The sequence below is a fragment of the Lynx rufus genome, unplaced genomic scaffold (genome assembly GCF_022079265.1).
Source record: "Lynx rufus isolate CCGP_SWC_20201006 ecotype Redwood Valley unplaced genomic scaffold, mLynRuf1.p SCAF_3, whole genome shotgun sequence".
Taxonomy (NCBI): domain Eukaryota; kingdom Metazoa; phylum Chordata; class Mammalia; order Carnivora; family Felidae; genus Lynx; species Lynx rufus.
This window is the reverse complement of record NW_025814845.1, coordinates 147,627,769-147,771,947: the sequence shown is the minus strand read 5'-3', so window position 1 is coordinate 147,771,947 and position 144,179 is coordinate 147,627,769. Positions and strand designations below refer to the sequence as shown.

The following is a 144,179-nucleotide window of genomic DNA, read 5'->3' as shown; positions in this document are numbered from 1 at the left end:
AGGATCTTCCTGCCGCGCGCAGGGGGGGAGGAGAGTTGGAAGAAGGGCACCACCTCAGGCCCGCTCTTTCGCTCTGCGCCCTCCGCTCTGCGCCCTCTGCTCTGCGGAAAGGGACACGTGCTTTTCTCTTCTTCCGCACCCCTCGCAGGATGACGGCAAGCCTAAAGGGAAACGAGGTGTCCTGTGTGCCACATGGAGCTCGGGGAACGGAAATAATTAAAGCCATGAGGTTTCCTGGCTCTACGCGGTGTTTACGGTGGGTTTTGATTTGGGGAAGGAGAGAGAGGAGAGGTTAAGGCCGGTTCCAATCTGCCAGCATCCTGTATCGGTCTGTGCAGCAGATGACGCGTGCGTCCGGGAGGGCTCGCGCCCCTCCGTGTGCGCGTAGCGGGGGGTGCAAGATCGTGTCTCTGGGTGTCGTGTGGGGTGGCCTACCTACTCCGAAGTAACAGAGTAGGTGCATGTTAATTTTTTAAAAAGTCGAAATCCTCCCAGCTGGGAAAGGAGGGCTCTAAGATTCCCTCGTATGACAGCGGAGGGTCTGAAGCTATTAAGGAAGGCACCCGTTTTAGTTTTCAAACCCCGTTTTTATTCTTGCAATGTTTCCAGTCTTTGAACTACTGTCGTTTAACAGGAAGAAGGAAGAGACTCCATTATACAAGCATATCGACTTACTTGATCTAAACCAAACATCGCTGAACAAAAATGTTGGTTGAAGCCTAGCAAATAACTACTAATCTGGTAACGAGAATTTAGCCATACGCAAGTGCTGCTGTTGCAAATCATCACCAAATTCGAAGTTAAGATGAACTCAATAAAAGGTTTTTTTTTTCCCTCCTTTTCAATTCGCAGGAATACTAAAAGTAGACTTGGTATCATGGCCTATAGCAATTTTAAGATTTTAATTGAAATGACAGTAACATACATACAAACACACAGAACACTCAACAACATTAGTAATGATGACAGTGTGCTATTAATGCTGCTTTTTATATGGTGCTGGTGGTGTTTATTACAGTGTGCGCTTCAGAGCAGCGTTTCTCATACTGCAGGTTGCCAACCATTAGTGACTCATGAAATCAGCACTGTGGGATTTTGATCAGTATTTTTTTTAAAAATTTTTTTTTTAACGTTTATTTATTATTGAGAGACAGAGAGAGCCTGAGCAATGGAAGAGCCAAGAGACCGGAGACACAGAATCCAAAGCAGGCTCCAGGCTCCGAGCTGTCAGCGCAGAGCCCAACGCGGGGCTCAAAGCCGCAAACCGAGAGATCATGACCTGAGCCAAAGTCAGCCGCTTAACTGACTGAGCCACCCAGGCGCCCCTGGTGGGTACTTTTTTTTTTTTTTAAAGAAAATGGGGGGCGCCTGGGTGGCGCAGTCGGTTAAGCGTCCGACTTCAGCCAGGTCACGATCTCGCGGTCCGTGAGTTCGAGCCCCGCGTCAGGCTCTGGGCTGATGGCTCAGAGCCTGGAGCCTGTTTCCCATTCTGTGTCTCCCTCTCTCTCTGCCCCTCCCCCGTTCATGCTCTGTCTCTCTCTGTCCCAAAAATAAATAAAAACGTTGAAAAAAAAAATTTAAAAAAAAAAGAAAATGGGAAAGACTAAAAAATACCAGAAGCATGTAAGAATAAATATTCTCTCATAAATCTTTTTCCCCCCATTTATGTGTTGTATGTATGTATTGGGTCACAATGTAAAATGTATTTCTTATCATGGACTACATTAAAAAGGAGCTTGAAAGCTGTGGTTTTAGAAAAATCCTTGTTGCTCTAGGCAGGTTCCCATCAGTACTATGCTTTTTGACTGGGGGGTGCAAAGCTAAAGCCCCTGCTGCCCTCTGATGCTCTACACTGAGCTAGAGTGGGTATTTATCACCCTTGCAGATTCCACACTGAGCATGACCCACAATGCAAATAAGATTGGGAAGTGGGTGCTCAGTTTTTTTTTTTTTTTTAATTAAGACAATTTTTTTAAATTTTATTTTATAAGTGATCTCTAAGCCCAACCGGTCTGGGACAACCGGCAGATCAAGAGTCACATGCTCTACCGACTAAGCCAGCCAGGCACCCCAGGTATCCAATTTTAAAATCTCAACGTGGTTCTTTCCTGATTGTGAAGACTATACCAGATAAGAGGTGGAGGCAGGCTTCAGACCCCAAGGAGAAGATAGACAGGAGAGGATCATGTGGAGCCCCAGGCCTCAGAGAGGAATGGTAGCAGGAGGAAGGTTACCATAGGGATCTTGAAGCAAAGACCTAAGCACAAGCCTGCTTATTCAAACTAGGTGTGGGAGGACGGTCCCTCTCTCCCAAAGGGTGGGAGGAGGGGTGGCTGGAGTCGTGTGTTTTGGAAAAGAGACTCATCTTTTTTCCTTTAATTTTTTAAATGTTTTTATTTATTTTTGAGACAGAGAGAGACAGAGCATGAGCAGGGGAGGGGCAGAGAGAGAGGGAGACACAGAATCGGAAGCAGGCTCCAGGCTCCGAGCCATCAGCACAGAGCCCCACGCGGGGCTCGAACTCACAGACCGTGAGATCATGACCTGAGCTGAGGTCAGACACCCAACCGACTGAGCCATCCAGGATCCCCAGAGAGACTCATTATCTTAACAAGAGCAGGTAGAATAACCTTGAACCCTGAGAAGCAAGTTAGGAGCTCAGTGATTGATGTTGGGGGTAAGGAATGCTTTTGTCCCTCCTCCTCTCTGTCCCAGTGTTGCAGAGGAGCAGATACTACTATTACTGTTTTAGGGCCCTGATTAAACCATATTTACTAGAGGCCAGGTCATTTTGTGTTTAAAGGTAATGGCTCCCTTTGGCTCTTTCTCCTATTTCCTGGTAAGTGGACCTATTGGGTACAGCCTGCCCTAAGGGATGGCAACCCTTAATTGGTTTAAGCCATTAAACCATTAAGCCCTTAATGTCAACCATTTAAGGGTTGACATCCCTGTCTCACTTCAAATACTAGGACTAGTTAGCTGAGCTGAGACTCCGCTTGGGTGTGGCCTTCCCTTTCTCTCTTCATCTGGTCTTGGCTTTGGGTTCCTTCATCATGTGGTCAGCCACAGGGAGAAGAGATGTTGTTTTGGACTTTGGGAGAGATGGACCTACCACAGGCCCCATTTAGCTTGACTACAGCTCTGCGCTGAGATGTATGCTGTTTTCGCCCCTAGTAATCCTCTGGGCACTGTTTTCCATGTCTTGTTGTTCCAGAAACATCTAATTCCCTATAGCAGTTGTTCTCAAACTTTAGCGTGCATCAAGTAGCCTGGGGAGCTTTTTAAACCACAGTTTGCGGGGTTCCACACCAATTTTGGATTTACCAGGTGTGGGGTGGGGCTTGAGGATTTGCCTAACAAGTTCCCAAGCGATCCTGCTGCTGCTGTCCCAGGACCAACCTTGAGAACCGTTTTGCTCCATAAAATTCTGAGAAGGGTGTGGAATAGGAAGGTGACTTCCGGGGAAAGATAAAAGCACTCCAGTCATCTTTGCAGCGAGGATTCAGGGTACAATCTAGGTTCTGAGAATGAAATGCAGTCACATAGGATCGAAAGGCAAAAAAGAGCACACTGCCTTCCTTTGGCTTTGTGGGTGCCTAAGAGGGCTCTGGAAGGCACGAGTATGGGCAGTGGCTGCATTCCAAGGTTCACTGTCTAGTCACCGGCTTTGTGGTGAGGGGGGCTCTGACGGCAGCCCCCGACTCTACTCCTCCAACCCTTCCACTTGATTAACTTCTTTAAATCCCTCTGAGTTTGAAAGATCTAGAGTGTCTTTTGTTTCCTGTGTTAAACCCTGACTGACCCAGGGAACAAAGCTATGTGGGTGCTTTGTACCTGAGGTCTGGGTTAGTGTGGGCAGACGGTGGCAGAGACCCTGTGGGTGGGTGAGATGACTGTCCTCAGCTGGGGGAAATTTGGGAGTGGTGAGCCTGATCCCAGGGAACCTGCCTGCTATCAAGAGGGGAGTGTGCTGAACGGCTCTCATCGTGTTCTGCCTGTCTCACAACATAGCCTCACTTCTGCTGGTTCCTGTTCTGATTTTCACAGCAAAGCAGGAAAGACAGGAATTTTGGGAGAGTTCAGGCGAAAAATTTATACTAGGGCTCAGTGACTCTGTCCGGTCAATTTTGATGCTTGATTGTGTACTGTCCTGCACTGTGCTCTAACTTCTGGGCATTCACTCCATGATGAGGTTATAACCTGTTGAAGGCAAGGTAATGAGTTTTCAGTTTCCGACCTGAGAGTAAATGCTGAGTTACTTGGGCAAATCTGCTTCACCCGGTGTGATCTGGGAGCTGAGTGGACATTGCAAATTTCTGCTGCAGCACAGAGAATGGGCCCGTCCCCTCTGTCCACCTTGCTGCCTAAAACCCCACCTTAGGGCCCTGAACCTGCAGATATTATTCAGGAGCTGATTCTGTGACTCATCAGTTCTTCCTGAGCAGAGACAAGAGCAAATATATATGTCACTTAACTAATTTCTATCCAGAAGGAGTTGATTGCTCTGGTAACTGTGTCATTGTTCACAAATGCATGGTACCTCTCTCTGCAGGAGGCACACACATCCCCACTCTGTGGCACACAGCTGTGGTCATGAGACTGGCCCTGGTCAATGAAGTAGGCGTGGAAATGACTGTCTTTGGTCCTCAGTCCCTCTAACCACATTCAGCAATGATGCAGATACATACATCTATCTAGTGGCTCCAGATAGAGGCGGGGGCCCCAGAGTAAAGAGTGTGGAGCAGGCAGGGCTATAGGAATCCAGAATGGACATGTTGCTAAAACTTATGTTTTTATATTAATTCTGTACTGGTTAATTTACTTCCGTGAAGTGGTTGAGATTCAAGAGGCCTAATGAATGACACCTCTCATCCTAGCCTGAGTTTGGTCCCAAAGGGCTGGACTGGGCATGCCCAGGTCCTTCTTCCAAATGTACCAATCAAATTGCCCCTCCACCTTCACAGGGGCGAGAGGGGGGCAGGGCATTACTCCAAAGGAGGTCCTACCCTCAGAAAACTTTAGGCAAAGGAAATAGAGGTTTTTGAAGAGACTTTGTAGAATTATATTGCTCTATGCATCTAAAAGATTTTGTCAGAAATAGAAATATTAGGAGAGGCCATAAATATGTTAACTTTTGTCTCATTTTTATTCTTGCATCTATGAAGGCCTGGGGGAGACATTCATGTGACAGATCAAGGCATTGAAATAAAAGTTTAGGCAATGGTAATCCTAATGGTTATTAAATAAAGGTAACGCATTAGCACATAGCTGCAATCGGGAAGCTACTCTATAGTAAATGAGACCCAAGGCCTGAATGTTAATATGGCGGACCTTCTGCCAAGACGTGCCTCGCTCCAAGGGCCTGGCCCACTGTTAATTGATGGCCTGTGGCTCCCAGCACAGTGCTCTGCTCTGGCTGCTGGGCCTGAGGGACAAGGGGTTGTTTTGAAACCCAGTTTCTTAATGAAGCGGATCCCAACCCTGAAATGTGCAAGAAAATAATCTGAAAGTGTGATGAAAAACTGGTCTATTGAAAAGTCAGTGACCTTTCCAGTGTTGATTTTAAGATAATAGATTTGTTTTATTTGACACTTTGGTAAATGATACAATAAAACATAAAAAGGTCAAAGAAATTACCCAGTGTGTTTCATGTCCTGCAGCCTGGCGTATCTACACTATATGCTTGCAAATAACAATTATTATTAGCGAAATTTTGTTGCAAATTTTGGCTTGGACTGTTTTGGAGTGCCAGACTTTTAGGCGCAATCACAGAATTGGCAAGATTTGAGGGATTTTTTTTTTTTTTTTTTTTTACTGATTTAATAGCATTTTTCTTTATTGTCTCCATAATCACCTGCTTTATGAACTGTGGCAAGAGCTGATGTTGCAACTGGTTAATTTTCTTAGAACCCAAATGCATTTATATTTTTCCATCTTTTGATTTCCATCATTTCTGGGAATTGTTAGTCGATGGAATAAAAAGAGAATACATTATAAACAATTCAAAACACCAAAAACAAAATTCCTTGGACCTTTTACAGATACCACACATGCAAATAAATGTGGCTTTGCATTCCAATGGCATTCGAGTGGGGATTACATTTTCCTCATTAACTTCTTTGTTAACCAAACAGTATTGCTTTTCAAGCCTGTTTTATAGAAATCAAGTTTGACATTTTAAATTGATTCACACTGACTCCATTCAAGTGAAGAGGTAGAATGTCTTCTTTTGATCCTGGTCATTTGGGCAATCCTGGTTGAATTGTACCAAAGTAGCCTACTGGTTTAGGATGAAACCGGGAGATTGGATTGCTTGCAAAACCAAAACATGAGAGGTACTAAGTGTGCTTTGTGCTGCATTTCCAAGGAAAGAGGGAGAAGAAGCAAGAGTGATGTGCACCTGAGATCTGAACGTGCCCGCTTTCCTATGGCAAACGGTTTCTAAAAAGAACGTACTTGTTTTTAATCGAAAGAATACTCGATCTGTTTTCCATCAGTCATAACCAGTAATTCCTCTGCTAATATGTGGACCTTAATGTGAAGCAGTGGGAATCTTCTCTTTTCTCGAGGAGAGCCGACAGAGTTGCTCAGAACGATTGCACAATTTTTGTAGGAGCAGGAATGTAACTTGAGTATTTTTAAAGCTTCTGTAAACACGAAGCACGAAGCTGCAGTTTTTGCAGTGTGTATTGTTTTCGGTGTTGGTATTTGGCAGTGGATGATGAAATATTTGTGTGTTTATAGGTCTGTCTAGCTAAGTAAGATGAAAAGAGACCTTAAAGTAACTCTCAGCCTGAGTTAAACCTACCAATTTTGGGAAATCCACGGTTTCAAAGCACGCCCTTTCGTGTCACTCGACACCATTTTCTGCATGTGCTTTCTTTAGAACGTGGAGAAACACGTTATCGAGAGTTGGTCCGATGAAAGCGAATTGCCAGACATTTGCAAAACTGAATTATTGACAGAATGCGTGTGATTCCGCGAGGGCCTGCTTGATTGAAAGCAGCCGCAGTGTTTCAACATGAGAATGTGGCGTATCCTTTCTGTTGTCTCTCTGTTTCTAGATTGCTATAGAGCACACCTCTGGACCTCCGCCGTCCCCAGATAGCAGTTTCTACACGGCTAACTCAGAACAGACTAGAGCTAGCGCTTTGGGACACTGGATGCCTCTCATGCCCCAAGCGAATATTCGGGACAGTCGCATCCTCGCGTTCTCCCAGGGGCGTCTCTAATTCCCAGGAGGCTGAATGCCTGCAGTGCCGGACGCGGCCTACCCACCAAGCCTCACAAGCGCGCCTTAGGCTCCCAGCTTGGGCTGTGGTTGCTGAGACACAGCCCTGCCCTCAGTAGGCCCTTTGAAGAGATGCGTATTCAAGTCCTGCAGCTTCGGGGTTGATGTGTCGCTCACCCTCAGAGGCCCCAGTTTGGCTGACATTCAGCCTACCTCTGAGAACGACCCCTAAAATCGGCTCTGCCACTAACCAGAAGCAAGTCCGTTTCTATGGTGAAAGAACCATCGCCTCACGGAAAATTGCCTTTGCAATTTTGCAACATTGCCTTTTGCATTGATAATAACTACCAATGAGAGTTTAAGATTTTTTTCAGAAGCCCAAATGTGTGGTGCGTGTGATGTGTGGTAAGAGTTTCGAAGATCGAATGTATTTGACATCTCAATTGCCTTTTGACGAGTGGAGAATAGGCATCCTGAAAACTGACCAAAGAAGGAGAAACCATTTGGCTTCATTTTCTCATTTTAAATATACTTCCTTTGTCAAATGACTCCCTTAAACTAATAAGGGAAACCATCGAGGGCAATGTAGTTCATCTTTATTTGGAATTTCAGAAAAGCTAATGTCCCTAATGTCTTCTGAACTTTTCAAAGGACCTTTTGCTGTCTAGTTTCGTCTTTTTTTTTTTTAATTTTAATTTTTATTCATTGTATGTGTTTTTTTTAAGAGAGTGTGTGTGCAAGATGGGGGGAGGGGCAGAGGGACAGAAATTGAGAGACAGAGAGAGAGAGAGAGAGAGAGAGAATCCCAAGCAAGGTCCTCACACAGTGCAGGGTCCCAGCTTGGGGCTGGATCTCACTACTGTAAGATCATGACCTGAGCTGAAATCGAGAGTCAGGCGCTCAACCGACTGAGCCACCCAGGCGCCCGTGGCCTCATCTTGTTTAAAGATGTTAGAGCTGTGTTGAGGTTGATATCAACAATCAGAAAGTAATATCATGGTTCTGGTTGTCATTATCCTGTTTAGACACGCTAGAACTAGATTGCCTGTGTTAAAACTTAATGGACTAGAGAAGCATCCAGAATCTTAATGATGGGGGCTGCCACTCTCCAGGCATCTGCCAGATGTCTCAATTTCTAAACTCACAACATCTGATAAATCCATGATTTGCCTCACTTAGTGTTCTCAGCCTGGCTGCACATTAGAATAATCCCAGAATTAAAATTGGGTTTTTTTGATAGGGAGGCTCCACCCATTCTAATTTAGTTAAAGCAGAATTTCTCAGGGTAGGTCCCCAGACTTCTTTTTAAAGTACCCCCAAATGATCTGAATGTGCAGCCAGGTTGAGAATCACTAACCCGCACGATAATTTCATCTTTCAGAAGGCGGAGGAAGTGATGAGGATTAACACCCTGCTTCTAATTCTGGCCGACTCAGAGGCCCTGTGTGGAAAATCAGAAGTGACAGGAATCCTGGAAGAGGGCCACCTGGCCATCAGAAAATTCCAGAGGGATGTGGTCACTGCCAGACACACACTCGGTTAGTGGGAGTTTTAAAATATCTCAGGAAATTATAAAAGCGGGACTTTGATCCCCACGCCCCACCACCCTCCCATCTGAGATTCCAAAAAGAACAGGGGCGAGTCCTCAAAATAAAATTCGGATGCTACTATTGTAAATGGTCATAGACGGTGGGCGGGGTTGGGGGGAGGGGGAGGAAGAAGAAGAAAAGAAAAAGGAAAAGGAAGGAGGTAGCCAGAAAGATTTAGTGTGTTCCTGCAGGAAGGTGTCTGCTGAAAGCGGATGTATTTTTAGACGGTATATGTAAAATGTGAAAGATGATCTAGAAAAACAAGCATGGGTATAAAAACTCTGTCACGAATATGTGAGAAAGGAAAAGAGTCGGAAAGATTAAATCCAGAAGGAGGCTAACATCCTAGATGACGAAGAGGGCTGTTTGAAACAAATGCAGGAACGTGTAGAATCCCTGCAGGGCTGTGATCGCTTCAGGTGGAGGTTGTGTCAATGGTGAAAATACAAGGTGGCCACACCCTCAGACGCCATTTTATTCTTTAGACGAGAAAGCGTGGGAGGAAGTTTGGTAAGAAGGAATTGAAAAATAAGATCACTGAGCAAATGCTAGCTGTCCTAAATAAGCTCAAGCACTGGAAATAACAGACCAGAACATTAACAGAATTTTCAAATGAAATTGCTTTAATCTTTAAAAACTAGGGAGAATGAAAGAGGAACCGTGAACTATAGACTCAAAGACCTGCTGGTTCTTCAGTTCAAAAATTCTAGAATTTACTTTTAAATGCAGTTTGAATGTAAGACTTGCCAAGTTAAATCCTACCTGTGACATAGTTCATGAAGAGACTGGAGACAGGAAACATAAAAATTTATTTGTTTGTTTGTTTGTTTAGTCATCTTTACACCCATTGTGGGGCTCGAACTCACGACCCCAAGAATAAGAGTCCCATGTTTTTCCAACTGACCCAGCCAGGTGCCCCAGGAATCATAAAATTTTACATAATGCAAATTCAGAAGTTTACAACCTTTGAGAATTAGATAAATGCACTTTAGAAATGGTTAGATAGTATAGTATAACACACTATCCCAAAACTTAACGGCTTAAAACAGCTACTGTTCATTTGTTCAGACACAATTCGTTTCTGTGTCCATCTGGGTGGTTCTCCTGCTGGTTTTGTCTGGGATCACTCAGGTAGCTTCGGTCACGTATAGCTTAACTCAGGATAGACGGTCCCAGATTGCCTTAGTCACACGTTTGGCGGTTGTTGCTGGCTGTCCGCTGAACCACGTGTCTCCAGCAGGAGAGCAGGCTCTGATTTACATAGTAAGGGCAGCATTGCAAGACAACCCAAGCAGAAGCTGCAAGATCAAGGCTCGGAAGTCACATAACATCACTTCTGTCTGGTTCTAATCGGTCAGAGCGAGTCACAGGGCCACCTTAGATCAGTGGTCAGGGAGATAGAAAATACCTTTGAGTGAGAGATGCCGAAACTCATATACCCAGTCTACCATACCCCTCCTCAGAAAAATGCTTCTATACTAATGCTTCTCCATGCTTCTATACATCAATATTTTAGTTTCAGGGGATCCATGGATCCTTCCAATCCAAGTTAAGAGCCTTTATTCTAACCATGGCATATTTAAATGAGGGAATTAAAGCCCAAGAAGATTAAAGATTTGCACAAAGTCAAACAGATATTTATGTAGTATACAAGCGTTTGAGTGTGCCTACCGTGGATGTCTTCTAACTACCGGTCCTGTGCCATTTTCATTATGCCCAATCGACAATCACTTTATTATTACAGGAAATGGATTTTAGCAATTTTATAAATCACCATTTGATTACCAGATCAGGATAATTTAAGTCATGTATGTAGGAAAATATAAGTATTTAATTGAATTAGCATACTCTATACATACATCCAGATAGGAAAGTGGGCTGGTGAAAATATCTGTGAGGACCAAATTATGTAATTAATGTACAAACAGGCACAATTATGTACAAATTATGGGCATTTCCTGAAGTCTGACTCTCTTTTTACTGATAGGTAGTCTATGCTTCAACTAACTCATCCTGAAAAGTTGATACTTTGTGATGAGCAAGATCGTTTTCACTTTCAAACCATCTACTTAAAAGTCGTTCATTAAGAAGAACAGCAAATAATCAATTATATTGATTGTAACTTACATAAAAACCAGGCACTATTGCCATTTCAAGTTTTTGGGTTTTTTCCTCATGAGATAAAGATAATTAAAGGGAAGGTGATGTGGTTTAGTTTAAATTGTTGCCTTTTTGTTATTGTTCTTGCCAGTAGATGACTTTTCATGTGAGGGCCACAGGTTCTAGTTAAATTTTTTTAAAAATGATTATTTATATATTCATTTACTTTATTTTATTTTTATTTTATTTTTTGTTTGTTCCTTTTTTATTTATTTTTTTAAGTAGGCTCCTTGCCCAACATGGGGCTTTAACTCATGACCCTGAGATCAAGAATAGCATGTTCTATCAACTGAGTCAGCTGGGCACCCCCACTTCATTATTATTATTATTATTGGTAAATTTGGCAGGTGTATCTGATCCACAGATGGGGAGAAACTAGTTTGAAACATCCAATTTTCAGATTAATAAAAGTAAGCTTTTTCTTTTTATCATAAGAATGTTCAAACATGCAGAGAAATAGGGGTGCCTGGGTGGCTCAGTCAATTAAGCGTCCGAATTCGGCCCAGGTCATGATCTCACAGTTCGTGAGTTCGAGCCCCGCGTCAGGCTCTGTGCCTACAGCTTGGAGCCTGGAGCCTACTTCGGATTCTGTGTCTCCCTCTCTCTCTCTTCACCTCCCCAGCTCATGCTCACACTCTGTCAAAAATAAATAAACTTATTAAAAAAATTTAAAAAAAAATGCAGAGAAATAGAAAAAAAAATAGTACAATAGATACCCATGACCCAATATAATCAATAGTTATCATTGTTCTATCTTTGCCTCATATGTTTTGTTGTTGTTGGACCATTTTAAAGTTAACCACCCCCAAGAACTTGGTATACATCTGCGAAAAAATGAGCACATCCTTTTACATAACCAAATTATAATATATCCCACTTAATAAGTTAATACTAATTCCCTAGTATCATGTAATACCCAGTCCATATTTAAATTATAAGATTGACTGGAGTTAGAATTAAAAAAAATTATAATGTTGGTTTTATAGATTTTTTTTCCCAATTTAGAATCCAGTTGAATAGCACATACAATTATGTCTTCAGTCTTTTTATTTTTATTTATTTTTTTAATTTTTATTTGAGAGAGAGAGAGAGCTCAAGTGGGGAGAGGGGCAGAGGGAGAGAGGGAAAGAATCACAAGCAGGCTCCACACTTAGTGTGGAGCCTGGCATAGGGCTTGATCCCACGACCCTGGGATCATGACCTGAGCCTAAATCAAGAGTTGGATGTTAAACTGACTGAGCTGCCCAGGTGCCCCTTTAGTCTTTTAAAATCTAGAATGTCATACATACACAGTTTCCATATGCCATGTTGGCTTTTTGAAGAGTTGAGGCCAATTGTCTTCTAGAACATCCAGTTCTGGACTTTTGATTCTTTTTTCTTTTCCTTTTTTTTTTCTTTTTCTTTCTTTTTTTTCTTTTCTTTTTTTTTTTACAGTTTAGTTATTTACTTTTGTTTTTTTAAATTTTTTAAATGTTTTATTTATTTTTTTAATGTTTATTTATTTTTGAGACAGAGACAGAGCATGAACGGGGGAAGATCAGAGAGAGAGGGAGACACAGAATCTGAAGCAGGCTCCAGGCTCTGAGCTGTCAGCACAGAGCCCGACGAGGGGCTCAAACTCACAGACCGTGAGATCATGACCTGAGCCGAAGTCGGAAACTCAACCGACTGAGCCACCCAGGTGCCCCACGTTTTATTTATTTTTGAGAGAGACAGAGACAGAGTGCGAGTGGGGGAGGGGCAGAGAGAAAGGAAGTCACAGAATTCGAAGCAGGCTCCAGGTTCCAAGCTGTCAGCACAGAGCCCCATGTGGGGCTGGAACTCACGAACCGTGAGATCATGACATGAGCCGGAGTCGGACGCTTAACCGATAGAGCCACCCAGGGGCCCTAGTTATTTATTTTGAGAGAGAGTGCAAGGGGAGAAGGGCAGAGAGAGGGAGAGAGAGAATCCCAGGCAGGCTCCACACCGTCAGCACAGAGCCCCACACAGGGCTCGAACTGACAAACTGTGAGATCATGACCTGAGCTGAAATCAAGAGTCAGATTCTTAACCGACTGAGCTACCCAGGGCCCCCAATTCTTTTTTCATGGAGCTTAAACCTACTCTTCTATCTTCTGTCTGTCCCTTGGGTCTAGTCTTGATGAGATTTAGGGTATACATTTTGAAGAAGAAGTGAGACTATCTGCTTCATATTGTGTGAGATCAGCAGCACATTAAGCCTTGCTGCCCCACTGCTGTTGACACCCAGTTTGATCCTTGAGTTAATGTGATGGCAAACATGGCTCTTTTCACTAATAAGATGCATTTTCCCTTCGTCAGTTAGTAGATCAATCAGGGGGGTGGTGTTTTGGCACCATGAAAAATTCAGTTCCCTAAAGTCAGGTGTTTTTTCAAAAACAACTCATTGTGCTTTTGGTTTTATAAAGTATTATATTCAGCTTTTCAAAGTTTTCATCTAGCTGGGTCTCTTCAACCTAAAATTATGAAAACAGACCAATGTCTGTATTAATCAGTTAGGTAATAATTCATTCCCTGCTCACATCTTTGTCATTCAGGGTACCATTTTGGTCTACAAGAGTCATGCACATCTGGGCTAGTAAATTGGGCATCGGAGGGTTCCCAGAGCCATGTGTCGGTAGTTCTTTTATTCACTCATTTTATTGTACGATTACTACATGCCCCAGTTCAGAAATGGAGCTATGTAGAGGGTTATGGAAGTGAATGTCATATTGCCATGAACAATGAAATGCAATCCCAGCAGCACCCGCTGTACGAAGAAACCAAGCACTGACAGGAGGTATGATGGCCACTAGACTCTTACCATGAACTAACTGTGCCACACGTTGAAATTGAAACGTGGGTCCCTCGGAGTAACTCCTTTGAGTAACTCCTTTGTTTCTTTTTTCCAAAAGGTCAGAAGACACGAGTGAAAAAATACCAGCAACCAAACATGGTGGTATCAAGCCTAATTAGGAATAAAAAAAAACACATTTCTAAAATCTGTGTCTGTTCGTTTTCTTTATTTCATTAGTTTCGTTTCACCCTCATCTGTGATTCATTTGCCTTTCGTCATCTTCCACAATGGCTTCTGTAAGAATATCGGTCTTGAAACATACAACGTGGCTCGCACCCACTTCAAACATTGCTTAAAATGTCATTTATTATTTTGTGCTGTGGCCTCACTAAAAGCCAACGTTACCGAGACTGCAGAGCACATACTTCAATTCCCAGGGTAAGATGGGAAAGAGAGAGCAAGAGCAAGCCAGAGGGAGGGTAAAAATCATGAGATGCTCCGCGGCAGACACGTGAGGAAAATAAGAAAATTCAGAAGTCTTACAGCCAGCTATTCTCTAGACACAAGAAAACTGGAAACTGCCCAAACCTGGGCTCAGTAGAGGACAGAAGTGTGTTGAAGGCCAGGAGTGGTATTTTTTCGAGCAAGAGGTTACTTACTTAAGGACCTCATTCCCAGGATTACAAAGATTTGCCTGAGTAGCCCAGGGAGCACTTATCTGCAGGAGAATTAGTAAAATGGAGAGGTGGGATTCTGTGTGAGCCACCTATTACCTGGGATTCTATTTAGAACTTGAAATGAACACTGGGAATACATATTATATATTACATACACATACATACATATTATGTATTACATAATACATATTACATTGGTATCAGCAGATTAAAACTATATTAAGTAGGAATTACATTTTTCTAATTAGCTTAACTTTTCAGATACTAAAATTCAGGTGTTTGGGGGAGCCAAACCTAATCACTAGGGTTGAGTGTCATTCCTTTACAGAAAAACAAAAACAAAACCATGTCCTGAATATCTCAGGCTGGGAACTCAATCATATGAATTCAATTCACCTTCCTTCCTCCACCGGGGAAGAATAGTCACCTCCAGGGGCACTTGGGTGGCTCAATTGGTTGGGCACCCGGCTATTGATTTTGGCTCAGGTCATGATCTCCCAGTTCATGGGCTCGATTTGGGATTCCCTGTTTGGGATTCTCTCCCTCCCTTCTCTCTCTGCCCCTTCCCCACTCCCTGTCTCTTTCTCTCTCAAAATAAAAAAAAAGGAAAAGAAAAGGTCACCTTCAATGGACGACTGCTTCTACGTGGGCTGCTCTGGCCTTGGAAGGGGACGGTGTCCCAGCTGTCCATAGATTTGTGCTCTAATTTTTTTTGTTGTTAATTTATTTTGAGAGAGAGAGAGAGCAACAGTGGGGCGGGGGGAGAATCCCAAGTGGGCTCCACGCTCAGTGCAGAGCCCAACAAGGGGCTCGATCCCACAACCGTGAGATCATGACCTGAGCTGAAATCAAGAGTCAGATGCTTAACCAGCTGAGCCACCCAGGCACCCTAGGTGTGTGCCATATTGATATATCCCCGCTTCAACACCTTGGGGAGACGTACTTTGAAGGACAGAATAAGAGTATTTACCTAAGAGGGAAGAGAAGATGGAAAGGAAACTTTCCTGTTTCTGGTGCAGTGAATATTTTTTTACCCTTTTTCTGAAAAAGTTCTAAGTCACACCTTTATACAGAGCTCAACTTCCAGACCACACATATGTTTTAGGCAATTATTTACTCAGCAGCTCACCACAGCAGGGTGTCCTTATGCGGAAGCAGCAATAGGCATGCACATAAGAGTGTAACGCGCATTGAATTACAATTTTCATTCCTCTTACTGAAGAGGCTTTGGCTGGAAGAGCCTCCCCAAGCCCCCACCTTTACCTACTGTTTGTTTCAATAAACTTACTTGTGTGCAGTATGACCATTTTCAACTTCAAATTCCGATAGACGGGCAATTTCTTCCTTCTGTTCCCGGTAAAATAAAGAATCCACAGACAAGGCATCACACAAAAATGCGCATGGAAGTCACAAATGATGGAAATTCTCGTACAAGTGAGAACTTGGCGTGGGCTGTTATTGTGAAGGCTCCAAGTGACTGCATAGCCTTTAGGGAGCTGGAAGGAATGCAAGGATTGATGTGGGAAACAAAAGCAGAAGAAAAAAGTTACATTTCCTTACTACTCACAGCCCATTGACAAGTCCTTGAGACAGACAGTGACCTTCCCCTAGGAACTCAGCTGCCTGGATGTTAATACTCTGCTAAGGGCAAAAGGCAACCTTAGCATAACATTATCCCTACCTCAAGGATCCTATAAGTCTCCTTTAACGTATACAAATTCCTCTGGAGGGGTGCCTGGGTGGCTCAGTTGGTTAAGCATCTGACTCTTGATTTCAGCTCAGGTCATGATCTCAGGTCCATTAGATTGAGCCCCCCACCCCAAGTTGGGCTCTGCACTGACAGTGCAGAGCCTTCTTGGGATTCTCTCTCTCCCTCTCTCCCTCTCTCTCTCTCTGCCCATCCTCACCCACCCTGTCTCTCAAAATAAATAAATAAACATTTTTTAAAAATTTCTTTGGAAACGCATTCCAGAGGCTCATGTAGTTCTCCATGTTTTCCATCCACTCAGAGACACTGAGTTGCCCACCAACCTGGGTTGTCTCTGGTTACAAATTCAATCTCTTCAACTCTATCCGCCTTATGATGGGGGCTGGTTGCCAAGGAAAACTTCAGTCCCGGCCCTCGACCTCTGGGGAAGGAATTGGGGCTGGAAGTTGAATCAATCACCAGTGGCTGGTCGATGATTGAGTCAACTACGCTTGTGTGATGGAGCCTCCATAAAAACCAAAAGGAGGGGGTTTGGAGAGCTGCTGAGTTGGACATGGGGAGGTGTGGGGAGAGTGGTTTGTTCTGAGAGGGCAAGGCAACTCTGCTCACTTTCCCCACACCTTGCCTTATGCATCTCTTCCATCTGGAAGTTCCTGAGTTCTATTCTTTTATAATGAACTGGTAGTCTCATAAATAAACCTTCTCTGAGTTCTGTGAGCCACTCCAGCAAATTAATCAAACCCAAGGAGGGGATGGTCATGGGCACCACCAATTTATAGCCAGCTGGTCAGAAGCACAGGCAACAACCCGGACTTTCGACAGGCATCGGAACTGGGATGGAGCAGTTTTGCGGGACTGAGCCCTTAACCTGTGGGATTTGATGCTGTCTCCAGCTAGACACCCAGATGGTGTCACGACATTGCTTGATACGTGGAAAGCCCACCCAGCTGGGGTCAGAAGTGAAAGGGTGTGAGGGTCAAACAGAGATGCACAAGAGTGTGCTTTTCCTTTAGAGACAGGAGTGATATTCGTCACTGCGTTCATTTAGTTAATATAGTTCATATGCTGTTTTGAAGGATGTGTTGTACGCAAGTCTAGGCCTTTTTCGAAAATCTAAATTTGTCTGACACAAAAATAAAAATGACAAAGTAACTCATAGTTACTCAAGAGAAGAAAGGAAACAAGATGAGTTCATATTTTGAAAAATTAGCGTGGACTATTATTGACTGGGCCCCAAGTGACTGGATAGCCTCCCCTCCCTCCCTTTCCCCTTCCTGTCCCCTCCATTCAATGAAACTAGGCCTTTCTTTGCTTATTGAATCAAGGAAGTGATGTGACAGCAAGACAAAGGAATAAGAGCCTCTTTCAGGACTTCGAATTTCCAGAGACAAGACCCTAAGGCATCAGAAAACATTCAAGGCATAGATGAGGGGTTTCCAGGGGACAGCTTCCTTCCACCCCTTAGGGTACCTTTGAAAGTGTAGTGAGGGGTAGGAGTAGGTGTTTGTCACAACAACTGGGAAACATTATCCCACTCTGTGCAAATAGTGGGTGGGGCCAGGGATGCTAAACTTTCTGCAAAGAGTGGGACAATCCTGCTGACCCAAGTGCCAAGAGCACCCCGTTTAAAAACTCACTGGTAGGCAAGAATACTGAGAAGCTGGAGCTCTTGGTATTGCCAGTGGGAAGGTAAAATGATGCAGCCACTGCGGAAATACTATAGCAGTTCCTCAAAAATGGAACACAGAATTACCATGTGACCCAGTAACTGCATGAGCCTCTGGAACGCGTTGGCTCTGTGTAAACCACCCCAGAGTTCACATGTGATGAGGGACAAAGAAAGTTCCTGAGCTGACTGCGTGATGGCTTGAAATAGAATTGTAGCTGCACCATTAAGCTATTATTTCTTGTACCTAGAATCTCCAGTCTAATAGAAAAAGCCGTCCTTGGTGTGGGCTTTGGAGCAAACGGTCAGGAAAGAATTCTTGAGGCTTCTTTGGCGCAAAGAGGTGGTTTTATTAAAGCACGGGGGCAGGACCCGTGGGCAGAAAGAGCTGCATTGGGGTTGTGACAGGTGACTGATATATACCTTCAAGTTGGGAGCAGGTTGGGATAGAGTAAGTCTCTAAGAAATTTTGGAAGCAAGGTTTCTAGGACCTTAAGTGGGCTAGCTGTTGTAAGGAAAAGGCCATTTATTACCGTTTAATAAAACGGTCGTTATGAGACCCTTCAAATGCGTATCAGTGGGCCATATGCTTGAAGGATGATTGCTAACATATAACGTGGGGGATAGCGATAAAGGAAGTTTCCAAAGAAATTTTTAAAAAATGTTTATTTTGAGAGACAGGGTGGGTGAGGATGGGCAGAGAGAGAGAGAGGGAGAGAGAGAGAATCCCAAGAAGGCTCTGCACTGTCAGTGCAGAGCCCAACTTGGGGTGGGGGGTGGGGCTCAATCTAATGGACCTGAGATCATGACCTGAGCTGAAATCAAGAGTCAGATGCTTAACCAACTGAGCCACCCAGGCACCCCTCCAGAGGAATTTGTATACGTTAAAGGAGACTTATAGGATCCTTGAGGTCGGGATAATGTTATGCTAAGGTTGCCTTTTGCCCTTAGCAGAGTATTAACATCCAGGCAGCTGAGTTCCTAGGGGAAGGTCACTGTCTGTCTCAAGGACTTGTCAATGGGCTGTGAGTAGTAAGGAAATGTAACTTTTTTCTTCTGCTTTTGTTTCCCACATCAATCCTTGCATTCCTTCCAGCTCTCTAAAGGCTATGCAGTCACTTGGGGCCTTCACAATAACAGCCCACGCTAAGTTCTCACTTGTACGAGAATTTCCATCATTTGTGACTTCGATGCGCATTTTTGTGTGATGCCTTGTCTGTGGATTCTTTATCTTACGGGGAACAGAGGGAAGAAATTGCCCGTCTATCGGAATATGAAGTTGAAAATGGTCGCGCTGCACACAAGTTTATTGAAACGCACGGTAGGTAAAGGGTGGGGGCTTGGGGAGGCTCTTCCAGCCAAAGCCTCTTCAGTAAGAGGAATGAAAATTGTAATTCAATGCCTGTTGCTCTCCTCTGTTTGCAGGAGGACTACCTCCATTTCCACTGCAATCTGGACTTCCTAATTAAGTTCTTTCCAGCTTATCTCTTAATTGGGGCAAAGACCCTGCGGGCAAAGCACCAGGTGATGGGAAGGAAAACTACCCCCTCGAGCAATAGGGACTGCCCTGGGGCCAGCCGGAACCAGTATGACTAAAAGCCCAAGGCAGTGATCAACCTGACCTTTCCTGCCCACTACAAGCAGCCACATTTTCCTTATATAAACCTACAAGTTTTTTCAGCACTTTGGGGACAGTCTTTGTGGCACCAGTCCACCATCTTCCAAGTGCTGGCCTCACTGAAATACTTTCTTGTTTTGTCACACCTTTCTCTCTGCCTTTGGATTCTGTCAGCAGCGAGTGGCTGAACCTAGTCTGTGCGGGCCCCCCACCTGGAGCCAGGTAGGTACAGGTCCAGGTTCCGTGTCCATACCTTTTGCAACTTCAGGTGTGAGAACAGCCTGGTGCGGCGAGCTGCTGAGTAAATAATTGCCTGAAACTCATGTGTGGTCTGGAAGTCGGGTTCTTTATAAAGGTGTGAGAGCTTTCTCAGCAAAAGGGTAAAAAAAATATTCACTGAACCAGAAACAGGAAAGTTTCCTTCCCATCTTCTCGTTCCTCCGTGGGATCTTGAATTATTAAATGGCCTTTCCTATCCGTGGTTTCATCTAAAATTAAAAAAACATAGGGGCACCTGGGTGGCTCACTCTTGATTTCGTCTCAGGTCATGACCTCACCGTTCATGAGTTTGAGCCCTGCATCAGGCTCTGCACTGATGAGCGGCGACTGCTTGACATTCTCTGCCTCTCTTCTCTCTCTGCCCCTCCCCCATGCTCATGCATGCACACACTCGCTCCGTCTCTGAAAAATAAACTTTTAAAAATAGATAGATAATACATACATACACACATACATAAATACGTAAATAATAAAATTTTAAAAATACCCTGAAGAAGCATGTGAGTTCAGGGAACAAAGAATGTCACAATGTCGGTGACAATGGTCAAGTGATAACTGAGAAAGGCCTGACATGAAGCGAAGAAAAGTCTTGTTTCTAGTTCCTCTGGACCCCTGTGGTGCTTCTTAATAATCAATGAGAAAATGAAAGCTTTTCTGTGTTATTAAATGTGCTAACCTGAAATAACAGCTTCTATATGTTTTTTTGAGAGGGAGAGAGAGAGAGAGAGCGAGCGTGCAAATGGGCAGAGGGAGAGGAAGGCCGAAGGTTGGAAGCAGTCTCCATGCTAGCAGCAGAGAGCCCAACGCGGGGCTCGAACTCATGAGCCCCGAGATCATGACTTGAGACGAAGTCAGTCGTTCAACCAACTGAGCCACCCAGGCACCCCGTGGCTTCCGTCGTCCTAAAGGGTGAGCATTTCTTCGTGATTTCCCCCTGGGGAAAGCTCACAAGTGTGGGGAACGGGATCTAACACGTCCCTCAAAAGGCTATTGTGAGGATTAACTGAGGCAACATGTGTAACCTGTTTAGCCTAATGCCTAGACCTTAATAATCATCTCATAAAAAGCTCTAAAATTGTGACGGTGAAAATAATAACGCCATTAATTCCAATATTTACCTAAGTTTTCAAAAGTTGGCTCAATTTAATAAATACTCAAAGTCAACTTTACACAGACATGTTTATTTTTCTAAATCGCAAATGTAACCTAAACCATTATTGCCACGACCCCGCCAGCGTGTCATCATCACCAACAGGATGTGTTCAGACTCCTCAGCGTTAATACAGAGAACCTTCAGGGTTGAGCTACCGTGAACCCCTGCAGCCTTCCTACCTCCTCCTAACCCCTGGCTCCTGTTGCCCCAGAGACGTCAAAATATTTAGTTATCCTGCACCGGCTCCTGGTCCCTGCCTCCCGACCCTTATGCACAGTGCTTTCTTTCATTTACTCCCTCTGTCCTGTAAACACCCAGCCTCGTTTCTCAGGATCAATCTCAGGCTCTGTGGGGAGCTCTCCTTCCCCTCCCTCCAATGGGTAGCTCAGCCTCTCCCTCGAGGGCATCCCTACTGTATTCCATAGAAGCTTCTTTCATACCACCTACAGCTGGGTGGCTGCACCCTTTATTGCCCAAACAAGGACACCTTTGCAAATAACGGGGCTGTTAATGAAGTCTATCACAACAGATGTAAGGAGGGGCTGCTCTAGGCTAGTCGAATGTGTGGTCATCCTACCATTCATCGTTTCACACATACATCGAATCGTTATGAATCATTACGAATCATTTCACACATCGAATCATTATGTCGTATACCTGAAACCTAATGTTATACGTCAGTTATGTGTCAACTTAAAAAATAAATCACTCACTTTATTTCCTAATTTATTTATTTGGCTGTCTCACTTACCAGTGAGTTCCTAGCTGGCAGGAACCAGGTTTCTTTCCTTTGGTGTCCGAATGCCTCGCCTGGCATGGTGTGGGGCGCATAGTAGATACTCAGATGAAGTTTGATTGATAGATGAATACATATGCATGATTGATAGATGAATAAATTAAAAGTGGCTAATATTCCATTTTTATTCAAATAATAGTTTTGTAGATAACACTGTGAAGGCTAATTTCTCCTTAATGTCCTATAGCCAAACACTTGAACTTATAATAAAAGCATAATTATATACATCTAAATCTACCAGCAATCATTTAATCATACAATTGAACCTCACTGGGTGTGGTGGTTAATTTTATGTGTCAACCTGACTGGGCCACAGGCAGCCCAGACATTTGGTCAACATTATTCTGAGTGTGTCTGTGGATGAGAATCCGATTTTTTTTAATGCTTTTTATTTATTTTTGAGAGAGAGAGACAGAGTGCAAGTGAGGGAGGAGCAGAGAGAGAGGGAGACACAGAATCTGAAGCGGGCTCCAGGCTCTGAGCTGTCAGCACAGAGCCCGATGCGGGACTCGAACCCATGAACCGTGAGATCATGACCTGAGCTGAAGTCGGATGCTTAACCCACTAGCCACCCAGGTGCCCCGATGCGATTCCCATTTTAATCAGTAGACTGAGTGAAGCAATTGTCCCCTGCCCCACAATCTGTGTGGGTCTCATCTCCTCAACTGAAGAGCAATAGAAACGAAAAGGCTGATCCCACCAGTAAGAGGGAATGCTTCCTTGCCTGACTGCCTTCCAGCTGGAACACCAATTTTCTCCTGCCTTTGGACTCCAATGGAAACACTGGCTTATCTTGGGTCTCGCGCATCATTCTCCCAGGTCCTTAGCTTGCCGGCTACAGATCTTGCGAGTTCTCAGTCTCTATAATCATGTCGGCCAATTCTTAATCACAAATATCTTTATATGTATATAAGATATATATGTATATAAAATAAAAAAGCAAAAGAAATCTAATGTTGTCAAGTTTGGCCGTGAAGTATCACAAAGGTTCCTGTAAAAATAATACCTCTAAAGTTAACGTACTGGAGATGCAACCGATAAAGGACATCATATACAATCAAGATAAAATATAGGTGAACATGTCTTGCATATTATTAGCTACTCCATAGCCGTGTGTTAGACACTGAATTTTATTTTTGTTTTCCTTTTTATTTTATTTTTTTAAATTAATTATTATTATTATTTTTTTTTATCTTAGAGCGCATTTGAGTAGGGGAGAGAGAGAGACTCCCAAGCCGAATCCATGCTTAGCACAGAGCCCAATGCGGGCCTCGATCTCACAACCCTGGGATCATGACCTGAGCGAAAATCAAGAGTGGGGCGCTCAACTGACCAAGCCACCCCGGCAACCCCTTGTTTTCCTTTTGAAAAGAAAGTGTCTCCCGTGAGAAATAACAGCTTCCATGATAAATAATCAAATAATAGGTGAAAGCTTTGTGCCACAATCAAGGGGGCAACAGGGTAAGGAAAGGAAGAAGCAGACGCGGTAAGAGGTCGGTATGATTCTTCCTTTCGGAACTCATTTCCCACCCCCTTCGTAGGAGTGAGTGCCCTCTCATGGGCTGGGCCTGCAAAAGGCTACCAGAGTGACCAATTCAATCTAAAAACTAGTTTACCTGGTTTGTTTGTTGTTTACTCTAAAATGGTTGTTTTAAATTTTTAGTATTTTATAATTGAATTAAATACTCATTTGAATGTGTGTGTGTGTGTGTGTGTGTGTGTGTGTGTGTTGGGGGAAGTATTGGTAGAAGCTTAAAGAGGGAACTGTTCCAATTTCTACACTGAGCTGCCTCAGAGATGGGGGCAGAATCTTTTCCAGAATGCAGTTCACCTGTGAAGCCCTGTGGCAGCTTAACCACAATGAAGAAGCTACAAAGAATCTAGAAGACCGTTAATCCTCCAAGCCCAAAATGCACTATTTTCTCCCAGATGACCTCGGTATCTATTAACAACCTACTCTGTGTTTGCTATTATACAGGTGACTTTAATTCTTTGCCTTCAAACAGACCTGACATTTATTGTCATAAATCTGTCAGGTGATTTCTTTTTTCTGACTCAGTCTATACTGCATTTCTAAGCTCGGTATCTAAGAATAATGGACTTTATACACTCTTTGCACATAGCCAATATTATTTCATCAGGAAGCCCAGTGCAATGTTTCTTTTAATTTTCAAAAATATATATAACATTTTCAGCTTTTATTTCTTCATAAATACTAACCTTCAAAGGTAAAAATACTCAGACGTTTCAAACTTCTTAATTGTAACACTTTGTTCTTTGGAGAAAAAACGTGTTTAAAGGCTATTGCTCACAGAGAGTTTTTTTTTTTTAAATACCTTATTTCCTATAGTCCACTGATATTTCATGAGATTTGTTCATTTTATTCAACTTTTGGTACTAAACTATGAATATGTCTTTTAAAAACTATTAAATAAAACTTATATTCCATTGCTTTTAGTTAGGATGACTGTGTTTCTGAAAGTTCTCACAATGCTAAAAAATAACAAATCAAGGCACTGAATACAGATAATTTCATTGAGCTGTATTGAAAATAAATAAAGAGGGGTGCCTGGGTGGCCCAGTCGGTTGAGTGACTGACTTCAGTTCAGGTCATGATCTCACAGTCCGTGAGTTCAAGCCCCACGTCGGGCTCTGTGCGGACAGCTCAGAGCCTGGAGCCTGCTTCCGATTCTGGGTCTCCCTCTTTCTCTGCCCCTCCCCCACCCATGTTCTGTCTCTCTCTCTCTCTCAAAAATAAATAAGCATTAAAAATTTTTTTAAATAAAAAGAAAAAAGAAATAAAGAAGAAAAATATAAAAAGAAATAAAGGAAAAAGTCATAAGGCTTCTTTAATTTTGTATAAAAAAATGTTTGTCTAACTAGGCAAATGTTCATGTGAAGTACATTTAAAACAGAAAATGGCAACTGATACAATTTGAGTCTTCGTTACTTAATTTGCTTTGGGGGAAGGGTGATTTTGTTTCCCTCTATAGTCTTTATGACCACTTCTCAGCAACCAAAGACTACAGGACAAATCAATATGACAGAAACACCAAATCACCTGTGAGCTGATCTCAGTCATTTAGACTGTAAACTCCCAGGAGGGAGGGATTATGCCTCATTCACCTTGAATTTCCCTTATGACTTGCATGGTGGAATGCTTATAAGAGATGCCCAATATAGGTTTCCGTACCAGTGAAAAGTCTTATTACTTTTCACCAGGGCACCTGGGTGGCTCAGTTGGTTAAGCATCCAACTCCGAATTTTGGCTCAGGTCATGATATCACTGTTTGTGAGTGAGAGCCCCGGATGGGGCTCTGTGCTGACAGTGCGGAGCCTGCTTGGGATTCTCTCTCTCCCCTTCTCTCTCTCTCTGCCCCTCCCGTGCTCATGCTCTCTCTCTGTCTCTCTCAAAATAAATCAACTTGTAAAAAAAAGTCTTATTACCTTCTGTGCTTATAATAGCTTATAACACCTGGTAAACATATATTACCAATGATAAGTGAAAAAAAAAAAAAGAGGGAGAGAGAGAAGAGGGGGGAAAACATAGGGAGGAGACAGATCACTAATATGAACTATACCCCTTGTTCCTAACTCTGAGTTCTCTACCTGGGGTGGGTCACAGGCTCAGCCTCCCAACAGAAAGTAAGACCCCGGGAAGGCTATCATTCATTTACTGGGGAGATGTGCGCACATGCACAGAGCCTGGGTAGCAACAAAACAGTGGTATGTGACATAATATGCTTCTGGTAGAATCAGTGGACATGTGTAAACAATAAAGCCAGCAGTAACAGGCTCCCCTGATGCAGCCATGAACTTGGAAGGAGTTGGAGAAAGTTCTTCCTCTTGGTGTATCTAAATCCTCTGAAGGAGAGAATCTGTGATGGGCAGAGATGGTTTCTTCTTCCTCCCTGCAGGTTGACATGGGTATGTTATGCCAGGAGAAGAATTCAGCAGATGAGAATTTGCTATTCACTCATTTATACAGCATTTTCCCTCCTGTGAGAAGAAAACTGCTAGTCAGGTCCAAAAATATCTCATTCCAATAGGGAGTTTATAGCATTTGCTTCCCACCAAAGCAAAACCCTCAATACATGAAATCTGAGATCTTGCCAATTTAATGGATCCCTAATAATTTTTAAATAGCATATATTATTTTAATGCTTTACACAGTTGGAAGGTTATTGAGGGATAAATTGGCAGAGTCTCTATTTTCTTTTGAAAAACAAATTCATAAAAATGAAGTAGTCTACAGCATTTTATATCATTATTCTGGCAGTTTTATTTTTATGACCAAGTTCTGAGTCTATTATATTGTCTGAAGTCTAAAAAGATTCAATTGATTACAAGACAAAATTTATTTAAAAACTTGCTTTGCCATTTTTTTCTCTGGATAATTCCTGAGTTGTGTTATACTTACTATTTAAAGGACTTAATTTATTTTTCATGGCCCATCACCAATATCCAAGATAGTATCCAGTTTCTTAATTCTGAACTCTGCCTTGAGTGACTTCCAAAAGAAATGAAATGAAAAGACCTCAGGCAATCTTTGTTTATACACGGTGGCAAAGTGAAGTTACATGGATCACTGCACTGGGGATACTTCTGAACCTCTACGTATGCTGTCGTGTAGAGGACTTCTAACTACCTTCTCTTTAGCTACTAGAAAACAAGATGTTTTGAGCACCTACCCTGAGCAAAATACAGTGCTGAAAGTAGAAAAGTGGTCAGGCTCAGTCCCTGAATGGACAGTCTTTGCTGGAAAAGGTTCTTGAACTGTGATGTCACTGTACATTGGGTCTGTAGAGGCCAAACATTTGTTTTTATCACTGGGTTTCAAAATATGGAAGGTTCACTTACAAGCCATGCTTGGTGCCATTAGTGTGCTTGTATCCATGGTCAAGCTTTCTTTCTTTGTTTTTAAGTTTTTAAAAATTTGTATTTCATTTCATTTCATTTCATTTATTTCATTTCATTTCATTTCATTTCATTTCATTTTTATTTGAGAGAGAGAGAGAATCTTAAGCAGGCCAGATGCCGGGCTCCATCCCACGATCCTGGGATCATGACCTGAGACGTAACCGAGAGCCTGATGCTCAACTGACTGAGCCACCCAGGCGCCCGAGGGTTTCTTTCTGGTGCCGGTCAAGGGCAACACGAATAAAATCACAATCTCCTCCTTTTGGATTGTGAGAAAATGTGGTAGAGAGACGAGATGACATCCAGTCAGTTGTCCTTGCCTAGGTGGAGCCGTCCCTGAGAACAGCACTCCTCGCAGAGCCAGGGGGTGCTTTTTGTTCATTTCCCTTACACACCAAGTGTTGTCTAACACTCAGCCATGGGCTTGGCACATAGTGAACATTCAGCAGAGGCTGTTCTCAGTGAATGGACAAATGGGTGGATCTGGTGGGCCTCTGTGGGCCAAAATATCTAGGAAGCCACTGTTTGACTTAACACCTAGACATCATTTGTCAATTACTTGTCAATGATTCCATTTTTGCAAAGCCTTGTTGCCATTTGGGTTCAGTTGCTTGGGGACACATCTCCTCACTTTCCACCTTCTTATAATTAAAATGCACATCCTGTTAAGATTCTTTCAAAATGTTTTCCACTGCCAACTTCCATAACTTGCTGGCTTGGCTGACTTGATGCGACTCAACGTCAGTGGAATCTAAGAACATGTGTAGCTTTTAGAATTCAGGTGAAATGGAATGGGGAGCAGATTAAGTCCTCCTTGAGATACTAACCCTCAGAGGACCATTTTAACATGACTGTTTTAATGCTAATAGTCAGACCCAGCTGGGAGGGGTTATAAGAATGACAGGAAAATGCTCAAGTTACCATCTTTCCTAATTGTCCGCCAAGTTCTCCCAAAACAATCCAAGGCAAGATATCTGGCCTTGGGTAACTAGCAATTTTTGTCAACAAATGCAATCTCTTCCACTCTCCCCACATTCACATGAACCCAAAAGATAGGGGCGCCTGGGTGGCGCAGTCGGTTAAGCGTCCGACTTCAGCCAGGTCACGATCTCGTGGTCCGTGAGTTCGAGCCCCGCGTCGGGCTCTGGGCTGATGGCTCAGAGCCTGGAGCCTGTTTCCGATTCTGTGTCTCCCTCTCTCTCTGCCCCTCCCCGTTCATGCTCTGTCTCTCTCTGTCCCAAAAATAAATAAACGTTAAAAAAAAAAATTAAAAAAAAAAAGACAATAGTTAGCATGTCAAGAGTCGACTGTTCTGTGCATATGCTTGTTTGTCTCCTGGGTTCATTCACTTTTGACCTTGTGTGCCAAGTAGTCACTTAGGTTAAACTGGTGACTCTATTTACATAATATAGAAGGTGTCTAGATTCTAGACCAATGCCAAAAAAACCTAGGTGATGTGATGTTTTTAGTACCATAAGAAAATACTTTTTGTCAGTATTCACTGACATTCAAATCAAGGAGAATAGAGGAAATTAACTCGATAATTATGGTTATAATTAAGAAAAATATTTTCTTTAAAAATATTGCTTTAATTCATTGTATATTCCCTGAGAAATTATTTGTTAATCCAAATGATCTGGAAAATTCCAAGCTTCCTGGGGCATCTGCGTGGCTCAGTCGGTTAAGCATCTGACTCTTGGTTTCGGCTCAGGTCACGATCTCAGGGTAGTGAGATTGAGCCCCGCGTTGGGCTCCACGCTGAGCGTGGAGCCTGCTTGGGATTCTCTCTCTCCCTCTCTCTCTGCTCCTCCCCTTCTCGTTCTCTCTCCCTCTCTCTCTCTAAAAAATAAAATTTAAATTGAAAAAATTTTTTAAAAAGAAAATTCCTAGCTTCCTACTTTTCATGTGTAGATACACATGTCCCCTGTTGTACTAATGGTAGGCCAAAATTTGGAAGAGGGGGAGAAGAACTCATAGCTGAATATCCAGAAACTAGGGAAACTAGTTTACAGCCAAGTTTATTTTTTTTCCTGTGGATATTCATAGGTAAGGTGGCTATATCAAGTTTTGTGAGGCAAATGGGATATTGGCATATTTTTCTTCAAATGAATAAATGAACATAACATTTCAGAATTATGAAATTTAACATTTAAAATCTATTGTAGTCTTCTAGTTGGTATTCACCTGTCTAATTAATTACATTTTTGCAGTTTGGGGTATTAATTCCATTTTGCCAAATATTACATGGCTGAATGCTAAAATTTCATTATTAGACCATCTACCTGTTTCAGGTACTTGAAACAGGTACTTGAAACAGGGACTGAATTAAGCAGTTGGACTCTAAGATTATGTCAAATATTTATCAGGCCTGAATTATTATTTTTTCCATTCTTCCTAAGTGAAAATTTCATACCAAACCCAGCACTGTCTTCTGATTAGAATCTCAGTCTCCCCTAACACCAACACTGTGTTGGTTCCAAAACTCTGTATAAGGTTCCAGCCCTCGTTTTCCCATTTGACTGTATCTCCCCACCTGGAAGATCATGGAAAAATGTGGTCAGCACTGATGAAAGGACTTGGAGATTTTCACTCTCCGTAGACCGAACAATTGTTTGTTGGGAATTGTTCACTTGGATTCCTACGCTAGGATGGAATGTAACATGTTCCAGCTGACGCTATTCAAGGCAAGAAAATATATCATGATTAACTTGACAAATGACTCCAAACCCAGCACTGCTGCTTGGGAATTTTCCCTTCAAGTACATTGCTTAGGACAAGTTTATGCACCAAATAAAAAAGAAACTTGTTCCATTTGTCCCCAAGTAAAAGCAGTCTGAAGTTTCGCAAGATTTTTCTTTACCTTCTTCTTCCTTTTCTTTTGTAAGCCTGTAACCCCCATCTTTTTTTTTTTTAAAGAAAACCTTCAGATTAGCCATTTCATCCAAAAATGTTGTTTAAGCCAAGGGGAAGTGGGCTTGACTCTAAGCTAGTGACAAGTTTCCCTTATTGCTACTTTTCCTCCCTGTTCAAAAGCAGGCTTGAGGAAAAGAAAGCGACACCTTCTGTCACACGTGGGAAGACAGACCACTTGCCTCACACACAAAAAGGTAAGGTCAAGGCATTGTATGTATCGTCTATGTATACACACACACACACACACACACACACACATGCACGCACACACCCCACATATAAAATATGGTAGAATATACATTGCATAACACTTCTACTTTTTTAAAAGTTTATTTAAGTAATCTCTACACCCAATGTGGGGCTCAAACTCATGGCCCCGAGACCAAGAGTCTCACACTGTTCTGACTAAGGCAGCCAGGTGCCCCTCATTTGCACTGTTCTTAAGTACGCAGTTCAGGGACATTAAGTACATTCACGCTGATGTGCAGCCATCACCACCACCCATCTCCAGACCCTTCCCTCCTTACCAAACTGAAGCTCTATACCCATTCAGTAATAATTGCCCATTCTCCTCTCCCTCCAGCTCCTGGTAACCACTATTCTACTTTCTGTCTCTATGAATTTCACTACTTAGGTACCTCCTATAAATGGAATTGTGCAATATTCGTTGTTATCTCTGGCATATTTCACTTAGCATAATGTTTTCTAGGTTCATCCCTATTGTCACATTTACCTGAATGTCATTCCTTTTTACGACTGGGTAATATCCCAATGTATGTGTATACCACATTTTGCTAGGCCACTCCTCTGTTGGTGGACAACAGGACACAGGTACAGGATGAACAGAACCTATGAATCAAACTCTCTGGGTCTCACAGGAACAACTTTCACGCGCCTCTTAGATACCGCAAGATGATGATTACTTTTTTAGCAAGCAATGTAATACTGCAAATGGCAAGGTCTCGTAATATAAAACCTGTGTTACAAGTGGAGTCATGAAAGAATATCGGGTAACAGTTGTCAAGGAGATGTCAGAGCCCTGAGTGCAAGGCCTGCTGGCCCACACTGGGAGGGTAGACACCTCACTGGAAGGTGAGTGGGGAGACTGTCTGCAGGCCACGCCCCAGCATCAATCATGCTTTTAATGAGTAAGGATGGTTACCCAATATTTTGTCTGTGGAAAACAGACAAATTCAACTCAAAAGTAAAATACATACACACATATATGTGTATATATATGTACACGTGTTTCTTCTCATAACAACAAAGAAACATAAGGAATTGGCTCACTCCCCCGGAGTCTTCTTTAAAAAAAGTTTTTAAAATTTATTTTGAAAGAGACAGAGAGAGCATGCATGCATGTTAGTGGGGGGAGGGACAGAGTGAGAGACAGAGAGAGAGAATCTCAAGCAGGCTCTGCCCTGCTGGCATGTAGCCCAAACCCACAAACCATGACATCATGACCTGAGCAGAAATCAAGAGTCAGAAGCTTAACCAACCGAGTCACCCAGGCACCCCTCCCCTGAGTCTTTTAAAATATGAGAAAACTCTTTTTCTTTAAATGTCATTATCAGCATCCTAACAAAACACTATTTGTGTGTCTGTCTTTGGGATTTGCAGCATTTTTCTTCAAGCGTTCTTTCCTTTATTCCTCTGTAGGTGTACAGGTCGTGGCTTGGGCTTACTGGTGAGCCCTCTCTGCCCTCTACCCCTTCCCCTGTGGGAGCCTTTTCTAAACAACACAGGTAACGGCAGAGTCCAGGCTGTCCTGGCCTTCGGCACATTTAATGATAGTTTTGGTGAGAAGGAAACAAATATATTGGCTTCTAGTTCTCTTCTCTGTCTCCCTGGCTTCTGTTGTAGAGATGGAGAAAAGAGCCTCCTTGAGCCCCCTTTCTGGCTCCTCTGAGATTCAGGGTTAACTGTTGGCCATAAAGCAAGGAAGGCCAATGTCAGCGCTAAGAGCCAGAAGGCTGAGAGCCCCTGGGAGACAGGGATTTTGACACCTGCTCCGCCCCTCACCTCCACCCTGATGAAGCACAGGTAAGGGGACGGAAGTGATCTTCCAGGACATTACCAAAAAATCCCTCACTTCTCTCTGGAGCAGGTGAAACCTTCCTTACTTTTGTGACTTTTCCCTTAGCCCTTAGAATTAGTTTCTCTAACTCCTACCTAACTTTGTACATATTCGTAGCTATGCAACAAACATACCTGTTGAGCTGTCAGTGCTGGGAATACTTTGCAGATGTGTTTCCACCTGTGAACACCTGTGATCTCTGTAGCTTTCAGTAAGAATTCACAAATGGGTGAACATTACACAACACAAAAAGTTTGTTTTTTAATATAAAGAAGCAACACACGATGTTAATCAGAGCAATATTTGTATGTATAGGTATCCACATGTGTGGGTTCTAGGTAATGGCAGACCACCAACGGAAATCCTGCAACTAGGAAAGGTAACTTCCCAGGAGAAAGCTTGAAGTGTGGTATAATATTTTTGAGACCAAATTAGACCTTCAGATTCATTAGACCAAATCAGCTCACATAATGATCTACAACCAGATGTAAATATACACTTTAGGATGTTTCCTACTCACTCATGTGAATTTCATTACCGTGTAGTTTTTAATTCAGCATATATTGTGAGTCAAAGTTGTGAACTTTTCACAAGGATACTCTACTTCAGATTCAAGTACCTTATACATAGAACCACAGAATCCTGGGGGTGAAAATGACTTAAAGTTACTTTGTTCAATGATCAGAAACTTGAGTCTCCCAGCAATAGTCTTCCAATATGATTATGCAGTCAAGACTTGAATGTCTCAAAAGGCAGATGACTCCATATTTCCCAAACCATCCAGTCCATTTTGGAAGAGCTCTGTCAGAAGACACTCCTCCTGGGGCACCTGGGTGGCTCACTTGGTGGGGTGGCCAACTTCAGCCCAGGTCATGATCCCACACTTTGTGGGTTTGAGCCCCCCGTCGGGCTCTGTGCTGACAGCTTGGAGCCTGGAGCCTGCTTCAGATTCTGTGTCTTTCTCTCTGCCCCTCTCCCACTCACTCTCTGTTTTTCTCTGTCTCTCTCAAAAATAAATAAGCATTAAGAAAGAAAGAAAGAAAGAAAGAAAGAAAGAAAGAAAGAAGAAAGGACTCAACCCTTAGCTCCCATTTTTTTTAAAGCTTACATCTGTTTTAATGGTCTTCCCCCTTAATCACTGGTGTCAACCTCTCTTGCCCCTGAGAGAACCTTCTTCTTGATAACCTTCAGAGTATTTGAGTATTGAGCTAGTATGTCCTCTTAAGTCTTCTGTCCACATGTATCCTGTTTCTTTGACTATTCCTAATGTGGGATGGTTTTGTGTCCCTATACAACCTGGTTGAGTGTATCTTCTCTGATTTATCACATTTTTTTTTTTTGGCTTATAATCCTCCCAAGTGTGGTGTCAGACATAATCAGACACAGTGCCTTGGGTTTGGTAATTTTCTGTCAATAATTTGGCACTTTGATGGCTTTTTTTCACTTATGACAGCTTCCCTTTCTTGACATGAGCCCTCAGCACACACTCCAGTTTTCTGTGAAGGCTTACATTGGTCACTGGCAGTGAAAACCTCCAAGCGCGCTTTCAGGGAACTGTTTAATGATGGGTCTGAGTAAGGCCATAGGGATCATTGCTCCTTTGCCAAGTTCAGTGGTTCCCAACTGGTGGCCCACACGCCACAGGTGGCCAATGGTCAGGGGACTTCTATTAAAAGATTGCCAATCATGATACTGTTTCAGTGCTAGAACCTTGGTGCATTTGACATCTGCCTTCTCATTAGGTAAGTGTTATTTATTCCCCTCTGGAAGGCCTACAGCAAGTATATGTTCTGTGACAAGTGTAATGTGTTTATGAGCATACGCACAATAAATTATTGGAAATGCTGTGTTTTTAATATGCCCTTACTATATAAAGTTTGACTCCTGTCAGCCATGGGTCTTGTTAAAAATATTCAGGAGTTTGCCTACAGGGTGGTCTGCCAAAGCCTTTGCAGATATTCTAGTGGTCTCGCTACGGAACTGCTGAGGACCCAGGACTGTGGGAGGCTCCTGGAGGATGATGTGAGCCCGGGGAACATTTAAGGTGGCACTTCATTCATCTGTGGAGAGGCAGGTGTGAGGCTTGCTCATGTTTCTTGCAACATGTTCAAGGAGCCAAGACTATTACACAAGAATAATAAGAAACCAGTACAGGACACATAGAATTTCAATCCCCAACATGAGGGTTAAAGACTTGGATGTTTAGCACTTACTTTATCAAGGGGTCTCCACTGTTCAGGACATTTGCTTGTTAGTGCTCTCAATTCAGAGAGAAAATGGCCTTTACATTAGTTTTATCACTCTGAGGGTTGATATTGTAATGGGTCGCCCATGTACAACAGATGTCACTTCTATCCGTCTGTCTGGAGCCCTCCTTTAGGCTGGCCAGGAAGGATCCCCTGAACTCTAGACCTAACTTTTGACACCAGGGAATGGCCTGATCCCAAAATGCATGAGAGAATCCAGCACAAAATACACCTGGATGACACCCTCTTGAATGAGAAAGTCTATGAAAGTGCACTTAAGGTAATAGATTTATGAATGATGTCATAAATCAAGCCTTACACAAAGTTACCTAGAAAGTTTGCCTTGATGCTCTATGGTAAGGGAAACAAGACTGAATAAAATACATGTGTGTACTCCTGCCAGGTGGCAAACATTGAAATATTCAGTATTTCATGCCTCGGCCATTGCAATAACCTCCTAGTAGTCTCTTTGCCTTGTCTCTGATTGCCTCCATTCTGCCCATCCTATGCCACATGGCCAGTTAACAGTACCACTGTCCCTCCTCATTGCTGTAGAAAAGTTTCTGTGGCATTCTAGACCCTCCAGAGACCAATTTCAACCTCTCACATCTTTCCTAAATAAACTTGCCCTTCAACCAAGCTGGTCTTATGTAGGTTTGCAAACACATTGTCACATTCCTGTCTCCACACCCAAATGCATACATGGAAGCTCTCTCCTCTCGGACCAGGTTCTCCCTTTCTTTCAAAACCTAGCTGCTTTGCCAGATTTCTCAGCCCCTAGTGCTCGCTTCTCACTCATAAGGGGAGCACCAATAATATTTAGTGTTTTGGGAAGTTGGGAGGCACTTGGCATGGATGCACTGCCTCATATCTGTTGGGAGATGGTTCTCCATGGGTCTATGTCTCTAAACATCTTTCAAGCACAGACACTCCCCACCTTTGTTCTGGACTGTGTTTATAAGGATGTTTATATAGCAAATAACCTTGAAATAGAGAGGCAGTACTTCCCTCTGGAGAAAAAGGGCAGGCATGCTTACTGCCCACTATAAAAGACTCCAATTCCTTAAGCTCAGGGTTCCCCTCTTGTAATGCAACCCACTGCATGTGCAGCTATCACACGGCCCTTTGTGTCACCCTATGGAAACTAGGGCCTGGAGACCTTGCATAAGTAAAGGGTGATGCTCTGACTAAAGCCATTTATTTCTGACCCAGGAGTCTTGCATTCTGTGCCAGCACCCAGGACCATGTCCTTTTTCTCAAGAGGGAAGTGCTGCCTCTATATTTCAAGTCTGACTCAGATTCAACCCATACTCATTTTTTCTACCCTGTAAGGCCCTGGTTTTCTAGCAGTAGGGTCTTTTTTGGAACGCATGTGTGCAAAAGGGGGTAGGGAAGAAGGGGGGGATGCGTAGTGAATAAGATGGAAATATGTTCAAGAAGCAAGCTATCACAGAGACTCTTAATTGGCTCTAAACGTTACCTGTCCCTTTTTTCCTTTGTAAAAAAAAATACAATTTTTTTTAGCTGAGAACATTATGGCTAAATAAAATAATACCCTTCTCAGCCTGCCTTCCAGCCAAATGTTAACAGATCACTGAGGTCTAGCCAATGAGATCTAAGTAGAAGTAGAAAGGAGAGCACTCCCTTCTTCTTGTCCCTTTTTCCTTCCTACTGTCTGGATTGCAGATATAATTGGTGCAGTTCTAGCAGCCATGTCGGACCACGAAATGAATTTGGAAATAGAATCCATACATAGTGGAAGAGCAAGATAGGTGGAACATGAGCCCCTGATACCATGAAGCCGCTCTACCATTTCTTTTTAAAAAAATTTTTTTTCAACGTTTTTTAATTTATTTTTGGGACAGAGAGAGACAGAGCATGAACGGGGGAGGGGCAGAGAGAGAGGGAGACACAGAATCGGAAACAGGCTCCAGGCTCTGAGCCATCAGCCCAGAGCCCGACGCGGGGCTCGAACCCACGGACCGCGAGATCGTGACCTGGCTGAAGTCGGACGCTTAACCGACTGCGCCACCCAGGCGCCCCCCGCTATACCATTTCTGAACAATCTATTGACCTCTTCACATGACAGAAAACTAAATACCTATTTTCTTTAACCACTGTTAGTTTGGATTTTCTGGGAACTGAATCCTAACTAACACACAAATCCAAGTTGTACTGAGTGTGGAGTGTCATGTAAACCACATTTCCTAAGAACGGTGCAGTCCTCTATCTTTTTTGACACTCAAAATCATTGCAAAGTGACAGCTCTGATTAAACTACATACATGTGACCAAGCAGTCCGAAAGAAAACCCATTACAAACAATGGAATCAATTCTATTTTACAAAGAATTTAGTCTAACTTACTCGCGTTCATGGCGTGTCTTGGGCATATGTGCGTAAACATAATGAGGAATGGCTTGTCTCAAATATTTTCTGACAATTGAATGCAAAGATTTTATCACTTCAAAAATAGTTTAGAGTTACTTTGAAAATACTTCATAACACTGAGTGCCACCAGCAATGTCCAAGGTCAGGTTGGCCTAACTTCCCTCCTTGGCATCCTTCCTCTTACACCCTAGTCATATGTTCAGCCATGATTTAAATCCTGAGGGCCAATCTCAAGCTAAGGCAGGAGTTGCTCCAGTGCCATCCTCTCCACAGTCTGAGACCTCAGCTGTAAATGAGCATTGCTGCTCACGGACTGCTTTCTGTAAGTGTGTGAGCCCTAATAAAAACACTGTGCAAGTAGACAAGGGAGCATTGTGGGGGCAATGGTAAGAACACTAGGGTTCTAAGTGCTAATTCCAGCTGTTTCATTTACTAGTTCTAATACCTTCAGTAGAGTATGGATGTTCTGGTCTCAGATAGAGTAGAGTACTCAGTAGAGTAGAGTACTCAGATAGAGTATGGATGTTCTGGTCACCTGATAGAAAAGGAATGATAACTAGGGTTTGACTGTCTCCCTGGGTATCCCTGAGGTTTCATGAAACAATTCATGAGAAAGAGAGCTTTGTAAACTAGAAGTTTTGTAAACCCATCATGTCTCAGGACATGAAGATAGGAACTCCCGACATTTATTTTTTTAATTTAAATTTTATTAACATACAGTGCAAATATTGGTTTCAGGAGTAGGATTCAGTGATTCATCCCTTACATACAACACCCATAGCTCATCACAAGTGCCCTCCTTAGTACCCATCACCCATCTAGCCCATCTCCCACCCATCTCCTCCCACCAACCCTCAGTTTGTTCTCTATCATTAAAAGTCTCTTGTGATTTCTCTCTCTTCTCTTTTTTCCCCTTTCCCATACATTTATCTGTTTTATTTCTTAAATTCCACATATAAGTGAAATAATATGGTGTTTGTCTTTCTCTGACTTATTTCACTTAACATAATACATTCTAGCTCCATCCATGTCATTGCAAATGGCGAGATTTTATTCTTTTTGATATCTGAGTAATATTCCCTTGTATATATATGCTACATCTTCTTTATCCATTCATCAGTCGATGGACATTTGGGCTCTTTCCATAGTTTGGTTATTGTTGATAATGCTGCTATGAACATCAGGGTGCATGTACCCCTTCGAATCTGTATTTTTATGTCCTTTAGGAATCCCTGACATTTAGAAATCCAATGAAAAAGGAAGGAAACCATATGGGATAAACTTATTGGACAAACATTAATTTTAGAGGGATGTCAGTCCTTATAATCAGTAACTTCTTGGATGTCTATCAATCCAAACCTATTAGGATCTTGCACGAGTTATCTCAGAGTAACAACAGCTGACTCATGAACCGCACAACTGAAAATCCACATATAACTTTGGACCACCCCAAAACTTAACTAATCTAACAGCTTATTGTTGACCAGAAGCCTTACCAATAACATAAACAGATGGATAACACATACTTTTGTGTGTTTTATGTATATATTGTATTCTTACAAAAAAGAATTTATTCCTGTAATAGTTCTTACAATAATAAGCATATTAACACTAGACACCAAAAATGAAAAGAAAACGTGAAAAAAGAAATGTGTGCTTATTTACAGGTATAATAATTCATACACTGATAATGAAGAAGCAGCAATCTGATTACCTTAAAGCACCCTAGTGTAATCAATACAATTGCTTTGCTGTAGTCTCACTTATATGCTAATCAATGAACTGCTATAAAGTTTTTATGGTATACAGTATTAGAGTCCTATTCATAATATAGCTTTGGTAACTTTGTTACACTAAAAAAAACACTTACCTGTCCTAACAGGCTGATATGCAGTTTCTCTAATTATGAAAGAGAGGAGCATACTGTACGGTAATGAAATTCTTAGAAAGCATAGTTACAAGACTGAGAGAACTAACACATTATCAATTTTATATTAATATCACTCACCTTATGCCTATGAAAGGAGAGGCCATCAATTTCCATACAAGTCTTGCACACAACGTTCTACATGATGAATACTTAGGTGATATTGATGACATTAAAATGTCTCATGCAGTTCTTGCTGTATAGTTACTAGATTTTCATACAAATTCACTCATACACCTACGCCACAGATGAGTCTGTTAACTATATGGCATGATGATTATTTACTATCCATTAAGTGGAGATGGATCATCATAAAGTCCTTCATCCTCATCATTTTCACATTGAAGAGGAGGAGGAAAGGTGGAGGAGAAGGTGGAGGGAGAGGAGGGGTTGGTCTTGCTGTTCTGGGGGCGGCACAGGCAGAAGATATGGAGGAGGTAGAGGGGAGGCAGGAGAGGCAGACATACTTGGTATAACTTTACAGAAATACATCCTAATTTCTGTCTGACTTTTTTGCCTTACATTTCTCTAAAAACGTCTTTATATGGTACCAATCCTTCTTCCACAATTTGCTTTAGTTTCTACATCAGTGTCTGTATCAGAGAAAGGTCCATATTGTAAAAGAAGTCAAAAGCAGTCTTGAATAATCAGAACACTTCTGCCAGACTGTCTGCTGTCAGTTTGCTGACTCTGCTTCTTCGATATCTTCTTCCTCATCATCTGGAACTGGTTCAGAAGCACCCATCTCCATCAGGTTGTCTTCTGTTAATTCCTCTGGTGTGGTGTCTATTAGCTTTTGAATTTCTCCAAGACCCATACCTTGAAAGCCTTCACACCCCACCTTTTTTGTTATATCCACAATCTTTTTCATGATTTCCTTGATCGACTCTCATAAATCCTGTGAAGTCATGCACAACATGTGGACATAGTTTACTTCAGCAGGAATTTATTGTTTCGGGCTTGATGAGTTTCGTGACTTTTCCTATAAGAATGATGGCATCTTCAGTAGTGTAATCCTCCCAGACTTTCCTGATGTTCTCTCTGTTGGGGTCCTCTTCCATCGCATTGGCAATCCTTTACACAGAGTGTCATGTGTAATGAACCTTAAAGGTCCTTATAACTCCTTGATCCAGAGACTGAAATAGGGACATTATGTCTGAGGGTAAGTAGGCCAGTTCAATAGCTTCAGTGTCACACTCATGGGGCTTTGGGTGGCCAGGAGCATTTCTAGTATCAAAAGAACTTTAAAAGGTAGTCCCTTACTGGCAAGGTACTTCCTGACTTTATTGACAAAGTATCATTGGACCCAATCCGGAGAAATGGTTCTCATTGTCCAGGCCTTCTTGTGTAACCATAAGAACAGGCAGCTGATGTTTACCTTTCCCTTCAAGACTCAGGGGTTAGCAGCTTTATAGATAAGGGCAGTTGGATTATAAATCCAACATTGGCATAAAACAGTAGTTAGCCTATCCCTTCCTGCTTTAAAGCCTTAAATCCTGGTGCTCGCTTCCATTCCTTATTAATAAATGTCTTTAGTCGCATCTTTCCCCCAGAATAGTACACCTTGTGTTAAAAACTTGTTCAGGCAGATATTCTTTCTACTCAGTGATTTTCTTAATGGAGTCTAGGAACTCATCTGCTGCCTCTTGGTCAGCGGAAAATTCATCACCTGTTATCTTGATAATTTTTAAGCCAAACCTCTTTCTAAAATTATCAAACCATCCTTTTCTGGCATTAAATTCTTTAGGTTTAGATCCTTCACCTTCCTTTTGCTTTAAGTTGTCATATAATGACTTCACTTTTTCTCAAATCATATTCCAGTCTAATGGTATGCCTTACTTATAGCAATCCTATTCCCATATAAGAGCTGAGCCCAATGTGGGGCTCGGTGTCACCAACCATGAGATCATGACCTGAGCCAAAATCAAGAGGCAGATGCTTCAATGACTGAGCCACCCAGGCGCCTCAAAAGATGCATTTTCAGTATGGGATAAAAAGGTATTTTGCAAAGAGTACAAGGGTTTCGTACCTGCTGGCACAGCTGCAGTGAAGGCGTCATGAATTTCCTTTTCTTTGTTTACAATAGTCCTTACACTAGATTCATTTATCTTGAAATGATGGGTGATCACAGCTGCAGACCTCGGTCTATGGTACATATCAAGCAATTCAACTTGTCCTTGTGACGTAATGAGGACTTTTCTCTGTTTCTTGGGAGCACTTCCAGCATCACTAGTGGCACTTCGTAGGAGTCCCATGGTGTTACTTAAGGTTTACAGTATTGCACTAAACATGATGAAAAACACTCGAGAATCTCAAGGGATCACTTTTTCCTGCAATATGCAATTTACTGGAGCAACGGACTGCTCACGTGAAGACGATTAGCATCACGCAGTGTTTTAAGTGGATACTTGCAACCCTTGAGCTCACAGCAATAGCAATAGCAGGTGGCTACCAAATTATTATAACGATAAATACAGTATGTGCTGTAGTTAATTTTATGTAGTTATGATTTGATACAGCATCGTTATGTTTGTTTACATTTCCCTAGACTGAAAATGGCGCCATGTAAGGTCTATGCTTGTGTGCATAAGTTTTGATATATTTTAACTTCTGTAATCAATTTGTGTACATTTTATGGTAGTAAATGATAAAATAGATTCGTATATGCATACATTTTATTCATTCACAATATATCTTGCTTTTTCTTAATTATTTTGGTATTTATAGGCTATGTGAGTTGTGGGTTTGTTCAAACTGTCACACATCTCCAATATTTCCAATATTGGGAAAAAAATTCACATGTAAGTGGACCTGCACAATACAAACCTGTGTTGTTCAAGGGTCAACTATATTTCCTTCTGACCTCTTGTCCAAAATGCGTAATGGAGGTGAGGAACTTATGCTAACTCACCAAACCAAAAAAGGTTTGTTAATGAAAATAATTTCGATATTGGTCTTAAACAGCAGATTTTGCATGGTACCTTCAAAATGACCAAGGGACAGACGGTGGCATTTTAAATGTTGGCCACTGTAGCAATGCTACTATTTATTTACTATTGTAACAGGCCATGAGGGATACAGTTGAGGCTCATTTTTCAATCGGTGGTTTCTCAAACATCATGAGAACTTTCTGTCTTCTTGATGAAGTTCTTGGTCAGAACTTTAGTGAAGAATCCTGTAGCTATGAGACAGAATTGGAGGAGTAAAATTCAGGGAGGTCTGTGAATTGAGCTCACTTGTGGACCTGCTCACCCCTGGTAGATAGGTCTCAATTTGGATTCCAGCTTTGCTATTTAGCTCTTATGTGATCCTGCTCCCATAACTGAACTTCGGTTTCTTCATCTATAAAATGGTAATAACAAAACTTTCTTTATACTAGATGCTTGCTAATTTTCAATCCCATTCCTCCTAGTTACTCTAAAAAAAATAGGATAACTGGAAGATAAGAGACTGTGGCTACATGCACTGGAATCTTGGGGAATCTGTACCTCACTTCTAGTGTCCGTAAAAGACTAAGAGATTAAAGCTGTCAGAGACATTTATTGGAGAAACAACTTCAAAAATTGTGTCAGGTGGCACTATATTGGATGACCTCAAACCAAAGAGAGGCCAAACAGTGAAATAGACACAGTATGTTTTCAGTACTGCCACCCTTCTAATTTCAGGCCCTTTCTCTCTCTTGATAAGATGTTCTTGCTTGGACACCGAGTATCCCTTTGTTTCTCATGGATGCTCTGGGTCAAGCCTTCCCTTCTGGGGAAGCGCAGTGATGCAGGCTGGGTCTCAGTTCTCATCCCTCTTACCAACTATCCTCATCATAACTTTCTCATGCACAAAGGTACTCTAAATTAAGACTCTTCTCAAAGAAGATCCAATAAGGCAACTCACTCTGAGGTTAAATAGCTAAAATTTTTTCTTGGTTTCCCTTTGTAAGACAATTTGCAATTCCTCCTGTAGGAGATTTTAAGGCTAAAACACCATAAAGGAACCCTTTTACTATCCTTTCTAATCCCCATCCTGAACCCACTTGTAAAAAGATTTTTATTTGCCAAAGAGGCAAAGTAATGAGCAGTCAACTTGCTTGCTATCAGCATGAGATCACCAGTGTTGTACCCTGACCCAATCTAATTATGACTGCTGCCCAAAGCTAGGTTGTCTGAACAACCAGCAAGGTGGGGGCAGGGCAGTGAGACAGTTCCAGTGGCTTGTGGACACCTGTCATTAGGCTTCAGGGATGACCTTTTAGGAATTTGTAGCCTTAAAGAAAAAAAAAAAGATTTTGAGCACAGGCTGTTGTGGAACCATTTTTAAGGCAACAAACTGTATAACTGCCCACTTAGTCTACCTACAGGGGATGCATATCTTATCCAAAAGCTTTTCCTCTGCTGTTTCCTAAGACAGGCAACACTGTGAAGGGGGGAGAAAGTTATTTCAGCCTCTAAGATCTTTCTAGTTGAGAACATTCAATTTTCAAGTGGCAAAATAAAATCGCCAATAAAAGCTAATGAGGGGGCGCCTGGGTGGCTTGGTTGGTGAAGGGTCCAACTCTAGATTTCAGCTCAGGTCATGATCTCGCAGTTCGTGAGATGGAGCCCCCTTTGGGTTCTGTGCTGACAGTTCGGAGCCTGCTTGGGATTCTCTCCCTCCCCCTCTCTCTCTGCCCCTCCCCGCTCCTGCTTGCTCTCTCTCTCTCTCTCTCTCTCTCTCTCTCAAAATAAATAAACAAACATTTAAAAGCTAATGAGGAACACAGTCCACCTCAAAGTGATTTTCTCACAAGTCACAGTAAAGGAAAGAGGCCTTGCACTAGCCTGCCTGGCTAGCTTTGGCACGAGAGACAGTAAGCAGATCAGGCAGGAGGTATAATCAACACGAGACCCCAAGGGAAAGATGTTCAAGCAAAGGAGACATTTGTGGAAGGCTGGAGCCAAGAGGCTGTAACCAGAGCAGCTAGGACTGCCGCAGACAGAGACACGATGACTCTGTGACAAGGGAGGCCTACAGACACAAACCAAAAAAAAAAATAAAAAAACGTTCTCCGCAGACACTCTGCAGAAAGGCCTTATCATTTGTCACACTCGGGTATTTTCAGCCACACTTGCATCCAGGGATAACCACAGTGTCAACAGTGTCATCCTTGACTACAAAGGACAACAGTGACAAATCTCAGGGCCCTTGGAATTTGAAGATAGCATTGTTAACCACCATGAATGCCAGATTTTCTATTGTCAACAGAGCTTTTCAAGTTATTTATGCTGCAGTCACTTGTATTAGATCAGCCCCCTCTTTTAGCTGCTTCCCTGTGACATGTCAGGATGAAAGTGAGACTGTTGTCACCAGTAACATGTCCTACATTGCCTGAATGACCACTGAAATTGGAGTTCCCAGATGTAAGCTTGAGACCTCTCACTCTGTAACCTCTCCACTTTAGGCTGTCTCTGTGATTCCCTTGGGAGCTTATCAATGGCATAAAATGGTATCTCATTCTTCATTCTGGAAACCTTGAAAAACTTCCAGAGGAATAAATCATTCTTTAAGGCTCCTTAAATGCCCGGTCCAAACCATGCCTGCAAGGATTTTTGAAGAACCTGCACAAGGAGGCTATTGTCTGCATATACAAATAAATGACACAACCCAATGGTTTAATGCTATCTGCCAAGTTAAACTATTTCAGAGCAGCTGTGCACATTTAAAATGATGCCTGGCACGACTGGTGATCCATAAATCAGCAGCATACTTTCATCCAATTAAGAGAGTTAAATAAGAAAAAATCCACAAATTAAGATGTGTCTAAGACAGGCATGACATCATCATTCCTTTCTGTATGCAAAAATAAATAAAAATAAAAATAAGCCTTTATTTTCGCCACGCTAACTCCCGGGTTCCTTTTCCGGGGATGCAACTTTTCCAGCATGTCAAATCCTGGCATGAAATCTTGTTCTTAGGAGTTTCACTTCAGCCTCTTTAGTTTGTCTTTCTGTTAGCAGGGCAAATAGAAGTGATAACTCAACCTGAAAAGCAGTAATTCTTTAAAAGGAAGGGATGGGTAAGCCAGAACCCAAAGCTTTCCAGGGAAAATTATAACCATATTGTAAGTTTGGTGCCCTGTCTCTGTGCAGTCAGTCCCTTTGTTCTGGCTTGTTCATCTGCAGGACAAAGACATACAGCAGCAGGTCAGAAGGCTGGGCCCTACAAATGTCTCTATTCTGCTTTGGTTGGCCTTGAGTGTATACACTTGTCTAGAGAAGCCAGGTCAAATTAAAATGAAGAGAAGTTTCATAATTATAAAGTTGGGTCACTGGAGAATAGAATGGCCAACCATCGTGTGTTGCCTGGGTCTGAACGGTTCCTGGGATGCATGGGTTTTAGTGCTAAAACTAGAAAAATCCTAGGAAACCTAGTAGCTGTCACCCTATTAGTCACCCCGATTGAAGAGCAAGTTTTAGGATATCTAAGGATGAGATACCACCTCACACCTGGCTAAAACTAACAACACAAGAAACAACAAGTGTTGGTGAGGATGTGGAGAGAGGGGAACCCTCTTGCACTGTTGGTGGGAGTGCAAACTGGTATAGCCACCCTGGGAAACGGTACAGAGATTCCTCAAAGAGTTAAAATTAGAGCTACCTTCCAGTCCAGCAATTGTGCTACTAGGTATTTACCCAGAGGGTACAAAAATGTATATTCCAAGGGGGACATGTACACTGATGTTTATAGCAGCATTATCAACAACAGCCAAACTATGGAGAGATCCCAAACGTCCACTGACAGATGAGTGGATAAAGAAGATGTGGTGTGTATGTATATATATATATGATGGAATATTACTCAGCCATCAAAAGGAATGAAATCTTGCCATTTGTGATGCCATGGATGGAGCTAGAGTGTATTATGCTAAGAGAAATACGTCAGGCAGAGAAAGACAAATTAGATATGACTTCACCCATATGTGTAATTTCAGAAACAAAACAGATGAACATATGGGCAGGTGGAAAGAAAAGAGAGAGGGAAATAGACCATAAGAGACTCTTTACAATAGAAAATAAACTGAGGGTTGATGGAGGGAGGTAGATGGGGGATGGGCTGGGCATTAAAGAGGGCATTTGTTGTGTTGAGTACTGAGTGTTACAAGTAAGGATGAACTACTAAATTCTCCTTAAAGTACTATTATACTATATGTTAGCTAACTAGAATTTAAATAAAAATTTGAAAAAAAAAAGGAAGAAAAAAGTTTTAGGCTATTTAGAAAACCTCAATTATCCATTAGTCTAAACAAGCTCAATAACAAGTCATTATTAACAATCCAGGCCCCAGCCAGAACTATGTAGAACATCACAGATGCCCCAATTAATATCAATTCATTGAGCCTTTGTTTTGTGTTCAATATTGTACTATGTACGGAGTAGGGATAAAAAAGGAAAGTGCAATTAATTCTTCGCTCTCTCTTAAGTCACCTTCATAGAGTACAGCCAAGTAAACCTATGCCAGCCACGACAGGATCTCACATTACATGGATAGACTTGCTTTTATTTGGAGACGGAGGGGGCTCTCCTGGGTAACTCCTCTACATGCTGCTTTGCAGCCTTGCTTTATTGCTCTCAACACCTCTCCAGGTCAACATCAACCGCCACGCACGCTGTTAGCTTGAGTTGGCAGAGGAGGGAGGTAGAGAGAGTGCCATATCTTTATGAAGATAGAAGACTAATTTCCTCTGTGGCTGACTCTCTCTACCCAGAATTCTTCAATAAAGGTTCCAAAAAAACGTCGTTTGAATAAGCATATAGCCTTCTAAGGGAACTCCTAGAAGGAAATACACTCATTTGACTTTGTGTAGTTTATTCAAAAACTTCATCATCTTATAGTCAGACATATTAAATCCTTATACATAACGAATAAAAGGAAAACATAATGTTCTTTTGGCAGCTGCCATTATTATAATGCAAATGTATGATCTGTGGTTAGAATTGAAATCTTATGCTTCCTGATTATAAAGTCAATTTTCTTTTCTTATGGAAAACTTAAGAAAATTCATGAAAATAGAAGAAAATTTGAGTTACTTAAATTATTATTGTTTTTTTTGTTGCATGTCATCCTATTCCTTTTCTGTGTGCATACATATATTTTTACTTAATTGGAATCACTGTATATCAATTTATACATTCTGATTTTCACTCCTTAACATAAAGTTTCCACTATTTTCATGTTTCATTAAGTATTCTTCTAAATCAGTGTTTGGTTCTGGGTCGCTTTACAGTCTTAAAAATTATTGAGTCCCCCAAAGAGGTTGTGTGCATGTTAGTTGATTCTACTGATATTAAACATATTGGGAATTAAAATGAAGGAATTAAAAATATATTATTTACTTTATGCTAACAATATTCCTTATGAAAAATAACTATTTTCCAAAAAAAGTAGAGAAGTATTGTTTTAACACTTTTGCAAATTTTCTTAGTGACTGATTTGATACAAGACAGCTGGATTCTCATATCTTCTTCTGCAATCAATTCATTAGGATATGTTGTTTTGTGAAATATATGAAGAAAATCCATCTTTAAACAGATAACGTAGTTGGAAAAGGGAGGAATATTTATTTATTTATTTATTTATTTATTTAAAAAAATTGTTTAATGTTTATTTATTTCTGAGACAGAGAGAGACAGAACATGAGTGGGGGAGGGGCAGAGAGAGAGAGGGAGACACAGAATCGGAAGCAGGCTCCAGGCTCCCAGCTGTCAGCACAGAGCCTGATGCGGGGCTTGAACTCACAAACGGTGAGATCATGAGCTGAGCCGAAGTCGGTCGCTCAACCGACTGAGCCACCCAGGCGCCCCGGGAGGAATATTTAAATAGTCGTTTCAGTCAACTGTAGCTGTTCTTTGACACTACACCACAACTGGACAAGTGTTAATTTTTTAAAGTTACTTACAATGTGATATCTGAAACCATATCAATGAACTATGTGTTTCTGTTTCTTTAAAATCCATTAGTCCAGCCTGCACTTTGAATGGATCTCTTACCCATGCATGAATCATAACTTAAGGCATAGATTATTTGGAAAATCATAGTTAATTGAGTTATATATATATATATATATATATATATATATTAAATGTTTATTTATTTTTGAGAGACAGAGAGAGAGAGAGAGAGAATATGAGCAGGGAAGGGGCAGAGAGAGAAGGGAACAGTGAATCCAAAGCAGGCTCTGTACACTGACAGCAGTGAGCAGGGCTCAAACTCATGAACTGTGAGATGATGACCTGAGCTGAAGTTGGATGCTCAACCGACTGAGCCACCCAGGTGCCCCTAATTGAGTTATATTTCAAATAATAACATTAATTAATAAAACAACTAATCTCATCATGCCTTTAAGTATTGAGAAGCTATCCAATTTGTAGTGGCAAATACAAATTTTTCAAAATTCAAATTTCACTTTAAAACTTAAATTTTATGATTGGCAACATTCCTTCAAGTAACCAGCTCACTTGGTTCATTTAAAAAAAATATATCTACTAGGGCACCTGGCTGGCTCAGTCAGCGGAGCATGTGACTCTTGATCTCTGGGTTGTGAGTTTGAGACGTATGTTAAGTGTAGAGATTACTTAAAAATAAAAATCTTTTGGGGTGCCTGGTGGCTCAGTCAGTTAAGCGTCTGATTTTGGCTCAGGTTGTGATCTTGCGGTTTGTGAATTCGAGTCCCACATCAGGCCCTGCACTGATGGTGCAGAGCCTGCTTGGGATTCTCTCTCCCTCTCTCTCTCTCTCTCTCTCTCTCTCTCTCTGCCCCTGTCCCACTTGTGTGTGCTCTCTCTCTCTCTCTCTCTCTCTCAAAATAAATAAATAAACTTTAAAAAAATTTTTTTAAATTTCTCATTAAAAAATGAGAAAACACTTAAAAAAATCTTTAATAAATAAATAAAAATAAGCGAAGAAACAAAGGAATAAAAATAAAAATCAATATCTGCTAAAACTTAATCTGAATCTGAATAACCATAGTCTGTCAGTCATTCTTTCAAGTCAAAGGGCATTCACTGAAAAAAGAGGTTAGTGAAGCTCATAACACAAATGTCACAAGTGCTTATTCTCCAGACATCTTTCACACCTCAGTATCAGCAGACGTGTTTTATCTGTGTGCCCCATTTTGTTTCACAGAATATTAAAAACATATATACTCAGGGTTGAGAATATACTGAGGGTTGCAATTTTATGAAGGCAATAGTTTTTACTGATTTTTCAAGAACATTCTTTTTTGTCGCTGTTCCTGTGAGTTCACGACGTTGAAGAATATGGTGACTACTCACACAGTTAGACGACACGGCCTTGTTTCATGCTAAGGCACAAGCAGTTTTACCCACCATTGCTTTTGTGCCATTGGCGCAAACTTCAACCCTGGGAAAAAGGCAAATAATGTGTTACTATTGTAAAAATGGTTTTGACCTCACAGACTTCCTAAAATATAATGTTTATATTGGCTACAGGGTAATCATAAAGAAGGAAATAAATATTAGTATCCTCAGGTGCATAAAGGGGGAGCCATTACTATTTACTTCTGTATTGTCTGAATTTAAAAAAAAATCATGTATGACTTTTGTTGTTAATAAAATAGAAAAGTTAATGGGTCTAGAAGCATCTCCATTAAATCCTCCATTGATCCTCAAGAAAACAATTCACAAACTGAATTAAATAATACAGTAAAAAGATCATATACCATAATCAAGTGGAACTTATTCCAGGGATGCAAGGATGGTTCAATATTTGCAAATCAATCAATGTGATATACCACATTAATAAAGTAAAGGCTAAAAATCATATTATCATCTCTATTGATGCAGAAAAAGCATTTGACATAATTCCACATCCATTTATGGTAAATTTAATAAATGTATTACAAATGTGATATCTACTTAAGATAAAATAATCTCAACAAAGTGAGTACAAAGGGGACATATCTCAGCATCATAAGGTCCATATATGGGACCTTATATGGGACCTTGCCTCAGGTCCCATATATGGTCCATATATGGGACCTTGCCTCAGGAACGGGACAAGGATGCCCACTCTTACCACTTTTATTCAATATACTATTGGGAATCCTAGGCAGGCAATCAGGCAAGAAAGATAAATAAAAAGCATCCAAATTGGAAAGGAAGAAATAAAACTGTTTGCAGATGACCTAATATTATATATATATAACCTTAAAGACCACACACACACACACACACACACACACACACACGCGCACACACACACACACACACAGTTAGAACTAATAAACAAATGCAATAAAGTTGTATGATACAAAATTGATACACAAGAATCTTTTGCATTTCTATACACTAATAATGAACTACCAAAAAGAGAAATTAAGAAAACAATTCCAAACAATTTGCAACTGCACCAAAAAGAATAAAATATCTAGGAATATATTTAACCAAGGAGGTAAAAGACTTGTACACTGAAAACTATGAGACACTGATGAAACAAATTGAAGAAGGCACAGATAAATGGAAACATATTCCATGCTCATGGATTGAAAGAATTAATATTGTTAAAATGTTCATACCACCCAAAGCAATCTACAGATTCAATACAATCCCTATTAAAATTTCATGGCATTTTTCACTGACATAGAAAAACAATCCAAAGATTCATAGGGAACCACAAAAGACACTGAATAGCCAAAGTAGTCCTGAGAAAGAAGAACAAAGCCAGAGGTATCACACTTTCTGATTTGAAACTATATTACAAAGCCATTGTAGTACAAACAGTATGGCATTGGCACCTAAACAGACACACAGATCAATTGAACAGAAGGGAGCCCAGAAATAAACCCACACACATTACAGTCAATTAATTTATGACAAAGGAGGCAAGAATTTACAATGGGGAAAGGATAAATGATGTCGGGAAAACTGGACAGCCACATGCAAAAGAATGAAACTGGACCACTATCTTACATCACATCCAAAAATGAACTCAAAATGGATTAAAGACTTGAATGTGAGACCGGAAACCACAAAACTGCTAGAAAAACACATAGGCAGTAAGCTCCTTGACATTGGCATCGGTAATGATTTCTTGGACCTGGCACCGAGTGGGAGGGCACCAAAAGCAAAAATAAACAAATGGGATTGCGTCAAGTTAAAAGCTTCTGCACAGCAAAGGAAACCATCAACAAAATGAAAAGGCTACCTATTGAATGTGAGAAAATATTTACAAATCATTTATCTGACAAGCAGTTAATATCCAAAACATATAAAGAACTCATACAACTCAATAGCAAAAACAAACAAACAAACAAACAAACCAAACCAAAATCAAAACCCAAACAATTCGATTAAAAAAATGAGCAGAGGATCTGAACAGACATTTTCCCAAAGAAGACATACAGATGGCCAAGAGGTCCATGAAAAGGTCCTCAACACCACTAATAATCAGGGAAATGTAAATCAAAACCACCAGATATCACCTCCCACTGTTAGAATGGCTATTATTGAGAAATTGTAACAGGTGTCAATAAGGACGTGCACTATTGGTAGGAATGTAAACTGATGCAGCCGCTATGGAAAACAGTATGGAGTTTCATCAAAAAATTAAAAATAGATCTATCATATGATCCAACAATTCCCTAAGAATACAGAGAAATATTCTTCAAATTTCCTATCCCATCTCTCCTGTAGGACTCCTCTGAACACTAAGTTTGAAGTTAAGGTGGTGATTTTAGATTCTTCATAAATGTCAGGAGGTGAAAACGAGATGGGAAGTAGTCCTGGCAGTTTGAAGGAAAGAGAAAGATCTGCATCATCTGTCCCACCAAGGAGTCAGTGATGGGTTTGTCCTATCAGTGACCCTCAGACTATTAGCAGGTGCATCATCTGTCCCACCAAGGAGTCAGCGATAGGTTTGTCCCGTCAGTGATTCTCAAACTATTAGCAGGAAGTTCTGAGAGACACATCTGAGAAATGGGTGCTCCCAGAAAGTTATACACCTTCTTTTTAAGCCAAAAACAGGGTGAGAGTCACAATGGAAATATAACAAGGTGGCAGGGATCCCAGCAGGGTTAAGTACTAAATTTCAAAGCTGACAATGACTCAAAGGCTTGAGGAATTAAGCACACTTAAAAGATCCAAGTAGGCAAAGGCCTAGAATCCAGCTCTCAAGAAGTTTAATGTCAGGAATAATTTCTTCTGCCCCAAAATGTTTAAACCTTTTTATTCACTTCGGCAAATATCTCTTGAGTAATTATTGGGTGCCAGAAAACATATTGTTTATGTTTTCTTTTTCCCTGTTAGACTATAGAGTTTTTGAGGACAGGACATATGCTATATTTATCTTTTTAAACATCTTCACACTTAGGACAGTGGTTTGCACACTTAACACAGTGGTGTTTTGAGTTAGTACTGAAAAAAACTTGTGGAGTGAATGATTGAATGAATGAATGAATGAATGAAGTCGGGTCTGATCCTAATGCAGTCATCTTTTACACTTTCTTATGAGTGAGAATAGTTTCAGACTCCAAATCAGAGGAAAGTGAGAGGCCTACAGGTGTTTCATGTTTACAGTTGGAATAAGGCCAGGAGGCTGGGATTACAGTGAGATTCTTGCACTAGGAAGTGTTAATGTGATATGTATTTAGCACATGGACTCTAAATATTTCACAGCTGAGAATAAAGTAGGATTGCCTGGATTAAAGCAGTGAGGGAGACATTGCTAAAAAGAAAGACAAAGTAAATGTTTGAGACGGAACCCTGTCTCAACACAATAAGATTTTCTGTTTGGAAGGCATTTTTAAAAATCTGCTTTCTGGGGTAACACACATGTTTAGGTGATAAGCCATCTTATTTCTATTTTAACTTCCACTTATCCTTCGAGATACAGCTCAGCTATCATCTCTTTCTTCCTCTAGGAAGTGACCTTTGATCATCTTTCTGACTCGCATGGAAAGCTTATACTGGATTAAACAGTGTCCCCTCAGAATTCATGTCCACCCGGAAGCTGCGAAGGTGACCTTATTTGGAAATAAGCTCTTTCAGACGTAATCAAGTTAAGATGAGATCATACTGAATTGGGGTGGGCTCTGAATCCAATTTGACTGGCGTCGCTATACGGAGTAGATGTGGACCCAGACATGGGGGAGAAGGCCATGCGAAGACAGAGCCAGAGAGAGACTGCAGGGATGCGTCTATAAGCCACTGGGTGACAAGGACTAGCACCAGCCACCAGAAGCTGGAAGAATCAAGGAAGGATTCTGTCTGGGAGATTTCAGAGGGAATATGGCCCTCCCAACACCTTGATTTCACTCCTCTAGTCTCCAGACCTGTGAGAGAATAAATTTCTGTTGTTTTAAGCCACTCAGTTTGTGGTAATTTGTTACAGTAGCCCTAGATAACTAACTCAGAACTCTTTTCCTTTTATATCCACCTGCATACAAGGCCTCCACACCACGGTGGACGTGTCATTTTGTGTATATGCTCCTCTCTGAGGTTATAATTTCTTGAACACAGAGAATGTCTTACTCATTTCTGTGTCCTTAGTACTCATATAATGTCTGGAAAAATAAATGCTATTAAAGTAAACTGATTGCGGGGAGTGCCTGGGTGGCTCAGTCAGTTAAAGCGTCTGACTTCAGCTCAGGTCATGATCTTATGGTTCATGGGTTCGAGCCCTGCATCCGGCTCTGTGCTGACAGCTCAGAGCCTGGAGCCTGCTTCGGATTCCCTCTGTGTTTCCTTCTCTCTCTGCTCCTCCCCCATTCATGCTCTGTCTCTCTCTGTCTCTCAAAAATAAATAAAAGTTAAAAAAAAAAAAAACCCAAAAAAGTAAACTGATTGGGATATGATTGGCAATTCTAAATGTCCACCAAATTCTCATTTCTGATGTCTACCAAAATTCAAAACTTGTACTAGCCCCTGTCAAAGCCTTAGAAAGGCCCTACCTTATCCTGCCACTTATTCCAAAGTGAGAAGTAGGAGAGAAGTAACAAAATATTAAACTCAAATTTATTACCACTTAATAAAAGTCTTTAGTGATTTAAGATCCTTCAATATACATAGATTTTGTAGAGGGCAAAAGTTAGAAAATGAATTCTTTATGGTAAACATGCTGAATACCACTGGCCCAACCCATAGAGTATTCACAAAAACACAAAACCTGTAGGGTTTACCAGTTGCCAGACAGGAAAAATAGGGAGAGAATATGATGTTCATTCAAGCACATTCTAAAACATAAACCACCTAATTTTGACAGTAATATCACAATATTCTTTGCAGAAATACAGCTAACATCTCAGAAGGATTTCTCTGAGTCTTAACCTAGAGATGAATTTCTCTGAATCTAATTCACTTGTTCATTAGTTGAATTAAGAGCCATAAAGGAAGTTATCCATATTAGAACCTAAAAGAAAAAATAAGTTTGGTGGAGACAGTGTCATATGTCCTTGTTCAAAACAAGGAAATAATAAGTAACCATATCATTCTGTGTCAAAGGCCCCAGCAGGAGCATCTAATTGCTGGGGTGAGGGCCATATACCATGTTCTTCCTATCAGGGAGAAGAGCCCTAACATTAGCTATAGTGGTAGGAGGTGAGGACCTGTCTCTATATATTTGCCCCAAATAGAAGCCTTTTATGTGCTAGAGAATTTCCCATGTTTTATAGTAACATATATATCCAAAAATTTTTTAACACACAAAAATCTTTATTCTTTGACCATATAAATGGATATTCTTGACCAATGGGAAGTGTTTTTCCAATCAGTAATTTTTGGTACCCAACTTCCTTCTATCTTGTGACTCTGCTATTTTCAGTACCTGGTTTTCAAGGGCCCTGCAGTTGTTTGCATTTAATTTGGCTGAAGAGGAAAGAAAGAGCATCAAGAAGTGGTCATGAGACGCTCTCAGGGCGAGAGTCCCTGAAGTGTCCACATCACTTCTGCATACGTCCCATTGACTCAGGACCTAGACTCAGGGCCACGTCTGAGAGCAACAAGGGCCTTGGAAACCATGTGTGCTCAGGAAGAAGAGGAATCTGGTTTAGTGAATAACCAACAATCTATGTCTTACTATCTATTATTATTATCCACTATAACATTTCAAAAAAGTTTAAGTCTTAAATCAGAAGAAGCAAAATTATAATGATGCAGTCTTACAAGAAAAATTAAAAACAATGAAAGCTTTATTGAAAAATGTGAACTCTGACAAAAACAAGGTATGTAGACATTTAGAATCCATCAAAGATCTGGATGATATTTTCATAACTTTTCTTGTAGATGTTTGATTTTTTTATTTTTTTGAAGTTTATTTATTTTTGAGAGAGACAGAGACAGCATGAGCAGGGAGGGGCAGAGAGAGAAGGAGAGAGAGAATCCTAAGCAGTCTCTGCACGGTCAGCACAGGGCCCAACGCGGGGCTCGGACTCACGAAATCACAAGATCATGACCCGAGCTGAAATCAAGAATTGGACGCTTAACCGACTGAGCCACCCAGATGCCCCTCTTGTAGATGTTTTATTAAGAAGCTCATGATTGGGATGCCTGGCTGGCTCAGTTGGAGTAGCATGATCTTGTGGTCATGAGTTTGAGCCCCATATTGGATATAGAGATTACTTAAATAAACTTAAAAAAAAAAAACAAGTTTGTGATTAATCTGTTAGTCACTGACTAATCAATATATTTCTCAGATTCCAATATATATATATATATATATATATATATATATATATATATATATATATTGGATAGTACATAATTTATATGTGAGTATGTGTGCACATGCACACGTATATGTTTCTTTATCATCTCCAATCAAAGTTTAGAATCTAGGGAGTGATGTCAAAAGATGGCGACATAGGTTGTTCCTGACTTCACTCCTTCTCACAAGAAGAACTAATAACTATTCAAGAACAAGACAATACTGAGAGAATCCTAGCATATGGGGGTAAGGCTGAAGCACCTCCCTGTACCACAGAGACTAAGGCACAATGCATTAAATGGATAAGAGAAGTGGCTACACATTGACCAAACTGCCCTTCCCCTAGGCCAGTGCAGCCCCACATGAAGAGATCTCCCTTGAACCTTTAGTTCTCCCAGTGGGAAAAGGGAACCCAGGGGAAATAACCAGCCATGCCTAGTATTGTGGGTGAATTTGTAGGAGTTCTTACTCTGATCTCACACCACAGGAATTGCAGGGGTATCTGCAGGGCTCAGCCACTGAAAATCTAACTCTGACAGAGATGGGTATGGGGCTTGAAATAAGCAGCACGTGGATCCTGGCAGACCAAGTTCATACCTGCAGTTCCCAAGTAGTAATTCCAACCAGCAGTTTTGCTCATCTGCAGAACCATGTCAGGGGCACACTCTAACCAGGAAACTTGGTTCCCTATCCAAATAAGGCTGCAGGAAGGGCTCCACAATTGCCTGGATTACCTGGTCATGCTTACTAGATGGGACTGGGTATTACATTCAGTAATAGGTGGGACTATGAAGGAGCTTCCCTTCCCTGGCAGGGTAGCAGCACAGCACCCAGGGCCTGTACAGCTCATAGTTTGGGGATCCAAATCAGGCCAGAGTGCGCACTTAATTCCCTGGTTAGGTAAGGCCACCAGTTTTGCTCTGCAGTCAGGGGAGGCCACTGGCTGGGCTTTCTGTGTAAGTGCCACTGTATGTGGGGCTATTGAATGGGTTATACAGCTTCCATATGCTCTGGTTACATTCCCTGGTAGGACAGGCTGACAGCTGTATTCAGCATACAAACAAACAAACAAACAAACAGAAATCCGAGAAAGTATCAGTAACCTGGAGGATAGGACATTCGAAATTACCCATAAGAACTAAATAGAAATTTTTAAAAGAGTGAAGAAAGCCTCTGAGAATTATAGGACACCAAGAAAAGAAACAATATTTGCCTTATGGGAATTCCTGAAGGAAAAGAGTAAAAGAAAGGGATGGAAAGTAGAAGTAAAAGAATGCTAATTAACATCATAAAAACATAAAAAGGTAGTATAAATCTTACCGGTAATGATAAACATATAGTCATAGTTAGAGTCTGCAATATGGTAATAGTGGTACATTATTTATTTATAACCATAGTTTAAAAGTTTAAAAATATAATACAAATAACCATAACTACAATAATCTGTTATTAGTTTCATATGATAAAAAATATGTAAATTGTAACAGCAATAACCTAAAATGTGAGGGAGAGGGGAAATAAAAGTGTAAAATTTACAAGTTCTATTGAAGTTACAAATGTAAACTTAAAGTAAGTTTAAGATATTTTATGTAAGTCTCGTGGTAATCACTACAGAAAATCCTGTATTAATTACACAAAAGAACACAATAAAGAAGTCAAAGTATACTGATACCAAAAGACATCCAAACAAAACAAAAAGACAGCAGAATAAGAAACAAAGAACAGTGAATCTACAAAACAACCAGAAAACAGTGAACAAAATGACAACTGTTAAGTCCTTACCTATCAATAATTACTTTAAAAGTAAATGGATTAAATTCTCCAATTAAAACACACAGAGTTGGTGAATGGATAAAAAAACAAGATCCAAAAAATATGCCGCATATAAGAGACTCACGTTAGCTTTAAAGACACACATTAGGGGCGCCTGGGTGGCTCAGTCGGTTGAGCCTCTGACCTTGGCTCAGGTCATGATCTCATAGTTCATGGGTTCGAGCCCTGCATTGGGCTCTGCTGACAGCTTGGAGCCTGGAGACTGCTTTGGATTCTGTGTTTCCCTCTCTCTCTGACCCTCACTGACTTGTGCTCTGTCTCTCTCTCTCTCTTTCAACAATGAATAAACATTAAAAAAATTTTAGAGACACACATTGAGAGTGAAGGGATGAAAAAAAATTTTCAAGCAAATGGTAACAATAACAACAACAACAACAACAACAACAACAGAAAACAGGGGTTGCTATATGTATAGCAGACAAAAAAGACTTCAAACTAAAAATGGTAGGGGCACCTGGGTGGCTCAGTTGGTTAAGCATCTGACTCTTGATTCCAGCTCAGGTCATGATCTCATGGTTCGTGGGATGGAACCCCACATTGGGTTCTGTGCTGACAGTGTGGCATCTACTTGGTTTCTCTCTCTCCCTCCCTCTCTATCCCTCCCCTGATCATGTGCTCACTCTCTCTCTTTCAAAATAAATAAACATTTAAAAAAACAATAAGTGTATAAACTAAAAATAGTAAAAAAAAAAAAAGACAAGGAAAGTCATTATATAATGATAAAATATTCAGTACATCAAGAAGATATAACATTTAAAATATTTATGCACCCAGCATTGGAGCACCTAAATATATAAAACAAAAGGAATATATATAAAACATATATATATATATAATATATAAAACATATATATGTGTTTATAATATATAAAACATATATATAATAAAATATATAAAACAAATATATAACTGAGCTAAAAGGAGAAATAAGCAGTAATATGATTAGTTGTGGACTTTAATACCCTACTCTCAACAACAGATAAATCAGACAGAGAAACAATACAGAAACAGTATATTTGAAAAACACTATACACCAAATGAACCTAAAAGACATATCCAGAACATTTTATCCCAAACAACACAATACATATTTCTCTTAATAAGAGACTGGAAAATTTACAAATACATGGAAATTAAATACTCTCCTGATCAACCAATGGATCAACCAATTTCTTCAAAAAGAAATTAAAGGATAAATAGAAAGTTTCTTAAGACAAAGAAAAATGAGAACACAACATACCAGAACTTACAGGATGCAGCAAAAGCAGTTCTAAGAAGGAAGTTCATAGTAATAAAACACATGTCTTAAGAAGTAAGAAAGATTCCAAATAAATGATCTAACTCTATGCCTTAAGGAACTAGAAAAAGAATAAACTGAGCTGCAAGTTAGCAGAAGAAAGGAAATAATAAATATTAGAGCAGAAATAAATGAAATAGAAAATGGAAAAACAATAGAAAAGATTAACGAAATTAAGAGTTGTTTCCTTGAAAAGATAAACAAAACTGACAGACCCTTAGCTACACTAACCAAGGAAAAAGGACAATGGACCCAAACAACAAAATTATAAATGAAAAGGAGATATTACAACTGATACTACAGAAATTCAAAGGATCATAATAGGTTTTTATGAACAACTGTAAGCCAAAAAACCAAACAACCTAGAAGAAATGGAAAAATTCTTAGAAACATACAACTTACTAAGACTGAATCAGGAAGAAATAGAAAAACTGAATAGAGCAATTACTAGCAAGGACATTGAATCAGTAAATAAAATTTCCGCATCAAAGAAAAACCCCATCCGATGGCTTCACTGGTGAAATTTACCAAACATTTAAAGAAGAATTAACACAAATATTCCTCAAGCTCTTCCAAAAAATCAAAGAAGAGGGAATACTTCCAAACTCATTTTATGAGTCAGCATTATCCTGACACCAAAACCAGAAAAGGACACTACTAGAAAAGAAAACTATAGGCCAGTATCTTTGATAAATATAAAAAGATGCAAAAATTATCAATAAAATACTAGCCAACTGAATTCTGCAGCACATTAAAAGGATCATACACCATGATCAAGTGGGATTTATTCCTGGGATGCATTTGACAAAATTCACTATCTACTCATGACAAAAACTCTTAATAAACTAAGCATAGAAGAAACATATCTCAACAACATAGAGGTCATATATGACAAGCCCACAGCTAACATCATACTCAATGGTGAAAGGTTGAAAGCTTTTCCTCTAAGATCAGGAACAAGATAAGGGTGCCCACTTTTTTTTTTAACGTTTTATTTATTTTTGAGACAGGGAGAGACAGAACATGAACAGGGGAGGGTCAGAGAGAGGGAGACACGGAATCTGAAACAGGCTCCAGGCTCTGAGCTGTCAGCACAGAGCCCGACGTGGGGCTCAAACTCACGGACTGCGAGATCATGACCTGAGCAGAAGTCGGCTGCTTAACCGACTGAGCCACCCAGGCGCCCCAAGGGTGCCCACTTTTACTACTCCTATTCAATACAGAACTAGAAGTCCTAGCCATGGTTATCAAGCAAGAAAAAGAAATAAAATGTATCAGAATTGGAAAAGAAGACATAAAACTGTCTCATTGCGCAGAAAAATCCTAAAAAGACTCAACAAAAAAACTTATTAGATCTAATCAATAAATTCAATAAAATGGCAGAATATGAAGTTAACATACAAAGGGGCACCTGTGTAGCTCAGTTGGTTAAGATCCAACTTCAGCTCAGGGTCACGATCTCGTGATTTGTGAATTTGAGCCCCACATCAGGTTCTCTGCTGTCAGTGTGGAGCCTGCTTCAGATCCTCTGTCTCCGTCTCTTTCTGCCCCCCTCCCACTTGCACTCTCTCTCTCTCTCTCTGTCTCAAAAATAAAAATAAATAAACAAATGTCTAAAAAAAAGAAATTAACATACAAAAATCGGTAACATTTCTATACACTAACAATAAATTTTCTGAAAAAGAAATAAAGACATTTATCCCACTTATAAGTATGAAAAACAATAAAATACTTAGGAATAAATTTAATCAAGGAAGTCAAAGAGTTGTACTCTGAAAACTACAAGATATTGATGAAAGGCATAAAAGAAGATACAAAATAATGGTAATGTATCCCTGTCCATAGACTGGAAGAATAAATATTTTTAAAATGCCAATACTACTAAAAGCCATCCATCAATTCAATGTAATCCCTATCAAGATTCCAATGGCATTTTTTACAGAAATAAAAAAAAAACTCCTAAAATTTATATGGACCACAAACCCCCCAAAGAGCCAAAGAAATTCTGAAAAAGAACATAGCAGGGATACCATACTTCCTAGTTTCAAGCTACACTATAGTCATCAAAACAGTATAGCACTGGCATAAAAGCAGACAAATAGACCAATGGAACAGAACTGAGAGCCCCAAAATACACTCAATCATTTATGATCAACAAATATTTGGCAAGGGAGACAAGAATATTCAATGGAGAAAACACAAGCTCTATAATAAATAGTGCCAGGATAATTGGATATTCACATGTAAAAGAATGAAACTGAATCCATATTTTATACTACTCACAACATATTAACTCAAAATGGACTATAGACATAAATGTGAGATGTGAAATCATAAAACTTCTACAAGAAAACATAGGAATAAAGCTCCTTGACATAGGTGATGGTAATGATTTTTTTTGGATATGACACCTATAGCACAAGCAGGAAAACCAAAAACAAGTTGGGACTACATCAAACTAAAAAGCTCTGCAAAGGAAAAAAAAAATCTTTAACAAAGTAAAAAAAAACAACCTGCAGAATGGGAAAAAAATACCTGCAAACATCTGGTAAGGGGCTAATATCCAAAACATATAAAGAGTCATACAACTCAATAGTAAAACAAAACCAAAAAAACAAAACAAAACAAAACAAAAATAACCCAATTAAATAATAGGCAAAGGACCTGAACAGACATTTCTCCAAAGAAGATATATGAAAGGCCAACAGGTACATGAGAAGATGCTCAATATCACTAGTCATTAGGGAACTGCAAATTAAAACTACAATGAGATACCACCTCATGCTTGGTAGAATGGCCATCATCAAATAGACAAGAGAGAACAAATCCTGGTGAGGATGTTGAGAAAAGGGAACTCTTGTGCACTATTGGGGGGATTGTAAATTGGTACAGGCACCGTGGAAAACAGTATGGAGGATCCTCAAAATATTAAAAATGGACATACCATATGACCTAGCAATTTTACTTCTGGAAATATATCCAAACAAAATGAAATCACTGACTCAAAATTCTATCTGTACTCCCACATTTTTACACACACACACACACACACACACACACACACACACACACGGGAGGCATATTATTCAGCCATAAAAAAAAAAAAAGAAGGAAATCCTACCATTTGCAACAACACGGATGGGCCTTGAGGGCATTATGCTAAGTGACGTCGGACAGAAAGAGACAAATACTGTATAATCTCACTTTCATGCGGAATCTAAAGAGGAAAAAACAAAAAAACAAAAACAACAAACTCATAGAAAAAGATCGGATTTGTGGTTACCAGAGGTGGTCAAAAGGTACAAACCTCCAGGTAAAAAGCAATTAAGTACTAGGGATGTAATATATAACATGATAACTAGAGCTAACACTGCTGTGCGATACATAGGGGAGTTGTTAAAAGAATAAATCCTATGAGTTCTCATCACAAGGAGAAAATTTTTTTCTTTTCTCCTTTTTATTGTATCTGTATAAAAGATGGATCTATTGTGGTCACCACTTCACAATATATATAAATCAAACCATCATGCTGTATGCCTTGAACTTATACAGTGATATCCTGTATGTCAATTACTTGTCAATAAAACTAGTGAACAAAAAGTTCAGAATTTAAAGTAATGCATGTGTAGCACATGACAGACACTTAATGTGAGATTTGGCTATAAACCGCAGATTCCCTTACAAAAAGCTTAATTGTCAACTTATAATCTGTACCCTCGTTACCTATTGTTGATCTAAGAATGGGTGGGTCTACACAACCATAATTTTGATCAAACCAATTGAACTTCTAATAGTATCCATACCAAAACCCCACAAAGTTTTAGTGTTTCTTGGAATCGTATAGCAGGCTATATGTATTAACCGAAGCAAAGTTAAATTCAGCAAAAAAATTGGAACTGTTCTTTCCTTACGCTTGTTGGCACAGTCTGTTTTTTGTTTGTTTGTTTAATCTGTGTTCCGCTTTGTCTTTTCCTGCAATTAAGATTAAGGTAGCCAGACAGGGATTATGTCTAAGTTGTTTATCTTTAGTGTGTAAAGGGACAGATTGTCATCAGCCTATTTAAAAGATATCATATCCTAACTCAAACAAAATAAGCCTTTGGTAATTCCTAGCTTCTGCTATAGCTTTTGTTTTTTCCTTTTCTTTTCAGCTAATGTATGACCCTAGCAAATTGCCATTCTAATTGTATGTTTGCTCAGTAAATTAAAAAATAGAGTTAATAAGGAAAGCAAATGAGTTAATAAGCCCTTTTGTTTTTCTTAACAAGCCATATCTTAAAATCTAAATGTTAAATTACAGAGTATTATTACAAAACCTCTCATTTGATGACATCTGTGGCTAAATGTTTAGGTCTTTTTGTAAGTTATTGCATTAAATAGTGCTGGACAAAATAAGTTGGTGTATATTTTATTAAATATGCTATTGAGCAAATGAGGTTTAAAAACAAGGAAAGATATCCAAACTGTTGTTTTGACATTGACATAGTGTGTGTGTGTGTGTGTGTGTGTGTGTGTGTGTGTGTGTGTGTTGTTTTGGGTGGCTTACAGAGTAAATTGTTCTAAGATTGCTCAATAACAGGGCTGCATGCTCTGAGAAGCTAGGGTAATGTTTGCTTCTTTTCTAAAGTAAGTCAGCAGAGAGCGTATAGGAGAAAGAAGACCATGAACACAGTAGACGTTAACATAAAGACAGGTTGCCTTTTATGTCTTCCTGGACTCCACAGAGAAGAATCCCAACCTCATGACTGAGTCATGAATGTTTCTGGTTAATTTGGGTATGTGGGTATTCTGATTAATTTTTGCGTAAGAGAGGGAGAGGAGAAAGCCAGCCACAGGCTTGCACTGCTGAATAACCTATGACAATCTTTAGAGATGTTTAAATGAGTAAAGCAATTAAAATCAACACACCTGGGAGGCTAGGCAGAAAACTGGAGAATAATAATTAATTAAAATCCATGCATCTAAGTCGTTATAGTATCTACATGAAGCCTGTGAAGGTGGTGGTTCGGTCAGGCATCAAGGTGTCTTGTAAGGCCTAGTAAATCACCAGATGCTCACATCTACTGAAAAACAAACACATCCACACACGGTCTATGTACAGAGGTGCATGCACAGCTTCAAGTTTACTATCACACATATACAAATAGCTTTTACACATTTGTGAACAGGATATTTTGACACACACAGAAAAGGAATGCATAGAGAACAAATGTTTTGCTTTGGTGTGGAAGTGAACTTTGATGGAACTTAGTAAAACACAGGCCATTTATTACTGTGATGAATGGCTCTCTGGGGAGTCATTTCCATGCCCTCCCAGCTGGAGTATAGGGCTGCAGTGACAGTGCCGGGTAAGAAAGGGACGGAACAATAGGTTCTGTGAGTTCAAGGAGCTGAGGTTGCCCTCCCTGAGTGGGTGGTATGAGCATCAGTTCTGTGCAGCACATAATTCAGAGGGGAGTGATGGATTCTTGCAGAACGTGGAAATAACAAAGAGGGTAAAATGAGAGCAAATTATGAAAGTGCACTTGAATCACCCAATGGGCTGAGGATTTTTTGTGTCAACAGATTCCACTATTGAAAGGTCACAAGCCCAGTGAATTTCCTGATCAAATCCAGAACCTACTATTCCAAGTAACCCAGCGATATTATCCAAACTGGACATCACCGCAATTGTCCAGTTGGAGCAACTGGAAAACAAGTATCCTTCCCACCTCCTAAAAAAAAGTATCTATTTGCTTGTTTGTTTGTTCGAATTTTAAAAACTTTAAAACAGGTAAATCAGCATGTCTGGTTCATTTCAGTTGCTTCACTGTGAAACACAGGGGCAGGGACTGCTTCAGTCTCTCTGCCTTTTCCCTTTGCCCAACGTGTAAAGGTGTCTGGTGTACTAAACTTCAAATTTCACGTTATCTTTATGTTTCTTGATCTTAACATATTTGGTATCCTTTCCCCTGGCTTTGAGCAAGAAGTTCTTGACTTCCTCAGTTTTGCCAGGTATGAGTAGGAGACACACAGGGAGAGTGTAAGGACCTGTACTGCCAGAGGGATGCCCTTTATTACCTTTTCCACGAAAAGTTTTAAAAAAATACAGATGTTCTTGAAGCAAGAAAACTGGCCCTAGCTAAAGTTAAATGAGACCTTTCCTTGCTGCTGACCATGGCGTGTTCTTTCATTTATTTCCCTTCCCATTTATTTGTTAAGCTCCTGGCAGTATTTGTAGACATATATGGATGTTTATTTAAGAAGCCAGGGGTGCACCTGGGTGGCTCAGTTGGTTAAGGATCTGACCTCAGCTCAGGTCATGATTTCAGGGCTTGTGAGTTCGAGCCCCGCATCGGGCTCTGTGCTGACAGCTCTGGAGCCTGGAGCCTGCTTCGGATTCTGGGTCTCTGTCTCTGTCTCTCTGTCTCTCTCTCTCTCTCTCTGCCCCTCTCCCGCTCACACTCTGTCTTTCTCTCAAAAATAAGTAAACATTAAAAAAATGTAAAAAACCATATTTAAGAAGTCAGATGCCTGGTCACTATATCTTAGAATCCCACGAAGGTAACAACCTGGAAAAAGCTCTAAGCTCTGCACTGATCATAAAAGGGCCACTTATAACTTAGAATCTCAGCATCCTGACAGCAGGCATCCCCCTGGAGCTCCAACGAGCAGACAGAAATGGTGTCGTGGTGTGGAAACCTGCCAGGACTGCCTTGGTCCTGAGATTCCATGATTGGCTTTGACACTGGGTGGAGACGATCAAAAGCCCTTCAAAAATCAGCCTGGGAGGGAAGCCCCATTGCCTTTTGTTTCTTCCAACCCAGTGTTTCCCCGCTGCCCCCTGCTAGGATAGAGACTGTCAACACTTGTGCTCCTAGCTCAGACTTTTTTTTAAAGTTTATTTATTTTGAGAGAGAGAGAGAGAGAGAGAGAGAGAGAGAGAGACAGCACAAGTAGGAGGAGGGGTAGAGAGAGAGAGAGAGAGAGAGAGAGAGAGAGAGGGAATTCCAAGCAGGCTCCACACTGTCAGCAGGGAGTCTGATGCAGGGCTCAATTTCACAAACTCATGAGATCATGACCTGAGCCGAAATCAAGAGCAGGGCATTAACTGGCTGAGCCACCCAGGTGCCCCTTAGCTCAGACTTTTAGTGGAGAACAAAACAAAAACAAAACACTAAAACACTGAATTTTGAATCTAAGTTCTAAAAAAAATTAGATAAATTTTTATTCTATATAATAATGGACCCTAATCCTTTCAATTATCAAAATTCCTTGATCACATAGTTTTCCAAAAATAACAGTTCCAGGGGCCCAACCCAGTAAAGTCTGAGTCCCTGGTCCTGGGGTCAAATTCAGTAATCTGTAATTTTAATGCTCTCCCAGATGACTCTAATGATTAGTCATATTTGAGACCCAGAGATTTAGTTATTTTTTAAAACCAATTGTTCTTAAGTAGTCTTTACACTCAGTGTGGAGCCCAAAGTGGGGCTTGAACTCACGACCCTGAGATCAAGACTTAAGATCAAGAGTCCAAGGCTTAACCAACTGAGCCACCCAGGTGTCCCCAAACCAAATATTTTAAAATATATCCTTAGAGATTCCATCTGAACCTACTGCTTGCATTTTCAATATTCCAATTCCAATACTCTACTAAATCACGCTATCTCGCTCCGCTGTCTTGGAATGGTGAATCTGTGGTTTACATTTCATTACATTGTACTAAAATCACCGGGTAACTTAACAGATGAAAAAGGACTTCATACTTCTTTTTTAATAACACCCTGGAATATGTCCTATTATTTCACAAAGGGTGTTGTGAAATCTTCAAAATGAAACTTCTCTGAGTTCACATGAATTTCCAAAGCCTGAAAAACACTGCTCTAGACTCAAGACAAGAATTCAAGGCTTTTCCTCCCCTTCTCTTCTACCCACTCTCCCAGCCTCCCTCCATCTCCAAAGGCACTCCTGTGGAAGAGCTCTCATGTGCATTCTTTTTTCCACTGAGGTCTAGTTAGGAAAATAGATACCACACTAGGTATTTGAACAGAGAGAATTTGATATGGGAAATTTGTTGCAGATGTTGGAGGGCTAAAAAAAAAACGCAAAAAGGAGCACCAAGATAACAGAGTTAGGTAGCAGGCAGCTTCTACTCTTAGGGAAGAGGTTGGAACTGTCAGAACCGGAAGTTGGGGGAGGCCACCAAGAGATGGGACCCAACACCCTTGGTAGTCAGGTGCTTTGAGGAGAGGCCTCATGGATCTGGAGCTCTGGCTCCCAAGAGGGCCAATTCCTGGAGCCGCTGCCACCTCACATCAGACTGCAGTAAGGCTCCGGGAGCGTAGAGAGAAGCTGAAGATACAACTAGTTATTGCTGCCAAGTGAAAGGCCACTGATAGGGCAATGCCTAGAAACAGCAAACAGAAAGGAAGAAGGAAAAACCTTCTCCCTTCCACCTGCTGCCCTGTCTCTCACAAGGGCAACCCCAAAGGAAGCCAGATGACCAAAGTGAAATATGGTGTCCAGAGTTTTGGCCCCTGTATCACAAAGCAGAGGAGAGAAGGGAAGGTTTGGAGCTGGGGGATAGTATTTGAATCAAGCACAGCATCAGACAGTCCTTTGAGTCAAGACAGTAGTGAAATTTGTTTTGGCAGGAATAAGGTTAAAAGCTTTTGTTTCCAGGACTATGCTTTTATGATGGTCAAATAATTTTCAGAAAAGTGTAATCCACTCTTGAAGTGTCACAATGCCCATTTGCATATTAAAGGAACTGAAAAGTCCTGCAGTAAAGAAATCTGCTTGATTTAAAAAAATGTTTACTATTTATTATTTATTTATGTTTAATTTTTTAAAGTTTATTTATTTATTTTGAGAGAGAGAGAGAGCGTGAGTAGGGGAGAGGCAGAGAGAGGGGGAGAGAGAGAATCCTAAGCAGGGTCCACACTGTCAGCATGGAGTCTGATGTAGGGCTCAAAGTGGGGCTCCATATGGGGCTCAAACTCATAAACCTGAGATCAAGACCTGAGCTGAGATCAAGACCTGAGCTGAGATCAACAGTTGGATGCTCAACCGACTGACCCACCTAGGCATCCCTTTATTTTGTTTAATTAACTATTTCTGAAGTGTATTTAATGTGATTCCTTATTTTTTTTTAGATGTAATATTCCTCAGAACATGCAAACAGTATCATAAATGTTCTAATAAAAGGCACCACTTAAGTCTAAACTGTTTTTTTAGGGGCGCCTGGGTGGCTCAGTCGGTTGGGCGTCTGACTTCGGCCCAGGTCATGATCTCACAGTTCGTGGGTTCGAGCCCCGCGTCGGGCTCTGTGCTGACAGCTCAGAGCCTGGAGCCTGCTTCACATTCTGTGTCTCCCTCTCTCTCTGCCCCTTCCCTGCTCATGCTGTGTCTCTCTCTGTCTCAAAAATAAATAAACATTAAAAAAAATTAAAAATAAATAAATAAAAATAAACTTTTTTTATGTTAGTTTAGTCTGACGTTAGTTTCTAAAGTTGGGGACATATCTGAGTGAAATAGGAAAAAAAATAGAATTCTGTCTGTAAAGGATTTGACCTATGTCTTTTTCATGTTTCCTGATATCTGTAAAAGGAACATTCTCCTCTGCTCTTTTTTTTTTTAACGTTTTTTTAAATTTATTTTTAAGACAGAGACAGAGCATGAACAGGGGAGGGGCAGAGAGAGAGGGAGACACAGAATCGGAAGCAGGCTCCAGGCTCTGAGCCATCAGCCCAGAGCCCGATGCGGGGCTCAAACTCACGGACCCCGAGATCGTGACCTGAGCCGAAGTCGGCCGCTTAACCGACTGAGCCACCCAGGCACCCCTCTCCTCTGTTCTTAACCATACTCTTAGGTACTCACTCAACTCCCAGAAAATCACTATGACTTGTAACAAAAATCATCAGCTTCAACAAAATCTGAAGGAAACAGGGAAGTGTTACATGAAACTGTATAAGTCATTCCAAGAGCCCTGGGATACTGGCTTCCCTTAAATATAAAATTATCCCATGGGGCAAAGGATGACTTTATCTTTATTCAAGGAGAGAAAAGGAAACTTGATTACCTTTAGGACGATGATTATTCTACCCCTTCCGTGCCTGCCTCAGGCTGGAAGAGGCATCTGACTGTAATGCCTGACACAGACTGAGACTGAAGTAGAGAATATAGCACAGTAATCTTGGGGGGTGGGTCTGAGGCCACCATGTGGCAGATGCAGATGAGTGGGGAGAAAAATTTGTCTGCAAAGGCGGATGCTGAGAGAAAAGGAACAACCAGGATGGAGAGAGAGGGAGAAGAGAAAAGGGGGGAGGGAAGGAGGAGGAGGAGAAGGGGGAGGAGGGGGAGGAGGAGGGGGAGGAAGGGAGGGGAGGAAGAAAAGAAGGGAGTAGGGGAGGAAGGAGAGAGGGAGGGAGAGAGGAAGGAAGGAATTAAAAATAACTGCCTGATGATTTTCCAGATTCCTTGGGGATTAGCTCTAAATTTTCCCTATTTAACTAGAATGTTTCATTTTATAACACCACAATGTCCAACTAATTATGAGTGTCCCCATGAAGTTATGCTAATCTGGCTTTTACCTTTGAGTTGGATTTTGCTCATGAAGACAGCTGATTCCTGTCTGGAAATCTGGAAATTTCTTAAGCAAAAGCAGTGTGAATTAATTTTATCTAGTCCATTCCTTATCCTAAAAACAGGTACCAGAAAGTTCCAAACAATTGATTGTGGGCGAAGGTAGCCATCACATGACTTGAGCACACTGCCTTTCATCATGATGTGCTACCTACAGACCTGATACAGTACTAACTTCGCATTAAGACATTAAGACCCAATTTTAGTTCTGAGGAACTTTTCTATCCTATTCATTTGGAAGCTGACCAGTTAAGACAGAAGACTCTGGTAGTTTTATCTCCAACAACAACATCACAAAGGACAGAAGTTCCTGAGCCAGAGACAGGAGAAACCAAGCCTACTGGTTAAATATGTATAGTTCTAGGGGTTAAAATTTGCTATGGGCGCCTGGCTGGCTCAGTTGGCAGAGCATGCAATTCTTGATCTCTTTTTGTTTTTTTTAACGTTTATTTATTTTTGAGACAGAGAGAGACAGAGCATGAACAGGGGAGGGGCAGAGAGAGAGGGAGACACAGAATCTGAAACCGGCTCCAGGCTCTGAGCGGTCAGCACAGAGCCCGACACGGGGCTGGAACTCACGGACCGCGAGATCATGACCTGAGCCGAAGTCGGATTCTCCACCGACCGAGCCACCCAGGCACCCCCAATTCTTGATCTCTTAAGTTTGAGCCCCATGTTGAGTGTACCGGTTTACTTAAAAATAAAATCCTTGAAAGAAAGAAAGAAAGAAAGAAAGAAAGAAAGAAAGAAAGAAAGAAAGAAAGAAAGAAAAGAAACTCTCCCATTCACATCCTAGCAGACACAGTCTTCCTCTGAAATTAGGCTTCACTGGATCTGGCTTCACTACTAGTCAAAACAACGCTTCTTAATATTTCCCCAAACCTCAGTCCCCTTTGAAGGTGACCTACAAAGGGTTGCTTCCATTTGTATTCTCTTGCCTAAAGGAACAACACGTCCTCCACCTCCTAAATTCACTGGCTTTGTCTTGCTTCTTTTTTATTTGGTTCTCGCTCTTTCCACTCTTTTGGAATTAGTCTACATTCCAAACTTGACTTCAGCTGGAATACAAATTTAAACTTCCTTTTGCTCAATGGCCCACAGTTGAAGGCTAGCAGCTGGGCCTATCTCGTTTAGGTTTCCTCATGGAACCCCAGCAGATGCAAGAGGGAAAGTTCTGAAAATAACTCAGAGTATCCTCTTGCCCAAAAGCACAACTCTGGTCCTGGGTTGTTTTGTAAGTCAAACAACCTATGAAAGAGTGCACAAATTAACCCCTTAAAGGCCTGAAAAATGAATCTTAGTAAATATTTTAGTAGTGCTTGTTTCTTCTCTTTAACACTTTTAAATATGCTTATTTTATAATCTATTTCTGAAGTTCTTAGGGTCTAAGAACTTTGTTACTGCTAATGATTCTGGATTGTTTCTTCATGTATCTTGTAATTTAGGACTGTGAGTTCATGTTTGGGGATACTTTATTTAGAGGAATCCTGTGCAGGGTTGAAAATACGTCTTTCTAGAGAAGACTTTTAATTACTTTTGTTGAGGGCACCAGTATTGTTATCAGCCTGAGAATGGTTTTTATACTATTTTGTTGGAGAATCTAGGCCTTCCAGAAAGTGTAAACTCAAACCTCAAATCTGACCTAGGGGAGACTGAGGTTTTCAGGTTTTTTCAGGTTCTTTCTTCCTTCCTTCCTTCCTTCCTTCCTTCCTTCCTTCCTTCCTTCCTTCCTTCTTCCCTTCCCTTCCCTTCCCTTCCCTTCCCTTCCCTTCCCTTCCCTTCCCTTCCCTTCCCTTCCCTTCCCTTCCCTTCCCTTCCCTTCCCTTCCCTTCCCTTCCCTTCCCCCTTCCCCAGCAGATCAGGCTAAACAAAAGAATTTCCTTTAAACCTCCCTTTGGGAGAGGATAAACATTTTCAGTTCTCTTTCACAGATGTAGTCAGTCAAGGGTTCTTTATTTGAGGGTCTTAGATACAAGTTTTTGCCCCTCCTGGACCTGAAATGTGTCTCCTGTACTTTCATAGCCATTAAAACACAAGCCCATTGTTAACTAGACTGGGAAAAAAATAAATCCAAAACAGTAAAAAGATCAGTTTCCAGAGTATTTTCTTTACTTTCTTATTAGCACTTCAAAGTATATTTATTACATTTGTATCCATTATATCTGAACAATTTTTAATAAGAGAGTTTTCAGATTAGTCAGCAATATTGCTAGAAATGGAACTCCTCTGTTATTATTTTTCAGGTATTTATACTTCTAACATTTCTGTTCTTGTTATCTGTCAAGATTTCTTTGTATAGAAGTAACTTCTGAAAATGGACTTGCTTGGTAACCACTTTTGATCTCTTATAGACTTACAATGAAAATATCTTCTTAGTGAAAAGAAGATTTGTGCAATTATATTCTGGCCTGCATCAACAGACACAATCAATATGGGGAGTGCAGCACCGCTTGTTGTATACCTCTCATAAACGTTGTTCAAAAGTTTTCTGGTACTCTCCAAAACAAAACAGATAGTATGAGTGCTTCCTTATAAGAAAGCTTCTTTGGAATCAGCTTTGAGAAAGAGAAAGAAAGAAAGAAAGAAAGAAAGAAAGAAAGAAAGAAAGAAAGAAAGAGAAAGAAAGAGAAAAGGGAGAGAAGGAGGAAAGGAAGGAAAGAAGGAAGGGAGGGAGGGGGGGGGAGGAAGAAAGATGGATTCCTATCCTTTAAGAAATCTAGGCTCTTCCTAAGAAAATCAGGATTTAGAACCTAAATCTAATATTTAAAATTCTCTCCATTTTCATTTTCTTTGGCTTGACTTAAATAGAAATCTTTGAGTGGGAAAATTATAAGACTATGCTTTTATAACACTAAAATTCACTTTCAACTTGGTCAATTTAATCAAACTCAACCATCCATTAAAATATATATATTATTGAGGGGCGCCTGGGTGGCGCAGTCGGTTAAGCGTCCGACTTCAGCCAGGTCACGATCTCGCGGTCCGTGAGTTCGAGACCCGCGTCGGGCTCTGGGCTGATGGCTCAGAGCCTGGAGCCTGTTTCTGATTCTGTGTCTCCCTCTCTCTCTGCCCCTCCCCCATTCATGCTCTGTCTCTCTATGTCCCAAAAATAAATAAACGTTGAAAAAAAAATTTTTTTTTAAAAATAAAATATACATATTATCGAGAAAAGAGTTATACTGAAAAATTGCCTAGGGTAATGCAAATCTCATATGCTGGATAGAATATTCATAAGGCCCTATGATTTTTGAAAACTATTAATGCAATTTTTGTCATAATTTTACAAATCTTAGGAATGGTATTACTTAGCCTTTCTTGGGCATCTGTTTTACTGATTGCCAATACAGAGAGTATTTGGATATAACCTAAATTCTTCCTTCTGCAAATCAAACATATTTCCTCTTGTTCTATTCTTAATGGAGACCAGATTCTTAAATAATAACCCTTCATCTTCTTGAAGACCCACCCTCTCAGCCATGCATTCCACTGCATTGTCTTAGTTACCCAACACCATGGAGGATATCCTGAAGGGAAAAGTTCAAGATCAAACAAGATGTCTCTCTTCATGAAATTGCAAATACGATTTTCCCCTTTCTAGTTTTATTAACAGAGAGAATTCCTCTTCAAATAACACTCTGAAACCAAACGTGCCACAGAAAATGTATCACTTTTAAACTCCATAGAGGCTTGAAAATGTTACTCTAGTAAACCTTTTCTAAATAATACTATTTGTAGAATAATTACAGTCTGAGTTTTTCTGTCATTAGTATCAAGTGGCTGATTCTCTAATGATTCTGTTTGCTCTAAGAACACAATGATTCAGACTGTTTCTGGCATGTATTATTTTGTTCAAAGGTAAACTTTGATTCTGTGTCTCTCTTTAACTCTGTTTTCAAAGTAGCACCGTGTTAATCAATTCAAAATCAATCAACCTGGATAATTAAATTCTATGCCCTTCATTCATATCTATCCTATATCCCTGCTCTTTCCACTTCTACCCCAAACACATACAAAAATATAAAGCCTTTTATTCTCAATAATTGTTCTTATGTTTGACATTTTTGGTATATTTATACTTTTTCCCCATATAGACCCTCTCTATATGTGTCTATTAATCCCAGATAGTAACTATGTATTTATAAGATCATTACAAAAAACAGAAGGAAAAACCATTAACAGTAAATAGATAGTTGCTGTTTAAGTACTTGTCATAACCCAAGATTTCTGTTAAATACTTTATATAAGTTATGATATTTAATTGCTTTAGCAACCTGTTATGAGTTGAATTTGTTCCTTCCAAAAAGATATGTTGGAATCCTAACTCCTAGGATCTCAAAGTGTGACCTTATTTGGACATGGGGTCTTTATAGGAGTAATTGGGTTAAAGTGAGGTCTTTAGGATGGGTCTTAATCCGGTATGCCTTGTGTCCTTATAAAAGGTGTAAATTTGGAAACAGAGATGCACATATGGGGAGAATACCATGTGAATATGAAGGCAGCCATCTAGAATCTAAGGAACAAGTCCCCACAGCAGATCCTTCCTTCAGAGCCCTCAGAATGAACCAACCTTGCCAACACCTTGATTTCAAACTTCCAATCTCTAGAACTGTGAGAAAATAAATTTCTGCTGTTTAAGCTACCCAGTTTGTGGTACTTTGTTATGGCAGCCCTAGAAGACTAAAGCACAACCCTACAATTTAAGCCTTATTCTCTTTTTATAAACAAGGAAACTGAGGAATAGGAAGATTAAAGACCTTCCCCGGAGCCACACTGGTTTTAAGTGCGGGGCTATCATTTACTGCAGATCTGTTTTGCTCGACGGCCTGGGTGCTTTCCACTATACACACTGTCTCCAAACTTAAGTTGTTAGCTCTTTTCTTCATCTGTATATATAAGAAAGCACACACAAACACACGCATTGTACATAGGCTTACAGAGTATACCTAAAATTGTATAGTCAAGGTATTTTTATATTGTTTGTTCTGAGGAGAACTTGTAGAAGACACTTCCCCATGTTTCAGGAGTTACCGCAGAAAGCTCAAGAGGTAGTAGAACCATTGACCTGATCTGGGAAAGCAAGGTTATCCACTGGTGCCAAGGGTATCAATTACCTTGCTCTGGACATCAGTGAGCAATTGAACAGACATGAGTGGGAGGGCCTCTGGTTGTGGTGGGAGACTTTGTCCTTCCCTGACTGATTGAGATTGGCTATGGGGAATGGAAGGAAATATTTGATTAGTTTTCTTGGGAGAGAATCCCAGTTCAAGTTGGGAGGGAGGCAGTAAGAGACCCAGAGAACAGGTCGTTAAAAAAACAGACAAAGATCTGAGAGGAAAGACGAATTTCCCCACTTGAATAGCTCCTCCAGCAGAAACGCTGGACAGATGGCCAGTTATGCCAAGAAAGGAACCATTAGCTACAGTGGAGTAGATTTTTCACTCCATGAAGGTGTCTGGCCAAGGTGGCAAATAGGGACTGAAATTCGGCCTGCATTCCCCCCACTAAGCTGTGTGCCGTGGCGGTGCGCTGTGCCTTGTCGGCAAAAAGTGCATCTTTTTTCTAATTTACACAAAGGCATTGCAAAGGTTACCTGTGGCCCAAGAAATCGTTACTTCAAGATCAGGGCCTTCGCATCAGACCCTCAGATCACTCCTCTGTTCTGTGGGATAGAACACAGCTTGTTGGTTATTGTAGAATCAAAAAGTAGTACTTTATTAACATAATAATTTTATGTTTTTGAGATTTTTTTTTTTTATTTCCCTTAAAGTTTTTGTTGTTGTTGCTGTTGTTGGAAAGTTCCTTTTTTTTCTTTAGCTAAAGAAGTAAAGAGATGCGATTCTTCTGCTTTTCTCAAATTGGGACCAAAGTTACAAGAAAAAAAAAAAAAAGCAGGGCTGTGTGAGCTGTTAGCAGACAGGTAGATATATGTAGAACTGTAGTGCTAGGGCTCACCAGTTGGTTGGCTCCTTTCTTGGCATAGGTGGCCATCTGTTCATAGTTTCTGCTGGAGGAGCTGTTAAAAGTTGGGAAACTCTTCTTTCCTCTCAGAGCTTTGTCTGTTTTTTAACCACCTGCTCTCTGGGTCTCTTACTGTCTCCCTCCCAACTTGAACTGGGATTCTCTCCCAAGAAAACTAATCAAATATTTCCTTCCATTCCCCATAGTTAATCTCAATCAGTCAGGGAAGGACAGTCTCCCACCATCCCAAGATCACCACTGGAGGCCCAGTTCTGCTGTGCAAATTAGGCCAATTGACTTCCTAAGTCTCATTTTCTCACTGTAAAATGCAAGTTTGTTCATTCATCCAACAAATATTTACTAGGTGTCCACTATGTGCCTGGTAATATTTTAATATTCCCAGGGCAGGGTGCCGGGTTGGCTCAGTCCTTTAAGGGTCTGACTTCGGCCCAGGTCATGATCTCATGGTTTGTGGGTTGGAGCCCTCTGTGGGTTCTGCACTGACAGCATGGAGCTTGCTTGGAATTCTTTCTCTCCCTCTTTCTCTGTCCCTCCCCCCACCTCAAAAATAAATAAATTTACTTAAAAAAAATATTCCCAGGGCAAGGTTCATGTTCTCATGGAGATTAAGTTCTAGTTTGGGGTAGGAGGAAAAGACAAACAATAAGCAAAATATCTGTATAATTTAATGGATGAAATCCCTCTCTTCACAAATGCATCAGTGCACCTTTCTCTTTTTCATTTCTTGGTATTCCGTTAGGCAGAGCCATTTATCTACCAACGAGTAGGGGAGGGGATAGAGTAATGTAGCAGGAATGCAAAATGATTTAAAGAGTATTTAGTTGCTGAAATCCAAATAGGGTCTCTGAATCAAGAGCAGGATAATTTATGAAACCCAGGTTTTTTTGTACAAACTGAATCAAGAAGACTGACTGACTAGGGGCACCTGGGTGGCTCAGTCGATTAAGGGTTGCTTGATTTCAGCTGAGGCCATGATCTCACGGTCTGTGAGTTCGAGCCCTGTGTGGGGCTCTGTGCTGACAGCATGTAGCCTGCTTGGGAATCTCCCTCTCCCTCTCTCTGTCCCTTCCCCATTCACACATGTGTGCACGTTTTCTCAAAATAAATAAATAAACTTAGAAAAAAAAAAGAAGAAGGCTGACTGACTAGATACAGTTTTACGTACGCGTGGAGTAACAAGGAGGATATGAGGTGGAGGAAGTTGAAAGTCCAAGAAGGGGGAAAGGGGAGAAGGGGAAGGCAGACACCAATGTCTTTGTTCTCTGCACTCATTTCTTTGAGCAGAACTTCAAACACCTGGAAGGGTGTGGGGAGAAGCCGGGTTTGTGGTTCACTTCCACAGATGCAGCACGGGAAGGCTCCCAGATAGGGTTGCCATATAAACTGCAGAAAGTCCAATTAAATTTGAATTTCAAGTAAACAATGAATAATTTTTTTTTTACATTTATTCATTTTTGAGAGACAGAGAGAGAGACAGAGCACACGCCGGGGAGGGGCAGAGAGATAGGGAGACACAGAATCCGAAGCAGGCTCCAGGCTCTGAGCTGTCAGCACAGAGCCCCTACGCGGGGCTCGACCTCACAAACCGCGAGATCATGACCTGAGCCGGAGTCAGATGCCCAACCGACTGAGCCACCCAGGCGCCCCACAGTGAATAATTTTTTAATGTAAGTAACCTCCTACCCCAGCAATATTTGGGACATACTTCCACTAAATTGTTTTCCCCTCGTTTACTTGAAATGCAAATTTAACTGGGCTTTCTGTATTTTTATTTGCTAATTCTGAAGAACCTTCAGCTTGGGGGTCCCAGTACCTGATGGCTTGGCAGTGATGCCATAGAAGTGGCAGCAAGGGTGAAGAATAAATTCTTCATTAATTAATTAATTGGGACTCAATCAGTTGTGCCTTCTGTGTACTGTCACATCTAAGCAGAGGTTGGTTGTAACCATCATACCATATGAAACTACCAGTGGGCGTAAATCATATTTAAAAAATTTAACGTGAGAATTAATGCCCTCTCTAAATGCATATGTGCTTTATTATTCCAGTCTCACAAAGCACATGAAAACCACAGCTGTTGATAATGCTTTTGATTTGCCAGATCCTGTAACAGTCCACTTACTTTGCCTTGAACATGGCATTTGTACCACATTAAAGTTTGGCAAGCTTAATCTTTGCTAACCACTGGCAAATGTGAACATGCTATAAAATATAAAAATATATTTCAGCCAAAGCCATTATCAGGTATATATTTGTTTGGATTTGACTAAGAACCTCTAATTTGTTCATGTGTACTTGGCATCTTTATGTTCTTTGTGGTGATTATGCTTGCAATGAATATATTACATGCTTGCTGGTCAACTAAAGCTCTAAATGTGGTAGAGGAGGAAAGGAGAGGGGTGAGGTGGAAAGAAGTCCTATTTCACTTCTGTTGGAGTGAGAATGATCCTCCATAAACACTTGGGGAAAACTCTTCCAATGGCCACTTGCCCATCCTCCCACCTGACCTGCCCGACACTAAACATATTTTCAAGTAGTTTGTGTATTCTCTTTCATATCATCACATAAGAGAATCTACCCTTGCACGTAATTGGCCACAAGCCTCAGAATAAAAGTATGTTATCTGGCTGTTAACCAACACAAAGCTCAAGAAAACCACCATCTCTGATATTCCAACACAATGGCGTTCTTCAGTCTGGAAATCCACACGACCCATAGAGATAGAATAGGTATATAATCTTGAGATTATTGTTCTGTTTATCCACTCATTTAGACAAAGACAGCCAGAACAACATCATATTTCCTCCCCAAGGATATCACAGAAAATTTTTCATGAAACCCCCATTTATTCACTTTCCCAAAATTTTAATCACCTCTTTCACATATGTCATCTCGTATTTATCTCATGACATGTTGTAAAACAGGAAAGGTGAGAACTATGTAATTATTATTTTCATTGTACAGAATAAAAGGTAAAATTTCATAGCAGGACCACTTAATTTAGCTCTCTATCCATGCCTACCTTTCAGTATCTCAGTGAACCACATTGTATGCATACTTTTCAGTGCCCAGGAAATGGACATATGCAATGAATAAAGAACTCTGAATGTAAGTGCACCCATATCCTGGGTTTAAATTGGATTTCATTCCATCAAGGAAATAAAACAAGCCAAACCAAAACAAAGAAGCAGATCCTTTTCCTAAAAGTCATTTACTCATTCATATATTCAGTAATTATTTGAGTCTGTACTAAATTCTAAGTGCTATCTTTGACACTGTTTACTTCAGAGAGTGAGATAATATGTAAAAGTACGTATCACAAGGCCTGATGTGTGGGAGGTAACCAATAACATGAATTTTCCTTCCTTCTCAAATTTTTATCCTTGAACTAATCAATCAAAACCAATATGCAATCTAAAGAAAGTGATTTGCTTCCAATCCAGTGTCATTTCTTTAATCCCTCCCTCTACGTAGTTATATACTGTTAGGGATGAGCTATTAAGCTAGGGAGAATAAAAAACACTAGGCAGAATCATGGCTTGTGACTCTTGGCTTGCCATTTTGTGTTGTAAAAGAGGAAAAGTCAGTCAAATGTTCTAGTATTAGTACGCTTTATCTGTGAACACACACACACACACACACACACACACACACACACACACACACTTTGGGGAGCCTGTGTTCTTAATCTAAGCAATAGCTTTGTGATTCAAATTAAGCATTTATTATCTTCTCTGGTTGTTTGAATGTAACTTTTATTCACATAAAAGTTATATAAATAATTTATATAAGTAAACATAACCCTGAAGCCAACACTTTCTGTCCCATCTTGCACCCTATTTTCTATTTCTATTTGCTCTCACTCCTACCCCCACCTGAATGCTTGGCTCCCAAGACTAGGTCATCTATGGAGGAGAAACAAATCGGAGGAATCATCAATTTTTACCTTTCAGTGGTTTTCATGACCTATGCTAATTGCCACCACCATACTGACTATGTGGCAATACACACGAATCCCTGAGACATCCAGAGTCAACAGATCCTTATACAAACAGACTTAGAAGTAGTTCCAGGTCCAAGATATTTAAAGAACTCATCTCTGACCTCTACTGGTCATCTTATTAAAATACAACATCTACCCTTCTTTCAGAAGCACTTTCACATTTTTCATTCACTCATTTACCAAATACTTTTTAGCACTTATGATGTACCAGGCACTGTTTAAGGAGTTACAGTAAACAAAAAAAGACCAAAAAAAAAAAACACCCCACTTCCTTATTAAAATTCAGCTGGGGAGACATTTAAATGATATGTGTTATACATAATTTAATTGTAGAGCATTTTGGAAGGTAATGAGTGCTTTCAAAAAAAGAAAAGATAAGTCTAGATAAAGGGAATCCAAAGCACTGAGGCAGAGCCAGAGAAGAAGTTTGCAGAATTAAATTGGACGCTCAGAGTAAGTGTCAGAGAGTAGAAGTAAGCAGACTTGAAGGAGGTAAGAACCTCAGCAACTTCAGATCTAACACATAAGTTCTCAAATTAGTTAAATGAAACATCACCCCAGGAACAGCGTTCTTTTTCACAGAGTTTCTGAGATTTTGAAGTCACTCAGACTTGTGTTTAAACCCTGCATCAGTCAGCTTTGACCACAGCAACCGAATTCTCAGCGGCTTACAAAACAAATATTTATTTTTTGCTCACGTTTTATGAGGGCTACAGGTTAACTGTGGGTCAGCTTTGACTCTGATGAGCCAGCTCATCTGGCTTCAGCTCAGCTATATGTGTCATCTCGTTGCAGGACCCACACTTGAAGAAACAGTCTCTAAGGCTTGTTGTTTTCATGAAGGAGGTCAGGCTGAAGTGTACCTAATCAAACCACAAAAGTCAAAGCTTCTGCTCACGTGTAGCACATATTGAGTTCATTCACATTCCATTGAGCAAAGAAAGTTGAACTGGACAAGCCCAAAGTCAATGGGGCAGGGTAGTATATATCTGGCCTGTGCATAGAAGTATGGCAAGGGCAAAGAGGGAATGAATAAAATTGTGAACAAATAATACAACATAATTTTAATGAGCTCCTCAACTGTACCTTGTCCATCTGTGAAACAGAAATAAGGACAGACTACCTATAAAGAACAAATGAGATATTTATAGATGTATTTATCATAATAACTGGATTATAATAAAGGATCGGTTATTATTTTTTTTGTCTTCTTCCAAAGGTAGCATCATCACTCTGTCTCAATTCCTTTGGAGGCTGAAGAGGCCATGAGGATGTGTTAGAAAATTGAGGAGCATGAGATTCAAGAAATCTGAATTCAGTTCTTCCTCTAAATCCTGAATGAATTACTAATCTATAAAATGAGGCAGCTGTCTAAATGATCTTTAAATTTTCTTTCCAGTCTCAAGATCTGCAAATATGAACCTTGTACAGGAGGTTCTTGTTTTTCGCTACAGCCACTGCTTAGTTTTAGCACAAGGTGGCGCTAGACAACAACTTAATGAAAGAATATAAAGGCTTTTTTGTGAAGACTGGAGAGTTCTAGACTATTACTATTTTCTTCTTACAGACTACTATAAAACAGAACTCTTGTATCTGATAGTTCCCCCAGAAAGCATCATTTTGAGGAAATTGCATCCAAAAACAAAATGAACACTCTAGCTCTAGTACCTTGTACTTTAGGAGAGGACCCCAGGAACCTAGTGACTTAACTGAGCAATTTCTAGGGTTCAACATTAGAATTTGGGATCTTCTTTCTTTTTTAGCAGAAGGATCAGATAATTGGAGCTGTGATCTAGGATGATACATCTAGTATCCCAGTTATGGGAGAAAGGAGTGTCTGGTAAGGGGGAGAATTGTTTAGGGGACTCTTAATAACAGACCAGAATCCACATACAAGGGTCCAAAACAGAGTAGTAGGTGTGAGCATAGACATGTGAAGAGGCTGCAATAATAGGATCTTTAGAACTTGGCAACTATTTAGATAAAGAAGCTTCAAGTAGGATAAGTAATTCTGAGAGGTGACTCTTAGAAAACTAGGTAAATGTTAGCCCATGGACAGAAAGTGTCAGAATGACTTTGAGTTGTCAGTATTGTTATTATTCCTGTACCTTTCATATAAACTGAGAAGAAACCATGAGTGTTTCTGCCCTCTTAGGTACTGAGGTTACCCTCTGGTGCACAAACGCTGGTCCTAAAAGGGCCAGACTTGCCTGCTAGACTTGCCTGCTATTGGAGAATATTGAAACTCCAACATGATAATTGGCCTTTTCTCAAAAAATATTTTTTTACACATTTTATTGGTGGTTATTTAAAACCTTGAGGCATTTCTCTATTGATAATGGGGAAGACTATAGGATACCTGGGTGGCTCAGTCAGTTAAGCATCTGACTTCAGCTTAGGTTACAATCTCACCACCATTGAGTTCGAGCCTGGCATTGGGCTCTGTGCTGACAGGTCAGAGCCTGGAGCCTCCTTCGGATTCTGTGTCTCCCTCTCTCTCTCTCTACCCCTCTTCTGCTCACGCTCTGTCTCTTTTTCTAAATATAAATAAATGTTAATAAAATCTAAAAAAAAAAAAAGATAATGGGGAAGACTATACCTATCAGGCAGGGGGTATATGGAAAAATCTCTGTATCTTTCACTCAGTTCTGCTGTGAACCTAAACCTGCTCTAAAAAATGAAATCTATTTTTTAAAACCCTAGAGGATTCTGGAAAGACAGTGGGGCAGGAAGCACTAAGAATCTGTCTCCTCCACTAGGCAACAATTTCATTGGTGGAACTAGTCTTATGTAACTATTTTTGGAACTCTGGACAGTTTACTGAAGGCTTGCAATGTTGGGGGCAAGACTTGGAACATTTATTGTGGTCTCAGTTGGGGGGGTCTTAGCACAGTAGCAGCTACCCGTTCCCCACCTCCAGCCATGAGGCAGGCAGCTGTGCACATGCTCCTAAAGCAGCTTGCACACAGCTTGCAGGAGCTAGGGTAGGCAAAAAGGACCCAATCTTCCAAATATCAGAGATCTGTGCTCTGATCACTGGTTGCCGCTTCTGATCACAGAGGTGCAGACAAAGAGGCAGGCAGCCATTGTTGTTGCACCTCCCTCCATTAAGCAAATCTCTCCCCATCTGGGTGAAATGACATCCAGGAGATTTAAAAGGCTAGCACCTTTTCTGTACCCCTTTCATTTTCCTTTTCCCCTTCCTAGTAGTCAGACATTAAAGACCAGAACATTAAAATACAGCTGTATACATAGGGAAAATCAGAAAGTAACCAGGCACCCAGGGTAAGGCTTAGCGAAGATCTAAGACTTTAAGTTTATACTTTGACACAGAGACTGCCTATACAATCAAAAACAAAAACAACAATAAAAACAACAACAGCAACAAAAATAAAAACAGCAAACCCTGGGAAAGGGGGAGAATCTGATTTCCAGAGTTACCACATTATTAGAGTCAAATGTTGTTTTCAACAAAAAAAAAATCATAAGGCATACAAAGAAAGAGGCAATTATGGCTTATTCAAAGCAAAAAGACTAGATCAACAGAAACTGACCCTGAAAAAAAATCTGATAGCATAAATACCAGACAAAAACTTTAAAAAAGCTATCTTAAAGATGTTCAGAGAACTGAAGGAAGATGTGGAGAAAGTAAACAATGTATGAACTAAATGGAAATATCAATAAGGAAATAGGAAACTTAAAAAAAAGTAAAAAGAAATTCTAGAGATGAAAAGTACAACAAATGAAATAAAAAATTCACTGGAGGAATTCAAAGGCAGATTTGAACAGGTAGAAGAAAGAGAGTGAATTTGAACAAAAGACAATGGAAATTATTGAGTCTGAGGAACAGAAAGGAAAAAGATTGAAGAAAAGTGAACAGAACATATGGAGCCCATGGGACACTATCAAGTAAATGAATATACACATGGTGGGAGTCTTAGAAGAAAAGAGAGGGACAGGGCAGAAAGAATATTTGAAGAAAATAATGGTTGAAAACTTCCCAAACTTGATGGAAGATGGGACTATAAACATCAGAGTATCAGTGAATTCCAAGATGAACTCAAAGAGATTCACAACAACATACATATCATCAGACAGACATTCCAAGATATACAAAAGCTGAGCGAATTTGTTACCACTGGACCTGCTCTGGAAGAAGTGATTAAGGGAGTCCTGCAAGGTGAAATGGAAGAACACTTGAAGCCATAACAATAACTCAAGGGTACAGAGAAATAAAGACCTCAGTAAAGGTAAATGCATGGTAATTAAAAAGCTAGTATCACTGTAATAATGGTTTGTAATTGTACTTTTTGTTTTCTACATGATTTAAGAAACTAATACGGTTAAAGAAGAAAAATTATCAGTCTAAAAGTTAGTATTATTATAACTTTGGTTTGTAGCTCCAAAGCTTGCTTTTCACTTTTTTTTTTTTTTGAGAGAGAGAGAGAGCATGCAAGTGGGGGGGGGGGGGTGGGGAGGGGGGGAGAGAGACAGAATCTTAAGCAGGCCCCATGCTAAGCACAGAGCCTGGTGTGGGGCTCAATCTCAATACTGTGAGATCATGACCTGAGCTGAAATCAAGAGTCAGACCTTAACCAACTGAGCCACCCAGGCACCCCCATCTTTTTACATTTTTTAAGAGACTAATGCATTTAAAAAAGTATTAGTTTATATTTTGGGGCATACAATATACAAAGATATAATTTTTAAGACCTCATGAGCTGAAAGTGTGGGATGGAGCTATATACAGGGCAGAGTTTTTATACATTATTAAAGTTAGGCTGGTATAAATTCACGTTATAGTGTTACAATTTTAGGACATTAACCATGTCCTTTGTTACCACATAGAAAATAGCTAAAGTATATTAAGAAAAGGAAATGAGAAAAGAATTTAAACATCTTACTACAAAAAATCAACTAAACATGAAAGAAGACAGTAATGTCAGAAATGAGGGATAACAAATCTATAAGGCATTTAGAAAACAAATAGCATAATGACAGAAGTAAACCTCCCAATCAGTAGTTACTTTAAATGTAAATAGACTGAACTCCAATCAAAAGACAGAGATTGGCAGAATCCAATTCAACAATCTAACTATATGTTGCCTACAAAAGACTTGCTTTAGATCTATATACAAATAGATTAAAAGTGAAGGATGAAAAAAAGATATTCTATGCAAATAGTAACTAACATTGAGCACAAGTGGATACACTATTTAGACAAAATAGACTTTAAATTGAAAACGTTTACAAGAAATCAAAGAAGTGCATTATAGATTAATAAAAGTTTCAGTATAGCAAGAAGATATAAACATTTGTGTACCTAATGACAGACCATCAAAATATATAAAGTAAAAACTGACAAAATTGAAGGGAAAATAGGACAGTTCTACAATACTGGTTGGAGATTTTAACATACCTTACCATAATAACAAACAGATCAACTAGACAGATGATAAGTAAGGAAATAAACACTTAACACAATAGACCAACTATATCTAACAGACACACTGAACACTTTTACCCAACAACAGCATACCATATTCTTCTCAAGTGCAAATGGGATATTTCACAGGATAGATCATATCTTAGGCCACAAATTAAGTCTTGATAGATTTTAAAAGGTAGATATCAATCAAAGTATCCTCTCTAACCACAACAGATAAAAGTTAGAAATCAATAACAGAAGGAAAACTGGAAAATTCACAAAACTGTAGAAATTAAATAATATACTTTTAAACAACCAATGAGTCAAAGAAGAAGTTACAAGGAAAATTTGAAAATCCTTAGAAACTGATGAAAACAAAAACAAAACATGCCATAACATACGGCATGCAGAGAAAGTGGTGCTAATGGGGAAATCTTCAGCTATAAATACTTACATTAAAAACAAAAAAGACCTCAAATCAACAACCTAACTTTATAACTTAAGGGACTAGAAAAAGAAGAAAAAACTAAATTGAAAGCTAGCAGAAGCAAGAAAATAATAAAGATTAGAGCAGGGATAAACAAATAGAGAAAATCAATAAAACCAAAAGTTGGTTCTTCAAAAAGATCAACAAAATTGACAAACTTTTAGTTACTTGGACTAAGAAAAAAAGAAAGAAGAATCAAATTACTGAAGTCAGAAGTGAAAATGGAGACATTACTGCTGATTCCACAGAAATAAAAGGATATGAGAGTACTATGAACAATTATATGCCAATATATTGGACCTAGATGAAATGGACAATTTCCTGGAAACGCAAAACCAACCAAGACTAAGTCACAAAGAAATAGAAAACGTGAATAGACCTATAACTAGCAAAGAGATTGAATTATCAATAAAAGAATCTCCTGACAAACAGAAGTCCTGGACCCAATTGTGTTACTGGTAAACTCTACCAAACATTTAAAGAACTAATACCAATCTGTCTTAAAGTTTTTCAAAAAATTGAAGACAAGGAAACATTTTTTAACTCATTCTATAAAGCCAGAATTATCCTCGTACCAAAATCAGACAAAGACACTAAAAGAAAATTACGAACTAATATCCCTTGTGAACACTGATGCAAAAAATCCTCAATAAAACACTAGCAAATCGAATTCACCAGTTTACTAACAGGATTATGCATCATGACTAAGGGGATTTATTCCTGGAATGCAAGGATTATTTAACATACAAAAAAACAATCAGTGTAATACATTACATTAACAAAATAAAGGGGGAAACATGATCATCTCAATTGAGGCAAAAAAAGTACCTGACAAAAATTTAACACCCTTTCATGGTAAAAACACCAGAAACAAAGCAAAACAAAACAAAACAAAACAACTAGAAATAGAAAGAAAATACCTCACCACATTAAAAACCATATATGAAAAACCCAAGGCAAACGTTATACTCAATGATGAAAGACTGAAAGCTTTTCCTCTAAGATCAAGAAAAAGGCAGGGATACCTGGTTTCACCACCTCTACTCTACATAATACTTAAAGTTCTAGTCAGAGATTAGGCAAGAAAAATAAGTAAAAAACATCCAAATTGGAAGAGAAGTAAAATTACCTCTGACATGATCTTATGTAGAAAACTAACGTTTACACACACACACACACACACAAAGAAAAAAACTATTAGAATGCATAAACTCAGCAAAATAGCAGGATACAAAGACAACACACTAAAATTAGTTGCAGTTCCATACACTAGCAGTGAATAACCAAACAGGATATTACAAAACAATTGTCCTTATAATAGCATGAAAAGGAATAAAATACTTTGGAATTAAGTTAAACAAGGAAGGGGAAGTCCTGTATAATGAAAAATATAAAATATTGTTGAAAGAAACTAAAGAAGACAAATAAATAGAAACACATTCCATATTCATGGATTGGAAGACCTAATATTGTTAAAATATCAATACTACCCAAAGCAATCTACGGATTAAATGTGATTCCTATCAAAATCTCAATGACATTTTTTTTTTTGCAGAAATAGAAAAACCCATTCTAAAATTCAGATAGAACCTCAAGAGACCTCAAATAGCCAAAACAATCTTGAAAAAGAAGAACAAAACTGGAGGACTCACACTTCCTGAATTCAAAACTTATGACAAAGCTACAGTAATCAAAACAGTATGGTACTATCAGGAAGACAGACATATATGCCAATGGAATAGAATAAAGAAGCCAGAAAAAAACCTTGCGCATGTGGTCAATTGATTTTTGATAAGGGTGCCAAGACCATTCAATGGAAAAAGACAGACTTTTCAACAAATCATGCTGGGAAAACTGAATAACCACATGCAAAAGAATGAAGTTGGATCACTACCTAACACTAAATATAAAAATTAACTCAAAATGGATTAAAGACCTAAATGGAAGACCTAAAACAATAAAACTCTGTGAAGAAAACAGTTAAAAGCTTCACAGTATTAGATTTGGCAATGATTTCTTAAAAGTGATACCATACTGGGCTTCATGAAACCTAAACAGTTTTGTGCATCAAAAGACACCATCAACAGAGTAAAAAGGCAACTCACAGAATGGGAGAAAATATTTGCAAATCATATATCTGATTATATCTGCATTAATGTCCAGAACGTATAGAGAACTCCTAAAACTCAACAACGTAGAAAACAACCCAATCAAAAATTGGCAGAGGACTTGAATACACATTTCTCCAAAGATATACAAATGGGCAATAAGCACATGAAAAGATATTCAACATCACTAATCATTAGGGAAATGCAAATCAAAACTACAGTGAAATACCACCTCATACCCATTAAGGTGACTATCTATGATGGAAGAAAAAAAACTGTTGGTGAGGATGTAGAGAAATTGAAACCTCTGCGCTCTGTTGGTGGGAATATGAGATGGGACAGCCACTCTGGTAAACAGTATAGAGTTTCCTCAAAAAATTAAGTGTAGAATTATCATACGATCCAACGATTCTACTTTCAGGTATATACCTAAGAGAATTGAAAGCAGGGTCTCAAAGAAATATTTTATACCCATGTTCATAGCAGCATTACTCACAATAGATAAAACAAAGAGTCCATCGACAAATGAATGGACAAGCAAAATGTGATACACATATACATGGAATATTATTCAGCTTTAAAAAATGAAGGAAATTTTGGGCGCCTGCGTGGTTCAGTTGGTTAAGTATCTGGCTCTTGTTTCAGCTCAGGTCGTGACCTCACAGTTTGTGAGATTGAGCCCCACGTCAGGTTCTACATTGCCTGCTTGAGATTCTCTCTCTCCTTCTCTCTCTCTGCCCCTCTCCCACCTGTGTTCTCTCTCTCTCTCTCTCAAAAATAAATAAATAAACATTTTAAAAAATGAAGGAAATTCTACAATATGCTACAACATGCATGAACCTTGAAGATATTATGCTAAAAAAAGACAGTCACAAAAAGGCAAATAGTGTATGATTTGACTTATATGAGGTTCTTAGATTGGTCAAATTCATAGAAATAGAAAGTACAATCATGGTTGCCAAGGAGTGGGGGGAAACCTCCCACAGTTACTGTTTAATGGATATAAAGTTTCAGTTTTAGAAGATGAAAAAAGTTATGAAGATGGATGGTGGAGATGGTTGCACTTTAAGAATATATTTAATATCGCTGAACTGTACCCTTAAAAATGGTTAAGGTGGTAAATTGTATGTTATATGTACTTTAATACACCAAAAACAAAATGGAAAAAAAAATGGGGCAGTAAAATCCAACAAAGAAGAAAGAACAAACTCTGTAGCAATTCTCTAGCTTCTTGTATGTTAATATGGCAGCATGGTGTAGAAAAGAGCAGTGGTTTGGGGGTTAGAGAGACTGGGTTTAAATCCTAAAGTCCAGGACTACAGTACTATCACTTCCATCCTGTGTAATATTGGCTAGAAGAGAACATGTCCCTTTAGGCTTCTAAGGTACTCTATTATCTTCAACAAGTTGCTTAATCTCTCTGAGTCTCAATCCCATTCATAACATAGGAGAAACAGTATCAATCTCAGAGATTTGTCAATAAAGGTATTGTGGCTACAGAGTCAATAATCAGTAAATGTCCATTCTCTTTCCCTTTAAAGACAAAGCTGTTAGGATCTTCTTATGTGAATTCTGTCAGACGAATTCAATATCAGTACAGAGACATATAATGGCCTTCGTAATCTGTAGCCACTTTGTATAAGAAGTGCTGAGCTCTCGTGATACAAGATACCAAAAAATTAAATCTATTGAGTTGGCCTAGAGCTCGAGACTTAAAATATTCACTGGTCCACAGTAAATAAAGAGGAAGAAGGAGTTACACAATGCATCTGTGTTCTAATTACTCAATCTCTACCCAACTGAAACTTTGCTTCATAAGGGACTACCCATAGCCCCTGAGAGCAATAAACATCCTGAAGTGCAAACCCCATTTTGTCACCTCACAGAACCCTTTAAATCTCAGTTTCAGTGAATGTATCTCTTACCCTATTTATGAAATGAATATTTTGAGAGAATTTTTACAATAGTCGTCATTATTAGTCCTTCAGCCGACTCTCCAATAGGGAAGAAAAAGAAATTAATGTGCAACGTTAATATTTCTATTTTGCATTGAAAGGGAAGACAGTCTGCTCTTTTCAAGGGGTACAGGACAATTTCTGGGATGTAAGACTAACAGATATTTTCCAGAGTTGGGTCATTGCTGCTTCCATCTCATTTTGGAGACAGGCAAAAGTTATTCATCACCAAAAGACCAATGGACAAATGCCCTACAGCAAACAAGTGTGCAGTAACCACCAAGGGGGTGCACAGGGTCAACCATCTACTGCCTAAGAGAGAGACAACCAAGCAAGAGTACTTGAAGGGTTGGTGCCCCAGCTTTATAAGAGTCAGAGATGACAATGTCGGGCAAGTCATAGAAGCATATATTCTCTTTGATAGAAAGAAATGGGCAAAGCTCCACACTCTCCCACAGCTACTGTGAGCACAGCTGACAGAAAGAAGTACCCTTCTAGTTCTGCGCTTTTGGATGAGAACACTCTACGTTCTCTTCATTTGACCCAATTACCTTCCCTTTCAAATTACTTTGTCCCTTGTATTTGATCACATGAGGGGGTCCGGGTAGGAACAGTGTTTGATAGTGTAGTCTTTCCTTTCCCACCCCTTGTTGAAAGACCTTCAGGACATGATCATGCAGCCTCACCATGGCCCACCCTCTTGAGATGAAGAGAACAGCAAGGCCCACAAGAAGCTGTAAGTTTGCTACTTGGTGAAACTATATAGTTACAATGTATTCAGCGAAACTACATGGTCACAGATAATGTGAGTTGTTTCCTAAGGTTCAGGGCTGTGAGACACTAGAATGCATTACAGAGAACATAATTTAGAATTATCCTCTGCTGATTTTAAAGAAGTAAGGAGATAACTTTTGGGGATGGTTTGTGTTGAATAGAGAGAGAGGCACAGATGTTCAGGAAGGCGGCTTAAGGCTTCATGAGTGAAGCCTACGTGATGGCAATATGGGGGAGTGGTCACAGTGTTCTGGGGTCTCATACTCAGCTCTGCAGGCCCAAAGAGTGGATTTTGTCTGAAGTTCTAGGAAATTAGGTTGCAGAACTTACTTATGCTAACCAAACCCTCAAAAGATTGACATATCAAATAAAACACAAATTTATTTCTTTGTAACAGGTATATAATACATCTCTCCGGTGACCTCCAAACTTCTTGCCTCAATCCTGCCCATTATTAAGGGCAGAGAGACCAAATTCATAATCAGAATGTTACTTGTTGAACACACACTTCTAAACTAGTTGGATATCCAACAAATGAGTTGGATAAACTTAAGGAGTGTTTCATCTGGGTATTAGAAAAGCCTTCTAAGGGGAATGTGCTTTCCAGGTGATCTGAACACTGGTAGCCTCCAGGAAAAGTGTCTCTCTCTCCTGGAAAATGTGAAATGATGGGCAACAAATTCTCACTGCCTAGTCTCCCCTTTTCTAAATAAATGCAGATGATCTATCTACCACCCCTCGAGCCACATCAATCCCAGTTTTCCTCAAATGGAGCACAAGCCAATTCCCACTGCTTTGTTTTCTGTTCAGCTATTTTCCTGAACCTGTATCTGGCTCATCTTGACTCTCCCGTCTTTTCAGTCTTCCATTACCAGCTCTTAGGGAGGGTCACTGACGGCTGTCTCTTCAATTATGTGTTGGTTCTTAGTACTTCCTCTGACAGAATGATTTTCAGGTTTTGGGGGCACTTTGATGTACATGTGACAAGCTCCTACAGCCTGCCTGGAGGCAGGAAGATGCCTCCCATAGGCTTGTTCAGCACCATTTATTGTGTTCATCTGTGGAATGTGTTTGTAATGTGTTTTGTTTATTTTGCCTGCGCACATTCCCGCCTTCCTAGAGGAAGAGATGAATAAACCACCCTGCCTTTTCCCCCAAGAAAGTAATTTTTTCACCTTAGGTGGGCCATCTGTTTCTCCTAACACAGCTCTGCTTTGACTTGAATTGAATACATCTTGTCCCAGGCATTTTGCCAGCTGTACGCTCCAGGAAATGGAGCAACTAAAAGTGGTTTCCTTGTGATGTCACAGGTTGTTTTTTTTTTTTTTTTTTTGAAATGCAACTTATGGAATTAACTTAAAGGAAATTGTGCATCGCTGTTCATAGGAGTGGTTCACAGAGTGGCAGGAATCCCAAAGTAACAACCAAACTGTTTATGAATTTCCTAAGAATTAATCCTGTTGAGGCATGAGGGTACATCTGGCAGTGGGCCTAATAAATGGAGGGGAAGAGTGAGTATTTGCTTTGGAGCCAAAACAGACCCCTAAGCTAAGGGTTCCCAACCTTGGATGCAGATCCAATTGACTTATGGAGTTTTCGGTCTTCGTGCCTTGGTCTCACACAACTGGCTGCTTCTGATGCACAGCCATGTTGAGAACAATTCTCCTAAACTACTGAGAATCAAAGCTCTCTTCTTAAGCTCTCAAGCTATTGGGGGAAAATTTACCCAGGACAAAAAGAGTGTCAAAATCCACAGGCTGCACAACAAATGATTAACAACCTACAGAGTAAGACAAAAAGCATTTGTAAATCATATATTTGCTAAGGGGTTAATATCTAAAATATATAAAGAACTCATACAACTCAATAGCAAAACAAAACAAACAAACAAAAGATAAATAATCCAATTTAAAAAAATGGGCAAAGTTCTATTTTTAGTTCCATAAAAATAGGACTACCATATGATCCAGCCATTCCATTTCTGGGCATATATGGCAAGGGAATGAAAACAGAATGGCAAAGAGATATCTGCATCCCCATATTTATAGCAGCAGTATTTACAATAGTCAAGACATAAAACAATGTCATTATGCACATTGTGGTAATTAGGGTAATTTTTTTTTAATTGGGGTAATTTTTAAATATTTTTACTTATATACTGATTTATTGAGTTAAATTAAGTTTATTTATAAGACTTACAGTTGTTAAATATGTTACATATCATCCTTAGATTGGGCAATGTGGACTTGGGGCAATAGTGATTCAACTGGTCCAATGGCTTCATTGGACCCTTGCCCCAATCCCAGGTTGGTTTGACTTGGGTAAATATGGATTTCACTTGATTTAGAAATAAAATGTTATTTTCAATTTGTTTCAGAGAATTGGGCCTACTGAACCTAGTCAAGATTTCCCAGTCATTACTATTCTCATACTTCCTGAATTTTTAGAAGGATCTATTCTGCAGCCGCAAGGTGTAAGCTATGCAAAAGACAAAAAAGAAAAAGAAAAAGAAAAAAAGAAAAAAGAAAAAGTCTATTTAAATTTTCAGTAAATTTGCTAGTGAAGGCCAGAAGTTCATTCATTCAACAAATAGCTGAACAAATTATTGAAAACCTACATGGTGCCAAACAAAGTTCTAGGCACTGAGGATACTTAACACAGTAAGATGAAAATCCTTACTCACGGAGCCAACAAGTGATTGCAGGTGGTGATCATTATTCAAAGGCAAAGGATAGATGGAGTCAAGGAGAAAGCTGTGAATATGATTTCAGCACCCTCTCCCTGTGCACTCTGCTCTCTTTGAGTTAGAGTTACTAGAATATTGTCATTGACACCACAGAACTGTTAAGCGGTTATATGAGTGGGTGCCATTTCCTGCTCCTTTGTCATGATTTAGTAGAGAAAATTCTACCATTCGAGCAGCATTTTCCAACAAGTGTTCCTTGGAATCTAGTCCCTCGAGGTGCCTAGTTTAGGGGAAAAAATGTTTGGTGGTTAAGTAAATTTGGCAAACACTTCATCTTTTGGAGATTCGCAATAAACCAATAAAATATAATCTGTATGACCTCCACCAGTTTGGATTCCAAATTTGGGCATCTTCTTTTTTTTTTTTCCCATGGAATTTTTTTTTCCAATATATGAAATTTATTGTCAAACTGGTTTCCATACAACACCCAGTGCTCATCCCAAAAGGTGCCCTCCTCAATACCCATCACCCACTCTCCCCTCCCTCCCACCCCCATCAACCCTCAGTTTGTTCTCAGTTTTTTTTTTTTTTTAATTTTTTTTTTTCAACGTTTATTTATTTTGAGACAGAGAGAGACAGAGCATGAACAGGGGAGGGGCAGAGAGAGAGGGAGACACAGAATCGGAAACAGGCTCCAGGCTCTGAGCCATCAGCCCAGAGCCCAACGCGGGGCTCGAACTCACGGACCGCGAGATCGTGACCTGGCTGAAGTCAGACGCTTAACCGACTGCGCCACCCAGGCGCCCCTGTTCTCAGTTTTTAAGAGTCTCTGATGCTTTGGCTCTCTCCCACTCTAACCTCTTTTTTTTTTCCTTCCCCTCCCCCATGGGTTTCTGTTAAGTTTCTCAGGATCCACATAAGAGTGAAACCATATGGTATCTGTCTTTCTCTGTATGGCTTATTTCACTTAGCATCACACTCTCCAGTTCCATCCACGTTGCTACAAAGGGCCATATTTCATTCTTTCTCATTGCCACGTAGTACTCCATTGTGTATATAAACCACAATTTCTTTATCCATTCATCAGTTGATGGACATTTAGGCTCTTTCCATACTTTGGCTATTGTTGAAAGTGCTGCTATAAACATTGGGGTACAAGTGCCCCTATGCATCAGTACTCCTGTATCCCTTGGGTCAATTCCTATCAGTGCTATTGCTGGGTCATAGGGTAGGTCTATTTTTAATTTTTTGAGGAACCTCCACACTGTTTTCCAGAGTTGCTGCACCAATTTGCATTCCCACCAACAGTGCAAGAGGGTTCCTGGGCATCTTCTTTTTCTAATTACTTGCTTAAACCCCCATTCCTCCAGATTGTAGGTAATTCAGTATCTCTTGCTCTCAAGGACTCACTGTTCTTCAACTTGTCCAGGAACCCTGGGAAGTTACTTAGTCCAAAGGGAGCAGTATTGTTTCAACGTTCCATGTGGAAAGAACTAATCAGTCCACCTAAAGTTCTGATTTTAATCACTCCTACGTGGTGTTATTGTTGAAAACCGGTTCCTAAGTTTCTAATGAGCCCCTGGCTTGCTATAAGGGTGTCCTTTAAGCTGAAGAACCCTGTAGAGGCAGCAGGGTAGCACTGAGGACATGGGTTCGTGAGATGACAGCTTATTGGCTTTTTACTCATATAATCAACCACTGTTCTCTAGACCCGACAGCTTTGCCAAAGTGGCCAGGTATAATTGGGTTTCTAACCACAGCTACACACTGTATCTAAACATGCTGTCCCTAAATACACTGTCCCTACAAACCTCTAGGCCCTGGTGTTGAGCCTAAGTCACTATGCCAGACTCCCTCTTTCTTCTTGAGGGAACTTCAATGTGTTCTATTGACATGGGATCTCTGTTAGGGCTTTCTCAGCCCTTCAGAAAGCTCTAATCTCCAAAAGGTAGGGGATAGGGTTTTGATCCCTTTCTTTCTGGAGGATCTTTGGCCCTAGGTAAGTTTAATTTGGCATATCACGGGGAAAGTGGGAAGAACAATCTTTGTAAATTTCCTTTCCCCAGAGACATGTATATCAACTCACTTCATGTTGGCATAATTAAGATTATTCAGGGAACTATAAAGAAGATCCAGGGAGTAAATGTCTTGTTCTATCTTGCCACTTCTCCAGATAAACAAACAAAGTTTCAAATCACTATGAATGTTTCTGGAAAGTTGGAACACTTAAAAATTATTGATTATAGTTTGTCCTTATTTGAGAGGTAGCTAAAACATGGGAGTATATAGAGCATATCACTTATAAAGTTTCATGGGAATAAAGGATAGAAACAGATTCTAGGATATGGAGGCACTAAGGATCTGAAGGGCCCCCTGTTACATGGGGGAGAGAAAGAGAAGGATTTTCCTTGTTTTATTTTTTGTCATTAAAAGGTGCGAAGTGCCTGTTGTGGCTCAGTCAGTTAAGCATGCGGCTCTTGATTTCAGCTCAGTTCATGATCTCAGGGTCGTGGGATCGAGCCTCATGTTGTGCTCTGCACTGGGCATGGACCTTGCTTAAGATTCTCTCTCTCTTTCCCTCTGCCCCTCTCCCCCGCTCATGCTCTCTCTCTAAAATAATAGTAATAATAATAATAATAATAGTAGTAGTAGTAGTAGTAGTAGTAATGGGGGCTAGTGTATCTACCGAAGCCCCCAAGCAATGCATCATAAGGTATGTTCTGCTTCAGAGAGAATCTGATTCCCAAAAATTCTCTTCTGAATTTCTTCCACTGAACTAAAGCCCTAAAATCCTCCAGGCTTCTTGGTAAACCAGTCCTCATCTCTCAGTGAGTCAAGTTCCTAACAGAAAAATCTCAGAACCTTTGGTCAGGGAATGCCAGCATTTGCCAACATGCCTTTAGACTCACTAATTTTCTGATACTAAAAAGATCATAATTCCTATGGAGAGGAGAAATATATTGAACCAATATATTCCTTTTTTAATGTTTATTTATTTTTGAGAGACAGGGAGAGAGAGAGAGAGAGAGAGAGAGAGAGAAAGAGAGAGAGAGAGAACACAAGCAGGGGAGGGGCAGAGAGAAGGAGACACAGAATCTGAAGCAGGCTCCAGGCTCTGAGCTGTCAGCACAGAGCCTGACGTGGGGCTCAAACTCACACACTGTGAGATCATGACCTGAGCCGAAGTTGGAAGCTTAATGGACTGAGCCACCCAGGTGCCCCAAACCAGTATATTCTTAAGCCCCTCATTCTCACTAGTACTTGATCTTTTCCAGTTTTTCAAATATTTTACGTCAATTAACTTAAGACATAAAATAAAATACAACATTCAATGTTAAAGCTTTCTTGATGCCAGGATATTTTATACTTCAGCTTGGCTGGACCAGTCAGCACAAGTCACTTGGATACTGTGGGAAAATATAGTGAAAATTCTATAAGGTGGTAACAATGTGGGGGCAATTTTTTGTTAATTCATCCCCAAAGAAGGAACTCTCTTTGAATACTAGTATTAAAGACAAAGACTAACTTGCAATTTGATGAAATACAGTGTTACAGAAAGGCTTTTTTTCTTTTCTTTTCTTTCTTTCTTTCTTTCTTTCTTTCTTTCTTTCTTTCTTTCTTTCTTCTCTTTCTTCCTTCCTTCCTTCCTTCCTTCCTTCCTTCCTTCCTTGTAGAATTGTTACCATGTTTTAGACTTTCAGTGAATATATTTGCCTCCCACTCTAATATATAGCCATATCTTATGGAATAACGAGTTATGTTTTAATAGGATTATGCTATAGGTAACACATTCATGCGTTTAGAGATGAAATATCTAGGGAGAATATTTCCATTGCTTGTTATTGCTTGGCATTTCATGTGTCCTATCTGATATGTATTCACATAAAGGAAGCTGGTTTTAGTTATCTAATATAGTGCTATATTTATTACTTCAATTTACAAATCCTTGTATTTGGATTTCCAAACATGTAATTTTTAACATGTTTTATTAGTGAGGGAGCAATAAAGGAACAATTTTGCAGCTAATTTAACACCTATAAATGTCCCTGTTTGTGATATGAAAGAATGGCCTTGTCAGACCACAGGTCTGCTCATATTTCAAAAAACATTAAATGTAAATATTTCTAAAGTGCCCTATATTTAAAGTTCCCTTTATTCCATAAAATATTAATGGGTTTATTGTTTATACTTTATAAAAGATGGTACCTGATTCTGAACAGATTTATTATGTGAAACTGTTCATTATTTTTAAAACAGCTATATGTGAGAAACCATATAAAAGCTAGATGATTACAAACCAACAATTACAAACTGAAAAATAAATGTTAAGAAGATATTAACTTGTTTCAAAATTTATGTCCAAACAAAACCTGCACACAAATGTATATAGCATCTTTATTCATGATTGCAAAAACTATAAGCAACTAAGATGTCCTTTAACAAGTGAAAGGATAAATGAACTGTGGCATATCTATATAATGGAATATGATTCAGTGATAAAAAGCAATACACCATCAAACCATAAAAATATGAATATGACTTTTAAATACACATTGCTAAGTGAGAGAATCCAGTTTATAGAGGCTACATAATATATGGTTCCAATGATATGACAGCCCGGAGAAGGTGAAACTATAGAAATGGTAAAAAGATCAATGGTTGCCAGGAGTTCCAGGCAGGGGAAGACCGAGTAAATGAGGCACAGGAGATATTTTAGGGCAGTGAGACTACTCTATATCATAATGTAATAGTGAATACATGATGCTATGTGTTCATCAAAACCCATAAACCTTACAACCCAAAAACTGAATCTTAATGCATGCCGACTGAGAAAACACTTGCTGAGGGTGTATACCAAAAGGACACAGGATACAGCCGAAAGAGCTCCCAGTGGCCAAAGCTAGAGCTATTAGAACAACAAAAAACTTTAAAAGTAGTATTGGATTATAATCCGAAGTATAAAGTAAAGAGCCATGAGTTCATACCGATACAAATAAATAAATAAAGATAAATCTCATGTGCAGAAGAATCCTAAAAAATGTATGTAGATACTCTGTCCTCAAGAAGATGGAATATAACTCCCCCACTCCTTCAGTGTAGACTGAGCATAGTGACTTCCTTCCAAAGAGTGCAGTATGGAGAGAGAGAGAAAAAGAACAACTTCACAGTGCAGAAACCTGGCAAACACTACCTCAGCCAGCTGACTAAGGCTACTATCAACACTGATAAGTCACATTCATAGTATGTACCTTTCATATGATGTGATGAAAACAGCGCTTTAACGCTATGGTCTTCTTCCCTGAAACATACAACCCAAGTTTAATAAAATGATAAATACTAGACAAATCTCAATTGAGGGACATCTATAAAACCAACCAATACTCTTCAAAACTTGTCAAGATCAGGGTACTTTGGCTGGCTGTTGGAAAGCATGTGACCTTTAATCTCAGGGTCATGAATTCAAGCCCCACACTGGGTGTAGAGATTACTTAAAAAAAAATGTTTTTTTGTTAAGATCCTCAGAAACAAGGAAAGTCTAAGTAGCTGTCACAGCCAAGAGAAGCCTAAGGAGATGTCATGTAATGTGGTGTCCTGGAGAAGATTCTAGAAAAGGATATTAGGGACAAACTTAAAAAAAAAAAGAATAAAGTATGGATTTTAGTTAGTAGTAATGTATCAATATTGACTAACTGTAACAAATGCACCACAATAATCTGAGATGTGAAATAATAGAGAATACTGGGTGTAAAAACTATTCTAAAATTTTAAGTTTATTAAAATTGAGAATCATACAATTATAGAAAGTGGGAAATAGAAGGAACCATAAAAATTACCAATTAAACCCTTTAATTTACAAGGGGGAAAACTGAGGATGTATAGTAGAACTTAATAGCCTGCACTTTGGAGAAGTCCTTGAGACAACAGTGGTGGCTAGCTGCTGAACTTCGTTCTCAGGGACACTATAACATTAGTCATAGTATGTGACAGATGATAAGTAATTACTGAATGGTGAATAATTTCCAAAAACCTACCCTCTACCCAAGTGTTGTGTCCATTCAATTTATTTATTTAAAAAAAATTTTTTGATGTTTATTTATGTGTGTGAGACAGAGTCAGAGTGCGAGTGGAGGAGGGGAAGAGAGAGAAGGAGACACAGAATCTGAAGCAGGCTCCAGGCTCTGAGCTGTCAGCACAGAGCCTGACATGAGGCTTGAACTTATGGACCACAAGATCATGACCTGGGCCGAAGTCAGATGCTCAACCTACTAAGCCACCCAGGTGCCCCTTTTCAGTTTATTAACCCATTCATTCATTTAACAAGTATTTACTGAGTGTCTGGTATCATAATTTTTACTCCTAGAACTATAATTACTTAGAAACTCTATCCAAAGGAATGACATTTTGGCCATTTTCCATATCTGACTTTGTTGAAAACTGATTTAAGCTGATTTAAGTTTCTAAGTATCCGAGGAAGAATTGTTGCAAGCCAAGTATTAACATTAAATAGACGGAGGAGACACCTCAAGAGAACGATGGCTCTTAGGAGTCTTACGAGAGCATATATGTGGTCCATTTACACTCAAATCATGGGCTACGACCTTTTTGAACGGTATTCAGATCTCCGATCTCTCATTCTACTCCTTTCACTATTTATGAAAGCAATAAGTTAAGAGCCTAGTTTTGTCTTGCTCTCCAGTTTCTGCTCTACTTCTCGCCAGCTGTGAGCATGATCTTGGCCAACTTACTTCATCTTTTTAAGGTTCAGTTCCCTCATCTGAAAAATTACCTCATAAAAGAATGTTGCTTAGGTTAAAGAAACCAACATTTCTAGAGTGTTTAACACACTTTGGCAATGACATTATTATTCCTAATATCATTACTATTATTGTTATCATTACCAACCTACCAGATGCTTGTAGCGGTGAAATAACTGTGGGAGGCTTAGGGCAATAACTCAGGGTCTACAAGAGAACACACGCTGGCACACTTAATCGTTCGTTTTTTCTAGGTATAATAAGTGGGTTGTTTCTAACAAACCACAGAATTGTTGTTGGGATTTGGGCTATGATTCTATTTACTGTCAGCCCAGTGCCTCTTTTAGACTGCTAGGAAACTAAAGGGGTTATTTTCAAGTTCCTTTCCTTCTTGGCCTCTTTTCCTGCCAACGTTTTTTTTTTTTTTTTTTTTATGTTAATATTATCATTCGTTCTAAATATTCCATGGCTCCTTAAAAGTGGATAGTTTTTCCTGATACACTCCTCCCCTGATGTTCATTTTTGAATCATACTTAATATTATATTTAAAGATCACATCATTCAAGGTGCTCATATGTTATCATATTTTTATCATATTTAAAGATCACATTACTCAAAACCTCTGTGTATAAATGCTGAGCAAAAGCCCAGCCCACCCAGCGGGGGTGGTGCCCCCCTCTCCATGCCCAGGTAAAAGAGGTCTTGTGTTGGCTATTCTAAGAGTTTCTGAGCAAGAAGTCTCCGCCTCCAATTCCCATTCTAGCCACGGCTGCCTGTGTGGGAATCCTAGCAGCTGCCAAGTACATCAGCCCTTTGAAATTGCACCCCCATAGGAATGCCTCTTGGAAGCAGTGCTGTTCCTGTAGTTGTAATGGCATCAGCTCAACACTTTACTCAACAGCTCCTTGGTACTTCTGCTGCCTCCTCCGGGGCCTCACTTGAGACTACTCAGTGGGGTCTGTTCTCATAAGTTCCACGTCAGTGGCAGAAAGCTACGTCTAAGTAATAGAGGTTATCTTGTTCAACCCAGCTGCAAAAACCATTCTAGGCACAAACGGTCCAACTTCAGAGGACAACTTAAGGGAAACTTTAAATAGTTTTAATAAAAAAGAATACTCTTTTAACAAGTTCAAAAAAGTTAATAAAACAGGTTAATTGTTTCTTTTTAACTGATTGAAGATTTTAAAGGGATTTGAGAAAGTAATTTTATCTGTGGCTCATTAGTACTGCAACAGACAGACTGCAAATTAGTTTACAATGAGCATGATTATTCTGAAACTCCTTTTGTCAAGGATACTCACATAAAACAGGTCCTGTTTCCCTCTTGGGAGGAAACCGTGAAGGTTAAAACCAGATGCTGCTTTTCCCTACACTGCCACCCTCAGTGACTCCAGAAGGATGTAAGCCTGAGGGAGATGAGAGAAAGGGGTCAATTATGGAACAGTGGAGCAGCAGATTCTAAATCAGGGCATATGCATGAGCTCCCAGAGATCCCAGAAATCAGAGGAAGCGCTTATGTGGGTTTCCAGTTTTTCATAAGCTTTAGATATCTGATGCCTAAAATTATTTATATCTAAGACATCTCCTGAAACTCCAAATGATGGGAAGGATTTTGTCGTTGTTGTTACTGTTTGTTTGTTTATAAAATGTTAATCAGCTTGCTTTTTAAATTTAATACCAATACTTTTAACAAAACTGCTTAAGTTTTATATCAGACTTTTCTCTACTCATGAGTTGACTATGTCACTAATTTGTGGAGCTTTTCTATTTGTAACAAATCTGATTGGACATTAGATTGATAAGATATACCTATATAAATCACACACACACATACACATACACACACATATACTATCACATAAAAATACAGCAGGGAGTATTTTCTAGAAAATGGGCAGTATATTTAAATGTCCTCACCTACCACACATAAGAGGTTTACTTTGGGAGACTCCAGAGACTGTCTCGAAGAGAGAGATGGCCTCCAGAGCAACATAAACCAGGGTTTGATGAGGTCTAAGTAACCGGCTGTCAGGAGAGAAAACAAAACAAACAAGATGTCTTAAGTCTCCATATATAAGAAGACAAACAGTGGCTTCAGATTTGAATCCCAAATTAAAAGTCAATTAAATGCAAGGAAACAAAATGAGCAGTGCAATAAAAGAAATTTAAAAAAAGAATCAACACACAGGAAAATAACAGTAAAATAAAGAGGAAAAGAGAGAATTCATCTACAAGAAAATCAATTTGTTGTTGGCACCATACTTCTGGTCTAGATTGATTGACATGGGGTAAACAAGATGGATAGCTCACAAGATGGAGAGAAGGCTGTATAGTTTCCATTTTCCTCTTCCAATGCACATATGTCTATACTTTTAAGTCATACACATAAATTAACCCTATCTGTGGCATAGTATTTTTTTAGCCAGTATCATAGGAAACACATTTATAAATATACAAAGAATATATGTAGTTAATTGCACATATGCCTCTCATCTCTTTTCTTGGATTGCATACCTTTTGCTCCAGCTTCAATAAAACGGAGACCAGAGATTTGATCTCTCTTAGGACTGACAACTGCTTCTGGTCTTGTTGCTTTTCTCTACACTTTGCTCTACAAACCTCCATATCAGGGTGTGCATGTATGGCTTCCCTCAAACAGCTGTCAACAGGGGCCTTTCACTTACCTCCATTCTTCTTGACATGCCCTTTCTTTGACTTCCATGATAATACTCTCCTGATTTTTCCACTGCTTCTTGTTCTCTAGTCATCCCTTAAATGCCAGTGGTCCCTAAGATTCTGATTCTGATTCTGATTAGCCCTATTTTCTTCTTACTCTATAATCCATTCTGAGAAGCACAATAGTGAAGGGCATGGACACTAGAACTACATTGCAAGGGACTTGCCATTTTCTGGCTCTGCGTGAGATATGGGGCAGGTTACTTAAAATCTCTGATGTTTCCGCATTTATAAAATGGGACTAATAACAGTATCTACTTCATGGGCTCATAAGGAGAGTAAATGAGTTTCAGACATGTGAAGTGCCTGGCACACAGAAAATACTTGGTAACTTTTAACGGGTAAAGCCATGGCTTCAACTATCATTTGGTTGAATAACTTGATTAGTTATTTAGTCAATATTTTGTTGATTAATCAGTAAACTCTAATTATCTGGCCCATACTTTTTTCTGAGCTCCAAGTCCATTTAACCAAGTGCTTACTAACCATTCCTAGCTGCATCTAGGACTCCTCAAAGTCAACATTCATAAACTAAGTCATTTCTTGAAGTAGCAGAAAAAGAAATTAAGAAAACAATCTCATTTAAACTGCACCCAAAATAGTAAGATATCTAGGAACAAAACTAACTAAAGATGTGAAAGATCTGTACTCTGATAACTACAAAACATTGATGAAAGAAACTGAAGATGACACAAAGAAATGGAAAGATATTCCACTGCTCATGGACTGGAAGAACAAATATTGCTAAAATGTCTATACTACCCAAAGCAATCTACACACTTAATGCAAACTCTACCAAAATTCTAACAGCATTTTTCACAGAACTAGAACAAAAAAATCCTAAAATTTATGTGTAACCACAAAAGACCCTGAATAGCCAAAGCAATTTTGAAAAGGAAAAGCCAAGCTGGAGGTATCACGATTCCGGACTTCACATTATATTACAAAGCTGTAGTGATCAAAACAGCATGGTATTGGCACAAAAATAGTATTGGCACAAAAATCCTTAGATCAGTGAAACAGAGTAGAAAACCCAGAAATAAACCCACAATCATATGGTCAATTAATCTTCAACAAAGCAGGAAAGAATATCCAATGGAAAAAAAGACAGTCTCTTCCACAAATGGTGGGAAACTGGTCAGTTACATGCAAAATAATGAAACTGAACCATTTTCTTACACCATACACAAAAACAAATTCAGAATGGATTAAAGACCTAAATTAAGACTTGAAACCATAAAAATCTTAGAAGAGAACACAGGCAGTGATTTTTCTGACATTGGCTGTAGAAGCATTTTTCTAGATATGTCTATTAAGCCAAGGGAAATAAAAGCAAAATAAACTATTGAGACTACATCAAAATAAAATGCCCCTGCACAGTGAAGGAAACAATCAACAAAACTAAATGGCAACCTACAGAGTAGGAGAAGATATTTGCAAATGACATATCCAATAAAGGGTTAGTATCTAAAATATATAAAGAACTTATACAACTCAACACTCAAAAAACAAATAATACAATTTAAAAATGGGCAGAAGACATGAACAGATATTCCTCCAAGAAGACCTCTAGATGGCTAAATGACAAAGGAAAAGATGCTCAACATCACTCATCATCAGGGAAATGTAAATCAAAACTATCAAAACTACAGTGAGATATCACTTTATACCTGTCAGAATGGTTAAATCAAAAACAGAAGAAATAACAAGTTCTGGCAAGCATGTGGAGAAAAAGGAACCCTCTTGAACTGTTGGTGGGAATGCAAACTGGTGCAGTCACTGTGGAAAACAGTATGGAGTTTCCTTAAAAAGTTAAAAATAGAACCACCCTATGATCCAGTAATTGAGCTACTGGGTATTTACCATCAAAATACAAAAATGCTAATTTAAAGGGATATATACACCCCCATCTTTATAGCAGCATTATTTACAAGGGCCAAAATATGGAAGCAGCCCAAGTGTCCATTGATTGATGAATGAATAAAGAAGATGTGGTACACAGACACACACACACACACACACACACACACACACACACACACAGGAATATTATTTAGCCATAAAAAAGAATGAAATCTGGCTATTTGCAACAACATGGATGGAGCTAGAGAGTATAATGCTAAGTGAAATAAGTTAGAGAAAGACAAATATTATATGATTTCACTCACATGTGGAATTTAAGAAACAAAACAAATGACCAAAGGAAAAAAGAGAGAGGGAGGGATATAAACCAAGAAACAGATTCTTAACTAGAGAACAAAGTGATGGTTATCAGAGGGGAGGTGGATGGGAGGATGGGGGAAATAGGTGATGGGGATTAAGGAGTGCACTCGTTGTGATAAGCACCAGGCGATGTATGGAAGTGTTGAATCATTGTGTACCTGAAACTAATTTAACACTGTATGTTAACTATACTGGAATTAAAATAAAATAAAAAAATAAAAACATGTCTAACTCAATGGAAAAAAATACACTAACTCGTTTCTATCTCCCCCTCTGCTCCAGCCCAAACTGCTCTTCTCTTTGTATTCTTTTTCCAAGATAAGTAATGCATTATTCATCCAAGGCTCCAAGTCTTTGAGAGTTAATAAAGTCTCCCTTTTCTCTCAACTACCTCTACCCTAAACAAAAAAACCTCATTGGTTACCAAATATTTTCAGTTCTGCTTCCTAACTATCTTCTCTTTTGGGTTACTGCAAGAGCCCCTCTTCTGTTTCTAGCTTCCTTCCTCCCACATCATTCTTATTCCACACTGCAGTCAGGGGCTATCATTTTTAATACTTTTCGTCATCTTTCCGTTCACTTTCAGGACAAAATACAAAATGTTCAGTGTAGCATATGAGGTGCTTCATCAACTTGCCTCTTTCTAGTCCTCTAATCTTTTCCCCTGCCATCCCTACTTCCAGCTACACTGAACTACTTGTAACCCCCAAAGTTGTTACCCTCTCCTTCACTGTCATGCCTTCCTTTGTACAACCCAGAATGCCCTTCCCTCCATTCTAGATTATCCCTATTATAATTTTTCCGACTCCTGCAACACTAGTCCAAATTGAGTTTTAAAACTTAACCAACAATTAAAGGAGAGTTAACAGATGCTACAATTCCAGTGCAGTTTGCTCAAAAAACAGACTGAAATTCCTTTTGTGCCTTTATTTGAGGTACAGGTTTCTTTTTTAGTCATTTTCTTTTTTACTTTCCATTGACTGGTAATGACTCCTTGGTGAGGACTTGGAGAGTTGGAATACATCTTCAACCAAAATGTTATAAGATATCTAGATGGTATCTAGAAAAAACATGAAGAAATTATGAAAGACAAAGAGGTGCTCAGCTATTTGCCTAAATCACATTAGCCATTTTTCCCCTTCCTTCTCCTCTCTCTCTCCCCACTCTCTCCACTATTCCCATCTCTCTTTCAGTCTCTCTCTCTCTCTCTCTCTCTCTCTCTCTCTCACACACACACACACACACACACACACACACACATACTTCTCTTAAATTTAAAATTATTCTGTGTTCTTTTTAAATTCTTCAGGTTTTATATTTTATTACTCCAAGAGTCTGCCTCCCTGAGGTTCTTGTTCAGACTAGTTATTTCCCTCTGTAGAGAAGCTGTTCAGTTCATCCTTGCCTGGTTTGGAAGAATCCAAAGGAGGCAGTTCTTGCAGCCCTGTCTCACTTCCACTCCCCTCCTCCCCCAGTCCTGGCTGGAGCAGTGAGTCTGTCAATCCTAGGCAAGAGACAAGGCAGACAAAGGTTTATTTGTAAAGGACCTCCTTCTAGCACCTCCTTTTTCCTCCTTTTGCCCAAACTCACCCAGTGAATTGGAGCATTTAAGAACATTCTTCTGCCAAGAAGACCAAAAGGAACGAAGAAGAAAGGGTATGTATTTTTTTCCTTAAAAATCATTTTGTAGCACATATTCTCTCCAAATCACTGCTATAGATTCAAGCAGAAATGTATTTATGTGTTGAGTCAAAAGAGAAATGCAGAGAGAAAGACTTTCTCTAAGGAGATGGATGTATTTTGACAAAGGTGATACCTCCTGGGATAAAGGGAAATAATCAGATTAAAAAGAACTAGAAAATGCTTATTCCTTAACTGGGAGAGTCGCTTCATCATAGGTTTAAAAAGAGACAGCTCCCTCACTGTTATTCCTGATTAATGCCCGTGTCCCCTCTGAATCTGATCCCATGTAACAAGACCTTGTTATTCCACCTCTTCAGAACTATGCGAGAATGATGGAGTATATAAGTTTAGTCTTTTAATGCAGCAGCTATTTCTACGTGAAGTTAACTGCAATGTCTAAGAAAGTAAATGTTTTTGCTTTTAAAAAATCTTGATTCCTAAAAAGGCACTGGTATAAACGTGTGATACAAAGAGCGAATTCACTGAATTCATCCTTGGTGTTCCCACCATGGAACACACTACAGTGTCTGTACTACTAAGATAAAGGGAACACTTTTTCCTTCTTGGCCTTATAAAAATTCCTCTTTAAAATTCCTTAACTTAGTTTACGCAAGCTGTAAAAAGCTCTCCCAAATGTGGGTCCTTTTCTCCAGTGATGGTGATCTATTGTGGCCAGGAAAATAAGTAGAATGGTGCAAGACTGAGTATTAATATCATCTTATAGCATTCTCCCAGAGGTCTGAAGGAAGATCATTTTCAGGGAGGATGTGAACTTCATTTTTCCACTGATGAAGGTCTCTTGGGTGCTTAAGCTGATCATGTCTGTTTTAATGATGTTTGAAGGGCTTATCCACTTACTAATATCACCTCTTCTTTAATACACACTTTAAGAAGTTCCATTCCAGAGCTCGTTCTACCACAATCCTCTTCTGACACAGTTAATGAGAAAGAAAGATTTTTTTTTTTTAAATAACAGTGTTTTTTCCATCATCAAAGAAAGATGAATGGGAAACATCACAGGCTAGATGGCAATTTTAATCTCTTCCAACTATAATCTTTGTTACTTTAAATGTCAAATTCTGGGCTGGAATTGTCGTTTGCTTTTACAGCCTTTGCTTCTCTCTTGCTGTGTTTTGAAAGAAATCTGAAAATGGACTGCCCTTTCTGTCTAATTCATCAACTGTGTTTCATTCCACTGCTCTTAATACCAGTTCCCAGAATTGACATCAGTATGAGTATTGCACCATAAATCTCTGAACACTTAAACTGCATAGCCCTGTTAGTTTTGGCCATTAAATGGGATAAGTTTTTTTAAGTCTTCATTTAACTTAACCATTCAAAAGCCTTCTGGTGCCAAATACCCTCACACAATCAGAATTTGCAATTCCCTATCTATATGATTCTCGCAATGATTTGTTGCTTAATTAGAAATATCTTGCCCATGATTCTATATCCTCTGCCTTGATCATTTAAAAATTATGCCACTATTGGGATATGAATAGTATCATATAGTTTTAACAACAATATTAGTTACACAAATTTGAATCCAAAAAAATCAACAGATAGCTATCTGAGGATATCTTGCTTATTCCTTTAAATATTCAGTTTTTAGCTTTATTTTCTTTTGTAATGTGGATGTACTCCAAGAGGAATTTTAAGTGCATGTACTTCAACTGAAATAGAAAAAAAAATAGAGCAGTTTGCTTCAAATTTGCCAAAGTCATTTCACTCTTGTTGGCACATGAAAATATATGGTTTTGATGGATTGCCAAGGATTAAGGTTGGTGTCTTCTAATGAAAAAAATAATCAATGTATCACAGGAACATACTAGGTCAAACATTTTTCCACTTGCTAAATAAAAGTTAAAGCTATTTATCTGCACTCAAGTAAAAGAAGAAGAGAAACTTTCAGTTCAAACATGTAATTTATAAAGTGCTTAAAAAAAAAAAAAAACTACCAGTAAGTGCTTGCCAGGTGTGGAACTTTCCATCATAGTATGTGACTGAGAGACTGTGACAGAAACACTATTTTGTGCTCTGGCATGGACATAGTCAGAAGAAGTTCATGGTATGGCAACATACCCACTTACTTTTCCAGCAATTTATTTGTTCATTCTTTCAGTGAATGTTTTTGGAACATTTACTGCGAGCCCAGTATTAAAGCAGGCACTCTGAGAGATGCAAAAGATGTAGTAGTTATAGCCCTCGCCTTCATGATGCTGGCATCTCCTCTTCCAGTCCTCTGAATGTTGGCTTGCTCCAGGTTTCAGTCTTTTGCCTCTTCTCTTCTTAATCTATACTCACTACCCTGCCAGTCCCATAGCTACAAACATGATCAATAAACATTCTGATCACTCTCAAATTTTTATTCCTAGCCCTAACCTTCAGACATATACTCAACTGCCTACTCAACTTCTTCACTTGGATGTCTAGTAGGCATCTCAAACTTAACTTGTCTGAAAATTTGCTCTTAAATTTCCCCCAAATTGACCCCACCCAATTCTGCCTCAGTTCAACAAATGTTAATACCACTCAGGTCAAAAACCTAACAGATATCCTTGATTTTTTCCCTCTTGCCCCATATCTTCCATCAACTTTCACCAATAGCCTTTTTCTTCTTCCAATTTTATCTCACCACAACACATCTTCACAGAGCAATCAAGGATTATCTAAGACATTATCAGATCATGTGACTATTCTATCAAAGTCTTCCAGAGGTGTGGCACCTGGGTGGCTCAGTCAGTTAAGTGTCTGACTCTTGAATTTGGCTCAGGTCATGATCTCACAGTTCATGGGATTGGGCCCTGCATCCATGCTGACAGCATGGAGCCTGCTTGGGATTCTCTCTCTCTCCCTCTCTCTCTGCCTATCCCCTGCTCATGTGCGCTCTCTCTCTCTCTCTCTCTCTCTCTCTCTCAAAACAAATAAAACTTAAAAAAAAAATCTTCCAATGGTTTCCTAATATAGACAATAAAATCCAAGCTCTTCATCATGTTCTATAAGGCCCTTTATGATGTTTCCATCTCTTCCTTCCTGGTTCTAGGTAAATACACAGAGTGACCAATTTACTCAATGGCCAAATGCCTTTCAGTGAATTTCCCATTTCCAACTGAAGCCATATTCTCTATCATTAATGGGCATTATTTAGTAAAATTCACAGTTCTTAAAAGAATGGATTACACATGACTGCTATAGGTACATAGAACAAGGGAGCTACTAGAGTGGTATGGGCTGGAGCAGGAAAGTCTTCTTAAAAGAGATGAGTTTAAGGTTTGTACTTAATAGATGGTTTGGTCAGAAATTAAAAGAAAGGGAAGAGGTGAGAGGGAACAACAAGGCAAAGACACATATAGGATTGAAGAGATAACTGGTCTGACTTTCTATTCACTGAGCAGTGGTGAATGGTAGATGTGGAGGGAAAGTGGAAGGAAAGCATTAGGATTAATCCCAAGAAGTTCACCACCTTTTAGATACCATGGAACCACTGCAGGATCTTCCTTAGGATAAAAAAAAAAAGTGTTTTCAGAGACTAATTCATGTATTACTACATATATGGACCACACATTATTGTATTAGTCACTGGGTATGTGATGTTGAACAAAACAGACTGCCTTCATGGAGTTTCTGTCTTATGGAAATGATAGACATAAAATGAGTAAGCTCATAAGTATATAATTTAAATTGTGATAAATATTATTAGGAAAACGAAGAGGGCACTGTGACAGAATCAAGTTGAAACTACTTTAGATTGGATGGTCAGAGAAAGCCTTTAAAGAAATGATATTTCAATGGAGACCTGAAAGTCAAGAATAAGCCAGGCAAGTAAAGAGCATTCTTTGCAGAGAAGCAGCATGTATAAAAATCCTAATGGAGGAAGAAGGATTTCTATTTAATTATAAGGAAATACTCTCTATATTTATTGCAATATTTTTAAATGGGTCAGATGAGCTATTTTCTAACAAACTATAAATTATCAAAATTAACTCAAGAGAAGGAAACTATGTGATATTTAGGACATATTTATATTAGAAATTATTTATTACTTATCTGAAATTCAAATTCAACTGATTATCCTGTATTTTACCTGACAACTTTATATTTTAACAGTATTAAATATCATCTGAGTGGCAATATCATGTATCTGATCAGAGACACAGGCATGTAAAAGAGTTCAAGGAATGGGAATGGTGGTATATGGATTTTGAATTCATCTGCTTTTATGCAGCAGGGTGTAGTGGAGATACTCTGAGGAATATATCTCAGTTAATACCAATCTTTGTGATGAGTTTGCCCTCAGCTTTTTACTCACTTATCCTTTTCACCTTTTCTCATTATCTTATGACCCTGTACTTCTTTCTCAAACTTCTTCACTGGTTTATAAGATCTTCCTCTGACTTTTCTTCTATCCAGTCCACAAATGTTAGTTTCCCAGTGTTCTCTCCCTGGTCATCTCAATTTCTCCTTCTTAATACCTTCATTTATGCATACCAAAAAGAAAGACACCAAAATGCTAACAACACTTATCTCAACATGGACACTAGTTGAATTTTATCCTACCTTTTCTTCTCTTTATTTTCCATATTTTACACTGAGTATTATTACTTTTTTACTAAGTACTTAAAAAAATATTTGCAATCAGGTTTCTGGCTATAATTAGAACTATCTAATGGAAAGAAAGCTTAAGCAGTTAACAGTCATGAAATGAACTCAGGAACAAACTACACCTACATGCATGAAATATATAAAGGGTAATCAGAGCCCAAGTTTAATAAATGCACAACTTTTTCCAAAAGCCACAAGGATTAGACAAAATTAAGCTAGATCACTGAAAATAAGAACATGATTGCATAGTAAACAAAACAAAACAAACCCTAGGGAGACCAAAACTATATGAAAAATGCTATTGACTAATAAAATAGAAAAATTCTTCAAACACAATTGGCAAAAAAGTTACAAAGAATTTATAAGTCTCCCTCCACCTCTCTCCCTACACTTAATTTTTTGATAGAGAGTAATCTGGTAGGAAAGGTTAGAAAAAAGGAAAGTGATCTTTGTTGTTATTGTTGAATCTTCTAATAAAAGTACACACAGATATAAATATATATTTTAAGTCAGGCATGAGCTGATTGGAATAAATGATAGTTTTGATAAAAAAGAAAACTAAAACAGAAATAGAGAAGTGCATTTTAAAGTCAGACAAAACCCTGCCTTCCTGGAGCTTACATTCAAGTTCTGGTAGACATAATATTTTTAACAATTTAGAAGTTCACAAATGCCACAAAAAAGTAGAGCAATTAAGGCAGATTGAGAATATGTGAGGGGAGATACAGTTTTAAACAGAATAGATTTTATTGAGGAGCAGAGTGAACAAAAACTTGAAGAGAGTGAGTAGTTAGACATGCCATTAATTTGTTGGAAGAGCTTTTCTTTTTTTTTAATTAATTTATTTATTTTGAGAATGATAACATGCAAGCAGGGAACAGGAGAGAGAGAGAGAGAGAGAGAGAGAGAGAGAGAGAGAGAGAGAGAATCCTAAGTAGGCTCCATGCTGTCAGTGCAGAGTCAGATGTGGGGCTCAGTCTCACAAATCATGAGATCACAACCTGAGCTGAAACCGAGTCGATGCTTAACCAACTGAGACACCCAGATGCCCCTGAAAGAGCTTTTAAAGCAGAGGAATTAACCAGTGCAAAGGCCCTAAGGCAATAAGGTGTCTAGCAATTTGAGGATTAGCTAGAACAGGAACACCAAGGGGGAAGAGTAGATAATTTCAGAAGGATACCAGAGCCAGATTGCATATGGGGTCCATTGCAATAACTTTAGCTTTAGTTGAAGGAATTGGAGTCATTGGAAGAGGATAGGTTTAGTTAATATTTTCTGAATTCTTCTGTACTGCCGGTACTTAGGACAGTGCCTGGCATAAAGGAAGCACTAAAAAAATGTCTGTTACATTGAACCAAATTAAACCAGCTTGCTCCTGTTTTCCTCTCTCTTACATAATTACTTAATTACTGTATCAGTGAGTCCTACATGAGTGCTATTCTTTGACTCCCTCGCTTTCCCAATATTGGCTGCTCTTCTCCTGGATACCCTTGCAGCTTGGTCTTTGGTGTGGGCAGAGGAATTCTTTTGTTTGTTTATTTTTATTTTTGAGAGAGAGCACATGCACACTTACATGTGCAGGGGATAGGCAGAGACAGAGGGAGACAGAGGATCCAAAGTAGGCTCTGTGCTGACAGCAGAGAGCCTGATGTAGAGCTTGAACTTACTAAATGTGAGATCATGACCTGAGTTGGGGCTGGATCCTTAACTGACTGAGCCACCCAGTTGCCCCCAAAATAATTGTTAGTGATCCTTTATTTTTTTATATTTTTTTGATGTTTTTATTTATTTTTGAGACAGAGAGAGACAGAGCATGAGCAGGGGAGGGGCAGAGAAAGAGGGAGACATAGAATCTGAAGCAGGCTCCAGGCTCTGAGTTGTTGGCACAGAGCCTGACGCGGGGCTCGAACTCACGAGCTGTGAGATCATGACCTGAGCTGAAGTCGGACGCCCAACCAACTGAGCCACCCAGGTGCCCTGATCCTTTCTAACTTTTTAAAAATTTATTTATTTTGAGAGAGAGAGAGAGAGAAAAGTGAAGGAGGGGAAGAGAGAAAGGGAGAGAGAGAGAGAAACCCAAATAGGCTCTGCACTGTCAGCGTGGAGCCAGACGTGGGGCTTGAACTCACAAATCGTAAGATCATGACCTGAGCCAAAGTCAGACATTAAACCAAGCGGGCCACCCAGGCGCCCCTTGGGTAGAGGATTTCTAAGTCACCTGAAGCAGTATATGAAGATTTGAGCCTGAAGATAAAAGAATGATTCCAGGCTACTTTTCAGCAGCCTAAATAATCTAGAACAAAATATACAAGCATCATTCCAGAAGTAGGAAGAGCAACCTGAATGGCTCCTTGTGCAAACCATAATGGGTCTTATTTGTTGTAATTTGGGACCCAATAGCTACTTACCCTATCCAACAGATGAGAGTCAGAGCAACCATTAATTCAAATTGGGAAAGGTTGTAGAAGGGAGAAACAACGTTCTGAGAATTTGGCTTAAGGATTAAAATTATCAAAATACCATATAGCTCATTTTTAGAATCTGTAAGATTTGGGTATGTGTCTTTCATATGCCTCCTGAAATAGCTGCAAATAGTATTTAAGAGTAATATGGAAAGCTTTGCTTCTACCCAAGATAGAGTAACAAGAACCAGATTTACTCACTTTTCTGATACAACAACAACAACAACAACAACAACAACAACCACCCCAGAAAAGACATATGAAACAACCTCTGTCAAAATACTGGATTTAAAGCAGGGAAGGACATCTTCCTATAAGGATGGGAAACAAATAAGGTATAATTCCCCCCAGTCTATTCCCTTAAAGGAATTTCCAGGCTGAAAAAATAAAAGGAGAGGGAACACAGAATCCAACAGACTACCTGAATTGAGAAATGGATCAGAGAGTCAGAGAGACCAAAGCAGTCACAATTTACAGAAAGAGTACTGGAGAGAAGAAAGATACATAGAGAATGCTGGATGTCTGCAGAGGGCCCCACTGAAGAATTCAGAACACTGATATGTGTGTGCAAATGAGGAAACTATCCATGGTCAGGGGGAAAAATCGGAAAGAATTAGACAACAGAGTTTATGACACTCACAAAAAGCCAGGCATACTTGCAGACAGATTGAAAAAACTTGTAGCTCATTGACCATTGGATAGGATACTCAGGAAGAAATGGCTTCAATAGTGAGGAATAATTAACCCTTGGCTGAGTCAGAACCACCTAAGAAATCATAAAAGCAAGCCCTGAAAGAATTAAACTGTTTCCAAGGAACTTAGTTATATCCCAGAACAAAGCACAAGAATATTTGTAAGAATACAAAAATATCCAGTACCCAACAAGGCAAAATTTAAACTGTCTGACATCCAATCAAAGATTACCAGCTATGGGAATGCAAGCTGGTGCAGCCACTCTGGAAAACAGTATGGAAGTTCCTCAGAAAACAAAAACAAAAACAAAAACAAAAACAAACAAACAAACAAAAAAACAACTACCCTATGACCCAGCAATTGCACTATTAGGCATTTATCCATGGGATACAGGTGTGCTGTTTCGAAGGGACACATGCACCCCCATGTTTATAGCAGCACTATCAACAATAGCCAAGGTATGGAAAGAGCCCAAATGTCCATCGATGGATGAATGGATAAAGAAGATGTGGTATATATATACAATGGAGTATTACTCAGCAATCAAAAAGAATGAAATCTTACCATTTGCAACTAGCATGGATGGATGCTAAAATAAGTTCTTTTGAGAGAAAGAAAATAATATAGGTCAGAAACTCAGATCTACATGAAGAAAGGAAGAGCATGAAATAAAGAATAAGTAAACATAAAAGAAAAACTTATTCTTCTTGTTCTTAATTGATCAAACAGGTAACAGTGTATTCAAAATAATAGCAATAATGTATTCAATTATGCATGTTTATGTATATATCATATATACTTATTATGCTTATATGTAAGTGAAACAAATGACAGTTATGATACAAGGAATGAAGAAAGGAACTAAGATAATTTGTTATTATAGAGTACTCACACTGCTCATGAAGTGGTATAGTCTTTTTTAAAAGGGGACATAGATTAGTTGCAAATGTATATTTCAATCTTCAGGGCAACCACTCAAAAAAAAAGTAAAATAAAAAAGGTATAAATGATAAGCTAAGACAGGAGAGAAAATGGAATCATTTTGTGGTTTTAATTAACCACAAAAGGAGGCAGAAAAAAAGTCAAAGAGAAAATAGGAACATTTAACAAGGGCAACAAATAGAAAACAAAAACAAATATGGTAGATATTAGCCCAAATATATCAATAATCACTTTGGATGTGAATGGTCTAAATGTACCAATTAAAAGACAGATCATCAGAGTGGATTAAAAAACATGACCCAATGTTAAATTTCGTATATAATGCTTTATAATTTTTTTTTTTTGTTTTTTTTTTTTTAAATTTTTTTTCAACGTTTATTTATTTTTAGGACAGAGAGAGACAGAGCATGAATGGGGGAGGGGGCAGAGAGAGAGGGAGACACAGAATCGGAAACAGGCTCCAGGCTCTGAGCCATCAGCCCAGAGCCTGACGCGGGGCTCGAACTTGCGGACCGCGAGATCGTGACCTGGCTGAAGTCGGACGCTTAACCGACTGCGCCACCCAGGCGCCCCTAATGCTTTATAATTTAAAAGCATTTTTAAATTATTTTTTTCCATTGAGATAAGTGTACTCTTTAATCCACATTTTCTATTTCACCCATCTCTCCACCTACCTCCCTTCTTATAACTATCAGTTTGTTTACTGTAGTTGGGAGTCTGTTTCTTGGTTTTTCTCTCTCTCTTTTTTTCCTTTGCTCATTTGTTTTTTTTCTTAAATTCTACATATGAGTGAGATCATATGGGGTTTGTCTTTCTCTGACTGACTTCTTTCACTTGGCATTATTCTCTCTAGCTCTATTCATGTTGTTGAAGATGGCAAGATTTCATTCTTTTTTTATGGCTGAATAATATCCCATTGTATATGTATATACATATTTACCATTTTTTGTGCTTTGTTATTTATACTTGAAAACTATACATTCAGGATAATTTTATTTTAATATTCCCCATTTTATGAACATTTCCTCAAGTTCATGAAATGTTTAGATTCAATTATTCTAAATTCAAATTGTTATCTTCCACTTCTCTGCGCTGAATTTTGGTTAAGAAAAATAAAATGATTACTCATATCTATATCTTTTTTCCCATTTTAATTATTTATGTTTATACCTGTACCATTCTAACATCTTTAAATACGATCCTCTTCTGGGTCAAATAATAAAAGGACCTCTGAAGGCAGCAATGATGTTTGAATAAAAGCATGATCAGATTACAATTGTTTTTATTTGTTTTAGTGATAAAATTCAAGTCATACTGATAAATTCAGTAATATTTAAGAGGGAGGTTGGTTTTGTTTCATCTTTGCTTTTGATTAGTTGGTTGGTTTAACAAATAAATTAAAAATCATGTAGAAGCTCTTGCTCTAAAGTAGGATTGATGGTATTACAAATTTAAAAATAGATTACTGAACAAAATTCTCATCATTCGTCATGCTGGTTGACTATTGTTGACTGGTAGATTTTATGGATCATCCACATTAAGGTTTGTTCTTCTTAAGTACCTTTCCTATTGGTATAGGTATTAGTCTATGCTATAGACTATGCTATAGTCTATGCTATGCTATAGTCTATGCTATGCTATAGTCAATGCTATAGTCTATGCTATAGACTAATACCTATACCATAGGTATAGACTATGCTATAGACTAAATTATGTCCCCCTCCAAATTTGTATGTTGACGTTCTAACCTCCAATGTAACTGTATTTAGAGATAAGGTCTTTTAGGAGGTAATTAAGATTAAATGAGGTCATAAAGGCAGGGTCTTAATCTGATAGGACTGAAGAAAAGGAAGAAACACCAGACACTTCTTTCTCTCTCCACATATGCACAGGAGAAAAGCAATGTGAGGACACGTTGAGAAAGAGGCCAGCTGGTAGCCAATGAGAGAGGACAAATCTGCTGGGATCTTTGACTTCCAGCTTCCAGAACAGTGAGAAATAAATTTCTGTTGTTTAAGCCAGAAACTGTGGCTTATCCAAAGCCATTTGGATATTATATCCAAACTGTGGTATCTTCTTGTGGTAGTTATTATAAGTTTTAGTAAAGAATTGAGAATGATGTTATAAAGAAGAAAAAAAAAAAAACATGACCCAACTGTATGTTTTCTATAAGATACCTACTTCAAGTATAAAGACACATAAAAGGGTGCCTGGCTGGCTCAGTTGGAGAAACATGTGACTCTTGGTCTTGGGGTAGTGAGTTCAAGTCCCATGTTGAGTGTAGAGATTACTCAAAATCTTAAAAAAATAAATAAAGACATATATAGATAAAAAGTAAATGGATGGAGAAAAATACACCATACTAACACTAACTGAAGAAAGCAGGAGTAGCTATATTTATTCGAGACAGAGTAGATACCAAAAGACGGTTATCAGGAATAAAGTAGGATATTACATAATGATAAAGGGGTGAATGCTCTGGTAAGACATAGCAATTCTTAATGGGTATGTGCTTAACAAAAGAGCATCAAACTTCACTAGGTAAAAACTGATAGGATTGTGAGGAAAAAGAGATGAATCTACTATTTATCATATATTTCAATATCCCACAGAAATGGACAGATCCAGCAGGCAGAAAATCAGTAAGGACACAACAGAACTCAACACCACCACCAATGGACTGAATATAATTGAAATCTATAGACTACTTCACCCAATAATAGCAAAATAGACATTCTTCTCACAATCACATGGGACATTCGCCAAGACAGAGATCATAAAACAGCCCAGAGATCTGGGCCATAAAACACAACTTAATAAATGGAAAAGAACACAAATTGTACAGTGTCTTCTCTCAGATCATAATGGAATTAAACTAAAAATCAGTAACAGAAAGATAACTGGAAAATCCCAAAATAGGTGGAGAGTAACATAATTCTAAATAACATATTGGTGTTAAAAAGAAATTGCAAGAGAAATTTTAGAATATTTTGAACTAAAAGAAAGAGAAAACAAGTGAAATAAGTCAGAGAAACATAAAATGCCATGACTTCACTTATATGTGGAATCTAACAAACAAAAACAAAAATAAAAACAAAAAAGAGAAACAAGATTCATAAATATAGAGAACTAGTGGTTGTCCAAGGAGAGGGGTTGGAGAATAGGCAAAATAGGTGAAAGAGATTAAGAGGTACCCATTCTCAGTTTTTTTTTAATTTATTTTTTTTAACTTTCCACATTTTTTTAACTTTATTTTTTATTTTTTTTAAATTTACATCCAAATTAGTTAGCATATAGAGCAACAATGATTTCAGGAGTAGATTCCTTAGTGCCCCTTACCCATTTAGCCCATCCAGTAACCTTCCCACAACCCCCCAGTAACCCTTAGTTTGTTCTCCATATTTATGAGTCTCTTCTGTTTTGTCTCCCTCCCTGTTTTTATGTTATTTTTGTTTCCTTCCTTGTGTTCATCTGTTTTGTCTCTCAAAGTCCTCATATGAGTGAATTCATATGATTTTTGTCTTTCTCTGACTAATTTCACTTAGCATAGTACCCTCCAGTTCCATCCACGTAGTTGCAAATGGCAAGATTTCATCCTTTTTGATTGCCAAGTAATACTCCATTGTGTGTGTGTATAAACATATATACATATATATAATAAACATATATATACATATACATACATATACACACACACACACACACACATATATATATATATATATATATATATACATATACATATACATATACATATAATCCTCTTTATCCATTCATCCATCGATGGACATTTGGGCTCTTTCCATACTTTGGCTATTGTTGATAGTGCTGCTATAAACATGGGGGTGCAGGTGTCCTTTCAAAACAGCACACCTGTATCCCGTGGATAAATGCCTAGTAGTGCAATTGCTGGATCGTAGGGTAGTTCTATTTTTAGTCTTTTGAGGAACTTCCATACTGTTTTCCAGAGTGGCTGCACCAGCTTGCATTCCCACCAACAATGCAAAAGAGAGCCTCTTTCTCTGCATCCTCGCCAACATCTGTTGTTGCCTGAGTTGTTAATGTTAGCCATTCTGACAGGTGTAAGGTGGTATCTCACTGTGGCTTTGATTTGTATTTCCCTGATGATGAGTGATGTTGAGCATTTTCTCATGTGTCAGATGGCCATCTGGGTATCTTCTTTGGAGAAGTGTCTATTCCTGTCTTTTGCCCATTTCTTCACTGGATTATGTTTTTTGGGTATTGAGTTTGATACGTTCTTTATAGTTTTGGATACTAACCCTTTATCTGATATGTCATTTGCAAATATCTTCTCCCATTCTGTTGGTTGCCTTTTAGTTTTGCTCTTTCCTTCGCTGTGCAGAAGCTTTTTATTTTGATGAGGTCCCAGTAGTTCATTTTTGCTTTTGTTTCCCTTGCCTCCCGAGACGTGTTGAGTAAGAAGTTGGTGCGGCCAAGATCAAAGAGGTTTTTGCCTGCTTTCTCCTCAAGGATTTTGATGGCTTCATGTCTTACATTGAAGTTTTTCATCCATTTTGAGTTTATTTTTGTGTATGGTGTAAGAAAGTGGTCCAGGTTCATTCTTCTGCATGTCACTGTCCAGTTTTCCCAGCACCACTTGCTGAAGAGACTGTCTTTATTCCATTGGATATTCTTTCCTGCTTTGTCAAAGATTAGTTGGCCATACGTTTGTGGGTCCATTTCTAGGTTCTCTATTCTGTTCCATTGATCTGAGTGTCTGTTCCTGTGCCAGTACCATACCGTCTTGATGGTTACAGCTTTGTAGTATAGCTTGAAGTCTGGGATTGTGATGCCTCCTGCTTTGGTTTTCTTTTTCAAGATTGCTTTGGCTATTCAGGGTCTTTTCTGGTTCCATATAAATTTTAGGATTATTTGTTCTATCTCTGTGAACCCATTCTCAGTTATAAAATAAATAAGTCACAGGGATAAAAATTACAGTATAGGGAATATAGTCAACAATATGGTAATAACTTTGTATGATGACAGATGGTAACTACATTTATCATGGTGAGCATTTCATAATGTACATAACTGCTGAAACACTATGTTATACACTTGAAACTAATATAGTATATTGACTATACTTCAATAAAAAAATAAAAGGAGGAAATTAGGAGAAGTGGAAAAATTTAAACAATGACTTATGATATTTGATATCAAACAATTGGATGATATGAAGAAATTATTAAATATTTTTGGTGATAAAGAACATTGTGTTATGTTTTCAAAAAGTCCTTACCTTTAGTGAAATATACTGAAATATTTGTAGATAAGATGAGATGCCTAGAATTTGCTTCAAAGTACCCAAAACTGAGGGAGAAAAAAAGTGGAGGTATAGGTGGAAATAAGAGAGGCAATGGGGTGACAATAATTGAAGTTAGCAGATAAGTATATGGAGGTTCATTAAATTGTTATCTATACTTTTGTATATAGTTGAAGTTTTTCACAATAAAAAGAAAATAAAAATCAATACTTTAATAACAAACAATTAGAGCAGAAATCAATGAAATTAAAAACAGGAAATCAATAGAGAAAATCAATGAAACCAAAAGTTGGTTCTTTAAAAAGATTTAAAAAATCAACAAGCCTCTAGCCAAGCAAAGTAAGAAAAGAAAGAGTACACAAACTACTAACATCAGAAATGAAAAGAAGGAACATCACTACAGATCCCATGGAAATTGAAAGGATAATAAAGCAATACTATGAACAACTCTATGCCCATAAATCTGTTAACCTAGATGAGTGAACCAACTTCTTACAAGGCACAGTTTGCCAAAATTCACACAGATATAGACAATCTGAATAGATATATATCTATGAGAGAAATTAATAATAATTAATATCAATAATTATTTAATTATTAATTAATTAATAATTAATAATAATCTCTGCACACAGAAAGCACCAGACTCAAATGATTTCCCTGGTAAATTTTATGAAACATTTGAGGAAGAAATTATACCAATTCTCTACAATCTCTTTCAAAGGATAGAAGCAGAGGGAATATTTTCTAACTCATTCTATAATGCCAAGACCAGAAAAAGACATTACAGGAGAAGACAGCTATAAGACCAATATTTCTCATGAACATGGATGCAAAAATTCTCAGCAAAATATTAGCAAATTGAATCCAAACAAGAATAAAAAGAATGATATGGTAAAATCAAGTGTGATTGATGTATGCAAGGCTGGCTCAACATTTGAAAATCAATTAACGTAATCCATCATATCAGTTGGCTAAAAAAGAAAAATCACATTATCATATCAGTAGATGCAGAAAAATCATTTCAGGAAACCTAATACCCATTCATAATAAAATCTCTCAGTAAACGAGAAATAGAGGGGAACTTTCTCAATTTGAGAAAGACTATCTACAAAAAATCTACAGCTAACATCCTTAATGGTGAGAAACTCAAATCTTTCCTAAGATCAGGAACAACACTCTATCATACCGAAAGTCCTTGCTAATGTAATAAGGCAAGTAAAGGAAATAAAAGGTATATAAAGTAGGAAAGAAGACATAATACTATCTTGGCAGATGACATGATTATCTATGCAGAAAATCCAAAAGAATCAACAACAACAACAACAACAACAAAAAACTTACAGCACTTGTAAGTAATTAAAGCAAAGTTGTAGGATATAAAGTTAATATTCAAGCATCAATTGCTTTCCAACATACTAACAATGAATAAGTGGAATTTTAAACTAAAAACACAATACCATTTATATTAGTGCCCCCAAAATAAACTACTTAGGTATAAATCTAACAAAATATATACAAGATCTACATGAGAAAAACTGTAAAACTCTGTTGAATAAAATCAAAGCATTAAATGGAGAGATATTCCATATTCATGGATAGAAAGATGCAATATAGTCAAGATGTTAATTCTTTCCATCTTGATCTACAGATTCAATGCAATCCCAATCAAAATCCCCAAAAGTTATTTTGTGGATACTGACAAAATGATTCTAAAGTTTATATGGAGAGGCAAAAGACCCAGAATAGTCAACACAATATTGAAGGAGAAGAATAAAGCTGGAGAACTGATGCTACTTGATTTTAAGATTTACTATAAAACTGCAGTAATCAGAACAGTGTGATACTGATAAAAAAAATAGACAAATAGATTAATGGAACAGAGTAGAGCTCAGAAAAGGAATCCCAAAAGTATAGTCAACAGATCTTTGACAAAGGAACAAAGGCAATACAATGGGCAAAGAGTGTCTTCCCAAATGGTGCTGGAACAACTGCACATCCACATGCAACAAAATGAATCTACAGACTCTACATCCTTCGCAAAACTTAACTCAAAATGGATTATAGACCTAAAAGGAAAATTCACATCTATAAACCTCCAAGAACCTGAGAAACTTAACAGGAACCCATGGGGGAGGGGAAGGAAAAAAAAAAAAAAGGACGTTAGAGTGGGAGAGAGCCAAAGCATAAGAGACTGTTAAAAACTGAGAACAAACTGAGGGTTGATGGGGGGTGGGAGGGAGGGGAGGGTGGGTGATGGGTATTGAGGAGGGCACCTTTTGGGATGAGCACTGGGTGTTGTATGGAAACCAATTTGTCAATAAACTTCATATAAAAAAAAAAAAATAAACCTCCAAGAAGATTAACACAGGAAAAAAAAACCTAGATGACCCTGGATATGGTGATGTCTTTTTAGAGACAACATCAAAGATATGATCCACAAAAGAAATAATTAATAAATTAAACTATATATCAGTTAAAATTTCTCTGTGAAAGAAAATGTCAAGAGAATTAGACAACAAGCCACAGGCTAGGAGAGAATATTTGTAAAAGACACATCTGATAAAGGACTGCTATCTAGCATGTACAAAAATTTATTGAAACTCAACAATAGGAAAACAACCAATGATTAAATAATAGGCCAAATGGGGTGCCTGGGTGGCTCAGTTGGTTGAGTGTCATACTTTTGATTTTAGCTCAGGTCATGATCGTGGCTCAGGTCATGATCCTAGGGTCATGGGAACAAGCCCCACATTGGGCTCTGTGCTGAGTGTGGAGCCTGCTTAAGATTCTCTCCCTCCCTCTCTCTCTCTCCTTCTGCCCCTCTCCCTTGCTTGTGTGCTCTCTCTCAAAAAAAAAAAAAAAAAAAAAAAGGTCAAGGACCTTAACAGACACCTCACCAAAGAAGATATACAGATGGTAAATGTATGTATGAAAAGATGCTCCACATCATATGTCATCAAGGAAATACAAATTAAAACAACAATAAGATACCCCTACACACCTATTAGAACGTTCAAAATCCAGAACACTGACAACACCAAATACTGGTGAGGGTATGGAGCAACAGGAATTCTCAAATGTTGCTGGTGGCTATGCAAAATGGTACAGTAACTTTGGAATACAGTTTAGCAGTTTCTTGTAAAACTAAACATATTCTTATCATATAACCTGCAATTGTGCACTTTGGTATTTATCCACAGGAGTTGAACTGGCCCCTAGATATTTACAGCAGTTTTATTCATAATTGCCCAAAATTGGAAATAACCAATGTCCTTGAGTAGGTAAATGGATAAACTGTGGTACATCCAGACAATAGAATATCATTTAGTACTAAAAGAAATGAGCTGTCATGAAATGAAAAGACATAGAGGAAACTTAAATGCATTTTACTAAGTGAAAGAAGCCAATCTGTAAAGGCTACATATGGTATGATTGCAACTATATGACATTCTGGAAAAGGTAAAACTATAAAGACAATAAAAAACGCCAATAGCTGCCATGGGTTAAGAAGGGAGAGACGTATACGTATATCACAGAAGACTTTTAGGGTTGTGAAAATACTCTCTATGATATTATAATGATAGAGAAATGTCATTATACATTTGTCCAAACCATAGAATGTACAACACCAAGCATGAACCTTAAGTTAAAGTATGGATTTGGGGAGATTGTGATGTGCCAGGTAGGTTCATCATTGGTTTAAGAAAAAAAGTAACATTCTGGGGGCACCTGGATGGCTTAGTTGGTTAAGTGTACGACTTTGGCTCAGGTCATGATCTCACGGTTCGTGAGTTTGAGCCCTGCATGGGGCTCTGTGCTGACAGCTCAGAGCCTGGAGCCTGCTTCAGATTCTGTCTTCCTCACTTTCTCTGCCCTTCCCCAACTCATGCTTTGTCTGTCTCTCAAAAATAAATAAACATTTAAAAACAAATGAAAAAAAAAAAGTACCATTCTGGTGAGTGAAGTTGATATCTGGGAGACTATGCATGTGTGAGGGCAGAGAGTATATGGGAAATCTGTACCTTCCTTTCAATTTTATTATAAACCAAAAACTACTCTAAAATTGTCCTTCTGTAAAATACATAATCTTACCTAAATTAATTCACCTTTGAGATGTATCTAATCGTTGAAAACTTCATACAAAATTTCCTTTCAACAGCATTGTTTTCCTTCAAAGTATGATATACATATATATCTTCCTCTCTTTTTTTAATGTTTGTGTATTTATTTTGAGAGAGAGTCAATTTATTCATTTTGAGAGAGAGTCTGTGCTGTCAGCACAGAACCCAACACAGGGCTCAATTCCCTGAGCCACGAGATCATGACCTGAGCCAAAATTAAGAGTCCAACGCTTAAATGACTGAGCCATCCAGGTGCCCCTCTTCCCCAATTTTTAATACTTCGTGGTAGGAAAGATACTTTGGCATCAAGATTAAATCTGAATGGCTGTGGATTCTGATCTGATTCCTCCACTATTTTGCTAGTTTCCTTTACTACAATAGCCTCACCTTTTCATGTCTAACATGAAAGCCAGAGAAACCTGATTAAATAGATGAGGACTATTCCACAGTTGTATGCAAATACCGTATTTAAAGAATTATCTCCTGGAAGAGGAATTACACTTGTTTGGTATGACCCCAAGAACTCAAACTGGGACTGGTTTGGTAGGAGCTACAGAAAAATACTTTACAGTAAGGGAAATGTTAGAACTGCATCAGTGGAGTTTATGTTGACTTAGTCAATAATGAGCTCCCCAGCATGGTAGGTGTTCAAGAACAGGCTAAATGTTTATTAGGGGGAATTCAAGCCTCTGTTTTCAACCAAGGTGAAGATGAAGTAATCTATGTGGGATAAAACTTCACAATATTACTAAAAATTTGCAACAAAAATGAGCCCCCAAATAATTCTGCTGGATTTAAAAAACTTAATTGAGCAATAAATATATGTGTAGACTATCATTTGTCAATGTCAGAATAGATAGGTTTCTTATTCCTGCAGGCTGGAACCCAACTTCTTGGACAATGTTGTTGTTAGAATATGCAAATCAAGAACCAGTAAACTCGATGATGATATTTGTGTTAGAAATTCACTTGAGTTTAACCACCTTAAAGAGCAGTTTTTCTCTGCTGAATGTACCAAAAACAAAAAATTACTTTGAATACTTAACATTGCGTATTCTGGCTCTTAACTATCACCTCTCCCAGTCCCCAGCATTTCTTATTTAATGTTTCTTTGTGGAACCCAGGCATTTGATTTTAAACAATTACTCTATGGGATTTTTATTGTCAGTAGTCATAAAATTACACTGAGAAACACAAAGAAAAGAGTAGAAAAGATCAACTACCAACCTTTCTATCCAAGTGTTTATGAGAATGCTACAGAGCTTCATGTTCAGATGAATTCCATCTTTAAAAGAAACAAATACTGACACATTTTGCTTTTTTTCTATCTCAGGGCAAAGAGCCAAAATGAAATTGATAGTTCTTGCTGTCACTGTTGGCCTAACTTTGCTGCTAGGAGTCCAAGCCATGCCTGCAAATCGCCTCTCTTGCTACAGAAAGATACTCAAAGATCGCAACTGTCACAACCTTCCAGAGGGAGTAGCTGACCTGACAAAGATGGATGTAAATGTCCAGGATCATTTCTGGGATGGGAAGGGATGTGAGATGATCTGTTACTGCAATTTCAGCGAATTGCTCTGCTGCCCAAAGTAAGGAAATGTAATTGCAAAGTATATAGCTATGAAATGTATGCACAACGACTCTTTTTTTAAGACAAACTTTATAATGTGTTTGCTGAAATTAATCACCCTTTTTTAGTAAAATCCTAATTAAATCTCAGGTTTTTTCTAGAATCATCACCATTGTATACGGAACTGAATGTTTTCATTTTAAAAAACAGAGTTTGGCAGACTTTAATAAAACTAAATGAAATCCAGAAAATAACACTCCAATACATTAAATTCTAAATTCCCTGACTTTACCACACACACACAAAAAGAAATGCCAGCAGAGGTCAACTTCAAGGTTGATATCTTAAATCAATGTGAACTAATAAAAGGCTTTAGATAAAAGATCCTACTGAACAGGACCAATTAATTGGGCAGAAAAGTGGTAATGGTCAAAGAAAAAGCTTCTAGCTCTATATATAAGTTAACTAGAAATGAACTAAATAAAAACTAGCTACTGATTTGGAAAGTAGGCACATTTTAAGTATAATACAATGGTAGATAAATCAGTAACTTTTTTTTGGTTCTTGTTCTTAAAATCATCTTCTGCTTGGTTACTAAAGAGTCTCAAATCTATGATCTTGGCTATTTCATACTGAAATTAGCTCTTTCAAATTACTTACAACATATGTCATCATATTTTCATTTTTCTAAAAAAAAACCTGTGACGTAGAAAGGGCAGATATAATCATCCTATCAAGAAAAGGTGCAGAGAGGTAAAATGACCAGCACTATCCCACACAACTGGTTAATACCAGTACTGACATTAAAATCCAGGTCTTCTGATTTGGACCAGATATATTTTTTTTTAACAAGGCAGTTGGTTCTTAATGTGTGGTTCCCAGAACAGCAGCTTCAATGTCACCTAGTTCTTGTTAAAAATGCATGTCTATCCTTGAGCCTTAGACCAGACCTACTGAATCAGGAATGCTGGAGATAAGGCATAGCAATTATGACTTAACAAGCCCTGTAGGTGATTCTGCTAAAAGTTTGAGAATCACTCGTACTAAATATCAAGAACTTGAGTTAACTGATGCATTAAAATGACTTAATTTTTCCCAGACTACACAAATGAAATGCCATTTAATATTGAAATACCATTTTTGCTTTTTTGTAATTGTAAGACTTGAAGCCAATTAACTGAAATGTATTTGTATTTATTTTATGATATAATTTTGTCATCATCTGTGTTAATGGATGAGAACAGAAGTCTGGACATACAAAAGTACTTTCTATCTGATTTTAGTTACCTTTTCCCCAGTCCCAACAGATTTACTTTGCTAAGTTTATTTCCTTTTTCCTTCCACTGTCAACACAAATTTTAATTTGCCATCCTGTTTTCTTTTCATTTTTATTGAAATATAATTGACATATAGCACTGTAGAAGTTTAAGGTGTACAGCATAATAACTTGATACACATCTATTACATAATGATTATCATAATAAGTTAACATCCATCACCGCAAGAAAAAATTTTTTCTCTTGTGATGAGAACTTTTAGAGTTTATTCTCTTAGCAACTTTCAAATATATGACACAGCACAGTAAACTATACTTATGTTGTAGTTTACAGACGAAGTATATTTCTAATGAGCCATTGTAATACAATTTTATATTATCCCATGTATTTTTATACTTTACCTTTTGTGACCTTTTCAACAACAGTAGGATTGAATAGTTTAACATTTGTCCTTTCCCTATAAAGCCTAGAAATTTGTTTTTTGACTTTGCTAAGAATTTTTTAACCTTATATTTCTTATCTGTAGATTTAAACTTCATGGCCCATCCCCACTCACATCAGAAAAATAGTATTTTTGGTATGATCATAAGGTTTTGAAATCATTTAATTTTTCCTTTTCTTTATAGGTAAAGGATAGCATAATATCAATGGCAAATGGGAGGAAAGTAGGAGAACTGATTACCTTCTTGGTCTTTGTTGCTTCTGTGGCAAGTCCTCCCACTCATTCGCTTTGTAGTTTATTCCCTAAAAAGAATAGTTATATCTGAAATCCTGGAAATCATTGTCCATTTTTAATCCAGAAAAGATTAATAGATATCTCAGTTTTCAGCTGAATTTAACTCGTGTCCTACTCTCTTTCAGAGATATCTTCTTTGGACCAAAGATCTCTTTTGTGATTCCTTGCAACAATCACTGAGAATCTTCATGTATTCCAGAGAACATCATCTTTCATTTCCCACATGCTGCACTATATCAACATAACTGCATTTCAAGTTTCTATCCAGTGCAATAAAGCACAGATTCTATACATTCTTCCTTGTCTAAAACAGTAAACTTGAGTTAAATAAGTAGTAATAAAAAATAATTCAATTTGAATTTTCTCTGTGGAGATTGTTGGTACTGGTTACAAATTTTGGTTAGAGTGGCACCTGGGTGGCTTAGTTGGTTAAGCATCTGACTCTTGATCTCATTTCAGGTCTAGTAATCTCAGGGTTGTAAGTTTGGGCTCTGTGCTGGGTGTGAAGCCTACTTAAAAAAAAAAAAAAAGAAAGAAAAGGAAAGGAAAGAAAAGAAAAATTTTGCCTAGAAAATTTTCATTTGTGAGGTGTTCAGTAGGCTCAGTAGAAAAATTTTTGAATAGTTGAATAGCCATAATCCTGGCTCAAAGGTGGAGAACTTTTAGTTCTTAGTTGATAGTTACTGACCATGTAAACTTAATGGAAAGAATCAGATATAAACTGAAGTTCTTAGAAGGGAATCTAGTTTTCTAGTAAGAGGGTAAAAGGACTGGGGCACCTGGCTGGTTTGGTTGGAGACCAGGGTCCTGAGTTCCAGCCCCATGTTGGGCATAGAGTTTACTTTAAAAACAACAACAAAAAAAAAGACAAAAGGGGGCCAATATTTAAGTACATATTATTATGTATGCCAAATATTTCAAGTCCATTTTCACTTCACTCTCCCAAAAAACAACAAAACCTTCACGGTAAGTATTCTTAAACCCATTTTTCAGATGCTAACTTAAGATAATTGCTAAAAATCAAGGCAGAATTTGAACAGAGTTCTAGTTCCAAAGCCCATACACTGCACACTCACACATATAGCTCTATTCTCAAAATTACGATGTTTATCCCTGATGTATCAATTTTTCTTGAGAATAACATATATTAAAAGAAATTTGTAATGGATTAAAGTCACATGAATGTTAAAGGTAAATCTTCAAAGATATTTTCTGATAGAGGCAGCTTCAGACTATGCCCCATATCTCAGGAGGTATGCATTGACTAGTGGCCATCAGTGATAATTTCAGAAAGTCCTTCATTCTATAAAAATGTATTAAATGTTTGCTAAGCACCAGCTATTATTTAGATCTGGGGATACAGTAATAAATAAGATGGACCTTTCCTCTTGGAACTTGTATTCTAACAAAGTTTAATAACTACAAAAAAAAGCACTTATTTATAAATGGGAAGCCTGCCAAAGAGGGGAAGTTTAGAGGCTAATACAAAGTATTGTTATGGGGAAAACTTTAGTACCATACCATGCAGTAGCCCTATCATTTTGTGAATAAAAGTGACATTATTTAATTGAAATATGCACTTGGAGGTCCCTGATCTGTTTCTGAGGACCACACCCAGAACAGTATCTGTTCTCTATTTAGTATCCAATAAGTGTTACTGGACTGGACCAAACAATTTTGAAGTAGTCAGAATTCAGTTCCCCTTAAAATCTACACAAAAATCAGTCAGTGTTTTAATGGTATGACCTCCTACAAAAATGCATGAAGAAGTAGAATTGTTTAAAAAAACCAATTCATTAGGGCTTTTTTCACTGAATTAATTGGTATTAAAATCAGACTAAATAATATAAGTGTTAGATCCTTTCTGAAACAGTGCAGAGAATAAGTACATAAGAAAATCATCAGTAAACCTGTTTCATTTTCTACTTGGTATAGACCCTCTTTGAGGGAGGAAAAAAGCGTTAAAGATTCAGTATCTCTATTTATAAATGATACATCAGCGTGAGGGCATCAGTAAGACAACAATGGCTCTTGAAGAAGTGTTTCCTTATTACTGCAAATGAAATGTGGTGAGAAAAATAGTATTTGAAAAAAAGCTAAACATTCAGTGGAATTTTATAGATTATTGAGTATTCATCATATATTCCCCTTTCTGAAAATAACTTTTGTAATATGAAATTAAATTACAGTCTTTTAGAAATGAATGCATAACAGAAGCACACATTCTTCTTTATATTACCAAATAAATATAAAAACATGAATGTTCACACAACTTACCTTATGCAGTTTTTCCCAACTGGGTCAATGTATTTTTAAAAGCAAACATTTCATTCAATCACATTAGTAAATAGATGCCTTACTTTGTCAATAGCTTTTAGCTACAAGAAAAGACAATAAAGCTTTTATTAAAAATTTACTATTTTTCTTAACACTGTCTTACAAATGAACGAGGTAGGTATGGTCATGATCCCTGTTTTATAGGCAAAGCACCAAGGTTTAGAGAGATTAAATAGTTTGAAGTTACATTATCAGAGAAATAGTGCCAGGTTCTGAATAGGGCTAGTCTTACTCTAGCATCTAGAATCTTAACCACTACATTATTTAATAGCATCATCTAATCTATTTCCTTTTTAGGAAAACAAACCTTTACTGATACGGGGCACAGGATTGTACACTTCAGCTAGCTCATATAAACTAAATGCCTCCTGATTTAACAATTTCTGTATTTTTTATCTTTGATATTTTATATACTTTTCCATATGAATCTGAGCACAGAGTTGACAGTAATACTCACTAATAGCTCATCTCTTCTTGATAAAATTTCCCCTTTCCTCATCATAATCCATAGGAATGCCTTGAATATTTTTGTTTTCTGGGATTAAGTACTAATCCTAAAAGATTATTTGAGTATTGGAACCCAGAATTGAGTATGGAGAACCCAAACAATGAGCAACAACCACTGGAGGAAGGGAAGGACAAATTAAGAACATTCAACAGATCATCTTGAAATTTTAACTTCCGTATAGGTGCTCACAGGTACACAGGACTTCTTTCCAAAAGAAATCATTTTTGTGGGTCGACTGGGTGGCTCAGTTGGTTAAGTCCCTGACTCTTGATTTCGCTCAGGTCATGATCTCATGGTTTAGTGAGTCTGAGCCCCATATGGGACTCTGCATGCTGACAGCATGGAGCCTGCTTGGGATTCTCCCCCTCTCTCTGCCCCTCCCCCACTCATGTTCTGTCTCTCAAAATAAACTTAAAAAAAAAATCATTTCTGCAAAATATGGCAGGTGCTTTTAAAATGTAAATGATCCCGGGTGCCTGAGTAGCTCAGTTGGTTTAGCGTCCAACTTTGGCTCAGGTCATGATCTCACAATTTGTGAGTTGGAGCCCCATATTGGACTCTGTGCTGACAGCTCAGAGCTGGGAGCCTGCTTTGGATTGATTCTGTGTCTCCCCCCCCCCCCCCCCCCCCGCCGGCTTGCACATGCACACTCTCTCTCTTAAAAATAAACATTAAAAAATAATAAAATAAAATGGAAATGATCCCATCAGTAAAGCATTACAGGCTTTAAAGTAATTCTCCCAAAAAAGAAAAAATAATCAAATTCATATATTTCTAAATCATTTTGCAGTAAGAGCCTAAGCCCAAACTTTACTCTCAAAGATTTGAAGAGAAATTGATATTAGAAAATTATAGTAAATTGACACTGATTTAGCTTCTCCAATTTACTTCTATAGAATGATACCATGATGGGCTCAACTTTGCAGAGTGGTGTATCTAGAGAGAAATATATGGCATATATGTAGCCCCTATATTCCAAGAATTTTACAAATAAAAACCCATATCAACATTACCCTGATAACAAAGTCAGGCATGGACAATCTGAGGAAACTCCAGACCAATATCCCTTATGAATATAGATGCAAAACACTTCAAAAAAATATTAAGAAGCCAAACTGAAAAGCACATTAGAAGGATTATATACCATGACCAAGTAAAATTTATCCCAGGAATGCAAGGGTGGTTCAATATAAGAAAACCATTTGAAGGGCATCTGGGTGGCTCAGTCAGTTGAGTGTCTGACTTTGGCTCAGGTCATGATCTCCTAGTTGGTGAGTTCGAGCCCTGTGTCTGGCCCTAGGCTGATAATGTGAGCCTGCTTGGGATTCTCTCTTTCTCTCTCTGCTCCTCCCCCATTCTTTCTCAAAATAAATACATTTAAAAAAATTTTTTTATTTACTTTAGAGAGAGAGAGACAGAGCGAGAGTAGGGGAGGGACAGAGAGGGAGACATGGAATCTGAAGCAGGCTCTAGGCTCTGAGTTGTTAGCAGAGCCTGACATGGGACTTGAACTCACAAATCCGTGAGATCATGACCTGAGCTGAAGTCAGATGCTTAAGTGACTGAGCTACCCAGGTGCCCAAAATAAATAAATTAAAAAAAAAAAAAGAAAGAAAGAAAGAAAGAAAGAAAGAAAAACATTTGATGTAATACATCACATTAATAGACTAAAGGGGGGAAAACACATGATCATCTCAATAGTTACAGAAAAAGTATTTTACAAAATTCAACACCATTTCAAGATAAAAATACCCAGAAAACTACAAATAGAGAGGAATTTCCTTAACATGATAAAAAGCATTTATGAAACACTTAGAGATAACATCATAGTCAATGGTAAACGACTGAAACATCTCCTCCGAAGAAAAGAACAAGGATGCCTGCTTTCACCACTGCTAGTCAACACTGTACTGGAAATCCTAGCTAGAGCATTTTGGCAAAAATAATAATAATAATAATAATAATAATAATAAAATAAATGATATCCAAATTGGAAAGGAAGAAATAAAACTATCTCTGTTCACAGTTAAAATGAGTCTGTATATAGAAAACCTCCTAGAATATACACAAATACCACTAGAGGTAATAAATGAAATTCAGCAGTTGTAGTGGTCAACACACAAAAATCAGTTGTGTTTCTTTACACCAGTAATAAACAATACACAAAAAGAAATCAAGAAAATAATTCTATTCACAGTAGCATCAAAAAGAATAAAATATCAGAAATAAATTTAATCAAGATGGTGTGGGGCATGGAAACTGGAAACTATAAACATTGCTGAAAGAAATTTTTAAAAACCAAAATAAATGGAAAGACATCCCATGTTCATGGACTGATATACTTAACATTGTTAATACAGCAATCTTAAAGTGATCTAGAGATTTAATACAGCCTTCATCAAAATTCTAAAGGACTTTTGGCAAGAAATGGAAAAACCAATATGGAACTACAAAGGATCTCAGACAGCCTAAATGATATTGAAAAAGGAAAACAGGTAGGAGAACTCACACTTCCTGACTTCAAAACTTACTGCAAGGCTGCAACAGTCAAAAGATTCTAGTACTGGCATAAGAATAGATATATGAACCAATATAATAGAATTGAGAATACATAAATAAACCCAAACATATATGGCAAATTGATTTTTGACAAGGGTGCCAAAACCATTCAGTGAAAAACAGTCTTCAACAAATGGTGCTGAGACAAATGGATAACCACATTCAAAACAATTAAGTTGAACCTCTACCTCACTCCATGTACAAAAATTGACTCAAAACAGGCCAATGACCTGAATTTAAGTCCTGAAGTTATAAGCTTCATAACCTCAGATTCGGCAATGAATTCTTAGATCTGATACCAAAAGAGTAACAAAAGAAAAAATAAATTAGATTACATAAAAACTAAAACCTTTTGTGCATCAAAGAACATTATCAAGAATATGAAAAGGCAATCCACAGAATGGGAGAAAATATTTGTAACTTGTATATCAAATATGGACTTAATATCCATATACAGAAAAACTCCTGCAACAAGAAGAAAATCAATCCAATTAAAAAAAAATAAGCAAAGGATTTAAATAGATATTCTCTAAAGAAGATAATACAAGTGGACAACATGCATGTGAAAAGATATTCAGTATCAATGGTCATTAAGGAAATGCAAATCAAAACTACAATGAGATACCATTTAACACCCAGTAGGATGAATTTAATTAAAAAAATAAAAAAGGAAATACACTATTGGCAATTTGGAGACATAGAAACTCTTGCACATTGCTGTGGGAATGTAAAATGGTATAGCTACTATGGAAATCTGGAGGCTCCTCAAAAAGTTAAATCTAGAATTACCATATGATTCAACAATTCTACTCCTAGGTATATACCTAAAAGAAATGAAAACATGTTCAAAAAGAAACATGTACAGAAATGTTCATCGCAACATTATTAATAGCCAAAGGTAGAAACCCAAATGTACATCTACGGATGAATAAACAAATTGTGATACACATACACACATACAAACACATCACATACCACACAATTGAGTATTATTCAGCTATTAAAAGGAACAAAGTACTGATGAATATACTGCAACTTGGACGAACCTTGAACGTACATGCTATGTGAAAAAACCCAAAAGGACATATATGAATCCCTTTATAGGATATATTCATAATGGGCAAATTCATAGAGCCAGAAAGCAGATTAGAGGTTAGCAGGGGATGAAGAGGAGGAAATGGAAGTGATTGATTACTTATGAGTGTTTTTATGGGGTGATGAAAAATTTTGAAATTAGAACTGGTGGTTATACAACATTGTGAATACACTAAATACTACCAAATTATATAGTTTAAAATGGGATACTACCATATAAATTTTACCTCAATTAAAAAAAAAACTTCACGTAGAAATAATATATAGAACTTGTTTTTGTAAAGAAATATATTTCAGGTACTAATTTTTAGCCTTTTCCTAAATTGTTCAATAAAAGATAGTTCTACCAAATAACTGACTTATTTCTTGAATACCTGCTGCTCATTATGTTTTTTTCCTTTTATCCCAATTTTGGATTCTTCTGATGCTCTAACAGAAGTAACCTATGCCCTTACGGAGATATGCGATTTTTTTTTTTTTTTTTTTGGTTCAGATATAAACACAGAAAAAGATTTCTAGTGAATTAAATTTTAAAACCTAATAGCAAATAATTACAAATCTTATATAAAACTGCAGAATCTTGAGTTCCTCAGCTTTGATGAAATTCTCAATTTTTCATGCTTTAAATTGCTCTCACAAGGATTTAATTTCATTGGATAACCAACATCCAGAACTCTTTTCACTTTTTATCCAACTACATTTTATGCAAATAATTAACTATATGAAATTAACATTGCTAGTCAAATGTTACATCATAAACAGATAATTTAATGTAAGCAAATTATTTCAAGCTTCTTTCACAAGAACGGAGTGTTTTTATAGGAAAAAGTAACCCTACAGTCAAGTTTTATTAAAAAATTAACTTTCGGGGCACCTGGGTGTCTCAGTCAGTTAAGTGTCTGACTTTGGCTCAGGTCATGATTTCACGGTTCGTGGGTTCAAACCCTGCATCAGGCTCTGTGCTGACAGGTTGGAGCCTAGAACCTGTTTCAGATTCTCTCTCTCTCTGCCCCTCCCCCACTCATGCTTGGTCTCTCTCAAAAATAAACATTAAAAAAATTAACTTTTTATACATTATAGATTTAGATAACAATATGTGGAAGTTATTACTTTCTTCAAATAAACCATCCTCTTCTAGTTATGTGGTTCACTTTCAGATAGCTAAAACTTCTCACAAAGATTTCTGGAATGCCAGAAATGACAGGATTCTGTTAATACAGAATCACAGTCTCTGCCCATTAATAATGTACAGTTGACCCTTGAACAACATGGATTTGAACTGTGCAAGTCCACATATATGCAGATTCTTTACAGCACAGTACTGAAAATGTATTTTTTCTTCCTTATGGTTTTAATAACATTTTCTTTCCTCTAGCTTACTTTATTATAAGCATACAGTATATAATATATGTAACATACAGAATATATGTTAATTAGCTGTTTATGTTATCAAAGAGGCTCCCAGCCAACAGTAGGCTATTAGTAGTTAAATTTGGGGAAAGCCCAAAGTTGTTTATGGATTTTCAACCATGCAGTCAGTGGTTGCCACCCCAGTCCCTGCATTGTTAAAGGGTCAACTGTAAATCTTTAAATAGTTACAGCAAGAACAAAGAATAGTTGCTTTATTTTTCACCATATTTTGTAGCTGCCAACACACTCCGTACATTTAAAAATACATGGACGAAGCTTCTAATAAACCAGTACTTTAGATTCAGCTACATCAGTGGTTCTTCACTATGGGTAATTTTGCTTCCTAGGGCATGTTTGGCAACATTTAGGGATAGCTTTGGTTGTTACACCTTTGGAGTGCCACTGGCACTAGTGTGGCCTGCATGATGCTGCTAAAACTGTAACACATAGGACATCTCCCACAATAAAGAATAAAGGCCCAAATGTCAACCTTGAGAAACCTTGAGCTACATTAATGTTCTGATCCGTTCGTTTCCAGCCTAAAATCTGCACCATAATCAAGGACATTAACTGAAGCTATTGTTTTGTTTTGGTGTCATAAACTATAAATTTGATTTGTAATTATAAGAATTTTAACAGAAAACGGGCCGAGAATGAAATGTAAAAGAAAATAGGATATAAATCAAGTCAGAGCTACATATGCACCAGACTTTAAAGATCTTGTTTGATTTCTAGATCTCTCCAACTTATGAGTTTTAATTTGCAATGTAAACAATATAGGGCATGAATGAAAATTAATGGGCACTGCAGAACTTCTATGTTCATTCCATATAAAGATCTTTTCTCTAAGACAAAATTTAAAGAAACAAAATTAATTCTATGTTATTTCAACTTTCAGCATTGTGTTAATCTTTTCTGACACATTAAGTCTTCTTTGGAAGGAGGTAGGTATATAAATTAAACTGTTCTTCCTAATACTGTATCAAGTAGTAGTAGTAATAATAATAACAATAATGGAAATAAGAAAGAAGTTGCACCTCAACAGAAGCCTATTTTTCAAACCTGTTAGCACTAAAAAGCACTTTAAAAAATAATGCTAATTAGGATATCCTTGATTCCAAATCAGATCATCCCAGAGAAAGCAAATGTACTACATTTGTTATTTCTCCTTAACCTTAAAAAAAAAAGTGGTAACAAAATGATCCTTACATTAAACTCTCAATTAAAAGTAGTACCTAATCAGTTTAATATAAAAATCAAGTTTCACAAAATGAATACACTGAAGCAACTATAATAGTAATCACCTTTATTTAAAATATTTCTTAATCTAGGAAAGCTCATTTTACATGAGTTTCCAACTAATTATTAGAGTCAGAAACAAAGAAAATAAAACCAGAGAAAGTCCTCTGTAAAAAAATACACAAGGAACATTTCTACATGTGAAAAAACAGTAAACAGTCTTAACATCTGAACATCCAAGTCTTAGTCTCAATTCCATCTCTCCTAGTGAACACCACTATCAACCTTGAGATCTGATTTGTTCTTGTCATTCTTCACTGAGTAGATGAAATATGTTAAGGTGTCTTTTTCATTCACTGGAATAGACCTAAAGTGGCAACCAACTATCTATAAAAAAAAAAAAAAAATTGAAATTAAATTATAGATATTAACAGATTTCATACTAGGTAAAAAAAAAAAACACTTTAATTAAAAGAAAATGTGCTATGTGATAAGAGTTATCTCTTTTAAAAAATAAACTGTTTAACAAAATACCAGCAAATGAAAAGCACATCAGAATAAGATGTTATGAGCAAGAGATAGTGTGATTTCAAAGGACCCTCCAACCCACTCAATTAAAGATACATTAATTTAGGATGTATTTAAATTTTATAATTAGAATCTACATTAGTAACTAAATATTTTTAAACTTTAGGTACCAATGAAATAAACAGAATGTAGGTCCTACTCACAGAAAAAGGATAAATATATAGTTGAAGAAGTTTTGGTACTGGCAGTACTCTTTAAAGTTCCTTGAAAGTTTTTCTGAATAAGTATTATTGATGGAAAATGAGAGGGGAACTTTCACTGAAGAATATTTATCTGCCCTCTGGCCTTTTCATTATGCTAATCTAACATGTGCACTGCAACTATGAATAGAAGTACAATAGATTAAACTAGGGTGCTGATATGCTTATCTAGATTGTAGAAAATAAAACTTCTTAATGAAAAAGTTATTCATATGATAAGATTTAAGGAGGACAGTCATCTGACTCTGGGATCACTTATCACTTATCTGCATTTCTGACTAAGTAAACTATAACACTCATGGCTGTTTGGATTGTTTCTCATTTCTAAAGAAGAAAATAGCTCTGGAAATAATATAACTTTTTAAAGATCAGATTACCAAATATTTGAGTTGTGACTTAGACATTAATAAAAAAAAAAAAAAATACAGCTGACCCTCAAACCTCACAGGTTTGAGCTGCAAGGGTCCATTTGCATGGTTTTTTTCCCCAATAAATACAGTACCGTATTATAAATATACTTTCTCTTCCACATGATTTTAATAACATTTTCTTTTCTTTAGCTTACTTTATTCTAACACAATAAGAATAAACATATACAGAATATGATAATTGGGCAGTTTATGTTTTCAGGAAGGGTTCCATTCAACAGTAGGCTATTAGTAGCTAAGTTTTTGGACAATCAAAAGTTATATGCAGATTTCTAACTGTGCCCCCAACCCCTGAGTCATTCAAGGGTCAACCATACATTAAATATAACATATAAAATAATTAGTTCTCTGGTTCTCATTTGTCTCAAAACAAAAGTAACTTCCACTTGATCAGTATCAGTATATATGGATACAGTTTCATCACAATAGATAATATCTGTGTTTCTGTTGTATCAAATTTAAAGAAAAACTGAATTTTTGTGTCAAGATGGAAAGAGGAAATTCTGGCTAAAAAGTCAATATATTAGATCTCAACAATGTTAAAAAGCATTCTGCCAAAGAATTATACTTTCCGTATCTTTTACCTTATTCAATGTGCATGTTTTAGAAAATGTTGCCTTACTAAACCCCCAAGCTAAAAAATATGATAAAACTGATTTATATGTTTACATTTCTATTCTGTCTAGTAGACTAAGCATTTTTATGTAAAATGATTAAAGTATAAATATATAAATCTATAGACACCTTAATTGGATTCACAGATTTCTTGGTTCTATTAATTCCTGAGAACACACACATTTCAAAATTTACCAAAGGACTAGAAGTTAGTTCTATAACAAAGCAAAAACTACATAAAATGTTGGACAAGAGTCTTTGCATCTTCTAGATGTGACGAAAGCATAGACACCTCAAATAAAGCAAACATCAATAAGGCCAAATTCTGAAATAGCTAAGTCAACAAGTTAAATCAACAAATAGGAATACTATTTATGGGTTTATCTGTAGATCTAATCCATCAGAAACTTCAAAAAATAAATTCTAATGACGACATCAAAGCTTATCAATTTCTTTTATTATGCCTCAATCAGGTGTTCAATAAATGTTTACTAAGTAGAATTTTAAAACCAACAGATTTCTAGAATGAGAATTTAAAAATTATCACCCAATATTTCTGAGAGGCAGTATTAGAAGATGCTTAGAAAACTACATACAATCCAGTAAGTAGTTGTAACATACAGAAATTTAAGAGGCAGACAGACATTTCTAAGAAACTAGATTCTTCCACAATAGATCTTTTATTAACTGATCCAACTAAAATGCATTGGTATATATTCTACATTAACAATTTCATTAGCCTTTAATGCCTCTTTTTTGTATGAACAGGTTCATTTAAAGTGTAAATAGTTTAAAACTCATAAATACCTCAACAAGTTGTGCTTTATTAAGTCCTGGTCTGGTTGATAGTTTGAAGTGTCTTTTGTATCTCCGAAGTGTATTTACTTGTAATTGATACAAATCAACCTAGGAAAATTAAACATATATGAATTAGTTCATACAATTTTCAAAATAGTTATCTTTGATACATACAAAAACATTTCAATTTTGGCACAATAAAAATGTAATTCCATTATTAAACAACAAAAATTACATTACTTAAGTCCATTCCATTATCCCTTTTATATAATCAAAACTATAAATGTATTAAACACTTTAATCTTTTGAAGATAAATATTGAAAACTGGGAGCAAAAAAAAAGTTAGAAGGCAACAGAGCTATAAGCATTGTCAACTGAAAACACAAGTTAAATTGTGTAACTGCTTGTTAACTGGCTATATTTAATTTTACTTTCATTTTCAGATTTTTTGCTTTAAGTATTTTTAAAAGGCGTTCATATCTTTTAATACAAGTTACAGAATGGAATACTTAGGATTTACATTTAACATACAGAAACTTTATCTACCTCTGGAGTATCAATATCTTGAACAGGTGAATCTCCTCCATCATCATCACTCCCTTTCCTCTTTCTTCTGTTTCGAACACTCTGAATTAAGTTTTTATGATAATCACAAATGTAAAGATGCCTTGCCTGAAACAAAAGTTTCACAGACTATTTATGATTATGTAACCTATGTATTAGTAAAACACACTGGGCACAGTGAATTATTAAAAATAAAAACAGTCAAAACAGGCCACTGTTAAGACAACAGCATGTTTCTATGCTTAAGTCCTGCATCCAGTTAAAACATACCATGTCCAGCAGTACAGTTAAGAAGATTGGGGGGTGGGGTGGGTGGGGAGTGGTGTAAGTAGAGGAGAGAAGGGAGACAGAGAAGCAGAATGAGAAATTTCAACTCTCTGGATTTTGTCATTAAATTGCAGGGAGGCTGAACTAGATTTACTAGGTCATGCTGCTTTTTTATCAAGGGGAAAGATGACGTTGCCCACAAATTGCTATTTCATAGTATTTACTCAAAGAGTGTATTTTAATAGCATGATGTATGCTTTCGATTCTTTCTCAACACCCAAATTATCATATAGATACAAAACTATCCATTTTTACAAATGAGCTATTGATTTCATATCCTACTTACATTTAAAGTTGAATTATAAACTTGAATATTTAATGAGTGCATTTATCTGTAATATGTTTTCCCAACCAAAGGAATGTGAAATTCAAGTTTACTTGAAAAGTTGCTCATGAGCATGACCAAGAACTACCTGTTTAACAGGCAGAAAGTATCACAAATAAACTTTGCAAAAGCTTCAATTAAATGTAGTCTTGAGAGCTGCATGGTAACACGTGAAATACTGAGCTTCATATACTAAGTTAAACTCCTTTAAAAAACCAAATCATTAAGGCCTAAAGCTTTTAAATTAACTTTTAAACTAAGTCCAAGTTAAAAATATGCAGAATGTGTACTAGATTCTGGCATCTTGTGATTCATTTACTGCCAGCCAGAACTCCTAAAAGTGGCGACGCTTGTTTCTAAAAACCTTACAGAGGGTCAAAAACCACCACCACCACCACCACCACCACCACCACCACCACCACCACCACCACCACCACCACCACCACCACCACCACCAGACGTGCGAAGAAAGGACGGAAAAAAAAATCCCGATGGCTGCCAAACGGATGGCAAAACAGCAGACGCTACGTGTTCCCCACGTTCCCAGCAGCTGCGCTAGATGCTGACATCGTTCACAATCCCCGCTCCCTGCAAGGCGCGGGGTGAGCTCAGCTTCCCTCACACGGTACTCGGACGAACGGGGAAAGGGGTCTTTCTTGCTGAGGTTATCAGGTCCTGGGTCGTGGCAGGACTCCACTTTCCCTACACAAGGGGATCTGCTCCCTGGGGCCAAACGCCAGCGAGGGCAGCAAAACAAAGAAGGCGCCTCCATTCCAGAAGGAGCCTGCCGGGTTGCAAGAAAACTACTCCGGGCCCTCCGAGCGGCGGCCCCTTTGTTTCGTTTCCCGATCTCAGGGAAGGAGGAAGGGGGAAGACTGCGAACAGAATCGACTCGTGGAGCGCGCGGGGGGTGGGAGTGGAGCGCGCGGGGGGGGGGGGGGGTGGGGGTGGGGCGCGGGCAGGAGGGGTGGGGGAGGAGCGGAATCACGGAATGCGAGTGTGTCGGTGGGGGTGGAGGTCAGAGTTGCAGCGACTTTGTTGTTTGCTTCCTACCAGAGACCACACAACGGGTTCCCACTGCAGCCAGGTCTAGGGGGACCCCGGAACCCTCCGCCCAACAACCCCCGTCTGCACGGCTCCCGGAGCCCCAAGGGGGTGGGCAGGGCAAGGCCGTCCCGTCCCGCCGTCACTTACGCTCTTATCCAGCTCGATCTTCACCTTCTTCTGGGAGATGCTCTTCTGGATCCTCTTGCTGAAGCTGGCGTTGCCTGCCGCACGGCCGCACCGCTCACCTTCCTCCCGCAGACAGCACAGCTGTCCGGGCCCGGGCCCTGCCGCTCCCGGGGGCCCAGCCGCCGAGACGGCCCCGGCACCCGGCACCTCAGCCCCGGCGCCGGCCCCTGCCCCGTTCCCTGCCGAAGCGGCGGCGGCGGCGGCGGCAGCGACCACGGCGGCCACAGCGGCTGCCGCGTCCCCGCCGCGGCTCATCTCCTCGGGCGTGAAGCCGTTCATGTCTCCGCGCTCTGGGACGCCGGCGCTGACAGAAATCCCCGCTCGCCTCGCCGCTCCGCCTCTCTCCGGAGACTCTGGGGTCTCCGCGGGGTCTCTCAGGCACCTGACCCGGCGGCGACAATTCCTCCGGCGGCACGACCAAACACCAAGCGCCCTAGCCTGCTGGGATCTGCTGGCGTCGGGACAGTGGACAGTGCTTTGGGTTAAGAACCAGAGTCAGGCGGCGCCAAGAGTTAGGACCCCACTCACTGTCACATGGAGACGCTTCAGCAGTTGGACCCGAGCGCCTCCGCCTCCCTCCAGCCCCTCGTCTTGCGCAAGCGCGACGCGCCCTCTCCTGTCCCGCCCCTTCCACTCTGTCGCAGGGCACCACGGGAATTGTAGTTCTAGGCGGGAGAGTCAACCTGAGTTCTTCCCTGACTCGGCGCCTCAGGGATTGGGAGAACTACTAATCCTAGCATGCATCGCGTAGAGACGGGCTGGGCTGCTGCTGCTTCTTTTTTTAAAGCATGGGGAAAACAGGGGGCGTGTATTTGAGGGTTGTGATGTTTTCTCGCTTCTTGTCCCTCCCGCGAGGTTGGATTGTGTTTAGCTACCGGGATTTTGCAGAGTTGGCATTCTAGAGGAAGAGGTCACTCAGCTCCAGAGACGAAGCGCAAAATGCCGGGGGCTGGGGCTAAGAGGGGAGGAGAGTGAAGGTGTGGAGTAAAAAAGTTTCGGGGCTTTTCATATCTGTGGGAAAAGGTTTGGTGTGGCCATGCTTTTGTGGGAAACCCAAACCAAGGAAAATTCATGCAAGCTGGCCCTCTTCGGGTCCTGGAGGTCCTGCCGCTAACCCGGCTGCTGGATAACAGTTCCGTTCATTGACGCATCAGATTGTTTAGGGGCGCCTGCTTAGGCGAAAACGCCCATCTCGACCTCGACCGTGACATGGCTTCTTCCCAAGTGCCTCAGCTTAAGGCCCTTTTTAAATCCTTGCACATTCCTGCAAGGAATACGTTTCATTCTTGGGCGCACACAAAGTCGGCCGCTTCCTGAGGTGGAGCTGCTGACGAGTTGGTTAATAACAGGGCTTCTTTCCGCCTCCGCTTCCAACCTTTGCAGTTTCTCCTCTAATGGGGCGGAGTCCAGTCTCTTTAAAAGAGGATATGGAACCCCCACCAATACCGAGTTAGCATGAGTGCTCTTCAGAAGCCCCGGCGTTCGCTCTGCGGAGCGAGAGGGGAGAAAGAAACCGCGTTTTCTTGGGTATCCGCCAGCACCCGTGGGCTAGACCGTGTAGCGTGCGGGTATGTGTGTGCGTGAGTGTAGGTACGTGTATGTGTGCGCCTTTGCGTGTATGTGCGTGCGTGCCTGTGAGCGCGTGCTTGAGCAGGGCAGGGTAGAAGAATGAGAGCGGCGGATATGAAAGCTGCACTTTTGCTGGTTACAGCGCGTCATTATTTTTATCAGATGTATCCTGTTCAGCAATCCCATTGTTAAAAAATACGAAGCAGTAAGTTCTTTTGAAAGTTCTTTTAGATTTACTGAGTGAATTTAGTGATAAATCATATTTTTAAAAATGTAAATGTCAGCTGCCCTGAAATTCAAAGTCATCTATTCCATTTTTGCTTTTCCTTTCTAGAATATGGTAAAGGAAAAAAAGGGGGGGCATTAAAATATTACAGATATTGAATGGGCAAAAGAAAGATGCTCAGTGGTATTTTGTGTTATCTTTTTAAGCTGCACTAACAGGGTATCTGCTAGCCATATGTGGCTATTGATCACTTGAAATGTGGTTATTTCTACTGAAAAGCTGAATTGTTAATTTAATTTTAACTAATTTAAATTTTAAAAACGGATTTCAGTTATTGGAAAACCTTTAAGTGTGTTTGGAACAACTTGGGTATATGGATATATTTTTTCAACTTAAATTTTGTGAAATCTGAATTTAGAATCCAAGTTGAGATGTGATGTGTGAACTACTAGCAGCATTTCAAAGACTGAGTACCAGAAATTTTTTTGTAAGTATATTGAAAAGCTCATTAATAATTTTTTTTAATTAATTTTTTTTTCAACGTTTATTTATTTTTTGGGACAGAGAGAGACAGAGCATGAACGGGGGAGGGGCAGAGAGAGAGGGAGACACAGAATCGGAAACAGGCTCCAGGCTCTGAGCCATCAGCCCAGAGCCTGACGCGGGGCTCGAACTCACGGACCGCGAGATCGTGACCTGGCTGAAGTCGGACGCTTAACCGACTGCGCCACCCAGGCGCCCCAAAAGCTCATTAATAATTTTTATATTATTACATGTTGAAATGATAATATTTTGAACATACTGGTTTAAATGAGATATAACATTAAAATAAATTTTACTGGTTGCTATGGTTTGAAATGTGGCTACGAGGATATTTAAATGTTTATGTATACGTCATACATATTTGTATTAGATAATGTTGCCTTCATCTATTAAACATAGAATACTAGTATCTATTGTTCGTGGATATATTTTCTTAAGTGGTTAAAAATGAGAACATATGAACAGGATGGATACATTCCAACTTCAGGGTGGGGTTCATCTCTCAGGAGAGAGGCCATGGAT

The 144,179-nt window shown here is 38.8% G+C and overlaps 3 protein-coding genes across 6 annotated transcripts; 1 reads left to right on the top strand and 2 right to left on the bottom strand.

Moving 5' to 3' along the window:
- Positions 1-48,513: 48,513 nt before the first annotated feature.
- Positions 48,514-141,881, bottom strand: SAP30 (Sin3A associated protein 30). 4 transcript variants are annotated; one of them, XM_047091221.1, is made up of 8 exons: positions 141,281-141,808; positions 139,417-139,542; positions 138,879-138,977; positions 127,039-127,100; positions 100,682-100,785; positions 100,062-100,166; positions 97,255-97,304; positions 48,514-48,535 (listed from the first exon to the last, which is right to left on the bottom strand). In XM_047091221.1, the coding sequence occupies exons 1-6, from the start codon at positions 141,596-141,598 to the stop codon at positions 100,105-100,107; spliced, it is 771 nt and encodes a 256-aa protein (XP_046947177.1). In that variant the 5' UTR covers positions 141,599-141,808; the 3' UTR covers positions 48,514-48,535; positions 97,255-97,304; positions 100,062-100,104. The 4 variants fall into 4 exon arrangements, with proteins under 4 accessions (XP_046947177.1, XP_046947174.1, XP_046947173.1 ...); XM_047091218.1 differs by lacking the exons at positions 48,514-48,535; positions 97,255-97,304; positions 100,062-100,166; positions 100,682-100,785 and adding an exon at positions 105,085-105,223 and having other exon boundaries at positions 141,281-141,881; XM_047091217.1 differs by lacking the exons at positions 48,514-48,535; positions 97,255-97,304; positions 100,062-100,166; positions 100,682-100,785; positions 127,039-127,100 and adding an exon at positions 136,291-136,627 and having other exon boundaries at positions 141,281-141,868.
- On the bottom strand, positions 63,755-64,120 carry LOC124521185 (60S ribosomal protein L38-like). The gene is given in 3 exon segments (XM_047092301.1): positions 63,755-63,825; positions 63,828-63,997; positions 64,101-64,120. Coding segments are annotated over 3 exon segments (261 nt in total).
- Positions 104,999-127,420, top strand: SCRG1 (stimulator of chondrogenesis 1). Its single transcript, XM_047091222.1, has 3 exons — positions 104,999-105,375; positions 124,843-125,098; positions 127,218-127,420. The coding sequence occupies exons 2-3, from the start codon at positions 124,857-124,859 to the stop codon at positions 127,270-127,272; spliced, it is 297 nt and encodes a 98-aa protein (XP_046947178.1). The 5' UTR covers positions 104,999-105,375; positions 124,843-124,856; the 3' UTR covers positions 127,273-127,420.
- Positions 141,882-144,179: the final 2,298 nt, after the last annotated feature.

Bases quoted from the DNA above. Each gene is read 5' to 3' on its own strand.
- SCRG1 (XM_047091222.1), top strand. From the start codon at position 124,857: ATGAAATTGATAGTTCTTGCTGTCACTGTTGGCCTAACTTTGCTGCTA. The intron at 125,099-127,217 runs GTAAGGAAATGT...ACTCTCTTTCAG, and splicing joins GAATTGCTCTGCTGCCCAAA to AGATATCTTCTTTGGACCAA.
- SAP30 (XM_047091221.1), bottom strand. From the start codon at position 141,598: ATGAACGGCTTCACGCCCGAGGAGATGAGCCGCGGCGGGGACGCGGCA. The intron at 139,543-141,280 runs GTAAGTGACGGC...CTTTTGTTTCAG, and splicing joins AGATCGAGCTGGATAAGAGC to GCAAGGCATCTTTACATTTG. The intron at 100,786-127,038 runs GTAATCAGTTCT...CTCTCCTGACAG, and splicing joins AAGCAACAAAGACCAAGAAG to CCGGTTACTTAGACCTCATC.